Raw genomic sequence first — 128,533 nt, 5'->3', positions numbered from 1 at the left:
AATTTGAGAAATGTTATCGAGAGAGCTGGAAGCAAGGAAGAACTCTGGGGAGAACAGCAAGGTGGAAGAGTGTATTACGACCAGCCTCAGGGTGATGTTCCCCTAAAGTTGTTGATTTGGATGAGACTCCTCGATTTGTCACCATCCGACTGGGATAGCCCCAAAATTATTACAAATCCGGATGAGAAGGGATAACTGGCTCCATGTCTTTATTCAACTCACCCTCTGCTGGTAGCATAAAGGTTTAATCTTAACAGGTTCCTTTCCCTTGCGTAACTTTTCCAGACCCAATAGTCACCTCCAGCAATGAATAGAATGGAATATACTTAAAAGTCTTAAGATCAAATCTTCCTTAGCATTGTTTTAGTTAATGATCATTGATTTACCATTGGGAATTAATTTTGTTGAATAGTTTTCTTTCAGATGATAAAAAAGATGGAGAAGTTAAACTTGGACCCGGTGTCCAGATTAAGGAAGTGAAAATGGGCCAGGTTTTGTGCATTTTGTCATTATGTAGTGCTTCCTTTTGGAATATTTCAGTATACAGAAAGGAGAGAATGCTCCCTGAGTTTATGGTCCTCTAGATTTCTTTTTAAATGTGGTGTATTCCATAAAATTCATTTGTATAAAGTGCACTTAAAAGAGAGATAAGGCAACAAAAGTGTAAAGGAAATGGTATACAAGCTAAAAACACTTGTCAAACCAGACAATAAAAAGATCATATAATCCACCAACCCATAACAGAGGAATCCTTCAAGACAAAATTGTGCTACCTCTCAAGTTTAACTTCTCCATCTTTTTCATCATCTGAAAGAAAACTATTCAACAAAATCAATTACCGATGGTAAATCAATTATCATTAGCTAAAACAATGCTAAGGAAGATTTGATCTTAAGACTTTTAAGTATATTCCATTCTATTCATTGCTGGAGGTGACTCAGCTAAAATTAATAGTATAAAAGTTGATTAAAACTCCATTTTTATTTTCTAGTCCATCAGCTTCACTCCAAACAAGAGTAAAAGTATTCGTTTAGAAAATCTTCAGTTCGCGACAGAAACAAGAACTAACATGTTCTTTATCAAAAATAAAGAGCACATTTTGGAGGACAAACACGGTTGGGTAAATAGGATAGACACAGTAGTTATAAGCTGTCATCAGAGTGATTTGCTGTGCAGCTTCTGGCTGTTTTGGAAACATTTCAGTCAAGTGCAAGGAGTAAAATTCAGAACCACCAATTTTCATTTGTTGCTTTTGGCAAGTTTTCACCAATTAAAAATACGATCACGATCTTAAATAATTTATCAAGTCAAACGCATGTCATTTGCTTCAAGAACAATTAATGTAGCAGGAGTAGACCATACAGCCCATCAAGCCAGCTCTGCCATTCAACATAATCATGGTTAATCATCTACTTGTATTCTATTTTTCCATTTGCTCTCCATGGCCAGAATTCTCCGGCCATTCAGGCTGGTGGGATTCTCTGGGCCCGACGGCAGCGCACCCTCGCCCATGTGTTTCCCACTTGCATGGGGTGACCCCATTGAAAGCGGTGGGACCAGAGAATCCCGCTGCTAGCAAACAACACGCCACCTCCTGCCAACAGGAAACATGGCTGGGAGGCTGGAGAATCTCACCCCATATCTATCAATTCCGAGAGTCCAAAAATCACTGCCCTCAATATGCGCAACAATGGACCATCTATAGCCCTTTGAGGTAGAGACTTTCAAAGATTTACAACTTTCTGAGTGAAAAATTATTTTGTCATCTCAATACTAAATGATCACCCCCTTATCCTTAGACTGCCCCACTGTCCCAGATTCCCCAGCCAAGAAAATAAATCCTGAGTATCTACTTTGTCAAGCCATCATGCCATTTTCCTTCCTAATTGCTTGCCATACTTAAAAATTAACTTTATGTCCCTTGTACATGTATACCCACATCTCTCTGAACATCAACTTTTCGGAAGTTTAACACCTTTTTAAAATTTTGGATTGATTTGATTTTGGATGTTATTGTTTTTAATATTTGGGGGAATATGGTGATATTCTGCAAAGAAGATTGAGCAGGAAGATCAGCACTACAAAACTAAAATTCAAACTCAACACAAAGCAAACATTACAGAGAAACAATCAACAATGTAAACTGAAAGACAAATTACATTATCAAATGAGTTGACTAGATATAGTCTGAATCCAAGTTCTGAAACTACAGTGCTCTGGTCAGACTACACATCTTGAATATTGCATTGAGTCTTGGTCACTAACTCACAAGGTTAAGCTCCAAACCGTGGAGTTTAAGTTTAATAGAGACAGCTGCCGGAATTTTACCGGAACGCCTGCCCTGGAATCGGGGCAGGCAAGGCTTGCTGCATGGCATTCTCCATTGGCCTCAGGCGGGATCTTACAAGCCTCGGGCAGGCGACGCTGTAAAGTTCCAGCAAGCCTATCTGTAAGAGCTGAGAGATGCAAGGATAAGGTGCTAGGTGCAAGTATTTTTAATGAGAAGCCATGGTGAGGTTGGATTTATAAGTAAATAGGTTGGGTTTAAATTTTGCAATAGGAGATTGGTAGGGTCTTGGCTTTTCATCTGTTAAATTTCAAAGAGAGTATAGAGGTGACAAGGGAAGTAAATGGGGGAGGAAATAGGGAAGGTTATTACACTTTATTGACCTGAAAGTAGAGACAATAGGAAAACATATTTTGGAAAACTTCTGTTCAGAGAGGCGCCTCAGGATGATGGAAATGAGATGAAAGGGGAAAATGATACTTAAGGAGAGACATTGAGCTAAGTTGGGGTGGCTGTATGGGGGAGATGTCATGAGACCAGTTGATGATGACAAAGGTGAAGACCACTTCTGTTGTGTGAGAAGGAGTGAAAGTTGTGAATTTGAAACAAACATCCAGTTTGCAAGCCAAAAATGTCTTAGTTTTCAGAAAGCAGTTTGTTTCTGAACATTCTTGGATTTCAACAGCAACGTGGAAGGGTTTGAAAAGTTGTGTGGATAAAATGATGGCAGTTTTTGCCTTTGGTAATATTAGTGGATTTTTATATTTAAAAATCCACTAATATTATCAAAGGCAAAAACTGCCTTTTATATTTAAAAATCCATATAGAGAGTTGTAGCCAAGAAGCTTACTTGTGTGTTCTGACCAAGCGTTTTATTTTTAGGGATGTTTTGTAAGGCTATTTTAATTGTGCAACTTAAATTGTTTCTTAAGTTTTGTTTTCTTCTTGTTAATAATCTTTTGATTTTTAAAATCAAAAGTGTTATTGGAATTCTATGCTTTTGGGATCAGTAGTTTTTCCTCCTCATTTTCAAAATACAATAAAAGGCTATGATCGATAAGACAGGTTTCCCTTTGAGATCTGGCTTGCTCAACAAATAACATCTGCTGTGGGTGTAATAGTATTTTTACAACCAAAGTGAATAATCTCACACTTCCTCACATTATATTCCACCTGCCCACTTAACCAGTCTTTGCTGCCTCTTTGAGTCCTCCTCACTTTCCACCTAGTTCACATTCCACCTTGTGTTATCAACAAACTTCATTAATACAGATTGTAAATTTGTAAATGATCTTTGCAGCAGTCCATTAGTTACAGTTTGCCAACTTGAAAATGTCTCATTTCCGTTTACCTTTTTATTTCCTGTCTCTAACCAATCTTCCATCTATTACCCCCAAATCTGTGAGCCATTAACTTTGCTTATTCATTTATAGAGTGTGGGTGTCAGCATTATTTCCCATTTTGGAGGCCATAATAAGTCAACCACATTACTGCAGATCTGGAGTCACATGAGTGCCAGACCAGGTGAGGTCTGCGAACCACATGGATTGTTATGGTTTCCTAGTCAACACTTTTAATTCCATTTTTTTTATTGAATTCAAATTCCGCCAACTTCTTTGGTAGGATTCAAACCCAGGTCCCCAGGGTATTACCCTGAGTCTCTGGATTACCAATCCAGTGGCAATACCACTACATCCCCTTCTCCCCATCTTGCGTGTTAACATTTTGTGTGACACTTCATTGACTGATTTTTTTTATCTTCAGAAAACTTGAAGAAGTTTGTTTCTTTCATAAGACCATGTTGACTGCTCATACTAGGATTTTCAAACTGCTTTGTTAAGATAGGTACACTTTACTGTGCATTGTATCTTGGTGTTAATTATGAAAGTGAATAAAGTTCAGCAATTATAACAAATTTCTAGCTAAAATAGATAAAACAATGATTTTTTGATGGGAACAGCTCCAGTGAACATAAGGGCCCGGATTTTCACTTCCAGGTCTGGAGCTCTGCAAACACAACTCAAGAGAAAGTGTCCCAGAAGTTGTGATTTTCATTCTGGGTGGCATGCTTCTCTGGAAGTTGGGCTGGATGACTCTAGAATAACTGCACAGACTGCTGATTGTGGAAGCAGACTGTGCTCAAGGCCTGTCTGAGTGCTCTGGCATTATGCTCAAGCTTTTTTTAAAAGAAAACAGATAAAACAAGCTTCTCAAACTCACTGTGCCAACCTATTTACCAACCCATGGCCTCTCAAACCTGCCATGTCAACCTGTGCCCCTCTGCCTACCCTAAGGCTTCTCATAATCTCTATGACACCTCGTATCCCTCCATCCAGTCCCGATGGCCCTTCATAGCTTTTTTTATTAACTCAATGCTAACTCATGCCAACCCATGCCCCCACCAACCACCCTTTTGCCCTTACACCCACCATGCTAACTCGCCCAGTACCCACTAAGGGCATACCTCAGCGATTAAATAGTATAATGTTCAAAGTGTCTATTGCAGACTTCTTAAAAACATTCATTCATAAAAAACCCAGTTACTACATTTACATTCCTTCAATTACATAATCCCTTCTAAGAACAAACATTTCATTCAAGTACATAATCCCTTATAAAACATGCATTGGCATTCATAGTCCCACTTCAAAGAGTCTATAACCGTTTGGGTCAATCATATTGTGAAATAACAAAGAACAAAGAATAGTACAGCACAGGAAACAGGCCCTTCGGCCCTCCAAGCCTGTACCGCTCATTGGTCCAACTAGACCATTCGTTTGTATCCCTCCATTCCCAGGCTGCTCACCTGACTAAACGATGCCAGCGTGTCTGCCTCCACCACCCTACTTGGTAGCGCATTCCAGGCCCCCACCACTCTCTGTGTAAAAAAACACCCCTCTGATATCTGAGTTATACCTCACCCCTCTCACCTTGAGCCCGTGACCCCTCGTGATCGTCACCTCCGACCTGGGAAAAAGCTTCCCACTGTTCACCCTATCTATACCCTTCATAATTTTGTACACCTCTATTAGGTCTCCCCTCATTCTCCGTCTTTCCAGGGAGAACAAGCTCAGTTTACCCAATCTCTCCTCATATCTAAGACCCTCCATACCAGGCAACATCCTGGTAAACCTTCTCTGCATTCTCTTTAAAGCCTCCACGTCCTTCTGGTAGCGTGGCGACCAGAACTGGACGCAGTACTCCAAATGTGGCTTAACCAGCGTTCTATACAGCTGCAACATCAGACTCCAGCTTTTATACTCTATACCCCATTCTATAAAGGCAAGCATACCATTTGCCTTCTTCACCACCTTCTCCACCTGTGCTGCCACCTTCAAGGATTTGTGGACTTGCACACCACACTCTGTGTTTCTATAGTCTTGATGGCTCTGCCATTTATTGTATAACTCCCCCCTACATTAGTTCTTTCAAAATGCATCACTTCGCATTTATCTGGATTAAATTCCATCTGCCATTTCTCCGCCCAATTTTCCAGCCTATCTATATCCTGCTGTATTGTCCGACAATGTTCATTGCTATCCGCAAGTCCAGCCATCTTCGTGTCATCCGCAAACTTGCTGATAACACCAGTTACACCTTCTTCCAAATCATTTATATATATCACAAATAGCAGAGGTCCTAGTACAGTGCCCTGCGGAACACCACTGGTCACAGACCCCCAGCCAGAAAAAGACCCTTCAACTGTTATCCTCTGTCTCCTGTGGCCAAGCCAGTTTTCTACCCATCCAGCCATCTCTCCTTGTATCCCATGAACCTTAACCTTCTTAACCAACCTGCCATGAGGGACTTTGTCAAATGCCTTACTGAAATCCATATAGACGACATCCATGGCCCTTCCTTCGTCAACCATTTTTGTCACTTCCTCAAAAAACCCCACCAAATTTGTAAGGCACGACCTCCCTCTTACAAAACCATGCTGTCTGTCACTAATGAGATTGTTCCGTTCTAAATGTGCATACATCCTGTCTCTAAGAATCCTCTCCAACAACTTCCCTACCACGGACGTCAAGTTCACTGGCCTATAATTACCCGGGTTATCCCTGCTACCCTTCTTAAATAACGGTACCACATTCGCTATCCTCCAATCCTCAGGGACCTCACCTGTGAACAATGAAGAGACAAAGATTTCCGTCAGAGGCCCAGCAATTACATCTCTTGTCTCCCTGAGCAGTCTAGGATAGATGCCATCAGGCCCTGGGGATTTGTCAGTTTTAATGTTACCTAAAAAACCTAACACTTCCTACTCTGTAATGGAGATTCTCTCTAACGGGTCAACACCTCCCTCAGAGACTCCCAGTCAACAAGTCCCTCTCCTTTGTGAATACCGATGCAAAGTATTCATTTAGGATCTCCCCTATTCCCTTGGGTTCTAAGCATAATTCCCCTCCTTTGTCCCTGAGAGGTCCGACTTTTTCCCTGACAACTCTTTTGTTCCTAACATATGAATAAAATGCCTTAGGATTCTCCTTAATTCTGTCTACCAAGAACATTTCATGACCTCTTTTTGCCCTTCTAACTCCCCATTTCAGTTCTTTCCTACTCTCTCTGTATTCCTCCAGAGCTCCATCTGTTTTCAGTTGCCTGGACCTAACGTACGCCTCTCTTTTCTTTTTGATCAGATCCTCAATTTCCCTGGTTATTCACAGCTCTCGAATCCTACCTTTCCTGTCCTTCCTTTTTACAGGCATATGCCTGTCCTGCAGCCTTATCAACTGTTCCTTAAAAGACTCCCACATGCCAGACGTGGACTTACCCCCGAACAGCCTCTCCCAATCAACAGCCACCAATTCCTGTCTAATCTGGCTAAAGTTAGTCTTCTCCCAATTTAGCACCCTACCCTTAGGACAACACTCGTCCTTGTCCATTACTATCCTAAAGTTAACAGAGTTGTGGTCACTATTTGCCACATGTTCCCCTACCAAAACTTTGACGACCTGACCGGGCTCATTTCCCAGAACTATATCCAGTATAGCCCCCTCTCTAGTTGGGCTATCTACATACTGTTCCAAAGAACCTTCCAGTACGCATTTTGCAAATTCCTCCCTGTCCAGACCCCCAGCCCTAAGCACTTTCCAGTGTATACCAGGGAAATTGAATACCAGGGAAAATGATAGGCAATCTATTGTGATAATGAAGGATGATGAAATCAGTCATGCGGCACTAATCTAGTGATGCTATCCCTCAGGTGTATGTTAATAGACAGAATGAAATAGAAAGCCATGATTTTTCTTGAAACACACCAGACCTTTCTTCAAAGATTTAATGGACAGGAGATTTAAATGTCTGACACCTTGACAATTGCCTTTGACAGCTGCTGATTAAATGAGCAGCTGCCTCTGCAAAACACATATGTGTGAATCACAACCCACTCCCATTCCTGCCCTTGCAAAAATGGTGGGTGCTGTGTTTTGGGGCTGGGTCTTGTAATTCTCACGCTCTTCTGACATTTTTATGATGACAGAGAGGTTCTCCGTCATTGTGAAAACCCAGGCCAAAGTTAAGGAATGAATGCTAGTATTCCCTGACTGCCACTCTATTGAAAGTTTGGCATTGTAGCATTGGCAACACTTCAAATATTATAGATAGTATTTTTCATAATTGACATTAGCAATATTTATTTGAGTTTTTAAAATCTTTGTAGGAACATCTTTGTTGCTTGCCATGTTAACTCAGCACCTTGCTCTCATGCCTACATGTCCTTCCTTGGCCTGCTACAATGCTCCAGTGAAACCCGGTGCAAGCTGGAAGAGCAGCATATCATCGTTTGGTTAGGCAAGTTGCAGCCCTTGGGACTCAATGTTGAGATTAGCAACTTTAGATTTGATCTTTGTCCTCCATCTTGAACCACTTTTAAAAAAAAATCCCATACATTTATTGCCTCAATTCAAGCACCCCCCCCCCCCCCCCACACACACACACACACACACTCCAGGCAATCTGTCTTTTATTCTTAAAGTTGACACATTTTGTTGCAATCTCTCAGGGCTACACTTAGGCAGCACGTTGGCACAGTGGTTTGCCTCACAACGCCAGAGATCTGGGTTTGATTCCCAGCTTGGGTCACTCTCTGTGTGAAGTCTGCATGTTCTCCCTGTATCTGCGTGGGCTTCCTCCAGGTGCTCTGGTTTCCTCCCACAGTCCAAAGATGTGCAGGTTGGATGCATTAGCTTTGCTAAAATTCTCCCTCAGTGTATCTAAACAGGCACCGGAATGTGGCGACTAGGGGATTTTCACAGTAACTTCATTGTAGTGTTAATGTAAACCTACTTGTGACTAAATAAATAAACTTTAAACTTTAAAATCTACCACATTCTCCCTTCCGAAGAGCCTAAAGGACTGGAAACGTTAATTCTGCTTTCTCTGCCAGATCCACTGAGTTTTTTTTTGCATCTCCTGTCCTTGTTTTTTTTAAAAAAGCAAATGGACAAGCGATGGAAATTCATAAACTTGAACAACGTACACAGGACTTTGCAAGGGCTTCTGTCACAGTACAGTGTAAAACAGGCAGGGTTCGAGCAGCAACGTTAGGCAGTACCTGGAGATGTTTCACACCTGCAGGGAGCGCCCGTGTACCAGATTCCCTCTCCTTGCGAGCACGCTGCGCTTCCCGCAGCTTCAGGTCTCAGGAAGTGGAGCCCAGCTCCCGCACGTCCTGCCTTCCACTCCTATTTTGTTTCATTCGGGTCTCTCCACTTACACTATCGTTTCCAGCCAACCTCGATCAGAGTCCGCTCGCATGGCTAACCTTCAACCCCAGGAGGGCCAAGTGCCTGAAGGTACTGTAAACGTGCTCTGGCGCAATCTTGGCGTCCGCTTGTTGGTATCCTATTTCCCCAAAGAGGCAATGACAATGCACTGAAGGAGCCTATTCTTCGATGTTATAGTTTCACAGGCATGCAATCTAACATTTGTGTTTCCTTTTTGGGGAATTTTACTCTGTCAAGTATGCGTGTTGGATAAAAATTGTGATCCAACATCGGATATGATGAGTTTGAACGCTGGGAAACTGTACCTTTAAACGTTTTGAATATCTAAAGTCGAGCGTTATAAAGTGCAGTTTTAAAATGTGTACATTAAATCAACTTTGTTTCATGTTATTTGCTCTTCCTCTTCTTTAACTTCGTGCTCCTATTTTATCCGTTAGAATATTGAGCCAGTTATTTTGTGTCACGTTAATTTCTTTACTTCGACTGAAGGTGTTACAGAATAATACAATGTTTTACTCAGCGCTTCCATGCTATCGAGCAAGTATTGTGCCGTTGCCATCCGATAAGACGGAAGAATGCACTTTTAGCACAATCCACCATGTAAATATGAAAGGCAAATTAAATTTTCCTTACTCTTTCTAGCAGCGTTCACTGTTCGCCCACCCATCTCCCTGTTTTACTCACTTGATGTGCGAGTCACCTTGTGGCATTATAGGTGAGAATTTCCAGCTTTTACGCTACAATTGCACTTTGGGTGACATGCAGCATATGAAGGTACTCCGCTTCCCACAGTCACATATTTAAGGTGGAGTTTGGAGCTTTAAAGAGTCCCCAAGCTTTGTTCGCAGATTTCGGGCTTCATCACATTTTTTTCAAACCTGTATTTTATGGAAGTGGTCCCTGAGACTTGCACGTTACCTTGTCAACCGTCCCGGTCCCGGCCCCGCCCCGCAGTGTTAGTCTCCCCGTGCGCCTCCATCTTTGGACTTTAACCCCACATTTAAGTCTCAAGAGAACTGCTACACCAGTTTTTTGAGGATCAGAGGAGTCTTATGAAAGAAGGGTGTGATTCTTTAAAGCTGCTCTTGTGAAGATGTGCAACCTTCTACATGCCGGGGCGGCACGGGTTAGCAGTGGTTAGCACTGCTGCTTCACAGCTCCAGGGTCCCGGGTTCGATTCCCGGCTCGGGTCACTGTCTGTGTGGAGTTTGCACATTCTCCTCGTGTCTGCGTGGGTTTCCTCCGGGTGCTCCGGTTTCCTCCCACAGTCCAAAATGTGCGGGTTAGGTTGATTGGCCAAGTTAAAAATTGTCCCTTAGAGTCCTGAGATGTGTAGATTAGTGGGTAAATATGTGTGGGTAGGGCCTGGGTGGGATTGTGGTCGGTGCAGACTCGATGGGCTGAATGGCCTCCTTCTGCACTGTAGGGTTTCTATGATTTCTATGATTCTAAGATCAGCTTTGCTCAATTGCCAGAACTGTTCTGCCTTGAGCTATTTCACTATGTTAGAGGTGCAATATAAATGTAAGTTATCATTGTCCTGCAGTTTCTTGGTTTTGAATCCTTTTAAGCTGCCATAGGAAATCTATGTGACATCTGTCAGGGTGCAGTCATGGCAGTTATGTGACCGTTGGTAGTCTTATTCTTCAATGGAACAAATTGTTATCATGCCCAGAGCGCAAAGAGTGAGAGGAAGTGAATTCTAGCTACAATCTGGATTCTCCAGGATGCAGAATGCCATAAATAGCATACACATGGCTCTGAAGACACTAACAGAAAAGCTTTTGACATACAAGAAAAGAAAGGGTTCCATTTGCAGAATATATTGATTGTCTGTGATGCCAACCAGAAGATCCTGTTTGCCAAAATCAAGCATGCAGTTAATTGCGATGATCTGTTTAGCTTTCAATACAGCACCCCCCTGACCATCTCCATGAGCAGAACCATGTGAATGGATGGATCCTGCAAGACAAAGCCTTGCCTCATGACTCCACTGAGACCCCAGACAGATGCAACCAAGCCATCGCAGCAAGAAAGCTCATGGTGCGAAGGAGCATAGAGACATAAAGAGCACATTTCACCACTCGGTGAACTGAAAGCGAGTTGCAGTGCATGCATCCTGATTGCATGCATGATTGCAGAAAAGCAAGGCTGATAAATGGAGTTAAAATATAAATCAGCCATAATCTGATTGAATTACTAGGTTTAAGGGCTGAAAGACATATTCGTGCTGTGCTGTGCCCTACACAGTTTTGCATTTCTGGGAGACCTAAAGTGCAATAGGGATGACGGTGAGCCAGAGACACCAGAAAAAGGGAGACCCAAGCCACAGCACATCAGGTGGATGATCTCTTGGAGGAATCATTTCTCAGCCCCAAACGCCTTTGAAGTTGGATTCTACAGGAGGTGTTTATGCAGTAATCAGTTACTTCAGCATTTTGCACCCTTGTCTCCTCCTGCAAGATAGCAATCTTCCTTGAAATCACTGTCAACTGAATATCTCAAAAGGATTTCACCAATATTCACAAGCTGAGTATAGAAGTCCACACAAAATTATTGCTGTCTTTTTTAATGACTGTGTGCCTATGAATGATGGACACCATTAATAACTCATGTCTATGAGTTTTATCATGACTCTTCACTACAGTATTTGTTCCACCACATATCTCTCCTCTTGTTTATTTCTGCAGTGTACCTGTACTTTTATCTTGATGCCTTTTATTGGCTCAATTTGAAACTTGGCATGAAGAACTGGAGCAATCTTTGGCTCAGCCTTGGCTTGATTCAAACTTTAATCATCTGGCTCACTTTCCTCTGCTCCTTAGAGAATAATAGAAATCACAAAAAACACAAGAGAAAAATCAGTGGAAATGAGAGAGGAGTGATTTTTTTCACTTAATTAGTAACCATGGTCCTGATCTTATCAAAGAGTGAGGAATAGTGCGCATGAGTAATGAAGTGGGGGGCCCACCAGAGATTCCAGGAACACGGAGGCTCTGCTCATCTTAATGGGAGGTTCAATTTCCAGCTTGGGTCAGTGTCTGTGCAGAGTCTGCACGTTCTCCCATGTCTGCATGGGTTTCCTCAGTGTGCTCTGGTTTCTTCCTACAGTTCAAAAGACGTGCTGGTTAGGTGCATTGGCCTTACTAAATTTGCCCTCAATGTACCCAAAAAGCCACCGCAGTGTGATGACTAGGAGATTTTCACAGTAACTTCATTTCAGTGTCAATGTAAGCCTACTTGTGACACTAATAAATAAATAACATAAAGAATGCATCAAACTTTGGTTTGATTTACAAACCAGCCAGCCTGACTCTGATCAAGACATTGCCATGGGAAACCAGCCACTCCCTGATTCATTCCCCATGGCAATGACTTAACTAATCAGAGTCAACTTGGCTAGTTTGAAATCAAAGAAGTGCTTTAAAGTTAACTGCTCCCTGATGCATCCTCCATGGCAATGCCTCTACCAATCTGAAACTTCTTGCTACCAGTCAGCGTCGCTTCTAATGCAGTATAAATTGCTGTTCCCTTTTGATTTGGTATATTTGTGAATCGTACTTATGAGTACAAGATGAAAAACTTTGAAAAGATGTCTCTTTTTTTCAGTAATACTCAAACTATGTATTTCTTCACAATTGGAATTTGCTGAAAATGGAGAATTGAAATGTTGACTGACAAGTACTAAATTGGTCAATGACCTGCAGTGCAGTGTTTTGAGGACTACTTAACATACTGAAACAACATCAACTTATGTCCTCTTAATGGATGCTGCCTTACCTGCCTGCTGAGTGTTTCCAGCACTTTATGTTTCTGATTCAGCTGTGTCGCACTGATGTATATTAATGTGTTTGATTAATGTATAAATTAATAGTGCCATCTTAATTCACCAAACTAAAAATGAGCTAATATGAATTAAAGAATTTGAATAAAGTGAAGCAAGCAGGCTCACTGTTCTTTGCTGTTTCCTTTATTAAAAATGAATATATGCTGAAGTTACTTTCTGGAATTTCTGTTGAAAATTTTAAAACAAAATGTATAAAGGGGCAAAACCTGACCTCTTGGGAAATAAGGAAGGGCAGGTGACAGAAGTGTTAGTGAGGGATCACTTTGGACCAGTGACCTTAATTCCATTAGTTTTAAGATAGCAATGGAGAACAATAGGTCTGGCCCAAAAGTTAAAATTCTAAATTTGGGCAAGGCCAATTTTGATGGTATTAGACAGGAACTTTCAAAAGTTGATTGGGGGAGTCAGTTGGCAGGCAAAGGGATGGCTGGTAAGTGGGAGGCTTTCAAAAGAGTGTTGACCAGGGTTCAGGGTAAGCACATTCCTTTTAGAGTGAAGGGCAAGGCTGGTAGAAGTAGGGAACCCTGGATGACTTGGGATATTGAGGCCCTGGCCAAGAAGAAGAAGGAGGCACATGACATGCATAGGCAGCTGGGATCAAGTGGACCCCTTGAAGAGTATAGAGGGTATAGGAGTAGAGTTAAGAGAGAAATCAGGGGGGCAAAAAGGGGACACAAGATTGGATTCTCTTTTGCCTTATCTGCCAAAGCAAAGAGCTTCTACAAATACATAAAGGGCAAATGAGTAACTAGGGAGAGAGTAAGGTCTCTTAAGGATCAACAAGGTCATCTATGTGCGGATCAACAAGAGATGGGTGAGATCCTAAATTAATATTTCTCATTAGTATTTACTGTTGAGAAAGGTATGGATGTTAGGGAACTTGGGGAAATAAATACTGATGTCTTGAGGAATGTACATATAACAGAGAAGGAGGTGCTGGAAGTCTTAAAGCGCATCAAGGTAGATAAATCCCTGGGACCTGATGAACTGTATCCCGGGATGTTGTGGGAGGCTAGGGAGGAAATTGCGGGTCCCCTAGCAGAGATATTTGAATCATTGACAACCACAAGTGAGGTGCCTGAAGATTGGAGGGTGGAAAATGTTGTGCCTTTGTTTAAGAAGGGCTGCAGGGAAAAGCGTGGGAACTACAAGCTGGTGAGCCTAACGTCTGTAGTGGGTAAGTTGTTAGAAGGTATTCTGAGAGACAGGATCTGCAGGCATTTAGAGAGGCAAGGACTGATTAGGGACAGTCAGCATGGCTTTGTGAGTGGAAAATCATGTCTCACAAATTTGATTGAGTTTGTTGAAGTGGTAACCAAGAAGATAAATGAGGGCAGTGCAGATGATGTTGTCTACATGGACTTTAGCAAGGCCTTTGATAGGATACCACATGGTAGGTTGTTGCATAAGGTTAAATCTCACGGGATCCAAGGTGAGATAGCCAAATGGATACAAAATTGGCTTGATGACAGAAGACAGAGGGTAGTTGTAGAGGGTTGTTTTTCAAACTGGAGGCCTGTGACCATTAGTGTGCTTCAGGGATCGGTGCTGGATCCACTGTTATTTGTCATTTATATTAATGATTTGGATGAGAATTTAGTAGGCATGGTTAGTAAGTTTGCAGATGACACCAAGATTGCTGGCATAGTGGATAGTGAAGATGGTTATCTAGGATTGCAACGGGATCTTGATCAATTGGTCCAGTGGGCTAATAAATGGCAGATGGAGTTTAATTTAGATAAATGCGAGGTGATGCAATTTGGTAGATCGAACCAGGGCAGGACTTACTCAGTTAATGTTAGGGCGTTGGGGAGAGTTATACAACAAAGAGATCCAGGGGTATAGGTTCATTGCTCCTTGAAAGTGGAGCCACAGGTGGACAGGGTGATGAAGAAGGCATTCGGCATGCTTGGCTTCATTGGTCAAAACATTGAATACAGGAGTTGGGATGTCGTGTTGAAGTTGTACAAGACATTGGTACAGTGGAATGTCGTGTTGAAGTTGTACATCGTGTTGGGATGTCGTGTTGAAGTTGTACAAGACATTGGTACACTTGGAATACAGTGCACAGTTCTGGTCACCCCTAGTTATAGAAAGGATATTATTAAACTAGAAAGAGTACAGAAAAGATTTACTAGGATGCAACCGGGATTGATGGTTTGAGTTATAAGGAGAGGCTGGATAGACTGGGACCTCTTTCCCTGGAGTGTAGGAGGCTGAGGGGTGATCCTATAGAGGTCTATAACATAATCATAGAATCATAGAATCATAGAAACCCTACAGTGCAGAAGGAGGCCATTCGGCCCATCGAGTCTGCACCGACCACAATCCCACACAGGCCCTACCCCCACATATTTTACCTGCTAATCCCTCTAACCTACGCATCCCAGGACTCTAAGGGGCAATTTTTTTTTTAACCTAGCCAATCAACCTAACCCACACATCTTTGGACTGTGGGAGGAAACCGGAGCACCCGGAGGAAACCCAATGAAGGGCATAGATCAGCTAGATAGTCAACATCTTTTCTCAAAGGGAGGGCACTATAAAACTAGAGGGCAAAGGTTTAAGGTGAGAGGTGAGAGATACAAAAGGGTCCCGAGGGGCATTTTATAAATAGAGGGTGGTGAATGTCTGGAGCAAGCTGTCAGAGGTAGTAGTAGAGGCGGGTACAATTTTGTCTTTTAAAAAGCATTTAGAGAGTCACATGGGTAAGTTGGGTATCGAGGGATATGGGCCAAATGTGGGCAATTGGGACTAGCTTAGTAGTTTAAAAAAAAAAGGGCGGCATAGACAAGTTGGGCTGAAGGGCCTGTTTACATGCTGTAAATCTCTATGACTCTAAATCGTGGCTGCAAGTCATGTTTGCAAATGCATGTAATCTAGTGCACAAAAGTCTAGGCAACTCTATTCTATTTGACTTTATTGTCCAGTTTGAATTTTGTGGTCTCTTAAGTTTGGCAAGGATCATTCTTTGTGTTGTTGCCTTATTGGTGAAAAGTCCTAAATTGGAACAAGAAAATCTATTCATACCTGCAGCTTGATGTATATGCAATTTAATGGGAACATTTTCCTTTCTGACTGCAATGTTAGCAACTTTTGGTTGAGACTTAAGTTCAATCTCCAAGCGGATTAGCCTGGTCATTCACAGAACACTCACGGAAACCTTGGTATAAACAATATCTCTCCAGAATTTTCACTGATCTTCTGCTAAAGTTACATGAACAATTAGGAATACCTCAGTGGAAATTAATGCCAATTTTCTCTTCATCCAGATGTTTAATCATTTCTTCTTCAATTAAAAATTCAATTTTCCCCACCATAGATGTTAGACTAACTGGCATGTGATCACTTGGGTTAGGCTTGCTTCCCTTTTTGAAAATGGTTATTATTTGAGCCACTCTTCAGTCTTCTATCACACACTTACTCTTGATTAAAAGCCCTGAGATACTCCCATGGGTCTCTCTTTTGCTTCCCCCATTTCCCTGAGGATCCTTGGATGTATCCCTCCAGGCCCCTGCAATCTGACCTCCTTTAACAGAGCTAGTTCCTCTAACATATTCTTTTTTCTCTTCTATAAAATTGAAGCAAAGTGCTTATTAACAATTTCTGACATTTTTCAATTTATCCTCTACTAATTCACTATCTTCTCCACCTGAAGATGTGGGTATACCTCACATTCAACAATTGCCTATTTTTAGATTTACTCCTCTCACCTCCCCTGTCAACATTTTTTACTTGTATTATAATTTTTAATCATTACTTTAGGATCCATATGATCCTTCTCATTTGTTTGTTTCTAACTATTTTAGTTAACTTGAAATTTTAAATAGTCTCCTTTTGTAATGTTGTATGTTCATTTTTAAAAATTTACTGATTCAAAGAATGTGGACTTTGCTGGTTGGCTAGCATTTATTCCCCGTTCCTAATTGCCCTTGAGAAGGTGGTCGTGAGCTGCCTTCTTGAACCACTGCAGTCCATGTGGAGAAGGTGCACCCACAGTGCTGTTAGAGAGGAAGTTTTGGGATTTTGACCCAGAGTGAAGATGTAATTGTTCTTTAACTTTAAAAAAAATGGCTCACAGGACTGTGAATCAACAATGCAATTGTTCTTGCCATCGCACCTCTGCTAGTTCATTCCCTATCTCTCTGAGATCTGGCCTATTGCAATCCAATTCCCTTGTTTTTGGACTATTTCCATTTCTTTCTGAATCCTAAACAATATAGTAATATGGTTGCTACTCACAGGGTACTCACCCACATTAAATAATCTAATTCATTTATTTTGTTACTCATAACTATAATATTGGGGTATTCGGGATTGTAGGGGTTAATGAGGGACTGAGGAAACAGTATGCCCACATTATGATGTGGAGAATCATAGGGACTAATAGAGTGTAATGGTGAGTCTGGTAGATGTCAGCATGAAGATCACACCTAGTCAGGACTGAATCCTATACTCATGCATATAGTTATGTGTTATTAATAAATACTTACTGTTCAACTACACAACCAAACTGTTCAACTTCTAGATCTCTCCATGAAACAGCATACAAACATGCAACGTGGTGGCAGCAGGTAAAGGACCCCAAAATCCCTATGAATGAAAAAGTAAAGAAACTGCAGTTTGACCTGAGAAAAGTGCACCTAACCTGAAGACCTCAATGAAGATCATCTAAGAAGGTCCGTTACAGGCATGGAGGCTGAAGAGCAGAAGAAAGATCCACTGTGCAGAGCCATAATATATGGCAACCATGTGCAAAAAAAGAGAAGTCAGAGCAAAAAGTCAGCTTCAGTTGAACTCTCCAAGCTCAGGAAAGCAACCAGCTGGCCAAAACAATTTGTTCAAAAGATTTTCTGTAGAATCACTGAAGCTTAAAAACAGTTTGTAACTTTAACGGTGAGTGGACTGCCAAATCCCAACGAATGTGGGAAGAAAGTAAAATAATTAAAGCTGAACTTCCCTGTGCTGAAAACAGCCATGAATGATAAATCAATACTGCCAGACCGATTAGGGCAGATGCAAGGGCCAGATCACGCGTACAATTGGGCGTTATGGAGAAGAAGAATTTTTAAATACGTGACAGCATCAGGCTTGAGTAAGAAAACAAGCTGAACAAATGATTGCACTATTATATTCAGTAGGTCCAATAGCTGATGACATGATTGCTGCCAGACAAGGAATAAATGAATCTTCCGATACTTACTGGCATCCTTTGACACCTACTTTAACCTAATAAAATTTGGAGTAAGCAAAATTTAACAAGAGAGCCCAAAAGGCCATTGAACCCATAGCTTCTTTCATAATGGAAGTATACAGATTAGCTGAAGGTTGTGACTATGTTAACTTTAAGTCAAAGCTCATAAGAAACCGAATAGTAGTGGAAGTGGCTGATGATACTCTTTCGGATATATATAATCTGAAGATCTGACTTCCAAATCATTCTGCCAGCAAAACTAATATATTTTACATGGTGGTGTTAAATCATTATACAGAACAACTCCAACTGTCCAGCTCATAAATAAACAAAAGGGCAGAGCGACAGGAGGGCAAGGAAAGTAATACCCATGCAAAACACAAGATGGTGGCAGACCATGTCAGCGCTGTAGAGCCAAAAGACCTCACAGGCACAACTGTGTCCAGCAAGCTGCAGTGCTTTCACTACAACCACCTAGAACACTTTGGAAAGCTGTGTAAGTGCAAAACCTGAAGACAGCCAGAGGATTCCAAAGGAGCCCAAGAGATAGATAAGCCACACCAAAAAGAAGTCCAACAGTGCTTATTGGGAGAAATCAAGGATCTCAGATTCATATTTTAGAATACTGACATATCCGTATATGGTCACCTCACGAATTTCAAGTTAGACACAGGAGCCAATGTGACAGTCCTGTTGGATCAGGAACCATGGCTATAGGACCTATGGCTATAGGCAACAGACACCCCACAGAACGGTCCCAGAGGACTCCCAATAGATGAGAGGCATGATTCAAGAGCCACACCAGAAGGCAACAAGCAAATAATCCAAATACTGTGTGTCATAGGCAATTAACCCTTTTCTCTCTTGAGCAGAAATGCCTCTGTTGCCCTCCAACCTCCTCAAACTAGGAGAACACACTGAACTGGAGACTCTTGAGAGGTTTACTAATGCTGCTGATCTCGACTGGGACTTCAGTTCAAAATTGTCCTCACACTTGGCAGAAACAGTTATTCCAGCTCCTTTGCAGAATGCAGAAAATACTCTTCTTCAGTCAGACCAGCTAAACCTCCAGATGACCAACATACTTGAAACAGAAGATACAGAGAAGGATTAGGTGGATTGGCCACGCTAAATTGCCCCTTAGTGCCCAGGGATGTGCAGGTTAGGTGGGTAGTCATGCTAAATGCATGAGGTTACAGAGATAAGGCGGGGGAGTGGGCCTTCGTAGAATGCTCTTTTGGAGGGTCGGTGCAAACTCAATGTGCTAAATAGCCTCCTTCTGCACTGTAGGTATTCTATTCTGTAGATCCTGGAACAGAAGAGAAGCAAACTCAAACTCAGCAAGACAAAACTCAGGGAGGGACAAGTGCCTATGAAGAAACAGAGCATAGCATTAGCGGTCAAACTGCAGGTTGAGCTCAAGGGTAAGGAATGTACAGACATAAGGGAAGTAAACCATCAATTGGCAGAAAGAAATTGGCATACTCTACCAAAAAAGAAAACCCAAGTCCATTTTATGAATGAACATTCCCTCTGAAAAGAGAGGGATAAGCCCATGGTGTCCAACCAAGGAAGGTAGATTGTCAAGAAAGAAAAATAGAACACTAAAAAGTGTAAGAAGTGAACCAAATGTTGACAGCCAAATAATTGAAATACCAAGTACCACAACTTCAATTCCAAGTCACAGAGTCAGCCCAAAGCAGTTGAAACAACCATTCCTCCAAGTTGAATAGAATGAGACATGGAAGAATTGTAAACTGTCCAGATCACCTGAATCTGTAATGTCAGTGACTTGGGCAGGGCGGGCGGGGGGGGGGGGGGGGGGGAGGTGGGGGGCGGAATAAGAGGTAGCATGTGTAATTACATTTGGGTAAATGTACATTACATAGAAAATTACATTTCTACATTTTCTATGGTTTCTATGGTTTCTAAAGTATTGGGGAGAGGTTTTGTACTAGAGTGTTTGAGACTGTAAAGGTTAATGTGGGACTGAGGAAACAGTGCCACTCACATTATGTTGTAGAGAGTCACATGGGAGTAGTAGAGTGTAGTGGTACGTCTTGTGGAAGTCAGAATGAAGTTAGCACCAAGTGTATCGAGTTGTGTGTTATTAACAGGGAATGTGTCTTATGGATATGAAGGCTTGGAGAAGATGTGGTGAGAAATGGGAGAGAAACTAAAGTGTTAAAAGTTCAGGGCCAGAGTGGATGGGTGCTGTGGAGAAGTGGGCAAGGTGAACATGTAAAGAAACGTCTCAGCCTTAGTGATGAAAATCTCAGTGGGTTTCAGGACGTAAGAGTGAAGTGGGCAGCAGACAGAGAATAATAGAAATGGTTGATAGTGAAAAATTTAGCCAGGGCTCCCTTTACTTTACAGAATAATCTTATAATAGTGGCCAGTTTTGGCAGGGGAGCATTTTTCTGCAATGGTGGGAATGTTTCATTGTGATTTAGCAGTCAGTGTGATTAAGGCTTCACAAAAATAGTGGGATGTGAACAATAGGGAATAAGGGCAACTAAGAAAGATAAAGGAATAAGAATATGAAAAGTTAAGAGACAAATACATGAGCAGAATAAGCTAGGGTAAATACAGAATGATGGTGAAAATGAAAACTGACACAGTTGAACAAATTTAATACCTTGAGTGTTGTATCGCATCAGAAAAGGTAGTCAGTTTGTGAACAAATTGGGGGCAATCTTACCAAAAAAAAATTCTAAGTCCAGGATGGGCATGAAAACGGGAGAGTTTCAGATCCATTCTTTGGGCGAGTTCAAATTTGCGACCTTATGCACTCAAGTGCATGAAAAAACAGCAGACACAGTTTCTCGCCTATAGAGGGAGGGTGTGGGGTTTAAGTCATCCAAACGTTGGCTGAGAGCAGCAGAGGGCTCCATTGCACATGTGCAGGCCTCTAGCAGCAGAGACCTGTCACTCAGCCTCTGCGCTCAGCTTGCCTCCATGGCCTCCACAAAGTACCCCCTCCAAGCTACTGTGGAGGTCCGCAGCCTATCGGGACTCCCCCACCCAGCCAGACAAAACGACCCCTCAATCCTCCCCACGATTGGCGGCCCAACCACTCCCGCTCCCATGACCAGCCCCGATCGTCCCCCTCTCTCCCCATACCGATCCGTAATGTAGGGAGGCAGTGCGTCCCCCTCCCTCTCCCCGCCGATCCCTAATGCAAAGTGTGCAGCATGTCTTCCCCACTATTTACTGGCCGCTCCCTGTTTTGGCCCCGTCCCACTTGACACTGGCCGGTGCCCGGGGGGCAATGCCAGGATGCCAGGTTGGCACTGTCCAAGGGGCACCCCCCCTTGTCCGCAACTTCCTCGGGGGGGGGCCTCAGTGGCTTCCGCTTCTATCGCGAGGCCATCATGACTGGTCCCCATTGCTGGGAACGTCTCACTGGAGAGAACCTCTCTCGACAAGGTCACACAGGCAAGTGAGCCCGGATGACTTTGTCCCAGACTCATTAAATCAATGCAAAATACGTTTTGAATATATTTAAATAATTTATTCAGCTTCGCGCTGGATATGGGCGTGAGGCTCATCTCGCCGAATGTCTGGTGCCGGTAAGATCATGAGAAGCAAGAAATCGGACGTGAACCTGATTTCTTGGCTCTCTCCTGATCTTACCGGCGCACCCCATCCATTGGCCAGCAAGGTGCAATGGTAAGATCATCCCACCAACCCCCCTTGTTTATTAATCTCTCCTCACAGCTTACATCAAAATAACTGTGTTTCAAATAAAGTTTTATTTTGCGTTTGACATTTTCTATTTATGGACCTCAAATAATTTATTTATCAATGTAAAAAAGGGAACTTATGTTTCTCAAAGTTCCAGCAAGTTTTGTTTGTGTGAACCCCGTGTTTCATCCAGCATTGTAATGTGTTGTATAGCCAATTTGTCTTAGCACAAATGACTCAGAATTTTGTCATTTGAGGGTGATAAATTCATCTAATGCTCACTAAGGGCTTTTGATGGGATGGGAGATATATTTTCAATAAGTTGAAATTGTTTTGTTCTCTCTTATGACTTGGGGTTTTCTTCTCAATTGTTGTGCAATCAATATTTTGGTGCAATCACTTAAGATCAGCGCAGAAGATCATAGAATTTAAAAGGTAAGTTCAGTGCAACTCAGGTTGCTGAAATTCTTTATGTTAAGTTTTTAAAATATTGCGCTGGAAGCAGCCCTATCTACAAAACTGGCCATGCTTTCAAGATGAATGAATCACTATTAGAACTTCTGTTCATTTCAGGACTATGAAGAGGGTCCAAAAATGAGGTTGAACCTTTTGGGTGCAAGGACACTAATAGAAGGCTTTTATAAAGTTTTAAAATATAATTTAGTCACTATACACCAATATAACTAGGAAATAGTTTAATCCATAATGCAGTGAACAGTCTACACTGATCATAGTTATATGTTGAACTGTCCTTGAAATTCCATTTGTGGAGGAGATGTGAGAGGTGCATGGAGAGTGTGGATCCTTTTGGGTCTAGACCACTGTTTGAGGGCAATTGAACCATAGAGGTTGTGCAGCCAGATGACTCACCAGATCTTTCTTGACGATATTGGTGGCAGCCCTGAGATTGCGCTAATGTCCTTTAGAGAAGCAAATCTGTCGTCCTTACTTGGTCTGGCTTACATATGACACCAGATCCACAGCAATGTGGTTGACTCTTAAGTGCCCTCAGGGATGGGCAATAAATGTTGGCCCGGCCAGCGACCTCCACATATCATGAACAGATAAAAAAAGTTGTCCTTTTTGTCAAATGTGCATCGCTGAAAGCATTTGCACAGCTCCAGAAAGCTTTTTGTGAATTGGATTACATATTTGATAACTTCTCAAGGACTTCAGGAATTGGCAGATTTGGATTGGCTTCAATGTGGCCAAATTCTTTAGGCGTTTTGCCTTTGGGCGCACAATAGGAGATGTGATATTACATATTTTGTTTGACATAAGGGTCATCAACTACACTATCAAGTGGCACTTGCTTAGCAATAACCTGCTTACTAATGCTCAGTTTGGGTTCCCTCAGGGCCACTCAGTTCCTTTTGATTTGATTTATTATTGTCACATGTATTAGCACAAAGTAAAAAGTGTTGTTTCTTGCGTGCTATACAGACAAAACATACAGTTCGTAGAGAAGGAAACGAGAGAGTGCAGAATGTAGTGTTACAGTCATAGCTAGGGTGTAGAGAAAGATCAACTTAATGCGAGGTAGGTTCATTCAAAAGTCTGATGGCAGCAGGGAAGAAGCTGTTCTTGAGTCAGTTGGTATGTGACATCAGACTTTTGTATCTTTTTCCCGATGGAAGAAGGTGGAGGAGAGAATGTCCGGGGTGCGTGGAGTCCTTAATTATGCTGGCTGCTTTGCCAAGGCAACCATAAGTGTAGACGGGTCAATGGATGGGAGGCTGGTTTGCTTGATGGATTGGGCTTTTGTAGTTTCTTGTGATCTTGGGCAGAGCAGGAACCATACCAAGCTATGATACAACCAGAAAGAATGTTTTCTATGATGCATCTGTAAAAGTTGGTGAAAGTCGTAGCTGACATGCCAAATTTCCTTAGTTTTCTGAGAAGGTCTCCTGACCTTGGTTCAAACATGGACAAAAGAGCTGAATTCCTGAGGTGATGTGAGAGTGACCATCCTTGACATCAAAACAGCATTTAACCAAGTATGGCATCATAGAGTCCGAGCAAAACTGGAGTCCATTGGAATCAGGGTAATCCCTCTGCTGGTTGGGCTCATACCTGGCACAAAGGAAGATGATTGTGGTGGTTGGAGATCAGCCATCTCAATTCCAGAGCATCCCTGCAGGAGTTCCTCAGAGTAGTGTCCTGGGCCAAACCATCTTTAGCTGCTTCATCAATGACCTTCATCATAACGTATGAAGTGGGGATGTTCGCTGATGAATGTTCAACACAATTCGCAGCTCCTTAGAAATTAAGCAGTCCATATCCAAAGGAAGATCTGGACAACATCCAGGCTTAGGCTGACAAGTAGCAAGTAACATTTGCACCACACAAGTGCCAGGCAATGACCATCTCCACCAAGAGATAATCTAACCATCACCCCTTGACATTCAATGGCGTTACCATCACTGAATTCCCCACTATCAGCATCCTCTGGGGTTACCATTGACCAGAAACTGAACTGGACTAGCCTTATAAATACTGTGGCTACCAGAGCATGGCAGAGGCTAGGAATCCTGTTGTAAGTAACATACTTCCTGACTCTCCAGAGCCTGTCCACTCTCTGCAAGGCACAAGTCAGGAGTGTGATGGAATGTTCCCCACTTGTCTTTTTAAGTGCAGTTCCAACAACACGTAAGAAGCTCTGTACCATCCAGGCCGAAGCAGATCACTTGATTGGCACCCCATCCACAAGCATTCACTACATCCATCACTGACGCACAGTGGCAACAGTGTGTACCATCTACAAGATGCACTACAGGAAGTCACGAAAGCTCCTTAAATAGCACCCTCCAAACCCATGACCATTTAGACAGACAAGGTTAGCATATATACGGGTGGCACAGTGGTTATCACTGCTGATGCACAGTTGTTAGCACTGCTGACTCACAGTGCCAGGGCCCAGGATCAATTCCCAGCTTGGGTCACTGTCTGTGTGGAGTCTGCACGTTGTCCCCGTGTCTGAGTGGGTTTCCTCCAGGTGCTCCGTTTTCCTCCCACAGTCCGAAAGATTTCCTGGTTAGGTACATTGGCCATGCTAAATTCTCCCTTAGTGTACCCAAACAGGTGCCGGAGTGTGGTGACTAGGGGATTTTCACAGTAACTTCATTGCAGTGTTAATGTAAGCCTACTTGTGACACTAATAAAATAAACTTATTTATGGGAATACCACCACCTGGAAGTTCCCCTCCATTAACTCATCATTCTGTCTTGGAAATATTTTGCTGTTCCTTCATTGTTATTGGGTCATAATCCTGGAACTCCCTCTCTAACAGCACTGTGGATGTACCTACACCTCATGGACTGCAGCAGTTTAAGAAGACAGCTCACAACCACCTTTTCAAGGGCAACTAGGGATGGACTAGCCCATATCCCAAATGAATTTAAAAATGTAAATTAATCTTATTGCCCAGGATTATACTGCCGGCTGATGTTGTCCCCCACTCCCAGGCCTCAGGTTGATATTATAGAAGGTTTTGATGACCTCATCATGTCTAATCTGCACATTTTAATCAGGACCCTGCTTCGTTCTGATAAAAGCAAAATACTGCGGATGCTGGAATCTGAAACAAAAAAAGATGCTGCAAAATCTCAGCACGTCTGACAGCATGTGTGGGGAGAGAATAGAGCCAACATTTCAAGTCTAGATGACCCTTCGTCGAAGAAAGGTCATCTAGACTCGAAACATTAGCTCTATTCTCTCCCCACAGATGCTGTCAGATCTGCTGAAATTTTCCAGCATTTTCTGTTTTTATCCCTGCTTCATTCTTGTGGGTGCTCATCTGCTCAAATGAACGGCTTAATATGGGAACATGACAGGAAGGAGCAGGTCTAAGTAACTCTCCCCTTTTAAATTCACCTCTTATCCCCACCCTGCCTATGCCTACCACATAGTGGCATTAAAATCAGGGTCAAAGACAGTTATTGAAAAAGAGAGAGAAGAAAATCCAGATAATTCAAAGGGATCAAATATATATTTTCTAATATTATGAAATATTTGTTAATGAGTCAGGGTCTACCACATTGCTAGGCCACTAGGTGACATGAGAAATGAGGAGCATCGTGAAGGATTCCCATTGAAAATAATTAAGGCTAGATTTGCAGCAGCCAAGACTCCAACCTGGAGCAGCACAATCCCACAAACCACAATCGTGGATATTTATGCATCAAATGATTGAAATGTGCTCTATACCTGTGCTGTGAAGTAAAATAAAAAAGGGACCTCCGAGTGTATGTATCCAGCTTTGGCTCAGTAAGCAAAAGGCAATTTTGCTAATAAAGGCAGTTTTGGTTTTCAGTAAAGCTTGTTGAAACATTTGACTTGCTGTTACAGGCATTTGTCTGTGGGGCTTGCAATTAAGAAGAATCTGACAGCTAATTGTTCTCTGCTAACAAGTCATGGCTCCAGAAATATGGCATAAAGAAATAAGTGCAACTTACATTTAAGTTGTCAAAAATATGTTAAAAACCTGTAACGATGCAAGCTCACAGACTTTGTCAGGAACACAGAGGGTTCTTATTAACACCACCCAGCTGTCGCAATCCCCACACATCTTCTACATGCCTTCTAGATATTTTCTACCTAAGAGAGGACTCCAAACCCTGAGGTGATTACCCACTCTCAGTCCCAATTGGTCCCCCAAGCCAGGTGTCCCTCTTCAGCTCTATAGCCCTTAAAGAGGCAATAACCACATCCCTCCCCCTTTAACTCCTTTATACCATCTTTAATAACTATGTTACTCAGCCCTAAGCTTTAACTAATTGAACAATTATGAATCAAGTCTTTGAGGGTTTTTTCTGATTCTTGTAGAATTGTGTAATTCTGTAGCCTGAGATGCTTCCACAAGTTCGGCATTAACAGGAACTGCAAATAATCTTCTAGTACAGGCAGTTCATTACTATTTGCATACACATGGCTTTCAGTTATGTCTATAACAGGTCGATCAAGTACTTCGGTGCTTACAGGTTCAAAAATTATTTCTTGATTGCAACACTGGAGTGTCTCTCTACTCGTCAAGTGATCCATATATTTATGAATGATCTGTCCCTCCATGTCTTCTGGATACGACAGGAGTCCGGTCACACGGACAGTAATTCCAGAGACCTAACTTGATCCGCTACCAGAGTTTCATATTATGGGACCATGTTATATTATGTACTTAATGAGTTTTTTATTGTTGCAGTGGTGATGGCTCACTGTTGAGATCTTGAGGCTTGTGTGTCCAAACATAAACATTTTTATTGGTAGGCTTGCCTTGCATGGAAATCTTACAGGCTTGCTGTTTACTGAGTTCAGTTCTGGATTGATTTCTGACCATGTAACTATGTACTCTGTGGGTGGTGCCACTCTCTAGTTCTACGTTGACCCTTGCCCTGCTGAGCGCCTTACATTATGATGTAGACAGGCACATATCATCACAAAACAACACCTTTCTTGAGAGTTGCCCTCTATCTGGAGTCTTCTCCAATTTTCCTGCCCATTGCTGTGTGTTTCTTCTTGTGGTTGCTGCATTAAATGCATTACCACTTTAAATGCATTACAGCTTTAAGACTGTCAACTTTTTAAAAAACTGTCAGCAGCTGCCAGTTCTCTCTATATGCTTATCCCATGCTTTGAAGTTTTGGCAGGAACCTGCTGCTCTTCTCTTGAAAATTTAAAAAAACTTTTAAAACTTCACTTCGTTTTAATAATGGAAAGCTCTCAGCGATCTCTGCAGTTTTTTCTCCTTCTGGCCATTTGAAGAGTCCAGTTCCCTCTGCTTTTTGATGTGCACCTTTTCGTCGGTTTTACTGGAGACCATGTCCAAGGGACCATTTAAAAAATTTTCTTACAGATGGAGGTCATCTCCTCTTTTAAAAACTTCAAACTTTACTGCTTGCAGTCCCTTAATGCAGGGATCACTACCCAGACCTCCCCCCAGACTCTGCTGTGATCAGGAGCACAGCAATCTCAGCACCTTTAGTTTCCCGTGCTTCTGGGACATGTCCTGCAGCTCCTTGGGGCATTTTTCCTTTTTCACTCAAAACACTGCTCTGTGTTCTCTTTGCTTTCTCGCTAAAAAAAACTCTGCAGCAACTGTTTTTTCTTTCTTAAGTTCCATTTTTCCTCAAACACAAAATCACGCCTCTTGCTTCTGAGTTATTTTCTCATTTTGTTCTATATATTTTGTTCCGCACCCATCCCTCAGGGTCTGGCAATATCTCAACATCTCATTGGATCTATTCACCCAAAGACAGACATTTGGGTGAGTATCTTTTTCCTTCAGACTTTGATTAAAACAGGATACTCATGCAGGCCACAGGCAATGTTCTCAGAATCTACTTTATCCTCATTGCCACATATAATGATGCTAACAGACTTCATCAGAAACACAAAGAGTATTAATAAGGAAAAACTAAAGAGGCTCACAGCCTTACTGCTGTTTCCAAGCAGCCCGCTGGCTTTCCCAGTCCCTACATGTCTCTTGCGTGTCTTCTGGATGTGTTCTGCCTAAGAGAAGACTACACCGCTGGTGTGATTACGCACTCTCAGTCCCAATTGGCGCTCAAGCCAGGTGACTCTCTTTTGCTTTGCTGTCCTTAAAGGGAAAATCACCACATCTTCCATTTCCATTGTTAATATTTCTCCCCCTCAGTATAAGCTAAAAACGTACACAATACATCCTCCTCCTATGGCCTACACTTTTGAAAATAATGAAAATGACATTTAAAGGATGGCCATTAAATGACGATTTATTTATATACTGCTGTCCTGTATGAAGAATCCTGGGACACCAATTTAACTTGCATTAGATCTTTCCAAAATTAACACCCAATTTACTATTAATATGACTAAAAGTCTACTAGTAGATCTTTTTCAAATTTTGTCATCTAACTTATACTTTGATTTCTTAAATCTACTGAACCTAAAATTCTGTAGGTCGATGAGTCAGAAAAAATATGTTTTGTTGTAAATATAATCCAGCATTTAAAGAGTTAACCAGTTGTTTGTCATCTACAGATAATGGAAAAAGTCAAGCAGAAAGATTCCTTCACATTTAAAGTTCCTCACTTCAAAGATCTTGGCATGTGGAAACTTGTAATGAGAAAGCTTTCAACTGTAGCATGTTAATCCATAGAGTGCCATTAGAACATGAACAAAGCCATGGTATCTTTTACTTTTCCCTTTAAAAACCAAATATATTTGCAATAAATTTTAATTGATGGTGAGGAATATGTTTCATGATCAATCATGTATTGTGTAATGAGTTAATTCCTTCTTATCCATTTTCTCCAACCCCCCTCCCAACATCTCTGCAACTGCTGATGGTACAGATACTGTAGAATGAACAACTTTGTTACATTTTGGGGGAAAGTTTCTTTCCTGCTACTTTCCTGAAAATGTTGAATCTCATTGGTGTATAGTTTCTTGAACAGTGGACACTTTTGTTGAAAAGGCATTAATCTGGATGTTGATGTGGATTTTTAATAAAGACATGGTGCATTCACTGTGATATCCCCTGTGCTAAGTGACCTGTTGACAAGGCTAAGATATGACCAATGAACACTTGGGCAAGAATTGAAGGATGACTCATCATGGGACCAGGACTCCAACAAGGAGTTAACAGGAAAGGAAAAAGATAGGCTTGATAAGAAAATGCACTAGAAAACATGTTTATAAACTTTATAATGAAAGTGAGTGAACAGCACTAATGTCTTGTAATCTCATGCCATCTTCCTAGCAACAATATCCACATAAATTATCTAATCCCTCAGCATACAAAGCAGCCCATGGGGATTTACTGAGGAGGACAAGAATGGGCGCTGAACTATTTTGGAAGGATAACTGAAAAAGAAAAAAGTTCAAACACAAAACTACTGCTGTACAAAACAAAGATGTCAACGTTGCGTTGAAGACCAAGAAAGCGTAAATTTATAAATATCCATAATGTACAGCAGCAGCCATTCATAAGTAAACATTTTTGACCAAATGCCTTCAGCCACATTAAAGTTAAAGTCAACAATGTACCACAAATAACAATGAAATGAATGACTAGATAACTTGTTTTTAGCGACAGTTGAAGGAAGGATTTTGCTCAAGACACTGAGATCAACTCTCTGTTCTTTGAATAGTTCCTTGAGATCTTTAATATCCTCCTGACCTACAGGAACAATTTAACATCTCACCTAAAAGAACAGGCATTATAGAATTTCTGTGAGTCCTTTTCAAGGTGTTGCACTCTAAGGTGAGCTGATATCATTAAGTTTCTTGTACTTGTGTATTGGGTTATTGAAGTTACCTCAGGGTGAAAAGAGGAAGTATGCTGTGGAGTGATTGGGGCTTATGTGCATATCCTAGAATTTTGTCTTCATAGTGATAGTTTACATGATCATGGGAACATGAGAAAGACAAAAAACAAGAACAAAGAAAATTACAGCACAGGAACAGGCCCTTTGGCCCTCCAAGTCTGCACCGACCATGCTGCCCGACTTAACTAAAACCCTCTACCCTTTCGGGGACCATATCCCTCTATTCCCATCCTATTCATGTACTTGTCAAGACGCCCCTTAAAAGTCACTACCGTATCCGCTTCCACTACCTCCCCCGGCAAAGAGTTCCAGGCACCCACTACTCTCTGTGTAAAAAATCTGCCTCTCCTTTAAACCTTGCCCCTCGCACCTTAAACCTATGCCCCCTAGTAATTGACTCTTCCACGCTGGGAAAAAGCTTCTGACTATCCACTCTGTCCATGCCTCTCATAATCTTGTAGACTTCTATCAGGTCTCCCCTCAAGTAAAGGAGTAGGAGAAAAAGAAGCTTTAAGTACAAGTGTGTTGTATATCCAGCCAAAACTATATCAAGCTACCTAATATACAATCTGCATCTGGATTACAGATTTGTACATTTTCTCTTTCTCCTTACCCTTTCATCCATGGATTTATAGTAAGGGCTCAATTTAACCCTTCTTTACCATTCTTCATTAGCCACCTAAATATAAGTGTTGGAAGAATGATCTGCAAGTTTTTGAATAATGCAAACAGATGTGCGAGTGTTAGGACTTTGGAGGATGTGAACAGATTTTCGTGTGTTGGGAAAACACACCTGCATTTATAATGTTTAAGTAAAGTGTGGTGTTATGCACATAGGCATCTCTAATGATAAATATATGTATATCCTGTAGGGAACAGAGCTGAAGCTAATGGTGAAGTTGTTCAAGACCTTGGTTCAACCACATATGGAATATTTTGTCCAATTTTGGCCTCCTCATATAGTGGGTGATATTGCTGATTTGAAAAAATGCAGATGTGGGCAGCAAGATTGATTCCAAGTTTAAAACACATTAGTTTTCCAGTTAGGCATCAAGAGCTAAATATATATGTTTAGAGATATATACATCTGGGATGACGGTGGATGGATGGGTGCAATTTGATCAAAGCTTTTAAAATAATGGCTGTGTTTACCTGGACAAATTATTTCAACTGAATAGGTTAGAGAGTCCAGAGGTCACATGTACAAATTACATAAGGGCAGATGTGGGTTCACCTTTTCACAAAGAATAGCAGACTTGTGGAACAGATTGACTGCTTGTGCAGTGATCATAGATTCATTGTATACATTCAAAAAAGTTATGCCTGTTATTGGCTGTGGAGGAGATCATTTCGCACAAGCATTAGATACCCTGTAATCTGAGTAAGGGTCATTGTGGTCTTTTGTACTAGTATATATTAAGGATTGACCTTAATTTTCCAGATTTTACCCCCTCACCGCCCCACCCACAAATTAGCATTGTTTGTTGTCTTGCTTTTGCAGATTACATGTCACACTCTTATGCAAGTAAGGGTGAAAGGATAAGCCCACTCTAATGCAAGTTAGGGTGAAAGGATAAGCCCAGCAACTACATGCCAAACTGTTCAACCTCAGTGGTAGGAAATTATTTAGATAAAATAACCTGAGACAAAATTAACTAGTTGGACAAATATAGGTTAATAAAGGAAAGCCAGCACAGATTCGTATTTGTACTTAAGATTTATTTAATATTTATATAATATTCGTATAAGGCATATGGTGTTGATCTAACTTGAGTTATTTTAATGAAGTAACAGAGAATTTATGAGGGAAATTTAGTCAATATAGCATAAGAGTGTTGGCATATCGGGGGTTAATGCGGGACTGGAGAATAGAACCTCCCACAGTACAATGTAGAGAGATACATGACAGTAGAGAGGAAGTAGCGTGGTGTCAGAAGAGTCTGAGAGAAGTCAGCAACACCTTGGAGATATGTACATAGTTGTGTGTTTAACAATAAACAATTTATGTTCAACCAAACAAACTTCCAGACTTTTTGTGAGACACCAAACAGCTTTACTGTTATGATGGCCACGGGAGATCATCAATAGGTCTCCTCATGGGCCTTTAGAGCAAGACCAATTCCATACTCCCTGTTGGAAAAAGTAGTCAGAACTGGAACACTGGGAAAAGCTGGGCATAATAAGACCCAAACAATTCGCAGAGTGGACCACACCTGTTGTTCCTGTCCTTAAGCCGGATAAGTCGGTCCGACTTTGTGGAGACTATGGGTGGGATTTTACAGCCTCGCTTGTTCCAAAACCATGAAATCCTGTTTGAGGTCAACAGACCTTTCCATTGTCCAGCCCCCTTACCTGTGGCAGGCGAGGTGGTAGAATTCCAGCCTATAGGCTTACTCTCAATATGGTTCCTAAACTTGACAGGTACCCATACCCTGGATAGAACATATGTATGCCAGATTAATTGGACATAGTTGGACATGAGCCATGCATATCTCCAACTTGAATTAGACACGCCTTCCTGAAAGTATGTGACAATACGCACAAAGGCTTATTCGAGTATACTCGCCTGCCCTTTGGGGTCTCGTCTGCATGCACCATTTTTCAGTGGGTCATGAAGAACATACTCCAAGGGTTACTCCAAGATGTACCTGGATGATGTCTTGATCAGAAGAACCTCAGAACCCCTACCAGACCTGGAAGACGTTTTAAGATGATTTCAGAGGTTGGGGTACACCTAAAAAGGGAAAAATGTGTCTTCCAATCAGGTGCCATGATCTATTTGGGCTATTGGGTGGATGGCAAGGGCTTTCATCAGGTGGAGGACCATTAGGGTCATTAAGGAAGTGCCAACTCCAAGGAACTCCATGGAATTAAAATCCTTCCTGGGGTTAATGAATTATTACAGGAAGTTTATTCCGAATTTAGCTTCGTTACTGGCCCCATTGCATACCTTACTACGGGAACATCAAAGGTGGTCTTGGGGGTCACCACAGCTGGAGGCTTTCAGCAGTTTTAAACAGTTTGTCCTGTAATTTATTGGCCTATTTTGACTTCAAAAAGGACCTTACCTTGAGATGCGATGCCTCCCCTTGCAGGACTGGGGCGATACTGGCACATTGCTGAAGAGATGGAATAGAGAAACCTATTGTGTATACACCAAAGACTCTCTCGGACGTTCAGCGGAGGTATTCCCAGATCAAGAAAGAGGGGTTGGCAGTTGTCTGATGGCTTATGAATACCTCCTACAGCATCGCCCCAGGACCTGGATAGCCCATGCCGATGCACTGAATCATCTGCCGTTGCCCATAAGCCTGGCTTTGTTACCAGCTTGGAAGAGGTCATGGTGACTCTCAATTTTCTGAACACCATGCTGGTATCTGCAAGGCAAATCAAGGCCTGGGCGCAAAAGAACCCAGTCCTGTCTAAATTTAAAAATGTAATATTACATGGGGAATTCAGAGGACAGCCCTCAAATGAAATGAAACCCTATGTGACGAAGAAAGACGAACTCAGTGTTGAGGATGGCATCATTTTCTGCGGTTCCTGCATAGTTGATCTTCGCCCATGATGACGCCCAATACTTATGGAATTACACCATGGCCACCCTAGGATTTCAAAGATGAAAATGCCAGTCAGGAGCTATGTATGGTGGCCTGGTCTTGTTGCAGACATTGCCGACTTGGTTAGATAGTGCAAGTCATGCTAAGAGAATCAAACCGCCCCCCCCCCCCTATTGCCTCTGTACATCTATGTCACTGGGTCAAAATCCTAGAATTTTCTATCCTTCGCCATTATGAGAGCACCATCACAATAAGGATTGCATTGGCTCATGAGAAAACATATTCTCAGAACAGTAAGGATGGACAACAAATATGGCTTGCCAGCATTGCCCACATCTGTGGATTTAGTAAAAAGATTCATTACCCAATTGGATGATGCTTGACTGTCAGCCAAACCGAAACATCCTTGGACACTGAGGGACAATTTAGCATGGCCAATCCACCTAACCAGCATGTCTTTTGGACTGTGGAAGGAAACCAGAGCATCCTGGCAGACACAAGGAGATTGTGCAAACTCCACACAGACAGTCACCCAAGGCCAGAATCAAACCTAGGTCCCCGGTGCTGTGAGGCAGCAATGCTTCCACTGTGTCACCGTGCCACCCAATGTTCAAAGAAAATGACAAAAAAACTTTTTCAATGTTCTGATGATTTTTCTCCAGAGTTGTGCACAGCAGTCTCCAGGAGATTGATTTTCAATTGCTGGAGCCTCCAGACCAATCTTTGAGAGTTGGCAACCCTAATAATAGTATGTTTAAAATTGACTAAGGAAAATAAAGTCCTTAAAACTCTAACAACAGAATAGCCAGTTCAGCAGGATCATCAGCACATAAAATAGAAAAAAAGCAATTCAATCAGAACTGGACAATCCTACTAATGAATCTTGGAACTAAGCACATGGATCTTTGATTTTATTCACAGGGTACAAAAACAAGGAATTATGCCAAACTTTTATAAAACATTGGTTAGGCATCAACTGAACTATGGTGCTCGATTTGGGACAACACACTTTAGGAACGGTGTCAAGGCTTTGAAGGGGGTGCAGATTTACTCAAATGTTACAAGTTATGAGGGACTATGGTTATGTGGAGAAACTGAAGAAGCTGGGGTTGTTCACCTTTGACCATAGAGGGTTAAGAGGAGTTTTGATAGATGTATTCAAAATCATGAATGGCTTTGATAAGAGTAAATAAGGAGAAACTGTTTCCAATTGGGAGAAAGATTGGTAAATGGAGCACGCAGATTTAAGGTATTTGACAATAGAACCAGAGGCAACATGAGGAATTTATTGCACAGCGAATTGTGGCCTCGTCTGAATTGCCTAAAAGGACAGTGGAAGTAGCTTCACACGAACAGGAATTTTCGGAAAGAGCACGGGGGTGGGATTAATTGGATAACTCCACTAAGGAAGCAAGCAGAATGGTTTCTTTCAGTGCCTTATCATTCTATGAGTCTCAGGTAGAAATTAGTAGGAATAGTTGGGAAAATGAGCCAGGGACATGATCCGATCAACAACAATCTGGGAGGTGGCAATTTATTGTTCTCCAATATTAACCCAGTTCATGTTTAGAGGAATCTTTTGACACACCAGTGTTAACAAGTTATGTCCAAGTTAAAATGAAGATCACATTGAGAAGTTTAGAGGAATATAATTTACTGTGAATAAGACATTGTATTGTTACAAAATAACACCTGTAGTAACTCAGCCAAGGCCAGTTTCCCATCACAGAAACCCTTTATTGAAAAATAAAGAAAGAGCCACCCCTGTGGCTTACAGCAAGTAAGTCTGTACCCAGGGACCTACAGCAACAGTCCAGGTTAGAGCAACAGCTTTTAACCTCTCACTGCTCACTTCTCATTGGGCAAGCCTTCACTCCCTCAATAAGAGAGTTCACATTCCACTCTATTGAAGATCTCTCATGTCCTTCCTGGCTGTCATAACAACATATATCAGACATAATATTGGAGGCAATTCAGGTGGATGTGTGCAACAGCTGAGCACAAGTATGTATCTGTAAAAGTGACTGAATTATTGGACATTCACTATTACAGCTGGAGTTCTTGTTGGAAAGATGCAAAAAAAAAAGCAAGAGGCCGGAGGGCAGATCCCGGTGAAGTATGAAGATGGGTCTAATGAAACAGTTCTGATGAGTTTTACCTAAAATATTTTTCTTTTTAGACACTGAGCCTAATTATACTTTCAGCATTTCCTGTTCTTATTTCAAACATTCATATCTTTTATTTTTGTTTAAGCTGCTTATTTGTTCACTGACATCTACATTTCTCAATAAACTGAAACTTTCTGATAAGTCAGACACTTTTACAGGATGCATACTTGCACTCAGGTGCGGTACATAGGTGGCTGAATCCCATAAAACATTGTGGCTGTTAGGTACAATTTTTGTAATGTTGTAAGCACAGTATTCACCGAGTTCTCAAATGTCTTGCCCTGAAGGTTTAATTCATTACTCTAACTGACAGTACAGTACAACATCAATCATGCAGAAGATTTATAAAATAATTCTGTGGAACAGTTCCATACATTTTATCAAATCTCTATTTTCAGAGAAATGGAAATGTCAGACCATCAGAATTACCCCAGGGCGAGCACTAATCTTCCTTCTCTTTATACAAGATGAACTGAAAAACCTTGTGTAAAAATGAAGCAACCCTTCAGGTCATGCAGTGAAAAGATATTTGCATTTGTTTCATGGACATTGGTTCAGTTATCGTCTTAAACGAGCTCTAAGCAACTCTATTTTAAACTAGTGGAAAAAGGTTTAAGCCCTGATTTTGCAAAGGCCATACCTGATGTGAATGAGTGTAGTGGAAGCAGATCCCTCTACTGACACAAACAGATGGGCATTGCTCCCTTTACCATGTGAAAGTGAATACAAAAAAATAGGAGGAAAAGGCAGATAAATATGTGGCCGGAAAGATGGTGCAGGAAGGGGGGCTTTAGATTCCTAGGACATTGGGATTAGCTCTCCGGCTGATGGCACCTGTACAAGCTGGACAGGTTGCTCCTGAACAGAGCTGGGCCTGAGTTCCTTGCAGGGCATTTTGCTAATGCTGTTGGGAGGGCTATAAACTAACTCAGCAAGGAACCAAGAGGAAATATTGGAGAGGAATACCAAGATGCACAAAATACGAGAAAGGACTGAAAGCACTAGTATAGAGAACAGTATGTTAACAAGTGATGTTGGGCTAAGGGAGAAAGAAATGACATCTAAATCAGGGTTTCTGTGTATGTATGTGAATGTGTGAAGTATAGCAAATAAGATTGGGGAGTTACAGGCACAGATTGCATTGTGGAAATATGTTATGGTGGTAACAGAAGGGCAAGACTGGATGTTAAATATTCCTGGGTACAAGGCCTTCAAAAAAGATAGGAAACAAAGGGAAGGAAGAGGGCTGGTGGTATTGGTTAGGGAGAGCATTGCAGCACTGGTGAAAGAGGATGTCCCATAGGATTCAAGGACACTATCAATTTGGCTAGAGCTAAGGAATGAAAAGGTGCAATAACATTGCATGATGTCGTCTATATAGACTGCCAACTAGTGAGAAGGATATAAAAGAACAAATCTGCAATGAAATTACAGAGAGGTGCAAATATTATAGCGTAGTTTCAATGGGGAACTTCAATTACCCAAATGTAGACTAGGTCAGTGAAGTGGTTACGGAGATAGAGCAGGGGAGAGAGCTTGGCTGAGACAGTCAGTGCAGACTTGATGGAGTGAATGGGCTCCTTCTGCAATGTAGGGATTCTGTGATCCTATAGTGTAAAGGGCGGAGAGGGGCAAAAATTCCTAGATTGTGTTCAGGAATATTTTCGACAGCAGCATATGTCCAGTCCAACAAGAAAGGATGCACTGTTGGACCTTGGTTCTTGGAGTTGAGATGGGCCCAAATAGATTATGTGTCAGTCGAGGAACATTTAGGAGATAGTGATCATTGTATTGTGAGGTTGAGGATGATAACAGAAAAGGAAAATAGGCAATCTAGAGTAAAAATAATTCACTGGGAGCGAGTCAATTTCAGTGGGGCAAGAATGGAGCTGGACTGGTCAGACTGGAAGAAAAGGTTGAATGGAAAAACTGTAGCTGAACAATGGGCTGTCTTCAAAACAGAAATGGCCAGGGCACAATCGAGGTATATTCCCTTAAAAGGAAAAGGTAGGGCGAACAAACCCAGAGTGCCCTGGATGAAAAAGATAGAAATTAAGATAAGGCAAAAAAGTGTACTTATGACAGTTGTCAGGTAGAAAATATAGTTGAAAACCAAGAGGAATACAGTAAGTTCAGAGGGGAGGTGATAAAGCACATTAGAGAAAGAGGGATTTTGAGAAAATACTGGCAGCCAACATAAAAGGAAATCCCAAAGTAAATGGAAGCATAGGGCTGATTGGGGACCTAAAAGGGAATTTACATGTGGAGGCAGGGGGCATGGTTGAGATATTAAATGGATACTTTGCATCTGTCTTTACCAAAGATGTACCAGGACATGGTGACAGACAAGGAAACTCTGTCCCTAGAAGGGTTCAAAATTGGTAAAGAGGAAGTGTTGAATAGAGTTTAAAGTTTATTTATTAGTGCCACAAGTAGGCTTGCGTTAACATTGCAATTAGGTTACTGTGAAAATCCCCTAGTCGTTACACTCAGGCACCTGTTCAGGTACACTGAGGGAATCATAGAATCATACAGTGAAAAAGAGGCCCTTCGGCCCATCGAGTCTGCACCGACATGTGAGAAACACCTGAACTCCCACCCAATCCCATCTACTAGACCCGGCCCATAGCCTTGAATGTTATGATGTGCTAAGTGCATTTTCAAGGTACTTTTTAAAAGATGTGAGGCAACCCGCCTCTACCACCCTCTCAGGCAGCGCATTCCAGACCGTCACCACCTTCTGGGTAAAAAAGGTTTTCTTCACATTCCCCCTATACCTTCTGCCCCTCATCTTGAACCCATGTCCCTTTGTGACTGACCCTTCAACTAAGGGGAACAGCTGCTTCTTCTCCACCTTGTCCATGTTCCTCATAATCTTGTACACCTCGGTCAGATCGCCCCTCAGTCTTCTCTGCTGCGACGAAAACAACCCAAGCCTACCCAACCTCTCTTCATAATTTAAATGTTCCATCCCAGTCAGCATCCTGGTGAGTCTCCTCTGCGTCCCCTCCAGTGTAATCACATCCTTCCTATAATGTTGCGACCAGAACTGCACACAGCACTCCAGCTGTGGCCTCACCAAAGTTCTATACAACTCCAACATGACTTCCCCGCATTTTTAATCTATATCTTGATTGTAAAGGCAAGTATTTCATATGCCTTTTTCACCACCCTACTAACATGCCCTTCTGCCTTCAGAGATCAAAGACAGAGAATTTAGCACCTAGCCAGCATGTATTTCGGACTGTGGAAGGAAACTGGAACACCTGGAGGAAACCCACGCAGACATGGGGAGAACGTGTAGACTCCACACAGACACAAGCTTGAAATCAAACCCGGGTCCCTGGGGCTGTGAGGCAGCAGTGCTAGCCGCTGTGCCACCCTCTATCAAATAGAATAGACTATCAGTCTATAGAACCTATCTAGAATAGACTATCGGTACTGAAAGGTGACAAGGCATCGGGACTGGATGAAATGTATCCTAGGAATTTGAAGGAAGTGAGAATGGAAATTGCAGGGCACTGGCTATAATCTTCCAGTATTCTCTTGACTCAGGGGAGGTGCCAGAGGACTGGAGAATTGCAAATGTTATGCTCTTGTTCAAAAAAGATTGTAAGGACAACCCCAGCAATTACAGGCCAGTCAGTTTAACATCGGTAGTGGGAAAGCTTCCAGAAACAATTATTCAGGCTAGAATTAGTAGTCACATGGAAAAAAAAATGGGTTGATTATCCTTCCTGAAGTGAGGTGCCCAGAACTGAATGAAGTACTCCAGATGGCATCTAACCAAGTCTCGTTATATCTGTAACATAACTTCCACCCTTTGTGTTCCAGCTTTCTTGAGGTGAAGATCAACATTCCATTAATCTTTTAAATTATTCTTGTGCCTTTCCATTTACTTTTACTGATTTATGCAGTTGAACTTTTAAATCTCTCTACTTCTCCATAGAAAATACTCTGATCTTTTTTTTTTGAGTCCAAAGTGGGATGATCTCACATTTTACCCATGAAAATTCTGTTATAGTTATTTTTAGTTTATGTCTTTTTCCAGTTTTTCCTGCACCATTGTCCCACCCCAGATCAAGTAGTAGACCTGCATCATCCCTCCAGCAACTTTAGAACATAGAACATAGAAAAACTGCAGCACAAACAGGCCCTTCGGCCCACAAGCTGCGCCGGTCGTGTCCCTACCTACCTAGGCTTATAAATAGACTTACCTATAACCCTCAATCCTATTAAGTCCCATGTACTCATCCAGAAGTCTCTTAAAAGACCCTATCGAGTTTGCCTCCACCACCACTGACGGCAGCCGATTCCACTCACCCACCACCCTCTGAGTGAAAAACTTACCCCTGACATCTCCTCTGTACCTACTCCCCAGCACCTTAAACCTGTGTCCTCTTGTAGCAACCATTTCAGCCCTGGGAAAAAGCCTCTGAGAATCCACCCGATCTATACCTCTCAACATCTTGTAAACCTCTATCAGGTCACCTCTCATCCTTTGTCTCTCCAAGGAGAAAAGACCGAGCTTCCTCAACCTATCCTCATATGGCATGCTACCCAATCCAGGCAACATCCTTGTAAATCTCCTCTGCACCCTTTCTATGGCTTCCACATCCTTTCTGTAATGAGGCGACCAGAACTGGGCACAGTACTCCAGGTGGGGTCTGACAAGGGTCTTATAAAGCTGCATAATTATCCCCCGACTCTTAAACTCAATCCCTCGATTGATGAAGGCCAGCACACCATACGCCTTCTTAACCACCTCCTCTACCTGCGAGGCCGATTTAAGAGTCCTATGGACCCGGACCCCAAGGTCCTTCTGATCCTCTACACTGTTAAGAGTCTTACCCCTGATATTATACTCCTTCATCCCATTTGACCTGCCAAAATGGACCACTACACATTTATCCGGGTTGAAGTCCATCTGCCACTTCTCCGCCCAGTCTTGCATCCTATCTATGTCACTCTGCAGCTTCTGACATCCCTCCAAACTTTCCACAACACCACCAACCTTCATGTCGTCGGCAAACTTGCCAACCCATCCCTCCACTTCCTCATCCAGGTCATTTATGAAGATGACAAACAGCACGGGTCCCAGAACAGATCCCTGGGGCACTCCACTGGTGACCAACCTCCATTCAGAAAAAGACCCATCTACAACCACTCTCTGCCTTCTGCAGGCAAGCCAGTTCTGGATCCACAATGCAACAGCCCCTTGGATCCCATGCCCTCTCACTTTCTTGAGAAGTCTTGCATGGGGGACCTTATCAAACGCCTTGCTGAAGTCCATGTAAACCACATCTGCTGCTTTTCCTTCATCAATGTGTTTAGACACATTTTCAAAGAACTCCACCAGGCTCGTAAGGCACGATTTGCCTTTGACAAAGCCGTGCTGACTACTTTTGAGCATATTAAACCTCTCTAAATGTTCATAAATCCTGTCCCTCAGGATCTTCTCCATCAACTTACCAACCACTGAGGTTAGACTCACTGGTCGGTAATTTCCTGGGCTATCCCTATTCCCTTTCTTGAATATAGGAACCACATCCGCAATCCTCCGGAACCTCTCCCGTCTCCATTGACGACGCAAAGATCATCGCCAGTGGCTCTGCAATCTCTTCCCTCGTCTCCCACAGTAACCTGGGGTACATCCCATCCAGTCCCGGCGACTTATCTATCCTGATGCTATTCAAAATTTCCAACACATCCTCTTTCTTAATGTCCACAAACTCAATCTTTTCAGTCTGCCGCAATCCTGTAGTACAACCACCCAGGTCTTTTTCCACCGTGAATACCGAGGTAAAGTATTCGTTAAGCACCTCTGCTATTTCTTCCAGTTCTGTACAGACTTTCTCACCTTCACATTTTATAGGTCCTATACCTTCACATCCCATCCTTTTACTCTTTACATGTTTATAGAACGCCTTAGGGTTCTCCTTAATCTTACCTGCCAAGTCCTTCTCGTGACCCCTTCTGGCTCTCCGAGTTTCCTTCTTAAGTCCCTTCCTACAAACCGTATACTCATCTAGATCCCTATCATCGCCCAGCTCTCTGAACCTTTTGTACGCTTTCCTTTTTGACTAGGTTCAGCACAGCTTTCGTGCACCACGGTTCCCGTAACCTACCAAAACCTCCATCCCATCGTAACAATGTCATTCAGAACTCAAGACAAACATTCTTTGAAAATCTGCCACCTTACTTCGGTACTTTTCCTCGAGAATACCTCCTTCCAATCAACGCCTCTAATCTCCCGCCTGATGGCTTCATATTTCCCCTTACTCCAGATAAACACTTTCCTAGCTTGCCTGATCCTATCTCTTTCCAATGCTAGCGTAAAGGAGATAGAGTTATGATCACTATCCCCAAGATGCTCCCCCACTGAGAGATCCGACACCTGTCCAGGCTCATTAGTCAGTACCAGATCGAGTACAGCCTCTCCTCTTGTAGGCTTATTCACATGCTGTGTCAGGAAACCTTCCTGAACACACCTAACAAACTCCTCCCCATCCAACCCCCTTACTGCAATAGTGGCCTTAGGAATCAGGGACCCATTCTCTTGGATCTTTTTTTCCTGTCTGTGCATAAGGTTTTTGACTCCCTTTACCACCTCCTGAGACTGAGTGAGATTAATATATTACACTCAATTCCAACATATTGTATCATAAATTGTGTGCGTTTATTTTATGATGAGTTTTTCAATTATGACATCTCATTTTTCCTTATTTTTGATGAACTGTTGTTTATGCTTTTAACAGAAGAAGATGTCAGAATTCCAGTTGAGGATACAGATCCCAGTGTTCCCCCAGAAACGGTATGACTGACCTGCACTTTGTAAACTTTTCCAAGGGCTTGAATAACTATGGTGTATGAATGATGATGCTTTTGCTTATTTAATTTACTTGCCTTGACGTTAAATCCTCAATTTCCTTAATTTTTGGAGCAAACAGCCACTTTAACATGAATAAAATTTGCAACTGCAATATTGTGGCAGTGATAACATATTTCAGGTGTGTTTTTACAAGTGTGAAGCAGTAATATAAATAACATTCTTCAAACTTTTTCGTAACAGAACATTCTCATCAGTTCAAATCAATGGTGCAACATTCTATTTATTAAAATATATCTTGAATGCTTGATGTGGCAATACGCCATTGTTAGGAATCATATCCTTTTCTCCATTTACAAAGTTGGAATTCCTCCTACTTTATCATTTTTCCCTTCATGCAGATATCACTAGACCAAACGTTTGCAAAAGTTCAGATGATTTTAAGGAGTTGTGTGACAATAACCATGTGATTAAGCTGCCCATGACTTTTCCCCTCCATTCTCTATAGAGAAATGTACAGCAAGTTTCTGTTTTACAACAGCACAGATTCATTCAGGCATTAAAGCATGTGAATGTGGGGTTGAAATTGGATTAGTTACAATTTTGTAGGGGAGTTTGGCTACCAGATTTTCTATAAAACAATAGTGACCACTTCAAGAGCAATCTATTGGTCATGGAATGCTTGGGACAACTTGAAAAAATGAAAGATCCTATATATATGCAAATTCTTCATTACCACACAAAAAAATTAAGATCAGCATTCTTACTTCCCAGTTTCCAACTAGCTATATTCTTTGACCAGCTTCCTCCAAAGGATATGCTGAAGATTTATGCTTGGACTACGGTACCAAGCTCATGTTGCAGCAGAAGCTTCTCGTTTTAATAATATGGGCAATGCAAGAGGTGAATACTTTTGAAAGGCAGAATGCAATCCCCTTCAAATCATATTGCCTCTCAAAATAAAAGCCATTAGCAACAGATTAAATATTTAACTGCTGGGAAGGAGATGAGATTTGCAAAATTCACATTTTGTTTCCTATCCATTGCCACTACTGCCTCCAGCTTGCCTTGTGACCATAAGACGTAGGAGCAGACGTAGGCCATTCGGTCCATTGGGTCTGCTCCACCATTCAATGAGATCATGGCTGACCTGATATAATCCACAACTCCACTTTCCCACCTTATCCCCATAGCCCTTGAGTCCCTTACTGATTAAAAATCTATTTATCTCAGCCTTGAGCATATTTAACGACCCAGCCTCTATCTCTGCAATAAAGAATTCTACAGATTCACTATCCTCTAAGAGAAGAAATTTCTTCTCATCTCTGTCTTAAATGGGCACCACTTACTCTGAGATTATGCCCTCTGGTCCTAGACTCTCTACAAGAGGAAACATCCTTCAGCATCTACCCTGTCCAGCCTCCTGAGAATCCTATATGTCTCAATAAGGTCTCCTCTCATTCTTCTAAATTTCAATGAGTACAGACCCATCCTATTCAACCTCTCCTCATAAGAAAATCCCTCCATACCCAGGATCAACTTAGTGAACCTTCTCAAAACTACCTCCAATGCCAGTATATCTTTCCTTAGATAGAGGACCAAAACTGTTCACAGTAATCCAGTTGATGACAAACCAGTGCCTTGTATAGTTTTAGCAAGATGTTCCTATTTTTATACTCCATTCCTTTTGAAGCAAAGGCCAACATTCCATTTCCTTCCCAATTACCTGCTGAAGTTGCATGCTAGCTTTTTGTGATTTATGCATGAGGACCCACAAATCCTTCTGTATTGCAGCTTTTTTCAGTCTTTCTCCATATAAATAATATTTAGTTCCTTTATTCTTCATACCAAAGTGCATAACTTCACAGCTGGGATTCTCCCAAAAAAAACTAAGTGTCCAGGACGTACTTACCTGAATGAATCTTGGAGACTGTGTGCTCCACAGAGTTCCTTAGAGAGATTCACATTGGAAAGTCGGGGGGCCGGGTCTCATTCTGCCCGAGGGACTGCAGCATAGTGCTGAGCAGGCCACTGCTCATGTGCTGATCTGTCAATGGGGAGATTGATGCATGCGCACTGCTCCCACCCACCCTCCACCATAACCGGCCTCCCAATCGCTGGCCTCCCAATCGCCGGCCTTCTCAACCCCCCCAATTGCTGTACCGGACCCCTCCACACCACCACCCCCCCCCCACTTCCCAATGGCCAGCCAGACCCCCCCCCCCCCGATGACCAATCCTGATCGCCCTCCTCCCTCGCTCTCCCACCGATCCCTAAGGCAGAGTGGCAGCGGGTCCCCCCACCACCAATCACCCCAATTGGGCCTGCCCCCTGTATGCCCCTCCCCCTCTGGACCCACCTCCTTGGTATTGCCCGGTGCCTGGCTGGCACTGCCCAAAGGACACACTCCCTTGTCCCCGACCTCCCGGGGGGCTTCAATGGCCTTTGTCCCCACCAGTGAGGTGAGGACACCTGTTTCCCATTAGTGGGGAGCAGTTGTAAATCTCGTTGATGGGAACGTCCCTCAGTGGGACGGGGCGGGAGAGACACTTGCGGGCCCGGTGACTACCATCCCAGGCCTGCTAATCATATTGAAATTCAGATTTCAATATGCTAATCAGCTCCGTGCCAATTTCTGGCACAGATCTGATTACTATGAAAAAAGGGCCTGGGAGACTTGCCACTAAAGGTGTCCACTAAAGGCCCCCTGCTGTTGTCTCCCAGCCTGGTGCACTTCTCAAGCAGCACAGCGGGCTGGGAGAATCCCGTCCCCCATTTTTCTACATTACATTCCATCTGCCAAATTTTTTGCCCACTCACGTAAACTGTCTATATCCCTCTGTAAACTGTGTCATCCTCACCACTTACCTTCCCACCTATTTTTGTGTCATCTGCAAACTTGTCAAAAGTATGTTCACTTCCTCATCAAAGTCATTAATATATAATGTAAATAAATTGTGGCCCCAGCATGGATCCCTGTGGCATTCCACTAGTAACAGATTGCTATCCTGAAAATTCCCCTCTTTTCCCAACTCTGTATTCTATCAGTTAGCCAATCCTCTATCCATGCTAATATACTACCCCCAATGCCATAGGCTGTTATCTTATTAAGTAGTCTTTTGTATGGTACCTTATTGAATGCTTTTTGGAAATCCAAGTATATTGTATCTACTAGTTCTCCTTCATCTATCTTGCTCATTACTGCCTCCGAGAATTCTAATTTGTCAGGCATGATTTCCCCTTTATTAAGCTATGCTGCGTCTGCTTGATTATATTATGTATTTCTCAATGCTCTGCTATTACATCCTTTTATAATTGACTCTAACATTTTCCCAATGACAGAACTTAAGCTAACTGGTCTATAGTTACTTTGTTTCCCTCCTATTTTGAATAAAGGTGTTACATTGGCAACTTTCCAACCCTTTGGGACTTTTCCAGAATTTAAGGATCCTTGGAAGATTATCACCAATGCATCCACTATCTCTGTAACGACTTCCTTTAACATCCTGGGATGCAACACATCAGATCCAGAGGTCTAATCGGCCTTTAGCCCTTTAGTTTCCCAAGTGCTTTTTCCCCAGTAATTGTTATTGTATTTATTTCCTGCTAGTATTTTTTGAATGTTTTTAGTGTCTTCCACTGTTAAGACTGATGCAAAGTATTTGTTTAACTATTCTGCCACTTCCTGGTTCCCCATTATTATTTTCCCAGTCTCATTCTCCAAGGGGCCTATGTTCCCGTTGGCCTCTCTCTTCCTTTTTATATATATTTGAAGAAGCTCTTACTGTCCGCCTCTATATTGCTAGTTTATCTGCCTCATTACACATTACCAAATCCAAATTAGCCTGATCCCTGGTTGGATCCAGAACATATTGTTCTAGGAAACTGTCCCAAATACATTCTATAAATTTTTCCTCATGGCTACCTCTACCAAGTTGATTTTCCCAATCTACATGAAGATTAAAGTCAACCATGATTCAAGTGCCGCCTTTTTTACATGCCCTTATTATCTCCTGATTTATTTTCCATCCTACCATATTGCTACTGTCTGGGGGCCTAGAGACTACTCCCACCAGTGTATTTTTCCCCTTGTTATTTCTTCTGTGGCTCAAGTCTTACAACTTCAACACTGTTTAAATCCAGTGTGATGACAAGATTACAGCAAAAGAATTTTATGGTGGATTCCTGAACCACTGTTACATAGGGCAGAATTTTTTGGACGACAGATTTTCTGCCCCACCACCTGAAGAGTCGATGGGGAACGCATATCCACTTATCCCCTGATCTACAGCAAACATGATGTGGAGATGCCGGCGTTGGACTAGGGTGAACACAGTGAGAAATCTCACAACACCAGGTTAAAGTCCAACAGGTTTATTTGGTAGCAAATACCATAAGCTTTCGGAGCACTGCTCCTTCATCAGATGGAGTGGAAATGTGCTCTCAAACAGTGCAAACAGACACAAACTCAAGTTGCAGAATACTGATTAGAATGCGAATCCTACAGCCAGCCAGGTCTTAAAGATACAGACAATGTGGGAACATTAAACAATGAGGGAACATTAAACACAAGTTAAAGAGATGTGTATTGTCTCCAGACAGAACAGCTAGTGAGATTCTGCAAGCTTGCCTCCTGGGCTTGCAGAATCTCACTAGCTGTTCTGTCTGGAGACAATACAATCTCTTTAACCTGTGTTTAATGTTCCCTCATTGTTTAATGTTCCCACATTGTCTGTACCTTTAAGACCTGGCTGGCTGTAGGATTCGCATTCTAATCAGTATTCTGCAACTTGAGTTTGTGTCTCTGTGCACTGTTTGAGAGCACATTTCCACTCCATCTGACGAAGGAGCAGTGCTCCGAAAGCTTATGGTATTTGCTACCAAATAAACCTGTTGGACTTTAACCTGGTGTTGTGAGACTTCTTACTGTCTACAGCAAACACTCAGCCATTTAATCCTCCAATGAGCTTTAATTGGCTGGACTTGGGACTTCCACCCCTTGTTCTGGCGGAAGACCTGTATCAAGGAGCTGTCAATCAATCTGATTGACCAGCAGTTCTGTAGTCCAGCAGTGCCAGTGGTAGCAGTGGCCAGGACTGGGACTACAAGTAGTCCACAGATTCAAAATCCCTGATGCCAGGACCAGTTAAGTGTAATGGCGGGGATCTCACGGTGGGGGTGAAGGCCTGGATGGAGAGGCCAGGGAAGAAGAGAACACCCCCAGGGGGCAGATCTTGGGGGGCACCTGATATGGAGGGGCTCATCAGGGAGACGCTACTCCCTCCCATCCAAGGCCCCAAGCAGGCTAACCTGATGGCCTTCTCCCCTCCCTATACCCTTCCCACCAGTGTCAAAATGGAGACTGAGAGGAAATCAGCTCTTAAGTGGCCATTAACTGGCTCATAAATGGGAGGCAAACCCTAGATTTCACCTGCCTCACATAAAATTGCAGACTGGTTGAAGGTGGGCGGGAAAGCAACAGGAAAGCAACCTGGAGAATTTTACAAGCTCCTCCTCCCCCACCCCACCCACCATCTGTAAGCCCTCTGGCAGTGGATTGTAAAATTATATAGAACAGTACAGCACAGAACAGGCCCTTCGGCCCACGATGTTGTGCCGAGCTTTATCTGAAACCAAGATCAAGCTATCCCACTCCCTATCATCCTGGTGTGCTCCATGTGCCTATCCAATAACTGCTTAAATGTTCCTAAAGTGTCTGACTCCACTATCACTGCAGGCAGTCCATTCCACACCCCAACCACTCTCTGCGTAAAGAACCTACCTCTGATATCCTTCCTATATCTCCCACCACGAACCCTATAGTTATGCCCCCTTGTAATAGCTCCATCCACCCGAGGAAATAGTCTTTGAATGTTCACTCTATCTATCCCCTTCATCATTTTATAAACCTCTATTAAGTCTCCTCCGCTCCAGAGAGAACAGCCCTAGCTCCCTCAACCTTTCCTCATAAGGCCTACCCTCCAAACCAGGCAGCATCCTGGTAAATCTCCTCTGCACTCTTTCCAGCGCTTCCACATCCTTCTTATAGTGAGGTGACCAGAACTGCACACAATATTCCAAATGTGATCTCACCAAGGTCCTGTACAGTTGCAGCATAACCCCACGGCTCTTAAACTCCAACCCCCTGTTAATAAAAGCTAACACACTATAGGCCTTCTTCACAGCTCTATCCACTTGAGTGGCAACCTTTAGAGATCTGTGGATATGGACCCCAAGATCTCTCTGTTCCTCCACAGTCTTCAGAACCCTACCTTTGACCCTGTAATCCACATTTAAATTAGTCCTACCAAAATGAATCACCTCACATTTCTCAGGGTTAAACTCCATTTGCCATTTTTCAGCCCAGCTTTGCATCCTATCTATGTCTCTTTGCAGCCTACAACAGCCCTCCACCTCATCCACTACTCCACCAATCTTGGTGTCATCAGCAAATTTACTGATCCACCCTTCAGCCCCCTCCTCTAAGTCATTGATAAAAATCACAAAGAGCAGAGGACCAAGCACTGATCCCTGTGGCACTCTGCTAGCAACCCTCCAATCTGAAAATTTTCCATCCACCACCACCCTCTGTCTTCGATCAGACAGCCAGTTACATATCCAATCGGCCAACTTTCCCTCTATCCCACACCTCCTCACTTTCATCATAAGCCGACCATGGGGGACCTTATCAAACGCCTTACTAAAATCCATGTATATGACATCAACTGCCCTACCTTCGTCAACACACTTAGTTACCTCCTCAAAAAATTCAATCAAATTTGTGAGGCATGACTTGCCCTTCACGAATCCGTGCTGACTATCCCGGATTAATCCACATCTTTCTAAATGGTCGTAAATCCCATCCCTAAGGACCTTTTCCATCAATTTACCAACCACTGAAGTAAGACTAACCGGTCTATAATTACCAGGGTCATTTCTATTCCCTTTCTTAAACAGAGGAACAACATTCGCCATTCTCCAGTCCTCTGGCACCATCCCCGTGGACAGCGAGGACCCAAAGATCAAAGCCAAAAGCTCTGCAATCTCATCCCTTGCCTCCCGAAGAATCCTAGGATATATTTCATCAGGCCCAGGGGACTTATCGACCTTCAGTTTATTCAAAACTGCCAGGACATCCTCCCTCCGAACATCTATTTCCTCCAGCCTATTAGGCTGTAACACCTTCTCTTCCTCAAAAACATGGCCCCTCTCCTTGGTGAACACTGAAGAAAAGTATTCATTCATCACCATAATTCCATAATTCTATTTGCTTCTGTTGGAAGTAAGATCTGATCCTTTTTCCTCTCAGATTTTATGCGTAAAAGACTTTCATTATTAACAATTGATTGTAAATGTGTGACTTAATGCTTTTATCTTTCTGCTTCCACAGATTGAAAAATATCCTATCCAAGCTACAGATCACAGTATTTCCACTAAAGGTATCAATTTTTGACCCTAGAATAAAGTATACACTGTCAGACGTTTCACTGAGACTGTAATTGAGACAACCATATTGAATCATGAATTATGCTTTTACTTGAAATAAAAGCTGTCTTTTTCGTGTGATGGCCACTACCATTGCTTTGCATCAGCAACCATATTGTTGGACTTTATGCCTGTAGAAAATTGGGTTTTAAGGACAAAGCAATTTAAGCACTTTTACATTTCTGATCTTGAATATGTGTTTGTGAAATTAATAATATATGCTTTGGATGTTTGTATGAAATTCTGTTAGCTATTATTTCAATAAATCTATTTAAAATAAATCATCAACCTCAAATTTAATAAGTAAGTCAGTGCTTCTGTTAAGTTAGAGGAAAAACAATTTCAAAGAATGCAGTAATGAGCTTATTAACAACTGCATTTCAACTCCAGTGCTTCCAGGCTTTCTTGTGATATATTTAATGTAGTGAGTTTTTTGCTAATTGCATCCTTGGGCCAACTCCTGAGAGAATAGCCCAGGGTGGTGACCTCTAAAGTTTTCTCTTTTCCTTTCTCTGAGGAGATGTGCAGTCACTACCCCTTGCCCTCCCTGATATCATGGGCAGAGATGAAGAACTGCAGGCAGAATCCAAATATATGAGATGCTAAAGCAACAATAGAATTTAACATAGATTTTTGATTCCTTACAAAGGAGAACCAATCTGAAACCTTCCCCATACAGATGCAGAAGTAACATGCATTGTTGTGTTTTTTTGCTAAATAAATTAATATCTTGGATGTTGTAGGTAAAAATTTATTTTTGGGAAAGAAGCAATTCTAGATAACTAATTTGAAAGAAAGATTTGCAGTTATGTAGCTCCTTTCAAAACATCAGGACATCCCAAAGTGCTTGACAGCCAATAAAGTATTTTTGAAGTATAGTCATTGTTGTAATGTAGGAAATTCAGCAGCTAATTTTCACACAGCAAGCTCCCGTAACAGCAATGTGATGATGGGCCAGACAATCTGTTGTAGTGATCTTAATCAAGGCATAAATCTTGGCCAGGGCACCAGGGGATAATTTCCTTGCTCTTCATTTAAATCATCCAAAGGATTTTTTTATCTCCATCTGAGAGAGTAGCAGGAGCCACGATTTAACATCTAATCTGAAAGACAGTTCAGTACTCCCTCAGTACTTGTCTGGTGTGTCAGAATAGATTTTTGTACTCCAGTCTCTGGAGTATGACTTGAATTGATCAGTGTCACCGCTTGAGCCACAACTGACATATGTTCTGGGAGAACAAAGCCCAGAACAGGTTAATTTATTATCTTGGTCCTAATGGCAACAGTCCTTTTACATCTGAGACCTGTACCGAAAAATGACATGAGTGCTTATGCACTTTCTTCTGGACCGTAAGAGACAATGTGAAATTTATTTATAATAGTTTCAACACAGTTCTCAATAGGTGTTACTCTGCAACACAAAACAACTTGCAATTTTACAGTATTTTTTAAAAATTCATTCTCCAAATGTGGGAGTCACTGATAAAGCCAACATTTATTGCCCCTCGTTGCCTTGAGAAGGCAAGCGTGACCCATTTTTTTGAACTGTTATAATCCATAATTGCTGCAGTGTATGCGTGGACCCATATACGTTAGTGCTTGAGTGGATGTTTGGCTGTAGAGTGGAAATGTTCCATTTCTTAATAAGTTCTCGATTAGGTATTTTAATTTTCTACTCTATTGCTTTTCTTTGGGTCTCTTCATCTAACATGCAACCTGTCACACTATAGTCCAGTGCATAAAAGCTCCAAAAATGTGACACCATGTGCTGTCTGTATTAGAACAATGCAAACATGTGACTCTCAAACATTAAGGAACCGTACCAAAACTGGAGTCAATGGGAATCAGAGGGAAAACTCTCCGCTGGTTGGAGTCATACCTAGCACAGTGTAAGTTGGTTGTGGTTGTTGGAAGTCAGTCATCTCAGCTTCAGGACATCACTGCAGAAATTCCTCAGAGTAGTGTCTTAAGCCCAACCATCTTCAGCAGCTTCATCAATGACCTTCCTTCCATCGTAAGGTCAGAAGTGGGGATGTTCACTGATGATCGCACAATGTTCAGCACCATTCACGACTTCTCAGATGCTGAAATAATCCATGTCCAAACACAGCATGAGCTGGACAATATCTAGGCTTGGGTTGACAAATTTGCGCCATTCAAGTGCCAGGCAATGGCCATCTCCATAAAGAGAGGACCTAAGCATCACCCCTTGACATTCAATAGCATTACCATTGCTGAATCCCCCATTATGAACATCCTGGGGGTTACCATTGACCAGAAACTTAATTGAATAGCCATATAAATACTGTGGCTACAAGAGCAGATCAGAAGTTAGGAATGTAGTGAGTAACTCAACTCCTAACTCCTCAAAGCCTGTCTACCATCTACATGGCAGAAGTCAGGTGTGTGATGAAATACTCTCCCCTTGCCTGGATTAATGCAGCTCCAACATCACTCAAATAGCTGGTACCATCCAAATGAAGCAGCTTGCTTGATTGACATGCCATTCACAAACACTCATTCCCTCTACCACTGGGCATAGTAGAAGCCATCCGTACCACCTACAAGATGCACTGCATGAACTCACCAAGGTTCCTTAAGAAGCACCTTCCAAACCCACAACCACTACCATCTAGAAGGCCAAGGAGATCAGGTACATGGGAAAACCGCTATCTGGAAGTTCCTCTTCAAGCCACTCACCATCCTGACTTGGAAATATATTACTGTTCCTTCACTGTCGCTGGACCAAAATCCTGGAACTCCTGCCCTAACAGCACTCTGGATGCACCTACACCACAAAGACTGCAGTGGTGTTTCTGATCTGGTCCTTAACATCAGCTCACCGCCATCCTCTCAAGGGCCATTAGGCTTCACTAACTAGGGATGCCCTAGTTAGTGAAGCCCACATCGCTTCAATTATTATTTTTTAAAATATCACTTTTTGGTGCCATTTTAGTATCATGCATGTTATCTGGAGAATATTATCACAGGTTTTTCAGATCTCTTAGCTCAGGATATGGCAACTGTTAACCTGGAGCACTTAACTGCAAAGCTTCAAACGGCAGTTAGTGTGACACTACTGTGCCTTTAGGAAATGTATTTTATATGCAGAATACATTTACTAATCCTTTCCATTTAACCAGAGCTGTTTTGTCTGGATTCAGAAGCACTGTATTGTTACTGTAACAACATAATTGATCTTAATTGCTCCAACATTTGTTTAATCTGAACTAATGCAGGGTTCTGTTGTTTTGCTTTGATATTACAGAGTAGTACTTGATTGGATTGATTGATAGGTAGAGTCATGTGACTGGGTACAGCTATGCTTTCACCGAGAATTTAAGGCAATCTGCTTTTGGCATTGTTAGAGAGAGGTTGCTTTTTCTGTATCACTTACTCTGTCTCATATGGGGACTGGAATCTGCCAAGAAATAAACTTTTATCTCTGAGATTCTACTGTTTGGGTGTGGAGCTTTCTCTGGGAGTTTCTTTAGAAGACAGGTGTCTGTCTAGATCACCTTCCAGAAGTGCCAAAAGGCTGGAAATCTAGTACCTAAGTAAGGATCTTTGGTTTCTGTGTCGACTGGTTCTAAAGAAGGGATTCATGTCTGTGGGGGTACTGTTAAATTGGGACAATGGAGATAGCTAGCTGTTAAGAATTATGCTTTGTCATGTTTAAGTATTTTAATTGGTAAAAGTTATGTTAATTCTTTTTATTATATTCTAACTGTGTTCTTAAATAAAGTTTGTTTTGATAAAAGCTTCCTAGTGGGTCACTTGAATCATACCTGGAGTGAAACACCTTATGCTTACCCTTATACTAAAATCAAATGTAAAAATTAGGGTCTAAGCTAACTTCATAAAATATCTTGGAGTTTCTGATCTGGTCCTTAACATCACCTCACCGCCATCCTCTCAAGGGCCATTAGGGATGGATAATAAATGCTGCCCTAGTTAGTGAAGCCCACATCGCTTCAATTATTATTTTTAAAAATATCAATTTTTGGTGCCATTTTAGTACTCATGCATGTTATCTGGAAAGTATTATCACTTCTAAAGAAAGGTCCATTCCCTGTCTCGGCTAACTGAAGTGGAGAGTACTTTATGGTAATTTTAAAAAATTATTGAGCATTGTCATCTATCAATATCTACTAAAGCTCAATTAATATTGCTGACAGGTTTTTCAGATCTCTTAGCTCAAGATATGGCAACTGTTAACCTGGAACATTTAACTGCAAAGCTTCAAACGGCAAGACGGGTAGGAACAAGTTTATTTTTACTTTATTCACTTGCTTGGAGCTTTTACGCAGATTAAGTTTCAAAGTTTAGTAAGTAACATCTGTCCGCAATCACACCTAAGGTCTCATGTATATAGCACCTGCTTCAGCCTCTAAAGTAAGATATTAAAAATTTAGTGGTTTCAAAATGGTAAGATGGCAATGTCAGCTTTGTGAGGAGAATTTTAAAATCACTTATTTAGCACATTAGAGGTTCTTTAGCACTTCAGCATGCTGTAACATAGCAAGAGAGAAGGGAAAATTGATAGGTGGGCACCTTGAACGCTTTCCATGCATTCCTGGATTCAGTGGAGTTTGGGAATCCTATTTGCCTCTTGGATGAGAATAATTAAAAAAGGAAATTGAATATGAGAGGGTTTGAAAAAAGAAATCTCTTGCTTGAGGTAATTTGTAATTTGCGACAGGCTTCCTACTGTTCTTATAAAATTGACAATCACACTCATAAGACAGCTGCCCCAGTTGGGTTATCCTATTATTTTCTAAGATTTTCTTTTCTCTCTTTATCTGCCTGTTCAAAATTTGTCGTTAGCTGCAACAGTTTATTCAAAGATATCTTTTTGTGGCGTATTTCATATCTATTTTCAGTGGAGAACATCCATGACAAGCCTAGGTCAAGCTAACCTTCAGAATTGCACAAAATCCCAAGCATTTGGAGCATTACAAGTGCATCTGCTTTCTGCTGGCCAAGCATAACAGCACTGGATCAGAAAGGATATAAAAGCAATTTTTTAAAGTGCAATCTCTATTCGGCAAGATGCTAGTAAAGGCACATGGTTACAGTTATGAAGGGTGACATGACAAGTTTCACCAGAACCAAATGTTAAAACCGATGGAGTTCATCAAGATTATAAATTATTGTGGAAACATGAATAGAATTATTGAATATTAAGCAGATCGAAGAAACATGCTATCTGGCGAATCAAGTCTGGTTAATTCCCCTGATTAGTGAGAAAGTAATGAGAGGACAAATTAACTTTACAGAGAAGATGGTGAAGATGTGGAATTCTCTTCTACAAACTATTGTTTATGATTTTTTTTGTTTCAAACAGTTGCTTGAAAGAATTGAATAGTAAAAAGTATGATAAGTGAACTGGAAAACTTGATTAAACTAGGTGGTTCATGTCGAGAAAAGCATGGGAGACAAGTGATCTGTGTCTGCCTTGTATCATTCTGAGATTTTATTATTTCTAATTTTTCTTTAGTTTTCTACCCACACATGTCAGGACCATCTACAGCATGGCCAGGTAAAGAAAGAAAAATTATCAAATCATGATAGAAACAGATGTATAATTTATAACTTATTTATTTTATAAGCATCATTGGCAACAAGAAGACACATCAAAACTTTTGTCTTGCCACATATAATATAAAGTAATTATTAACACAGGGCAATGTAGTGGAAGGCATCAAAAGAAAAGGTCATGACTTCTCATGGCTGAGATGAAAGTGCATGAAATTTCTCCATTTCAATACAGACCTCTTGTCGAATAGATTGAAATCAGCATAAAGAGCCCGTCATTAAGTATTATCAAATGAAACTATGATTACTCGGTATGCCTTTTATTTACCTGAACTGTCTTGGAGAATTCCTCTAGTGGTCCAGTGACAGGATGGGAACGGGCCTCTTGCGTTTTTTCAGGTGTGATTTAACCACAGATGACAGTTGTAATTTGAGTTTGTTCGCAACGACTTGAATGCTATGCATATTTTATGACAGAAAAATGCAGTGATCTTATTGCAAACCTGTTGAAAATATGACCTTTGTTTAAAATAAACTCCTAGCTTTCTATTTTTGTTCAAAAATATTCTTCCCATGCTTCAAGCAAGTTTTGTTCTTACTCTACTAACCTCACTGAAATACACTGTAATTGCCATGCAGCCTGAAGAGAAAGACAGTCAACACACTGAAGGAGAATGTTTATCAGATGAAGGTAAAATGAGACATTTCTATGGTTAATTATCATGACTACAAAAGCTGGTGTGATTTGGGCTGAACTACGGGTCAGCCTTATCAAATGTTACTTGATAAACATTACGTTAAAAGTAGAAGCGCAGGTCTTTTTGAACCAGGAACCCTTCATTTTTATTTATGCTGCAGTTGCTTTTTTTCCAGTCTTTTGGTTTGCATATTCATTTCATAAATCTCTTGCATTAAACCAGGGTGCTTGATTTTCCTAATAATTCCCCAGATCAAGTTGTCAAGAGAAATGGGACCCAAAGCTATATGCAAAGTCTCTGCTCCGTTTAAACCGTGGACTTTGGAAATCTGAAATAAAAACAGAAAATGCTGGAAAAACCAACAGGTCTGGCAACATCTGTGGAGAGAGAAACAGAGTTGTCGGGGCCCCTTCCTTCATCCGATTAGCATATTTAAAGTAGTATTTAAATATGCATAGAATGTTCACATCCCAGTGCACAGAATTCACTGGCCTTCGGATGGGGCACAATAACGGCGAGAATCACTACTGGTCTCTACTAGCGGAGATCTGGCACGATGGTCATGTCGGTGGTGGGGGGGCGGGGGGGTGCTCAGGGGCCACTGAAGCCCCTGGGAGGTTTGGGGGCATGGCTGGGCAGTGCCTATTGGGCAGTGGCCACCAGGCAGCCCGGTGGTGCCAGTTGAGCGCCACCAGTGTGCCAGAGACAGTGCTGTAGGGGTGCGGCCTGAGTGCTGAGTGGAGGCCATGACGGGGGGTGGGGGGGGGCGGGTGGAAAGAGAGCTATGCGGGGATGGGTTGGAGTCTGATGGGGAGGGAGGTCGAGCAGGGGTGGATCGTGAAGGTAGTCTTAATGGGGAGCATGTTGAGGGCCTTGAGAGGAGGCATGTCAGGGGTGTTGGGGGGAGGGGGGGATGTTGGGGAACTTGATTGGGGGGCATGTCGCGGGGGTCAGGCAGGTGTACCCACTGAGAGAGCCCAAAGCCTCGATGCAGGTGGTGCATGTCGGTTGGGGGGGTGGGGGGGGGGGGGGGGACATGCCGCCGATGAGAGGGGTCCCGATGTCTGTGAGGAGGGGGGAAGGGATCTCCCAGTGCTCTCTGCAATTGGGACACCCTTGCGAAACAGCGCCTGAGTGCTCAGAAGCTGGGTTCATCATCTTGTTTAGGACTCGCCACCCAGTACCAGCGCAAAACACGCAACACTCAAAAAAGTGACAACTGCAGCACAGTGGCACAGTGGTTAGTACTGCTGCCTCACAGTGCCAGGGACCTGGGATCAATTCCTGGCTTGGGTCACTGTCTGGCACCACCGGGCTGCCTGGTGGCCACTGCCAGGTTGTCTTGTGGCCACTGCTGGGCACAGCCCATTTGCCAGTTAGACTCTGTTCTCACCATGTCTGTGTGGATGTCCTCCGGGTGCTCCGGTTTGCTCCCACAGTCCAAAGACGCACTGGTTAGATGCATTGGCCGTGCTAAATTCTCCCTCAGTGTATCCGAACAGGCGCTGGAGTGTGGCGACTTGGGGATTTTCACAATAACTTCATTACAGTGTGAATGTAAGCCTACTTGTGACTAATAAATAAACTTTTACTTTAAATTTTTAACTGCAGGAGTACTGCGGTGAGAAGTGCCTTGAGAGACCAACATGGATCACTATTATTCTCACCATTATGACACTTGGAAGTTTTTTGGGAGAATTCCACCCAACATTTCAAGTCCTTATGACTCTTCAGTGCTGAAGAGAAGTAGAAATGTGATGGATTTTATACTATACTATCGAAGAGTATATTGTTGTTAACAGGAAGTTGTTAAGGGAAGCACGGTGGCACAGTGATTTGCACTGCCGCCTCACAGCACTATGGACTCGGGTTCAATTCCGGTGTCAGGTCACTGTCTGTGTGGAGTTTGCACATTCTCCGCGTGTCTGCGTGGGTTTTCTCTGGGTGCTCTGGTTTCCTCCCATAGTCCAAAAGATGTGCGGGTTAGGTTGATTGGCCATACTAAATTGCCACTTGGTGTCAGGGGATTAGCAAGGTAAATATGTGGGGTTACGGGGATAGGGCCTGAGTGGGACTATTGTCAATGCAGGCTCGATGGGCAGAAAGGCCTCTTTCTGCACTGTAGGGATTCTATAATTCTAAAATCAACAGTATAAAATCCATCACATCTCTACCTCTCTTCAGCACTGAAAAATAGTCATGCAGACTCAAAAGGTTAACTTTGTTTCTCTCTCCTGGATGCTGCCAGACCTGCTGAGACTTTCCAGCATTTTTTGTTTTTCTTTCTGCTCCCTTTATGTTGCTTCATGATTTCTAGGTTGGATTGGCCCTTTGCAGGTCCAGCAATGGCATGAAGAACAGATAGAAAGGAAACATCACAAATTCGTGCTTTCAGATTTGCAGCTATGAGGTACCCAGATGCATGGGCAACCCGAATGTTGGCACTGGATTAGCGCTTGGATCTCTTAAGCCTTGATATGTATATAGATTTCCAAAATGTGTTTGATAAAGTGCCGCATAACAGGTTTGTCAGCAAAGTTAAAGCCTATGAAATGAAAGAGACTGTGGCAGCATGGATACACAGTTGGCTGAGTGACCGGAAGTAGAGAATTGTGGTGATGTTTTTTCGACTGCACGAAGGTACACACTAGGTTTTGCAAGGGCCAGAGCAAAAGCCACCACTGTTTTTCTTGATGTATATTAATAGTCTAGATTACTTGGGTGTACAGGGCATGATTTCAAAATATGCAGATGACACAAAACTTATGTATTTTTATAAAACGCTAGTTCTGCCTCAAATGGAGCATGTTGAGCAATTCTTGTCAGTGAATTTAGGAAGGCTGTGAAAGCTTTAGTGAGATTTATGAGAATGGTTCCAGGGATGAGGAACTTTGGTTATGTGGATAGATGTGAGAAGCTGGGTTTGTTCTCCTTGAAGGTTGAGAGCAAATTTGACAGAGGTGTTCAAAATCATGACAGCTGGATAGAGTGAACAAGGAAAACTGTTGCATTGGTGGGAGGGATAAGAACCAGAGGACACTGATTTCAGTGCAAGACAAAAGAACCAAAGGTGACGAAGAGAAAAGCTTTATAACACAGCATCTGGAATTGGAATGCATTAGCTGAGTGTGGTGGAGGCAGGGTCATTTGTGGCTTTGAAAAGGAAATTGGATAGTTATTTGAAGATAAAAATATGTGGAGAGACAGGGAAAGAGCAGAGGAGTGGAACTAGCTGAGTTGCTCTTGCAGAGAGGCAGCACAGACAGAAAGGGATCCAGCTTTGACAAAGGGTCGTCTGGACTCAAAACTTCAGCACTTTTCTCTCCTGACAGATGCTGCCAGACCTGCTGAGATTTTCCAGCATTTTCTCTTTTGGTTTCAGATTCCAGCATCTGCAATAATTTGCATTTTTACACAAAGGGCTACATGGCTTCCTGAGCTGTAACCATTCTGTGATTCTATGAAATCCGGATCGATGTGCCAAAGGACCGACTGTTTCCCCAACAAACTCCAAGGATAGCATTTAGGAACTCAGGGGACTGTAGCTGTGTGGTTGTCAGTGGGCCCTACTCGGGAGGCAGATTTCACCAAGGATGCCCCCAGCACATCAAGGATAATAAATATATACATTTCTGAATGGGATCGTGTTTAACAAAATTTGGGTCAGGAAAATCAATCCGACAAAGATTATTTTGATTGCTATCATTGCCACTGATGAGATTTTCTGAAACATTTTTACCATTCCACATTTCCTTTCCTTCATTCCCCTATATGCATTCACAGTCAAGAAACTATAAGTTGTTTGTCAATTTTATTGTTAAACCAATCATAAAATGTGAATGCTAATAAGGTTTCATTCATTAATTTTATTTATTTTAATATCAATGTAATTAATTTTCTCCTTCCATGTTTGATTTTCTCTTGAGCTGCTAGCAGCGTCCTCAGCAAAACTACCCTTAATTGAGCAGCATGGCGATTGCGAACTTATTGGGCAAACTCTTATCAAGAAATGGCAGAGTGTTGTTTCTGGCGAGAAACCGGTCAGTTTTCTCTTCAGATCTCATGACATTCAGTAGGGGGGATATTACCAAAAAGATTCTAAGTGCCAAACGAGCATGAAAACGGGAGAAACTCGCACTGTTTATTTGGGCGACTTAAAAGTCAAATCTTACCACACTCCCACAAAAAAATCTTGACAAATTTGAAATTCGCCAGTAGGGGGAGTGGATGGTGTCTAAATCACCCAAAGGCCAGCTGTTAGCAGCAGAAGGCACCATTGCGCTTGTGCAGATTTCATGCTGTGAGAGCAACAGAAATCTGTCAGTGCCTCTGCTGCTATTGCCAGCCTCCATGGCCTAATCCCAGCCTCCCCCAGCTACCAAAGAGCCTCACAGCTGATTGTGAACCCCCTCCCCCCCCCCACCCATGATCGTGACACTCACTCCCCCCATCGCCCCCCCACGATCACCATTGCAGAATGGGAGCAGATTCCCCCCCCCCCCGACCGATTGCTGTGCAGGATGCGCAGCGGTCCTCCCCTCCCCCACCGAGCACTGTGCAGAGTGTGTAGTGGTCCCCACCGATCACTGTGCAAAGTGTACAGCGGTCGCCCACCCCTCCAAATGTCCCACCTGCAGTCTGGCCAGAGTACCAGGCTGGCACTGTCAGGATGGGCAATGCCAGGGGGCCAGGCGTCTACCAGTGAAGCCATCACGTCATGTCCCCGTTGAGAATCCAAAGAGCTTCTAGAGAATCCAAAGAGCTTCTACAAATACATAAAGGGCAAAAGAGTAACAAGGGAGAAAGTAGGGCCTCTTAAGGATCAACAAGGTCATCTATGTGTGATCCACAAGAGATGGGCGAGATCCTAAATGAATATTTCTCATCAGTATTTACTGTTGAGAAAAGCATGGATGTTAGGGAACTTGGGAAATAAATAGTGATGTCTTGAGAAGTGTACATATTACAGAGAAGGAGGTGCTGGAAGTCTTAAAGCGCATCAAGGTAGATAAATCTGCGGGACCTGATGAGGTATATCCCAGGACGTTGTGGGAGGCTAGGGAGGAAATTGCGGGTCCCCTAGCTGAGATATTTGAATCGTCGATAGTCACGGGTGAGGTGCCTGAAGATTGGAGAGTGGCAAATGTTGTGCCTTTGTTTAAAAAGGGCTGCAGGAAAAAGCCTGGGAACTACAGGCCAGTGAGCCTCACATCTGTGGTGGGTAAATTGTTGGAAGGTATTTTGAGAGACAGGATCTACAGGCATTTAGAGATGCAAGGGCTGATTAAGGACAGTCAGCATGCCTTTGTGAGTGGAAAATCATGTCTCACAAATTTAATTGAGTTTTTGAAGGTAGATGAGGGCAGTGCAGTTGATGTTGTCCACATGGACTTTAGCAAGGCCTTTGACAAGGTACCGCATAGTAGGTTGTTGCATAAGGTTAAATCTCACAGGATCCAGGGTGAGGTATCTAAATGGATACAAAATTGGCTTCTTGACAGAAGCCAGAGGGTGGTTGTAGAGAGTTGTTTTTCAAACTGGAGGCCTGTGATCAGCAATGTGCCTCAAGGATCAGTGCTGGGCCCACTGTTATTTGTCATTTATATTAATGATTTGGATGAGAATATAGGGGGCATGGTTAGTAAGTTTGCAGATGACACCAAGATTGGTGGCATAGTGGACAGTGAAGAAAGTTATCTCCAATTGCAACGGGATCTTGATCAATTGGGCTAGTGGGCTGACGAATGGCAGATGGAGTTTAATTTAGACAAATGCGAGGTGATGCATTTTGGTAGATTGAACCAGGGCAGGACTTACTCAGTTAATGGTAGGGCGCTGGGGAGAGTTACAGAATAAAGAGATCTAGGGGTACATGTTCATAGCTCCTTGAAAGTGGAGTCACAGGTGGACAGAGTGGTGAAGAAGGCATTCGGCATGCTTGGTTTCATCGATCAGAACATTGAATACAGGAGTTGGGACGTCTTGTTGAAGTTGTACAAGACATTGGTGAGGCCACACTTGGAATACTGTGTGCAATTCTGGTCACCCTATTATAGAAAATATATTATTAAACTAGAAAGAGTGCAGAAAAGATTTACTAGGATGCTACCGGGACTTGATGGATTGAGTTATAAGGAGAGGCTGAATAGACTGGGACTTTTTTCTCTGGAGCGTAGGAGGCTGAGAGGTGACCTTATCGAGGTCTATAAAATAATGAGGGGCATAGACAAGGTAGATAGTCAATATCTTTTCCAAAGGTAAGGGAGTCTAAAACTAGAGGGCATAGGTTTAAGGTGAGAGGGGAGAGATACAAAAGTGTCCAGAGGGGCAATTTTTTCACACAGAGGGTGGTGAGTGTCTGGAACAAGCTGCCAGAGGTAGTAGTAGAGGCGGGTACAATTTTATCTTTTAAAAAGCATTTAGATAGTTACATGGGTACGATGGTATAGAGGGATATGGGCCAAATGCAGGCAATTGGGATTAGCTTAGGGGTTTTAGAAAAAAAGGGTGGCATGGACAAGTTGGGCTGAAGGGCCTGTTTCCATGCTGTAAACCTCTATGGCTCTATGACTCTATGTGGGATCATACGTGATCCTCGCCGGACAGAACCTTCCCCAGCAAAGCCAGAGAAGCAAGGGTCCCGGGCTCGCTAAGTACATTCAAATTACAATTTAAATAGATTGAAATAATATATTCAGCCTCGCACCCTTTTCGGGCGTGAGGCTGATCAGACCCTTGCCGGGACTTGAGAAGCTGAGTTACAGAGAGAGATTGAATAGGTTGGGACTTTATTCCCTGGAGCGTAGAAGATTGAGGGGAGATTTGATAGAGGTGTATAAGATTTTGATGGGTATAGATAGAGTGAATGCAAGCAGGCTTTTTCCGCTGAGGCTAGGGGAGAAAAAAACCAGAGGGCATGGGTTAAGGGTGAAAGGAGAAAAGTTTAAAGGGAATATTAGGGGGGGCTTCTTCACGCAGAGAGTGGTGGGAGTGTGGAATGAGCTGCCAGATAAAGTGGTAAATGCGGGGTCACTTTTAACATTTAAGAAAAACTTGGACGGGTTCATGGATGAGAGGGGTGTGGAGGGATATGGTCCAAGTGCAGGTCAGTGGGACTAGGCATAAAATGGTTCGGCACAGACAAGAAGGGCCAAAAGGCCTGTTTCTGAGCTGTAATTTTCTATGATTCTATGCCGGATTTCCAGTGCCAGTAAGATCGCGAGTAGCGCAAACCTGATTTCTTGGCTTTCTCGTGATCTTACCAGCTCATGCAGAGGGATGGGACCTCAACGTACCAGCAAAAGCTGGCTGCACTGGATTGGGGGCATCATGTTTACAGGGTGCCTCAATCAGAACAGCAATAAGGTTCCCCTCTAGCCCACCATAGAGGTCTCAGGGGCTCCTCGCCATCGGAGCTGCGTTCAACTCTGACTCCCCCCTCATGCATGATCAGAGCCAGCACTTAACTCCAACTTCACCCACCCCCCTCTCCCCCCGCACCATCAGAGTTGGCATTCACTCTGACCCCCCACCCCACGATCATCGGCACCTTCCTCCCACAGTTGGAGCCGGTGTTGTAATGCGGCAGGGACTTGATATCGGGCAAGGGGGGCATGTTAATAATCTGGAAATATATTTAAATTAATGTTAATCGGGCATGAACCTGATGATGTCGCCAATGAGGGGCGGGGAAGATCTGAAATCATAGTCTTGCAGGCGAGTTCTGCGACTTCTAGGATCTAGAGCATCTGCCAGCATTCTCACAGACAACAGGATTTAAAGGGTTGTGCTCCTCTGCAAATTTTACACCTGTTAGATACAGTGTCAATATTAAGGCAAGGGCCAGGCAAATCGCCCAGATTTACATGCAGATAGCATTCGCAACCCCCAGAGCCATTTAATGTGGACCACAACTTCTGGATTTCAAGCATACATTGGCTCCCTTGAAGCTATGGTTCCACTGTGGCCTTCAATAGTGGAAGACCATTGGAACTGTTAAGATCCGCCCCCTTGATTTTACCCTCATTTGATTACCACATGTACTAATTTTCCAATCAGATGATGACCAAGAGTTGAAAAGCATGGATTTTTGTTTCTACTGTAACACCTCTAGTGATAAATATAAACTTGATCTCTGAAAGATATTGGTGGAAAACATTTCTTGGGATGGGTTTGAGTGGCTTGGGACCATTTCGCTTCCAGGGCTGACTTTGTGTGGACTATGTTCCTTCCAATCCGTATAGCCATGCAGTGCTTACGATTCCCCATGGAGGGCGCAGACGGTAAATTACCGTCTTTATGTGTGGCCGCACAAAAAAATTTAAAAGAGGCCACACATTGATGGTGGTTGCTATTAACCTGAATGCAGTGTTATAAAGGGGGCGGGGCTGGGGGGGCAAGTAGAATCAAACTTCAGAGAAAGCTAAATAACAACTATTTCCTAAAGCTAATCTCCACTTCTTGGTTACAGATATGAAAGATAGGAACCGATGTACGGATTGTTCAGAAACTACATGTAAACATTCACCGTTGTGCATCTCTCCTCCTTGTATCGGTGACTTGATGAATGATGAAGATTTACTGTACACACTGAGGTTAAAGCTGGATCCATACCACCCAACCATCAAAAACTGGAGGAACTTTGCCAGCAAATGGGGCATGACCTACGATGAACTGTGCTTTTTGGAGCAGAAACAACAAAGTCCCACTCTAGAGTTCTTATTGAGGAACAGTGAACAAACAGTCGCACAGTTGATTGACCTATGCAAGTTTTACAAGAGGGTTGATGTGCTGAAAGTGCTGGAGACATGGGTGGAGAAAGAGTGGCCGAAGCTGTGGCATACAAAATAAAATAAACCTTGAAATAAAAAAATCATATTTTTTCTAGTTGTAATCATTTCACTTATAGTTACTTTTTTCTGTCAATTTGTGTCAAATAGGTGAAGACAGATCTCCCGGAAGTTCTGAATTTTGGACATCTAAGTTTTGGGAAAATATATACAAAGTGATGGAAAAAAATTGAGCAAGCACTAAAATAGTTGAAAGAGCTGTGTGTATTTGTGTATGCCTGCCTCTCAATTCTCTCTACAGTTTAATATTTTCTTGTTCTTCATCATACATTTAAACAACAAGCAATCCATACACACAAGAATATTTTGAAAAGGATGAACAAGGGTTTGGGAAAATGTTTAGATCTTTGTGAAGTAAAACGTAGAGCTCTGCTTTGCAGCTATTTTTTTTAAAAACCAATACCTAAAGTTTGAGTGTACATTTAAACTGCCAAAGACAACTTCTGGCCATACAGAGATGGCAATATAACTTTGAACTGGCTTCTGGGAAATTGGGAGATTTCCTGAATGCCCCCATAAATTATTCCATTGTGTTGTACTTTTTTTCCTTGAAAGTCCAGTGCCTTTTGGGGGATGCCAGTTTACTCCTGAAGACTATCTTGCATAGTAAGACCATGCAATATGAATTTGCCTCTTGGCTACTGAAATATATTCTTCCAATTTTTTTGTCTCAAACCATTTGTACTACAACTAAAAAAAAGTTAATAAGTTTTGCCTGTTATCTAAAACGTATTAATCGGAATATTGCTGATTGGAACTGATTTAGTCATTTGATTTTCAATGAACACTAAGATTGGTGTAATAATATTCCTGCACCAGAGTCTTATTGATTCTTTGAAACTAAAGTTTTCAACAGCAAGCCTCAGTTGCCAGGAAGCACAGTTAAGATCAGAATACCAGATACATTTAAGAAACAGCTAGATGTTGTTATGAAGATGATGGATTTATAATTCTGGAAGGATGTGATCAAGTGGGATTCATTCTAATCTGTGATTTTGTATGCTAATCTGGATGGTCCTATTAATCTTCTTCATTGTACCTTCACCTGACCATCTGTAATAGGAAGACCAGTAAATAATTTTTAGCTTCTCAACAAATTACTTTTTTTGTCTGGAAATAGACTTTATTGCTAACAGATCAGTCAAATACAATATTAAAAGGGTACTAAATTCACAAAGAGATCTGGCATACCCTTTTCTATTGAGTGATGCCTTGTGTCTTTTTATCACAATGACAACACATAAGTAACACTAATGTATCTCAATGAAATTGTCATTGTATTGCATAGTCAGACACCAACAATAAAATGGTTTGCCAATCACCCTTTTGTGAAGGAAGTTCCTTCTTAAATTACTATTACGTGGTTCTTAATTCTCAAACTGAATTCATTTTATCACAAAAGGTTACTTTAATGTGGATGACAGAATGAAACAGTAATTTTAAAGATTAATTTTCAAATACAGATAGTGTCAGTGGCAGACATTCTAAAAGCTAATTTAAATATAGTGTAATATAACATTAATTCAGCGCTCTTTATAACAGTGGTGGGTAACCTGCAGCCTGGGGGTCAGGTGCGGTCCATCAGGGTTCTCAGTGCAGCCCATAGGACATCTTGTTGACTGTTACCCACATAAGGGGTTGCAACATTTCACTGATTTCCGTCCACGTTGTTTTTCTACTGGCATGACTGAGGTGATACGCACATAAAGCAACAGCAAGTGAAGTGAGGTGCGTACTGATTGCACATTACAGTGACTGTGACTCATGCACTCCCTCTGCATCCAAAGTGTAAATATTTTTGTTTTAACCATTTGATGTTAATAGCTTTATTATATAAATGATTAAGCATTTTTCAGAACTCGTTATGAAATATTCAGCGTGTATTAAATGTATTTCATCTTATCAATGGGAACAAGGTTAGTGCACATGCCCGATTTCAATCTTTCAGTCCACTGTGATGAAGGAGGGCCACTCATGCAGCCCACTCACTGGTCTAGGTTGCCTACCACTGCTTTATAACTTGTTCATGCTGTTATACCAAACAAATTAAACCTTGGGCAGACCCAAATGGAGAGTGTTTGCAAATGTAGGCCAAAATATACAAATGTTCTATTTGTGCTTTGTAAGGAAAGTGTTTAGGATGAGATTTAGGTTAGCTGCCATGAAGCATTTACCTCGGAGACAAATTATAGATATAAAAGATGCTTGACCTTTATAAAAAACTGAATCTGGATCAGGCATCAGTGGTAATGTATGAATTTATCCTATTCTTCTCTCCTAAATATGCGGACTTATGCTGTGTATGCTCTACCCTCTTATCTCCAGCAAATGCCCATTCTTTACATGTAGGGCTAGACAGACATTAGGAAACTATCCAACTGTGGGAGCATTATGGTTTGTGTCTACTACAATCAATTCTTGATTTTCATACCTGTGATGATATAGCTAGTAGATACTTGAGTCTAGTCAATAATGTGAACCCAACTGATTTTTTGCCTCCAGCAAACTGCAGCACCTGTAATACTACTGAATCTGAGATCAGCAGAGTGGAGCTTGTACCTAGAACATTCCTGGTCTGCATGACTCAGTACATACAGTGGATAAGCACATTTGCCATAACTGGGTGCTACATTCTGATCATTTACTTTCATGTGTGTTTAATTGCCATGTAAAAGATGAATTTAGATGTGGCCATAGTCTAAATTTAAGATCTGACACTTGAATCCAGCATAAGCAGGATGGCTGCAAATATCCCTGCGTGCTAGTCGTGATGGGAGGTCTTGTGGCTCTGGGTAACATTGCTGCCTCATTTTCAGTTTATATATGTCACTATATGCTACTGACGATCTGCTTGATGCACGCCATAATTCTCATATTCTCAGAAGGATTTCTACAAAATCATAAAGTAATGACTGAGCTCTCATTTTTCTGAAGAAAAAAATACTTTATATTATCTACTTTGAGAATGTACAGCAAAGGAGCAGACAGCGCGTGTTAAAAGTTTGAGTCACAACAGCTGATAATCAAAGGGACCTATTTCTAACTAATTATCCCAACAGTGTTTACTATCGTATTTCTACAGATACATCAATTATATGGTTAAGTCAATAAAAATGGAATATTTCATATTGGAAGGAAACAATAACATTGAATACAGAAGAATAACCATTGAGGTTACCCACTTTAGGCCTCTTGTAAGACTGTACATTAACCATTCAAAATGTATCCGTAAAGCCTCCTCATAAAATTTTTAATTCTCAAAATATTAAAGAGTCAGAATATTTTACAAATTGATTTTGACTTAAAAATTATGAAAATCTATACAATCCTGAGTTTTATATTACCATTTAAGTAAATATACTTAGCATATCTGAATATGTTACCAATTGTGTTCTGTTATAGTAATTTCTGTTACGTGTAAGTTTTGATGAAGCAAAGCTTTTAACCAACCTGATTTAGCTGAATATGAGGCATGTATATCATTTTAAAGTATAAGAGGTATTAAGATCAATTACAAGATCTCAGGAGTTATCAGAGCTAAAATATGTTTTCAAGGACTACCTAGGTATAAAGGCATTACCCTTGCATTGTTTTGTGAGGACTCTCTGAATTATTTTAATGCTTAGTCTTTTTAATATCAACATATTTTTGTGGCATTCCTTGGAAGAAGTCCTGATCGCCAAATGTAATGCCCATTTATATGTATTAGTTGGTAATAGAATATCATTGCAAAGAGTACAAAGCTTTTCTTCATGCTGTATATTTAAGGTACATAAGCAAAATGCTTTCATTGAAGTCCTGAGCTGACGGCAGGTGTCTTAGATGATTGTCCACAACAAACTCAATATTCCAGACTGATCCCTTACTGTGTTATATTCTTCATTTTTAGCTTTGTTTTTCCTCAACTTGAATGAGAAAATATAAATTGCTTGTTACATTATTGTCACGTTTACATCAAAGATTCTGCGTATTTAGATTGAGTTGAAGGAGTTGTATATTTGTTATTGATATAGATATAGAACATGCATCATAACTTAATGCCAGTTGTGCAAGTCTTCAGTCTTTAGAGACAGCGAGCTCAAGTTCTGGGAACTTTGATGTAAATGTCCCAGAAGAAGATGCTTCCTTGGCCTTTGTAAAGTCTACTGATCCCTTTGATTTGTGACTGAAGTTAAAGAAATTTGGAAATTTGAACTTCCCTTTTTTACTCTCAGCAGCATCAGTGACATGAAGAGTACTGGAAGTTTTTCCTTTTAAATTAGAGTCACTTTTTGGTACTGTAGATATGTCATCAAGATCAGATAAAGATGGTGCTCTGATTTTAAAAGTTTCCCTTGAAAATGTATTTTGCGTGTTAATATTCTCATCATTACCTACATTTAATCTGGGAGCATTCACTTGAGCATAGAGGTTTGGAGTGCTCACATCCACACCAACTTCTCGAAAATCACCATGCAGATTCGGTGAATTAACATCAACCTTTGCATCTTTTATGTCTATGTTGGGGCCTTTCAATTTTCTTGCCTGAGCTCCTCCACCAGGCATGTGAATGCCTGCATCTCCTCTTACATTGTGTGTTGGTAGATTGATATCCACATCTGGAATGGAAACATTTCCTGGAGACATGTTAAGTGAAGGCTTATTTAAACTTGGGCCTTTGACTTTTGCATCAGGTATTTCAAGGTTCATGCCAGGCATATCAAAATCTCCACTAACTGCAGGTTTTTTCAAGTCTATTCCAGCAGATCCCATTGCTGTTTTAATTTCTGGAGCTGATATATCAGCCGTTGGAACTTGAACATTACCACCTAAACTCACACTTGATCCTTCAATTCCTGACATTCCTAAATTAGGTTTAGTGAATTTTGGGAACTTCAACTTTCGTTTATTAAGTTCTGCATCTGGGATGTTTGCATCTATATCCACTTTTGGAAGATTTAGGTCAACATTTGGAGTCTCATAATTCCCCTTAACCTTTGGAACAGACACATTAACATCAGGTACATCTACTGAACCATCGAGATCCACATCTGGTCCTTTTGGCCCTGAAATTCCAAAGGACGGCAATTCCAATTTTGGCATTTTCCATTTGCCTTTTGCTTCAGGAACATCAACATTTGGAGCATTGACATCAATATTCGGGCCTTTCATATCTAGGCTTGGGCCTCTGATATCCCCCTGAAGATCAGGAGCAGAAAGGCCCACCTGACCTTTGGGCATCTTCAGTCCTTTATCTTTACTTGACAATTTACTGCTTGGCAATTTAAATCCTGGTAATTTGAAATTTCCACCTTTAAGTTCTGCATCTGGGATGTTTGCATCTATATCTCCTTTTGGAAGATTTAGGTCAACATTTGGAACATCAAAATCTCCCTTAACATCAGGGACAGACAGATCAACACCTGGCGCTTTTACTGAACCATCAAGATCCACATCTGGTTTTTTTGGCCCTGAAAATCCAAAGGACGGCAATTCCAATTTTGGCATTTTCCATTTGCCTTTTGTTTCAGGAATATCAACACTTCCTTTTAGACCTCCAATATCAACATCTGGAGCCTTTATATCCGTCTTCAAATCTGGTGCAGATGCATTGAGTTTGGGCCCTTCTGGTTTGTTTCCAGAAATTGAAAACATAGGCTTTTTAAATTTTGGGAACTTAATCTTTCCTTCTGTACCAAAGCCATCAACGTTCGGAGCATTTGTATCAAGGTTTGGACTTTTCACATCAGCTTGTATTTTTGGAGCAGCAAGATCTATATTTGCTGTTGGTAGATTGGCGTCCACATCTGGGATGGAAACACCTTTTCCTGACATATTAAGTGAAGGGATCTTAATCCCTGGGCTTTTAAGTTTTACATCAGGAACGTCAAGGTTCATGTCAGGCATATCATAGCCTGCACCAATTGTCGGTTTACCGAGATCCATACCGGCACTCCCAAACCCGGTTTTAATTTCTGGAGCTGATATATCAGCCTTGGGAAGTTTTACTTTACCATCTAAATTCACATTAGATCCTTCAAGTCCTGAAACTTCCAAACTTGGCTTCTTGAGCTTTGGTACCTTCAACTGTGCATCAACATCACTTGTCACAGTTGGTGCATTCAAATTAAGCTTCGCGTCTGGCCCTGACAAATTTGGCAAGTTAAATCCTGGTAATTTGAAATTTCCTCCTTTAAGTTCTGCATCGGGGATGTTTGTATCTATATCTCCTTTTGGGAGATTTAGATCAACATTTGGTGCTGCAAAATTCCCTTTGATATTTGGCGCAGACACATCAACATTAGGTCCTCTTACTGAACCATCGAGATCCACATCTGGTCCTTTTGGCCCCGAAATTCCAAAGGACGGCATTTCCAATTTTGGCATTTTCCATTTGCCTTTTGCTTCAGGAACATCAACACTTGGAGCATTGACATCAATATTCGGGCCTTTCATATTTAAGCTTGGGCCTCTAATATCCCCCTGAAGATCTGGAGCAGGAAGGTCCACCTGACCTTTGGGCATCTTCAGTCCTTGATCATTACTTGACAATGATGATTTACCACCTGGCAATTTAAATCCTGGTAATTTGAAATTTCCTCCTCTAAGTTCTGCATCTGGGATGTTTGCATCTATATCTCCTTTTGGGAGATTTAGATCAACATTTGGCGCTGCAAAATTCCCTTTGATGTTTGGCGCAGACACATCAACATTAGGTCCTCTTACTGAACCATCAAGATCCACATCTGGTCCTTTTGGCCCCGAAATTCCAAAGGACGGCAATTCCAATTTTGGCATTTTCCATTTGCCTTTTGCTTCAGGAACATCAACACTTGGAGCCTTGACATCAATATTTGGGCCTTTCATATTTCGGCTTGGACCTCTGATATCCCCCTGAAGATCAGGAGCAGGAAGGTCCACCTGACCTTTGGGCATCTTCAGTCCCTTACCTTTACTTGACAATGATAATTTACCACTTGGCAATTTAAATCCTGGTAATTTGAAATTTCCTCCTCCAAGTTCTGCATCTGGGATGTTTGTATCTATATCTCCTTTTGGAAGATTTATGTCAACATTTGGCGCTGCAAAATTCCCTTTGGTGTTTGGCACAGATACATCAACATTAGGTCCTCTTACTGAACCATCAAGATCCACATCTGGTCCTTTTGGCCCTGAAATTCCAAAGGATGGCATTTCCAATTTTGGCATTTTCCATTTGCCTTTTGCTTCAGGAACATCAACACTTGGAGCATTGACATCAATATTCGGGCCTTTCATATTTAAGCTTGGGCCTCTAATATCCCCCTGAAGATCAGGAGCAGAAAGGCCCACCTGACCTTTGGGCATCTTCAGACCTTGATCATTACTTGACAATGATGATTTACCACTTGGCAATTTAAATCCTGGTAATTTGAAATTTCCTCCTCTAAGTTCTGCATCTGGGATGTTTGCATCTATATCTCCTTTTGGAAGATTTAGATCAACATTTGGAACATCGAAATCTCCCTTAACATCAGGGACAGACAGATCAACACCTGGCGCTTTTACTGAACCATCAAGATCTACATCTGGTTTTTTTGGCCCTGAAAATCCAAAGGACGGCATTTCCAATTTTCGCATTTTCCATTTGCCTTTTGCTTCAGGAACATCAACACTTCCTTTTAGGCCTCCAATATCAACATCTGGAGCTTTTATATCCGTCTTCAAATCTGGTGTAGATGCATCCAGTTTGGGCCCTTCCAGTTTGTTTCCAGAAATTGAAAATGTAGACTTTTTAAATTTTGGGAACTTAATCTTTCCTTCTGTACCAAAGCCATCAATGTTCGGAGCATTTGTATCAATGTTTGGACTTTTCACATCAGCATGTATTTTTGGAGCAGCGAGATCTATATTTGCTGTTGGTAGATTGGCGTCCACATCTGGGATGGAAACACCTTTTCCTGACATATTAAGTGAAGGCATCTTAATCCCTGGGCTTTTAAGTTTTACATCAGGAACGTCAAGGTTCATGTCAGGCATATCATAATCTGCACCAATTGTCGGTTTATCAAGGTCCATACCGGCACTCCCAAACCCGGTTTTAATTTCTGGAGCTGATATATCAGCCTTGGGAAGTTTTACTTTACCATCTAAATTCACATTAGGTCCTTCAAGTCCTGAAACTTCCAAACTTGGTTTCTTGAGCTTTGGTACCTTCAACTGTGCATCAACATCACTTGTCACAGTTGGTGCATTCAAATTAAGCTTCGCATCTGGCCCTGACAAATTCGGCAAGTGAAATTTAGGCATTTTCAATCTTCGTTTATTAAATTCCGCATCTGGGATGTTTGCATCTATATCTCCTTTTGGAAGATTTAGATCAACATTTGGAGCTGCAAAATTCCCTTTGATATTTGGTGCAGACACATCAACATTAGGTCCTCTTACTGAACCATCGAGATCCACATCTGGTCCTTTTGGCCCTGAAATTCCAAAGGACGGCATTTCTAATTTTGGCATTTTCCATTTGCCTTTTGCTTCAGGAACATTAACACTTGGAGCATTGACATCAATATTCGGGCCTTTCATATCTAGGCTTGGGCCTCTGATATCCCCCTGAAGATCAGGAGCAGAAAGGTCCACCTGACCTTTCGGCATCTTCAGTTCTTTATCATTACTTGACAATGATAATTTACCACTTGGCAAGTTGAATTTTGGCATTTTGAATTTTTGTTTATTAAGTTCTGCATCTGGGATGTTTGCATCTATATCTCCTTTTGGAAGATTTAGATCAACATTTGGCACAGCAAAATTCCCTTTGATCTTTGGTGCAGACATATCAACATTAGGTCCTCTTACTGAACCATCAAGATCCACATCTGGTCCTTTTGGTCCTGAAATTCCAAAGGATGGGATTTGCAATTTTGGCATTTTCCAATTTGCTTGTGTTCCAGGGACATTCGCTTCGCCAATATCAATATCAGGAGATTTTATACCTGCCTTTGACTCAGGTACAGACACATCCATTTTGGCTCCTGGAATTGAAAATGATGGTTTTTGAAAGCTTGGAGACTTTATATTCCCTTCAATGTTAGCACCATTCAACCTCGGAGTATCTATGTCAAGACTTGGACCTTTGATATCAGCTTCGATTTTCGGAGCAGTGAGATCTATATTTGTTGGTAGTTTAAGGTCAACATCTGAAATGGAAATGTTTGATAGAGCCATGTTAATAAAATACATTATAACTGGTTTCTTTTTAACTTTGCATGTGGAACTTCGAGGTCCATATTATTCATATCATAATTTGTATCAATCATGATTTTTAATTAATGTCTGCTTTTAAAAATCCTATCCCTCCTTTACTGTCTGGAGCTTGTATATCAGCTGCAGGAAATTTTGCAAACTGTCCAAATACACATTAATTCCTTCTGTTCCTGAAATTCCAAAATGTGACTTTCTAAAATTTGGAACCTCCAATCTCGCATCTGTCCCATGACTTGAGCATTAATGCCCTTGTATTACCCCTTGATAATAATTTTGAGATATTTAATATTAGGGACCTTAAATTTGTGGTGGTTTTTTGGTAAAGTGAGTCTCCTGTCCCGTTGCGGTATTTTTGCGGGAGAATCCTGTGGCGGCCAATTCACAGGGTTTGCTCAAGTGTTCATGCCTCGCTTACATCTCCCAGCGCCGGATTTATGGTGGCGTCTGCTCAATGCCAAAATGTCAGTCCAGTTCAATTCTTTATTGACTTTTCAGTTGATACAACTGCATGGGTTTGTTAGACCATTTCAGAGGCCATTTAAGGGTCAACCGTATTGCTGTGGATCTGGTGTCACATGTAAGCCAGACCAGGGAAGGATGGCAGATTTTCTTCCCCGAAGGACAGTAGTGAACCAGATGACAATCGACAATGGTTTTATAGTCATCTTTACTGAGTCTAATTTTTAATTCCAGATTTCTTAATTGAATTCAATATTATGAAAGGAATGTAATGTGAGCTCCAGCTACATGAGTTTGGCATTTAAACCATTTGTACCATTAATGTCAAAGCTAGACAAATCTATAGTTGGTATTTTGGATATCTAAGTATAGATATTACCTTTAGATGCCTCCAGGTTCATGTCAATATCAGAAAATAGCCTGGGCCCCTTTATGCCAAATGAAGACATTTTATTTTTTCCATTGATATCTATATCTGGGCCATCGATACTCAGGTCTGGCTTTGTTGGTTTAAGGTGTGGCTTAATCTTGTTATTGTACAGTTTTAAGTAGGCCTGATCATCAGATCCCTACAAAGAAAAAAAAAGTAATGTAAGTATATGCAACTGATTTCATCAATGTGCAAGCACATTATACATATGATTAAAAAAAAGGAGCAGGAGTAGGCCATTCAGCCCTTTGAGCCTGCTGATTCGATTAGATAGTGAGATCATGGTTGATTGGATTGTGGCCTTAACTCTATTTTCCTGCCTGCCTCTCAAAAACCTTGATTCCCGTGAACATCAAAGGTCTAACTCTGCCTTGAATATACAACAAAGCTGCATTCCTGAATGTGCAACTTTAAGTGAAACAATATTAATTGAATCAGACTTTCCCATAAGACCAATGAAAAAACTGTACTTAGATTCTGTCGGACTTTTCTCCTCAGTAAAAAAATATATCTTGCAAGTTGAAATGCAGTACATTGCTAAATTCATAAATGTACTCACTTTTAAACTAAAATAAATTTGAAAATATAAAAGTAATATGGTCTTTGTGCTTTCCTCCTACACACTGGGCCCGATTTTATCATTTTCATTCTAAGTGCCGAATCTGGGCATAGTACAGATCCGACTTGGAGATCTGCTTTCAGGCGCCCCCATACGCTCTCTGCCATGTCCAGTCCGATTCACGCTGTGGGCAGGGCTTAGCACGGCCGAAACGATCGGAGCTCTGAACTGCGCATGCGCAGTTAGAAACAAATTTGAAAAAGCGCGCCCGTGTCGGATTGCTCCTGTGCCACAGAAAGTGGAGAAAGCGGCTCGGGAGCGAAAAGCTGGACCGAGGGTGTATCTTGGGGGTGGGGGGGTGCAGATGGATCTCTGGTGGGGGGCAGGGGGGTCCGCTGCCACTCTGCGGGCGATCGGCGGAGGGGGGGGGGGGGGAGGGGGAAGGGGTGGCAATCGGTCTGGGTAGTGGTGAGGGGTGGATAAGGGGGACACACACATCACTGTCCGATCGCCACCCTGCCCCCTCTCCCCCCACCGATCGCCCGCAGAGTGGCAGCAGACCCCCCTGTCCCCCACCACAGATCCATTTGTCCCCCCCCGCCAGAGATCCATCTGCCCCCCCCCACCAGAGATCCATCTGCCCCCCCCCCCCCCCCCACCAGAGATACATCTTACCCGCCTCCCTCCTCCCCCCGCCCAAGACAACGATCTGGCCTCACTCCCCCCCCAGAGAATGGTCTGGCTCACTCCCCCCCCCCCATACAATGATCTGGCTCACTCCCCCCCCCCCCCCAGACGATGATCTGGCCTCACTCCCCCCCCCCCCGCCCCCCAACAACGAACTTGCCTCACTTCCCCCCCCCCCCCCAAGAGAATGGTCTGGCCTCACTCCCCCTCCCCTCCAGAGGAACATCTGACCCACCTCCCCGCCCCCACACCACCAGACAATGATCAGCCCTCCCCCCACCATCAGACAACCATCAGCCCTCCCCCCCCCGCCAGAGATACATCTGACCCGCCTCCTCCTCCCCCCCTCAACCAGACAACGATCTGACCTCACTCCCCTCCTCCCACCCCAACCAGAGAATGATCTGACACCATCAGACAACGATCAGCCCTCCCCCCCCCGCCAGAGATACATCTGACCCGCCTCCCTCCTCCCCCCCTCCACTGCTCTGAGCCAGAGAGCCGTTGGAAGCTCTGAACCCGCTCTTCAGAGGCTGGAGCACCCGACTCAGACTTTTATTTAGCAGGTCCGTTACGGCACGATTCCGGATCGGCAAACGCGGTGGTAAAGGGGGAAATGCTGATAAAGTTGGGCGGGTAGTTCATTAATTCAATTTAAATGCATGCAAATGCATTTAAATCGTCATTTCGCCCATTTTGGGCGCAAATCAATTCACCACCATTCCCGGGTTTCGGTAAAATGGCGATCTGCGCGGATGCGGGTACAGATCGCGATAAAGGCCTCACACCCGACTTTACCATGATTTCGCGCTGAAAACGGGCGCAAATTGTTGGTAAAATCGGGCCCACTGTCTCTCCACACCAATCCTCCTGCTCCCCTGCCCCTCCTGCTCCACTGCCCCTCCTTGGTTGGGGGTCAGTGATTGGGGGATTGTCAAAAGGGATGGTAGGCAAGAGGGAGGGTCACATGACCCTATGTCACACCCATAGAACCATAAAATCCTTACAGTGCAGAAAGAGGTCATTCAGCACATTGAGTCTGCACCGACTCTCTGAAAATGCATCCGACCCTGGCCCTCCCCTAGGTGCCCTATCTCTGTTTCCCTGTACATTTACCATGGCTAATCCACCTAACCAACAAATCTGCGGACACTAAGAGGCAATCCACCTAATCTGCACATCCACCATCATGGCCAATCCACCTACCCTGCACACCTTTAGACCGTGGGAGAAAACCGGAGCACCCGGAGAAAACCCACGAAGGCACGGTGGGGGGGGGGGGGGGGGGTGGCGGGCAGAATTTTCTCAAAACAATACTGTGTTGAACATGTAAAACATGTCATCAAAATCGTAATCAGCCTCGAGGCTGATTTCGCCAGCAAAACAGGACCGGCAAGATTGCGAGAGGCGAGAAACCGGTTACAAACTTGATTTTGCGCCTCTCACCCTATCTTACTGCTTGCCTCATTGATCAACCAGCGTGGCGAGCTGGTAAGATCACGCTCGGGGAGATTGTGCAAACCAGTTCCATTAGTAAGGAGATCTCTTAACAGTATGCTAGGTGCAGTCTCATCAATATCCCTGTACAATTGTTACCTTTCTAATTACATGCTAACTTGTAATTCACGTATAAGGACACTTTAAAATGCTCCAGTATGGAGAAATTTAAGGCCAGAAGTCTCCGGCTGTTCGTTAGTGGTGGATTCTCTGGTCTCATCGGCAGCACAACCCTGCCACAAGTTTCTTGGCATTGTGGGTGGCTATAATAGGAAATCCCATTGACAGCGGCAGGACCAGACAATCCTGCCACTGGCAAATGGCGTGCCACCTCTCGCTGCCGAGAAACCTGCTGATGCGGAGCCAGAGAATTCCTGCTATAGCTCGGGATTCTCTGGCGGCGCGCATCCCAAGACCGGAAATCCCGCCCGAGCTCAACGGACCTTGAATGGTCTGCCGAATTTTCTGTCTCACCCGCTGCGACTCCTGCTGTGGTGGGCGAGATGGGAAAAGTTCAGTCATAGTCTTCCTCTGTTTAAATAGTTTACTACTTTTCTATTCTTGTTACCAAATGAACGACCACACATTTTTCCACATTATCCTCCATGGGCCAAATATTTTGCCTACTCACAAAACCTATCTATTTGTAGACTTTGTACCCTCCTTGCCTTTGTCGTGTCAGCAAGTTAGGCTACAATGCAGTTCATCCAACTCATTAATATAAATAGTAAATAGTTGAGGTCCCACCATTGATCCCTGTGGCATTCTACTGGTTTGTTAACCTGAAAATTACAATTTTATCCCAACTCTCTGTTTCCTATTAGTTAACTAATCCTCCCACCCCATCTATGCCTGCCCCCCCCCCCCCTCCTAACCAGTCTACTCAGAACTCCTTGTGACAGACCATTCCCACAAGGTCAGCAGAAATGCTTTAGGAACATCCTCAGATCATCCTTCAAGAGGTCAAATAACTCTGCCTAATCATGGAAATCTCAGGCCCGTGACTGACCAAAATGAAGAAGGCTCATCCAGAAAGGCAAGAGACTTTTGGGTATGTGCAAAGTTGACGTTGAGACCTCAGAGGGAATTGCACAAGCCTCCAAACAACCCATCAAGTTGCACCCGTTTTCGGGCGCGAAAACTTGATAAAGTCGGGTGTGAGGCAAGTAGCGCGATCTGCGCCCGTCTACACACCGGTTCCCCCTTTACCAAGGCCCAAAAATGGCCGCGATCGGGACTGCGCCTGAAACGGGAGCAACGGCCTTTTAAATTGACCTTAATGGGCTGCACGCCCAACTTTACTGGCACTTCCTCCTTTCAGTTTCAGAACCCAGATGAACTGAATATACAGGAATAAAAAATACTTTTTTTTTTACCATGCCAGGAGAGCTGAATCTGAAATCTGGACTCATGAGTTCTTCATCTGCATTCAGTTTTAGACTTGTTTTGTATGGTTCTGAATATTTTAGTATTTTGCTGACCTCTTTACTGTCTAGATTGTCGAAATGTATTGTCACTGCATTCAGCTGATCACCTACAAGATAACAAAGATACATTTTTAATTTTACTTAATATAGCAACATATACCACAGGCTTTCAGATAATAAAATCTGTCACAATAAAATTTGTCCAACAGTTGAATATGGAAATAAACGCCAGCAAATATATCATAAACATCAAGACATGTTTTATTCAAAATTTTGCATAAGTGGCTAGGGTATCAAATTGTCATATAACCTGAGGGGCTAACTAACACTTTAATTTACTTTGATATTCAGAAGGCGTTTCCATCTGTGGATCTGAGAAAAGATTAAAGCTCGTGCAACAACTGGAAGTTTAATTAGTTTGATTGAAAATTTGCTTAATAATGGAAAGCAGAAGGTGAACATAAATCGAAAAACTCTGCCATGGAAGAGTACAGAAATTCCTCACTTGATTTTGCAGTTGCATTCCTAAAAATTGCAACTTTAAGCGAAGCAACTTTAAATGAATCAGATTTTCTCATTGCAACCAATATAAAAGATGTAATTAGATTCCAGAGGACTTCTCCTATCAGAAAAAAGAATTGAAATATTACGTGTTCTAAATTAAAATAATGTACATTCTGAAATTCCTATACCTATATTCAGAGGATGGAAGCGGGCTGGTGAATGGGAGAGAACCAGGAGCTGGGGAAACATAGAAACATAGAGAATAGAAGCAGGAGTAGGCCATTTGGCCCTTCGAGCTTGCTCCACCATTCTTGATGATCATGGCTGATCATCCAACTCAGTAACCTGTTCCTGCTCCCCCCCCCCAACCCGTATCCTTTGATCCCTTTAGCCCCAAGAGCTATGCCTAACACCTTCTTGAAGACCAAGGAATCGGCGAAAGCCAGGAGCTGGCAAGTGGGGGTGAGCCTGGGAGAAACAGCAAGTAAAAGAGAGAGTCAGGATGGGGAGAGAGCCGGCGACTGGGTGGGGGAATCAGCAGGCAGAAGAGAGAATCGGGGAGGGGGAGAGTGTCAGCAAGAGGGAGAGAGCCAGGAGAGAGTGGAAGAATCGGGGAGATAGAGAAGCCATACCAAAATGGCATTGATCAGATCATGCATGTTATGCAAGTCCTGGCGTGAAATGTGCTAATGTGGAAATCTCAACGTTAAGTGCACACAACAGTCCCAATATATCTGCAAGATTAAAGCAGAACCATAATAAAAGGGGCAACTTAAAACAGTGACTCATAGTAATTAAAAAATAAGGAGGAGACTTTGAATGAATTTGCTAGATTTTTGGATACCTATACTTCCTTTGAGCTGAAGCGAACAGAATACTATAACAAGATTTGGAGAGTGTTGAAAATTAATTTTAAGACTGTGCATTTTTCTTGCAGATGAGTCACTGTAGAAAGTAAGTCTGTGCACTGTTGGAGAACAGATATCCACTCCATCTGACGAAGGAGCTGTGCTCCGAAAGCTTATGGTATTTGCTACCAAATAAACCTGTTGGACTTTAACCTGGTGTTGTGAGACTTCTTACCTAGAAAATAAGGAACAGGGGCCTAAATGGAGACACAACCTAGATATTAAGAAGAAAAGGTTCTGGCAATCCTTCACACAAACCCTGCCCAAGAATTTTGGCGATAGAAGTGGGAACACAGTCAGTTTGAGGTGACATCCTGTATGTCTGCAGAATTCCTAAATATCAAGCGGTGAGAAACGGCAGTGGGAGATCAAATGCAACCTTTGTGACTCCTGTCTTTCCAGAAGCTGAAAGCAGCATTTAGGAGGAGGGTGAACAGCAAAATTTTACTCCTGGCAATGCTGGTGGCCGCTCATCTATTCCCTCATTCATTTCCTATCTCTTGCACTCACATTGCCAGAGACGCACACATGGGGCAATTAAATAAACAAATGAGAATTTGATATTGGGTAAGAGATGGAAGGCAGGGAAGCAGTTGTAGATTGAAACCTGATGTTGCTGGGAAGAGGTTTAGGAAACGTCAGCTCCTTTCTTCTTCTTTGCAGAGTTAGATCTCAGGCATCCTGCCACGAAAGTAAGGATGCTAGCAGAGCACATGTGGAGGCACGCAGCAAACTCTCAGAAGATCGACAGCATTTGGCTGGGATTGACTCGAATATTATATTGTACAGCACCATTCCGAGAATGATTCACATGAATGCAGCATAGCTTGGAGCACCTGGCGGCTACAGGGACATCTGCAAACATTCCACTGTTGGTGAAGGCCTCCAAGCCAATCATTGATTCCAGTTTGGTAAAGTTGACTGCATGCCTTAGGCATAAATCTCTCCAAACCAACCCTATCAGATTCTGTAGTATCCAGGGCAACACTTCAGGCTTGAATGGTATCGAGAGCTAGCTGTCATGGAATTAGAGGGCAAGTTTTGACTTGGTGCAATAATGTAAAATGAATCAGCAGCCCATTCTACATCTTTCCATTTTTATTGCCACTTGTCAAAATCTACCCTGAAGTGTCTTGGATGAGGTCATAAGGTCGGTTCTTCCATCGGATCTCTTACACCTATTTTCTTTGCTCCTACCAGTGGGATTACAGGAGTGTACACAGAATGAGATTGCCTTTTCTCAATACGACAGCAAAGGAAGACATTATGAACAGTTCCCCCAGATGTCTTCACAGGTGGAAGTTAATCTTCAGCACCAACATGTCAATGAACCATGTCCACGGGGGTGGTGCCAGAGGACTGGAGAGTGGCGAATGTGGTTCCTCTGTTTAAGAAAGGGAATAGAAATGACCCTGGTAATTATAGGCCGGTTAGTCTTATTTTAGTGGTCGGTAAGTTGATGGAAAAGGTCCTTAGGGATAGGATTTACGACCATTTAGAAAGATGCAGCTTAATCCGGGATAGTCAGCACGGATTTGTGAAGGGCAAGTCTTGCCTCACAAATTTGATTGAATTTTTTGAGGAGGTAACTAAGTGTGTAGATGAAGGTAGTGCAGTTGATGTCATATACATGGATTTTAGTAAGGCGTTTGATAAAGTCCCCCACGGTCGGCTTATGAAGAAAGTAAGGATGTGTGGGATAGAGGGAAGTTTGGCCGATTGGATAGGTAACTGGCTATCTAACAGAAGACAGAGGGTGGTGGTGGATGGAAAATTTTCAGACTGGAAACCGGTTACCAGCGGAGTGCCACAGGGATCAATGCTTGGTCCTCTGCTATTTGTAATTTTTATAAATGACTTGGAGGAGGGGGCTGAAGGGTGGATCAGTAAATTTGCTGATGACACCAAGATTGGTGGAGTAGTGGATGAGGTGGAGGGCTGTTGTAGGCTGCAAAGAGATATAGATAGGATGCAGAGCTGGGCTGAAAAATGGCAAATGGAGTTTAACCCTGACAAATGCGAGGTGATTCATTTTGGTAGGACAAATTTAAATGTGGATTACAGGGTCAAAGGTAGGGTTCTGAAGAATGTGGAGGAACAGAGAGATCTTGGGGTTCATATCCATAGATCTCTATCCACTCAAGTGGATAGAGCCGTGAAGAAGGCCTATAGTGTGTTGGCGTTCATTAACAGGGGGTTTGAGTTTAAGAGCCGTGGGGTTATGCTGCAACTGTACAGGACCTTGGTGAGACCACATTTGGAATATTGTGTGCAGTTCTGGTCACCTCACTACAAGAAGGATGTGGAGACACTGGAAAGAGTGCAAAGGAGATTTACCAGGATGCTGCCTGGTTTGGAGGGTAGGTCTTATGAGGAAAGGTTGAGGGAACTTGGGCTTTTCTCTTTGGAGCGGAGGAGGTTGAGAGGAGACTTGATAGAGGTTTATAAGATGATGAGGGGGATAGATAGAGTGAACGTTCAAAGACTATTTCCTCGGGTGAATGAAGCGGTAACTAGGGGGCATAACTATAGGGTTCATGGTGGGAGATATAGGAAGGATGTCCGAGGTAGGTTTTTTACTCAGAGAGTGGTTGGGGTGTGGAATGGACTGCCTGCAGGGATAGTGGAGTCAGAAACTTTAGGAACATTTAAGAAGCTATTGGATAGGCACATGGAGTACTTCGGGATGATAGGGAGGAAATAGCTTGATCTGGGTTTCAGACAAAGCTCGGCACAACATCGTGGGCCGAAGGGCCTGTTCTGTGCTGTACTGTTCTATGTTCTATGTTCTAACCAATGCCAGGACATGACCTATTGCCAGTCCACTTCGGGACTCAGCACTGAGAGAGGAAAGTCACTTTAACCTCATGAGCATCACCATAGCAAGTATCCCCGGCCATGAGGTGGCTTCTAAAATAATTATCAGAACAGGCTAGATATAGGTTTTCTTGGGTGCCAAGTATGATGAAGTGCAAAGTAATGTTCTCTGGATAATGTTTCAATAAATTAATTGAATGACTGATGGACTGGCCATTTAACACTTGATTAGTGTTAAGAAGAATCAGATATGATTATTATGGTGTATTTACCTGTTCCATTGCCCCAAATATGCTGGAACCTCATTTAAATGCTGTAAGTGGGCACCCAGTGTTATTGTTTGTTTGGGGATGGGGAAGGTGGATGTCAGGGTAGAAAATCAGGCATGTTTAATGACAGTACCTTTAAAAAGGGAAGATGCGTCTGGCAGTAGATAGCTGTGATATTTCCCAGATTGAAGAAGGTAGCAAGGAAGCTCAGATAAGGCATCCAGGTTCTCTGATGCTGTTTGCAGGCTTTAGTCTAGATAGTGGACAGGAGACTAATAGGGCTGAATTTTGCCACCTTAGGTTTTCTTCTGGACTGGGGGAACCATTCTTAAGTCACAAACCCGATTGCCACCGCAACAGGACTGACGGTACACTCTTCCAAGAGAGGTCCAATTAAGAGGGCACCTCTGGTATCACTGTCCAATTGGAGGGATTGGGCAGGCTGAGGAAAGGAGAGGGCAAGTCAGAGCATTTAATTGCGAGGGCCTTCACTGCACCTGCAGTGAGAATGCTGATGAGGTGAATGCGAGGAGAGAGTGTGCATGACTAAATGGAGGCACGGAGCAGCTGCAGGAAATGGCAGCACTGTCCGGGACATCAGTCTCCGGGGATAATCAGACATTTGCAACTCTCTGCCTGCGGATAACCTTAGGCTTTACCATTTATGTCTTTATAGTTCAGGTTGCATATTATTTTTATAGGGCTTTCACTTTCCACTGTGTACTCTGCTCCTGTAAGATGACAAGTTGCAGACACTGCTTAGATCCTGCATACCACAGGTAACATTTCACTGCTCTCAGAACATGCCTGTGAATTGCTTCATCATCAATCCCAGTTGGCTTCTTGCTGCTGCTGGGGGGGCGGGGGGGGGATGTTTGTCACTGACACACACATATTGGCTCTGGACTGATAAATCACAGGCCACATGTGGGCAGGAACTCAGGCAAGGAAAAAAGACACCACAGGTACCAGCCCACCAAAGGGCAAGATTGCATACTAGCTCTGATGCAGAAGACTCAAGTGCTGCCTTAGAGGGCCCAGACCACTGAATAAAGCCGGGGGGGGGGGGGGGGGGGGCAGGTGTCAAGAAATGCAAAGGGCACATGGCCATCTGGCAGCAAGCTTGTACTGCATGGCTCCAAGCTTAGAGTAGTAGAGTGCAACTTTTATCAAGATTTCCCACAAAGTATGGAACCCATTCTGCTCAACGCGAATTGTGTGGTCACCTCCATGAGCAGGCAAATAAGCTGGACGGTGAGGGAGGGGAAGCCCTTTTGATTCCTAAAGATGCCAGGATGGTGATGGAGAGCACACAAAGCAATGTTGATACATTGTGACAGGGAAAGGAATGCAGGCACCTATGCTGCCGGCTATATCGGATACTTAAGCGGCTGAAAAACAAGCATGACACCAACAAATTTCCAAGTCAATGAGTTTTTATCTATTTGTTTCGTATTGATTCTAAGTCTGAATCACCTCCAACATTCAATATTCATAATCACACATTCAAAAAAAAAGTAATAGTTACCTTTTTTCAAAGTACCAGCTCTTGCAACTGGAGAGTCTTTCTGGATGTTCTCAATAATAATACCTCCATCAGCTGCATCGCCCAGGGTAAGTCCATCAGAAAGAGTCCCCGCACTCCCTGGGAGAACGTCTGCCGCGCCCTGGTTAAAGCTGAAATTCTAGTTTCAGAAAGAAAGATCGCACATAAGGACTTGGGGTGTTATGCTCAAAGCCTGATAATTCATCCACAGATTCAGAGCTAGTGAACAGTTTCTGTGTGTTTCACAGTGTTGCACTGAAGGGAAATGACTTTTCCCCATTCAAGGTGTCAGTGGGTTCAAGGTTAGGATGTCGCAGAGGATGGGGGAGGGGGGTAGCTCAATACAAAATGTCTGCACCCATGCCCATCCCAACATGCCTACTCTCCTGCAGCAATTAAAAGAGCAACCTTGGGGACTTGTTCAGGTTACCTGGTGTTTATGCACATTTTGATTGCATCCTTATAGATTGGTACCCAGTAGCAATGAAGGAATGGGAACAGTGATTATGTTCAGAAGTTAGGATGGCAGGAGACGCCATGGGGAACCTGAAGGCACTGGTGTTCCCAAGCTCCCAAAGACCTTGTCCTTCTAGATGGTGGAGGTACAGTCAGATAAAGCTTTGAGAGTTACCCAGTGCAGCCTGTAAATATTACACACTGCAGCCCTGATACACCACAGATGGAAGGAGCCCATTATAATCAGTTGCTAGGAAATACTTCTCTAACATTAATAGGCGAGGGAACATATACACCAGACAGACTTTGCATCAGAATGATGGAGGAGAGAGAATGAAATATAGAAAGTATCAGAGTTGCTGATCTAATAGCGAGCTCACATTGTTAAACATAGGAAAGTGGTTGCTTTGTGAAAGACAAGTACATACCATTTTGTCTCCTCGGTCACGGCTCTGCCAATGTAAATCTCTGAAAGCAGAAAAAAAATCAAAGTGAAAACCTTGCATGTTCTACAATACCAACACCATGCTTAATTTTATTCTGCCTTCAAATTCCTCCCTCTTTCCCTGAAGGCACTGGTTCATTCCAAAAGCACCACTATGTTGTGGCACTTCAGCACCAATGAGGTTACTTAGTGACTATCGCCAGCCTCTCAGCCAGGAATTTCACACGTGAGCCCAAAGTTTATGAAAGATACTAATCGATACAACACAGTGCCGGTTGTTTTTCTGAAGTCTGTCTCTATTGGAGAAAATATTCTTCCAATCTCCGGCTGGGTTCTTCGGTTCTGCATCCACTAATAAAGTCAAGTCACCTACTTTCATTTGCATCATCTGTGCTTTTCAATTTGTTAGTGCTTGGTTCACGTGGCAACATAGAAACATAGAAAACCTATGGCACAGAGGGTGGCCATTCAGCCCATCATTCCCTTTCAGCCAAAAAAAGTTAGCCAATCACAATCCATTTCCCAGCTCCTGGTCTATACCCTGTAGTTACAGCATTTCTAAGTGCATAGAACACTGTGCATAGTGCATAGAATTAAGTGTATAGTTCAAAGTGCAGAGAGCACTGTGCCGCAGTGATTAGCACTGCTGCCTTACAGTGACAGGGACCTGGGTTTGATTCGAGCCTTGGGTAACGCTTTGTGTGGAGTTTGCACATTCTCCCCATGTCTGCGTGGGTTTCCTCTGGGTGCTCCAGTTTCCTCCCACAGTCCAAAAATGTGCAGGATGGGTGGATTGGCCATGCTAAATTGCCCCTTAGTGTCCAGAGATTTGTAGGTTAGGTGGATTAGTCATGGCAAATGCATGGGGTAACGGGGAAGGCCCGAGTAAGATGCCCTTTCGGAGAGTCAGTGCAGACTCAATGGGCCAAATGGTCTCCTTCTGCACTGAAGGGATTCTATGAATAAAAAAAAATCTGAGAGAGAGAGAACAAAGGGTACAGAAGTTAAGAGTGCACAGTTACAGCAGCCAGATAAGTTACAATCAACAGTAGTGAGATTGAAGCCAACTAACTTGGATCCAGTGTACAGAATGGGAAGGTGAATTTACCCTGGAACAGAGAATCCAGATGGAGGGGAAGCAGTGCAATATTTCATGGTCCACTAGGAGGCACCACTACATTGCTTATAGTCTCCGTGGCCTTGCTGCCAATTAACATAAAAGCTTGACAACTTCAGAGAGTCATGATGTGGAGATGCCGGCGTTGGACAGTAAGAAGTCTCACAACACCTCAACCGGGATCTTGGGTTCATGTCACATTATCTGTAACCCCCACAACTTGCCTGGACTTGCAAAATCTCACAGTGTCCTGTCTGAAGACAATACACATCTCTTTAACCTGTGCTTCACGCTCTCTCCACTCACATTGTCTGTACCTTTAAGACTTGATTACCTGTAAAGACTCACATTCCAATAATTATTTTGTAAATTGAGTTTGTGTCTTTATGTGCCCTGTTTGTGAACAGAACTCCCACTCACCTGACGAAGGAGCAGTGCTCTGAAAGCTAGTGGCTTGTGCCACCAAATAAACCTGTTGGACTTTAACCTGATGTTGTGAGTCTTCTTACAACATCAGAGAGGACATCAGAAACCAGTTTTTTTTAGTAATATTTCTCATTTGAAAGCCCAAAAGCTTGAAATGATTTCATTGCCCAGACAGACAGTAATGAAGTTCACAAGGGAAAGAGGAGGATGTTGAGGAGTCAGGGCAATTTAATTTCTTTTTTAAAAAAAAAGAGTGATTGAGAAGAGGAAGATTTTTGAAAAGACTTTTGCAAGAAGGCAGTGAGTTGACAAGGTGAAAGGTTAGGCGATGTTGACCAAGAAGGGCTCAGTGGCTCTTCCCCTCAGTGATAGATGACAGGTCAGCCCCTGTTGGGGTGTGTCATTACATTAATGATGCTTTATATAAGCTGTTGTTGTTGTGCTGTTGTAGTCACTGCCTTAAAGTAGGAAGCGCGACAGCCAATTTGAAGACAGCAAGCTCCCACAAACACCAGTGTGATAATGACCAGATAATCTGTTTCAGTGATTGTTGGTTGAGAAATAAATATTAACCAGGACACAATAAGCCTCTTCTGTAGCATCGAGTCCTTTCTTTAAAAAAAATCACAATACTGTGCAAGTAAGGCCAAAAGCAGTTGATCATACAATATCAACTTTTGACAAGACTTAATGCATGTTTATTAATATTAACAATCTGACTCTACGCAATGTTGCTCTAGCACAAAAGATACCAGTTTGGCAGATGTTCATGTTCGTGGTGAACTATGCTGCTCGCTTCGTATATTGATCTGTATTGAGGCAGATTAGAATTTGTTGACTAATCCAATATCACCTCATTTTACATATTGACCAAAAATTAAAATGACTGCAGCTATATAAAACCTTGGTTAGGCCGCATTTGGAGCATTACATGCAATTCTGGTTGCCACACTACCAGAAGGACGTGGAAGCTTTGTAGAGAATGCAAAGAAGGTTCACCAGGATGTTATCTGGTCTCGTGGGTGTTGGCTATGAAGGGATGTTGAATAAACTAGGATTATTCTCACTGGAAAGACAGAGGACTTATCTGATAGAAGTCTACAAAATTAGGAGAGGCATAGACTGGGTGGATAGTCAAAGGCTTTTTCCCAGGGTGGAAGTGTCAATTACAAGGGGGTACAGGTTCAAGGTGAGAGGGGGAAAGTTTAAGGGAGATGTGCGGGGAAAGTTTTTCACACAGAGAGTGGTGGGTGCCTGGAATGCGCTGCCAGAGGTGGTGTGGAAGCAGGCACATTAGCAACATTTAAGAGGCATCTGGATGGGTGCATGAATAGGGAGAAAATAGAGGGTTACAGTCCGAATAAGGGCAAAGTTTTTCTTTTAGTTTAGTTAGGGCATCAAGATTGGCATGGGCTTGGAGGGCCGAAGGGCCTGTTCCTGTCCTGTACTTTCCTTTGTTCTTCTTAGACTTTAAGTATTACTGGAATGGCGGCTATGTGTGAATTGCAAAAATGGTGTGGCATCAATGCAGAAACGACAGTATATTTGACCTCTCAAAGATGTCTATTACCGATCAAAAGAAATGAGAAGCAGAATTATAATCACACTGGCCTAGGTTTTGTGATTGGTGTTAATTTACAGCTGCTGCTAATCCATTTTGGTTAACACATGTTAAAATAATGCTATTAGATAATTTAGGTTACTGACTTGCATGCGCATATGTAACCAAGTGTGCATATACAATCCCCTCTAGTTTGGCTCAAATCCAACCTTGGGAAAATCTGGCTTTAACTTTATACCAGGCTCACAGAGTGATATTAGCAATCTCACATGTCAGTACACCACATTGCCTTTCGTTCTTCCGTATTCCTTGCTATTGGTAAACTGTTTAGTTCAGTTACATCAACATCATTAGCTTGTTGCCAGGAGAACATTACATCCTGAAGGTGTTGCCACCAAAATGAAAATCAAACTGAAATCTCTACCTGGCCAAGGGGTGGGGCCTTACGCTCTCAACAAACAGATTCAAACGATCTACGTCAAGAAAGTTGTGGCATTCCAAAAGCCATTCTGACTGGATACCAGATATATGTAACATATCGGCACAGCCCAAGTTACAGTTGTTAATTGTTGTTACAGTAATTGTGATTAATAGTTCCAAATATCCATTATTTTCCAAGGCAGGTTTCACACAGCTGTGTGACAGTCAAGCATTAGGGTCAAAACTGAACTGGGAACCTGGTATTTGTATTATCGGCCTCGAAACTTTACAGAGGCGACATCTGGGGCATAAATGCCAGAATTAATCTGCTGACTGTCTCTCCCCCAGCCTTCATTGGCCAAGGAAGATCCCTTCTTTTACATATTTGTGATGAGCTCTCTTGCCAATAGAGGCAAGTGTTGGGCGTTGCCCATCAAGCGGCCATAAGGGAAGCTTTGGCTGTTCACTGTTGGCGGGTGGGGGGCTGGAAATAGTGCAGTGAGAATGATCAAATCTCTCCTCCAGAAAACATTGCTATTTTTCCCCCAAAAGATTTTCCCCCACCAGGATTTCAAGTTTGGTAACAGGAGTGGAAATATTGCGTGAAGTGCAAAGTCGCATTTTATGTTGGCATAAACGCATGATGTGGTTGCCACCTTCCCCCGACAGTAATGGGTTACATTCCCCAACATTGAACATTGGGAACATCATTATAATAAATTAACACATCATTTTCAAGCCTCTAGGCTGGAATCACTTCCCCCCCCTCAACTCACTGTTAAAAAGTCCATCCATGGCAACGTCACGGTAGAACAGCACAAATCACAACTGGTCTCCGAAGGCATGCACCTGGCGATCTGACCTCCGTGGGGCGCTCAGGTGAGTGCAGCACTTTGGGGGGAGGGGGGGTTGGAGAGGGACACATCCAGTTACCACCCTGGCATCCCTGGTAATGCGCAAGCACTGCCCAGGCACCTCCTGGCATTGTCAGGGCAGTGCATGATAGGGGCATGCTTCCAGAGTTATCTGATTTGGCCGCAGTGCGCTGGGGTAGCTTTTAAAAATGGCACTCCGATCCTTGCATTTCTAATTGGTGGGAGGGCGGGTGAACCAGAGGTTGCCTTGCCAGTGGTGCGTCATGGGACCCAATTACAAAGAACAAAGAACAATACAGCACAGGAACAGGCCCTTCGGCCCCCCAAGCCCGCGCCGCTCCCCGGTCCAGGATTGAATCCTGAATCCAGGATCCCCGCCCAATTTTCCAGCCTATCTACATACCAATATCCTATCCACCGAGCTGTCCCTCACAGCTACGATGCTTTGTTCATTACAACCTATTAACTCACCCCCACCCCCCCATTCCAGACCATGTGATCTCCAGGGAGAGGCGAAAACCCAGAGTGAAAAACCCCAGGGCCAATATGGGGAAAAAAAATCTGGGAAATTCCTCTCCGACCCCCTGAGGCTATCGAAACGAGTCCAGGAGATCACAATGGCCCTGATCAGAAAATGCTTCCCAACCCTAGTCATTTCCACTTCCACGAACACCATATGAATTCCCTGCCCCCGAGACAGGTTCCCAACTATCCGCAGTCTCGCTCTGTACTGGCACCAGCAAGATGATCATAGAATGAAGCCTTGAAACGAGAAACAAGGAACAATTAGCCCGCGCCGCTCCCTGGTCCAAACTAGACCACTCTTTTGTATCCCTCCATTCCCACTCCGTTCATATAGCTGTCTAGATAAGTCTTAAACGTTCCCAGTGTGTCCGCCTCCACCACCTTGCCCGGCAACACATTCCAGGCCCCCACGACCCTCTGTGTGAAATATGTCCTTCTGATATCTGTGTTAAACCTCCCCCCCTTCACCTTGAACCTATGACCCCTCGTGAACGTCACCACCGACCCGGGGAAAAGCTTCCCACCGTTCACCCTATCTATGCCTTTCATAATTTTATACACCTCTATTAAGTCTCCCCTCATCCTCCGTCTTTCCAAGGAGAACAACCCCAGTTTCCCCAATCTCTCCTCATAACCAAGCCCCTCCATACCAGGCAACATCCTGGTAAACCTCCTCTGTACTCTCTCCAAAGCCTCCACGTCCTTCTGGTAGTGTGGCGACCAGAACTGGACGCAGTATTCCAAATGCGGCCGAACCAACGTTCTATACATCTGCAACATCAGACCCCAACTCTTATACTCTATGCCCCGTCCTAGAAAGGCAAGCATGCCATATGCCTTCTTCACCACCTTCTCCACCTGTGACGTCACCTTCAAATTGTTGAAGGTTTTTACTCAAAGCCCTGGACTTATGCTGGAGAAAGCTGCCTTTGCCAATTTTCAGGAAACTCTTGTCCCTTACTTCTTTCTTAAATGGGCAACCCTTTATTTTTAAACAGTCACCCCTAGTGTTAGATTCACCCACATGAGAAAACACGCTCCTCACATCTACCCAAGGCTCCTCAGGTCACTTCTGCCTCTTCTAAACGCATGCGGATACAAGTCTAGCCTGTTAAGCTTTTCCTTGCAAGGCAACCCACCCATTCCATGGTATGAGTCTAGTAAACTTTCCCTAAGCTGCTTCCAATGCATTTACATCCTCATTATAAAACAGTGTATCACTCTGGTTTGTATGCCTCAACCACGCAATTTAAAATGTCTGAATTGTTCACCAGTATGTCACCAATTAGCAACTGTTGAAATTCTGGCATTTAACCTCTTGCTTCTTTAGAAATTTTCCCGATAAATATTTCCGGCATGGAACCACTCCAAGCCAGTTCATATATCAGGAAGTTGTGGCTATGTTCTCTGTGACAAATCATTACGTATTCCTGGTAGTTGGGGTGGGGGTGATGGGGAGATGATGGCGCTGCAACAGAGTGCACATCGGAAAGATGGCCCTCAAGAAATTCCAATTGTTGAACTTCATATATAATTCATTTTAAATTCATCTTATGGGATGTGGCGCCGCTGGCTAGACCAGCATTTATTGCCATCCCTAGTTGCCCTTGAGAAGGTGTGGGGGAACTGCCTTCTTGACTGCTGCAGTCCCTAAGGTGTAGGTACACCCATAGTGCTGTTAAGTACATTCCTGTATCCATTACTTCAATATAGGGCATTAAACGTGTATTTTAAATAAATTTGCGTCTGTATACAAATAGTTGGTGCAAGGATGTGGTACGAGTGCTTTAAGCTTTGGTAATTAAATTTATTCAGAATTTAAAATCAAGTTAAGTGGACAGACTAGAGAAATTGGAATCACCTTAGACCTGAGAAGCTCAAGTGGAGATTTAATAGAGATGTTCAGAATTATGAGGGGTTCTGAGGAGAAACTGTTAGCACTGGCAGGACGGTTGGTCGCCGGCATCTCCACATCAGTACGGTTGGTAGCAGAGAATGGAGAGGACGGTTGCTAACCAGAGAACACGCATTTAAGGTAATTGGCAAAAGGACTAAAGGTGGGATGAGAAGATTTTCTTAAACACAGGTGACAACCTAGAATGCACTGCCTTATAGAGCGATAGTGCAAATTCAATAGTAACTTTCCAAGAGGAAATGGATAAATATTTGAAAATAAATATATTACAAGGCTATAGGAAAAGTGTGATGAAGTGAGACTAATTGGATATCTTTCAAATAGCCACCACTGACACGATAGGCTGAATCATCTCCTTCTGCCCTCCAAAATTCTAGAATTCTAAGTATTTAAACAATTTTAACAACATTATATTCATATTTGACAATACGAGCACACACACATTATGTACAAATGGCCCTAAACAGCCTCAATAACAAGTACTGCAAGGAAAGAACATTTTTGTCTGTAAGAGTTCAGACGTACGAGCACTAGAATGTTCAGGTGTGAATTGTTCTTTCATGTCACTTAATTTAAAGTTCATGTTTTAGTTATTCAATCATAAACTTCCTTCCCCTCAATGCCACCCACAGCTTATATCCTCCTTTAAAGGATATTAACCTCCATCCCTTAACTCTCCCACAAAGAAACAAACGAGAATATTAGTTTTCTTTCTCATTGGAGCAAAACAGTGAAGGATGAAAATTGCAGAAGAAAATTGTAAATCACCAAAGATCACTCCTTCTGGAATCTGTCAATTCAGTTCTCCTCTTAAGGTACCAATTGATGATAAATAAATGACCTTCCCTAGGAATCTGTCCCACAGATTCTCCTCTACCTGTCAGGAAATATGTTTTTATTCTAATTTCAATTCGCATTATTTTCTGCACAAGGCAGGTTGTTAGCTAACTGTAACACGCGGCTGACGACCGACAAACAAGCAGTTCTTTCAGCTTATAGAAAAAGCAATTCCACATCGACATGAAAGCAGAAAGTGCTGGAACAATTCAGTAGCTCTGGTGGCAGCTGTGGAGAGAGAAACAGAATTAACTGCCAAAATTCTCTGACCTCGCCTGCAGCTGGGACTCTCCAGTCCCGCTGCAGTGAATGAAGATTTGGCTGAGCGCCAAATTCTCCGTTCCCGCTGGCAGCAGTAGTGAGGCGTGCGAGACCGGCCAAGGTTTCCAGTCCAATGTGACTCTATTTCAGAACTGTTTACATTGATGCAGCTATCAGCAACTTCTATCAATTATTTAACCCTAACCTGGGATCAAAATCCCCACCTGCTCTTTAATCACAAATGAAACACATGATTTCAAATGCGTTAAGATCTGAAATTCTAAATCTTTAATCAATATTTGTTTCCTTCCTTTGCACAGTGACTCAATAAAGTACAGAATGGGCACACTGGTGAAATAACATGGAAACAAACACCAAGGTAAATCTGTATGAATCAGGAGTGAAATATAGGGGAAAACATTGGATGAAGTACTAAATTGATGTTGACTTGCTGTTCATCTTTCAGTACTTGCTCCAATCTAAGAGGAAACTGCTATTCTATTTCATAGAAATGTTAGCACTGGCAGGACAGTTGGTAACCAGAGAACACACATTTAAGGTAATTGGCAAAATGACTAAAGGTGGGATGAGAAGATTTTCTTAAACACGGTGACAACCTAGAATGCACTGCCTTACAGGGCGATGGTGCAAATTCAATAGTAACAATGCCAATCTATTTCATAGAAAACCTGTGTCAGACTCCTATTTATTGACTACAGCTCAGCCTTCAACACCATTATTCCCTCAAAACTCATCTCCAAATTCCATGGTCTAAGGCCTTGGCACCTCCCTCTGCGACTGGGTCCTGAACTTCCTAACTCACAGACCACAATCAATAAGGATAGGCAACAACACCTCCTCCACGATCATCCTCAACACTGGTGCCCCACAAGGCTGTGTTCTCAGCCCCCGACTATACTCCTTATACACCGATGATTGTGTGGCCAAATTCCCCTTCAATTCGATTTTCAAATTTGCTGACAACACCACCGTAGTGGGTCGGATCTCAAACAATGACGAGACAGAGTACAGGAATGAGATAGAGAATCTGATGAACTGGTGCGACAACAATAGTCTCTCCCTCAATGTCAACAAAATGAAGGAGACTGTCATCGACTTCAGGAAACGAAAAGGAGAACATGTTATGGGGACGAAGTAGAAAGGGTCGTGAGCTTCAAGTTTTTAGGTGTCCAGATCACCAACAACCTGTCCTGGTCCCCCCCCCATACCGACACTATAGTTAAGAAAGCCCACCAACACTTCTACTTTCTCAGAAGACTAAGAAAATTTGCCATGTCAGCTACAACGCACACCAACTTTTACAGATGCACGATAGAAAGCATTCTTTCTGATTGTATCACAGCTTGGTATGGCTCCTGTTCTGCCCAAGACCGCAAGGAATTACAAAAGGTCGTGAATGTAGCCCTATCCATCACGCAAACCAACCTCCCATCCATTGACTCTGACTACACTTCCCGCTGCCTTGGCAAAGCAACCAACATAATTAAGGACCCCACGCACTCCAGACATTCTCTCTTCCACCTTCTTCCTTCGGGAAAAAGATACAAAAGTCTGAGGTCACGTACCAACCGACTCAAGAACAGCTTCTTCCTGGCTTCTGTCAGACTTTTGAATGGACTTACCTTGCATTAAGTTGATCTTTCTCTACACCCTACTATGACTGTAACACTATATTCTGCACTCTCTCATTTCCTTCTCAATGAATGGTATGCTTTGTCTGTTTAGTGCGCAAGAAACAATACTTTTCACTGTATGTTAATACATGTGACAATAATAAATCAAATCAAAAATCAAATCATAATCTATCACTCTGTACACAGTATGACCAACACCATTTGTATTAACACACAGTCCAGAAAGGGAGCTAAGATTGTTTGTTAAGGGAGAAGAATGTTGCCTGTGTAACGGGATTTACAGCATTCCTTCCCACCCTACACTAACATGCAAAGAAAGTTCTGTTTTGTTTAGAACTCTCTGTTGGAATACACCATTTGCCAGCAGAGATTGAAATACCTGGCTGTCCACAATGCACCGAATAAAAATACACCCAACAGTTCTAATAAAGAAAGCAGCATTTCAAGGATAGGAGACAGTCATTCGGCCTGGGGAGCTCATCTGTGTGCCTGTTAATTCTTATTTCTTGGCCAAAGTCTTTGTTTTCAGTTCCAATGCTTTCACAACCAATACTGAATACCAATATAAAATACTGTACAGTGCACAGAGAAACACTGCAAGTTTCCTTCCAACCCACATGTCATCCTGACTTGGAACTATATCTTGGTTCCCTCACTGTCGCAGGGGTCAAGATTTTGGAACTCCCTCCCTCACAGCACTTGCCTGTATCTGCATCAGATGGACTGCAGTGGTCCAAGAAGGTGGCCCACCACCACTTTCTTAAGGGCAATTGGGTAACAAATGTTGGCCTATAACCAGCGATGCCCACATCCCATGAAAGAATTTAAAAAACTAAGTATATTCCCCCTACAATTTATAATTCACTTTAGTCCTACTTTATAATGGTTTACTTGGCAGTATTAATCTGGGTTAATCTTACCTGGAATATAAGGGTAGCACAGTGGTTAACACTGCCGCCTCACAGCGCCAGGGCCCCAGGTTTAATTACAGCCTTGTGTGGAGTTTCATGTTCTACCCATGTCTGTGTGGGTTTCCTCCGGGTGGTCCAGTTTCCTACCACTATCCAAAAATGTGCAAGTTAAGTAGATTGACAATGCTAAATAGTCCCTTAGTGTCCCAAGATGTGTAGGTTAGGGGGATTAGCAGGGTAAATACTTGGAGTTATGGGGATAGGGCCTGGGTGGGATGCTCTATTGGAGAGTTGGTGCAGACTCGATGGGTTGAATGGCCTCTTTTTGCACTGTAGGTATTCTATAATATGGCACAGAAACAGGCCATTCTGACTATCCAGTCCATCCTTATCCATCTATACAATTTAACAATATCTTATAGTCAATTAAAGCTACCCCAAGCATAATTCTCTTTAGACTGTACAGCTTATACTTCTCAGATCTTTCCTAATTGTTCATCTGTTTTATCCCTTGGATCGGTTTTTTTTAAAACTATGCTATGGATCCTTTATAATCCTGAAATTCCAAAAGGTTAGAGCAGTTTTAAAATTATAACTTCCCTGAATAATACTGCACGTTGTGAGCTCAAGTTTTTGACTTAACAAGTGGACAATGGGGAACTGTGGATGTGGTGTATCTGGATTTCCAGAAGGCATTTGACAAGGTGCCGCACCAAAGATTGCTACATAAGATAAAGGTGCAATGTTGCGGGTAATGTATTAGCATGGATAGAGGATTGGTTAATGAACAGAAAGCAAAGAGTGGGAGTAAATGGGTGTTTTTCTGGTTGGCGATCAGTGACTAGTGATGTGCCTCAGGGATCAGTGTTGGGACCGCAATTGTTTACAATTTACATAGATGATTTGGAGTTGGGGACCAAGTGTAGTGTGTCAACATTCGCAGATGATATTAAGATAGGTGGCAGAGCAAAGTGTGCAGAGGATGCTGAAAGTCTGCAAAGGGATATAGATAATCTAAGTGAGTGGGCGAGGGTCTGGCAGATGGAATACAATGTTGGTAAATGTGAGGTCATCCATTTTGGTAGGAATAACAGCAAAATGGACTATTATTTAAATGGCAAAAAATTGCAGCATGCTGCTGTGCACAGGGACCTGGGTGTCCTTGTGCAAGAATCACAAGGAGTTGGTTTGCAGGTGCAGCAGGTAATTAAGGTGGCAAATGGAATTTTGTCCTTCAATGCTAGAGGGATGGAGTTTAAAAACAACGAGGTTATATTGCAGCTGTATAAGGTGCTGGTGAGGCCACACCTGGAGTACTGTGTACAGTTTTGGTCTCCTTACTTGAGAAAGGATATACTGGCACTGGAGGGGGTGCAGAAGAGATTCACTAGGTTGATTCCGGAGTTGAGAGGGTTGGCTTATGAGGAGAGACTGAGTAGACTGGGGCTATACTCATTGGAATTCAGAAGAATGAGGGGAGATCTTATAGAAACATATAAGATTATGAAGGGAATAGATAAGATAGAAGCAGGGAAGTTGTTTCCACTGGCAGGTGAAACTAGAACTTGGGGGCATGGCCTCAAAATAAGGGGAAGCAGATTTAGGACTGAGTTGAGGAAGAACTTCTTCACACAAAGGATTGTGAATCTGTGGAATTCCCTGCCCAGTAAAGCAGTCGAGGCTACCTCATTGAATGTTTTTAAGGCAAGGATAGATACATTTTTGAACAGTAAAGGAATTAAGGGTTATGGTGAGCGGGTGGGTAAGTGGAGCTGAATCCACGAAAAGATCAGCCATGATCTTATTGAATGGTGGAGCAGGCTCGAGGGGCCAGATGGCCTCCTCCTGCTCCTAGTTCTTATATTCTTATGTTAAGAGGTTCTCAAGTTATTGCTTGGTAAGCAAAGCGTGCCACAATCTTTGTCTCAGTTTCAATGCTTTCAGCTTTCACAACCAATATTGAAGACCAATATAAAATACTGTAATGTAATGTAATGTCTAACCCTAATGCACAGCAAGCTGCCAGCTCCCAGGCAGATAATATCGCCATTCTCCAGCAGCTGGCTAGACACCCTTCAACTTCTCCAACCAAACTTGCTACTGCCGAGCAGGGGCAAGAATGGCATTGCCAATCTCTATCAAGGTCACTGCCACCCTCTGGTTTACACCTCAGGATCCTTATTAGCTGAAACTAATGTCAATATCAACATCTCACAGCTCACTGCGCATCAACGCTCCAGGGAAGTCATTGAAACCCTGTACATAAGTTCAGGAGACTCCATTGTCTTCTCTTCAAGCAATGAGAATTGAGGATGCACAAAAGGCCAGAATTCAATGAGCTGGTGATGGAGCGTATGTAGAGTCAGAACCCAGCTCAATATCATTAAGATGGCATGGTTTTGAATGGTCTGCTGATGGATATGAAGTGCACCAATGCATAAAGTTTTGACTGGATCGCCAATTCCCTGTTGATGAAGTGTGAGAATAAACCTGTTTTATAATTGAATCCGCCCACTCTGACCTTGCATTAATTATACTCATCCACCCAAAACACTCAGTGCCAATTAATACAAATTCCAATCATTCAAGAAGTTGCCTCCTAGCAAATGATTAAGATTGCCTAAAATCATTTCACTCTGGATTCTTAACACCCATCTGGAAAAGCAAACTTTCTGGGTCACAATCTTGTCACTATGCCCCCAACTCCTGACAAAAACAGAAAACTATTGATCATTTTTAAAATTTGAAAACTGCGTTCAGTAGACATAAAGTGAAGTAGGGTGGACATGAAATAAATGCCCTTAATTGATTCATTGCCTTGTGTAAACAGGCAAGTGTACATTCTCCTGTGCATGAGCATGGCTTTATTTTTTGTTGCTAATCTTGATCTTGGGACATTTCTTTACATTAAGGATGCTAATATAATTCTTGTAGGTGGGTGGCATGGTGGCACAATGATTAGCACTGCTGCCTCACAGCACCAGGGACCTGGGTTCGATTCCCGGGTTGGGTCTGTGCGGAGTCTGCACGTTCTCCCTGTGTCTGCGTGGGTTTCCTCCGGGTGCTCCGGTTTCCTCCCGCAGGCTGAAAAACGTGCTGGTTATGTGCATTGAGCCGAACGGAGTGTGGCGACTCGGGAATTTCCACAGTAACTTCATTGCAGTGTTAATGTAAGCCTTACTTATGACTAATATATAAACTTTATATGTTAATTGGAATGCAGATTAGGTATGTTGGACATTTCTTCCAATTATCACTAAATTCTGTTTTGCTCCCCACCTAAAATGCAATTAGAGAACTGTTCATGTTAATTGTAGGAAAAGGCTGCATTAAGAAATGCGTACTTTTGCCTCGATGGAACACAAATGCAAAGTGTATCCTGAACATTTGTTCTTGTGCCTTAAAAGTGCTTATTGTAAATTTTTTCTATCTTTTCCATTTAAACCCTTCTCTAAAAGATCACAATAATCAGGGCAGACTCGCACTCAATCTGGAATTTTGAACACTCTGAATTCTCCTCGTCATTAGGAATTCTTACTTTTGTTAAATTTGAAGGCCTCAAGTGTGAGAGTCACTTGCAGGATTGCCTCTTGCACAGATTCAGTTCAGTGAGTTGGGCCAGTGTCCAGTCAGTCACTGGATGTTGAATACTTGTCTGGGAAGACATTCCACATTGAGGTAGAAGTAGAGGGTGGGGAGAAAGAAACATCATTTCTCTGACTCACAGCTCCCAAATTGTCATCAACTCTGGCAATTATCTTTCCAAAATGTTTTCAAAATTGCACCATTAACTACCAATTGCACTGTAATTTGTACCACTAAACGATTTGAAAAAAAACTACAAAGTCCAATTTTTAAAAATAACAAATATTTCACCAGCACCTGAATGGTCTCTAAATGGCTTTAACCTGTGATACTTTCACCCCATCAATATCCTCCTGCAACTTCTGTGCTCCTCAGAATTATTTACAACAGTTCTGATTGTAGCATTGTCTAAGATTTTGGACATCATTAGACTACTAAGCATATTGGAAAAACTGTCATTTACTCTGAAAAATTTCTGATAAAAATATATGGGGGGAGGGGGGGGGGGAAGAAATGATTCTCCCACCCTGCCGCACTGCTTTTGTAGCACAGTGGGCCGGGAGACTCACAACACCAGGTTAAAGTCCAACAGGTTTATTTGGTAGCAAAAGCCACTAGCTTTCGGAACAGGCTGTTCCTTCGTCAGGTGGGTGGGAGACTCCAGCAGAGATTGTTTTGTGGGCTCCCCGCTGGGCACCACGGCCTCCGCATGTCTCTGGCAGCTGGATTTCTGGCAGTGTCAGCTTTGCTCTGGAAATCGGCACGGAGCTGCAACTGCTATTTAAATTCTACATTTTAATATCATTAACGAGCCAGGAGATTTCAGTCCCAGGCCTCCCTCCCCACCCCCACAGCCCCCAGGGTTTAGTATAGCTCCCCACTTGCAGGAAACTGGTGGCCCGACCCCACTGGAGTGAAGGAGGGGCTATGGGGGCGCCCCAGGGGGTCAGGGGTTAGGGGGTGCCCCCTGGGTTGCCACCTTGGCAGTGCCAGCCTAGACCCTCAGCACAGCCCAAGGGGGCAAAGTGCCAATGCCCAAGGGGCACCTTGGCTCTGCCCAACAGGCATAGGGCAGTGCCAAGGGTGCAGGACCAAATGAGGCCTCGGCAGGGGGGGGGGGGGGGGCGATCTGATTGTGTGAGGGTCCCGCTGCCACTACATTCAAGCTGAGTGACAGAGGGAGAGAGGCCAGCTATCGGGGCTGGCCATCGGGGTGGGGAGGTATATCATGAGATCAGGGCTGTGGGACGTGGGTGGGGGGGGGGGGGGGGAGGCGGTGGGAGGGGGAAGGGGGCTGAGGCTGGCCCAGGCATGTTTGGGGGGGGCCTGCGATCGAGCTGGCCAGTGAACGGGTGCCGGCAGACAGGGGCCACTGTGCATGCGTGGACCTCGGTGCTGACAGATCGGCACACGCGCAGTGGCCCACTCAGCGCCATGCCTCTCCAGCAGGAATAGCCCCACCCCCTGAATTTCAATGGGATTGACGCTAGTGCATTCTGCAGTGCAAGAGTTTGGGAGATTCATTTTGAAACCCCCGCTGAACAAAACCAACATGATTTACTCCAGTTTTTACACAAATCCGACACCTAGAATTTTTTTGGGAGAATCATGGCTCTGTTCCCCAAACAAGAGAGAAATCGATTTATTTAATCAGGCCCATTCCTTATGCAGGCCTCACATATCTGCCCTACAATAAACCCTGCCCCATTTACCTAATTATCTGGGAGAAAATTCTACAAATTCCCCTAAATAAAGTTATGCAATATATTAGCATGCCTACTCATTCATTCATTCCAGTTTTTAAACTTGGCCCTTTGATTGCTGTAGATAAGGTTTTTTGAGTCCCACTCAGTACTTCTCCTTCTAACATTCAAATCTGTTTAAAAAACTCTTCCTACTGAAGTCCGGGATTGGGGCTTGAACCCATTACCTCCTGTCTCAGAGATGAGGGCGCTACCAATCTCACCACTTTAATAAACTCCCATAAAGAATGTTCCAGGTTCAGGCTCCCGGCTGCATTTCTGGAGCAGATTGCACATTCAGCATTTGAGATGCAAATTTTGTCTCAAATATGAGTGTGTTAAAGAGGGGGAAAAGATCTGCCAGGGCTCCTGCTTTCAGTTTCTATCTAGTGAATACCACCTACACCACCGCCCCCACCCCAGTCCACCCACCGCCATCAAAAATGCATGTGGATGGCCCTTCTTTGAGGGAGGGAGCAGGTTCAGTTGTGATATCCCCCTTGGTCAAATTCACTGCCAATTCTTGCTCAGACATGAAAATAATGGGCACTTAGGGCAAGTACAAGAGGATGACCCTAACTCTGTGGGGGGGGGGGGGGGGGGGGGCAGAGGGAGGGCAGCAAACCTTCTCTGGTCATTATGCAACATAATAAAAATTTTGCTCTGAAGTGCTAGCAAGATGTAAACATGTTCTGTAGGGATCCTTATAGGACTTGGCAGGAATTAGAGGGCATGGGGAATCCTGGGGTTACATTTCCGGTGTCACCAACATTGTTATCACCCAGCAGAGGAAAGAGCAGCTTGACAGAAAATACGGACGAGAAGAGAGAGAGTAAAACCAAAATAATTTAAAACCATCACAATTTACTCACATAACAGCAACAGACCTATTTATAGCACTTGTTGTTTTAAACATTTCTGATTTACAACTTAGTGAGTTATTTCCATATCATGGATGCACTGGCTATGGTTTTTCAAAAAAGTCCTAAATTCTGGAACGGTTCCAGCAGATTGGAAATTAGCAAACGTAACAGTGCTATTCAAGAGAGAAGGGAGAAGGAAAACAGGAAAGTACAAGTCAGTTAGTCTAGCAATCCTTGGGAAAGCTCTGGAATTGGAATGGCAGAGCTGGCTTGATGGGCTGTATTCTTATAAAGCAGTACAGAAACAATTGTATATCTCTCTACAGCGTCATATTTTAATCCCTGAACTATAGTTACACAGCCTTAAAATATCTTCCCTCAATACATTCTACAGAAAAAATCTTTGCATCTGTCAGCTTTATAATATTTTTCCTTTATTGCCGTACAAATGTATACAGGTTAGAATCATAGAATCCCTATCATGCAGAAAGAAGCCATCCAGCCCATCAAGTCTGCACCGACTCTCCGAAAGAACCTCCCACCCCAAGCCCTCCCTCCCCGCCCTATCCCCGTAACCCTGCACATTTACCTTGACTAATCCACCTAACCCACACATCTCTGGACACTAAGGGACAATTTAGCATGGCCAATCCACCTAACCTGTGCATAAGAACTAGGTAAGAAGTTTAACAACACCAGGTTAAAGTCCGACAGGTTTATTTGGTAGCAAAAGCCACTCAAGCTTTCGGAGCCTTAAGCCTCTTCTTCAGATGAGTGGGAATTCAGAATTCCACTCACCTGAAGAAGGGGCTTAAGGCTCCGAAAGCTTGTGTGGCTTTGGCTACCAAATAAACCTGTTGGACTTTAACCTGGTGTTGTTAAACTTCTTACTGTGTTTACCCCAGTCCAACGCCGGCATCTCCACATCATAAGAACTAGGAGTAGGAGTCGGCCATCTGGCCCTTCGAGCCTGCTCCACCATTCAATAAGATCATGGCTGATCTTTTCGCGGACTCAGCTCCACTTACCCGCCTGCTCACCATAACCCTTAATTCCTTCACTGTTCAAAAATTTACCTATCCATTTATCCAATTTATTTATCCATCTTTGGAGTGTGGGAGGAAACTGCAGCACCCAGAGGACACCCACACAGACACGGGGAGAATGTACAAACTCCACACAGTCACCCAAGGACGGAATCGAACCCGGGTCCCTGGCCACCGTACAAGATGAAAACTCTTTCCCTATCTCATGAAATTTATTTCTATAAGCTTTGGTATTTAGCATTGTTATCTGGGGTCAAAATTCCAGCTATGATTTCCAGCATGTTATTTTTCCTTCTGTCCAAGTGACTGACGAATAACTGATTTCCTTTCAGGTCACTAGCGAGCTCTCACATACCCTTCAAATCTGCCACTGGCCTGCTCCCAGATATATGGTAAGAAGTCTCACAACACCAGGTTAAAGTATGAGCAGATGCCAAGATATTCAACAACCTACTGCACAAGCAGTCTGGCTCTGAAGCCATATGCGGGACTACACCCGCGCAGATGAGATTAAAACTAGTCTATTTTTTAAAAATCGCATAACAATTTTCCCTTAAGAGTTATCAACTGATCTGGCATCAACATTAGCCCAAAGCATTATATTCCAGCACGCAGAAATGAGTCTCCTACCTGCAGTGACTGTCAGGAGCTGTCTACAGAGGCACCTCTTTCTGTGCCACAGGTGCACTGGAGGAATGAAGCGTCCTCCCTGCCTCGGAAAGTCATCGGACAGGTTTATCAGAAAACAAACTGGGATGGGTGTGTTTTAGAAACCCCCTCAGGGAGGGGCCTGGACACACACTAACACACACACACACTCAGTCAGGTATGCAGCTTTTGAAAACATACCAGTGGATCTCGGCTATCCCCACCCTCCCGGCTGCACTCCGCCTGCTTTCAAACTTCCTCTTCGCTTGTGGAACAACTTCACAGGGACTCTGGAGAGTTTGCTACCTGAGAACGTACTTCACAAATCATCTTATCGTCTCTGGCACAGACCTTTTTCTATATATTTTTAAAATGTTTACGTTCCCTCTCTTGACGGTTTACAAATCATCTCAGAGCAACCCAAAATCTCGAAATCAACAGGGACGTAAAATAAACAGCACTCGGCGGTCACTGTTGCATTGAAAGAAATGGCCACTTGGGGTAGGAGGAGTGGAGGGTTCCTGGACCCACACCCAGCAAGGGATTTCATGTCTTCAGCAAATAGGAGAACATTGGAGAGAGGAAAGGTTTTTTTAAGCACTTCTTGCCCTACCCCACCTCGGAAAGTTCTGTGGATGAATGTTCAGAGTGACACAATATTCATCTTTCAGATTAGGAAGGGTCTTTAATCTCTGACCAGTTGCTCTCATGCACTGTAGGAAGTGAAGGCGGGGTCTAGTGAATACTGCAAGCTGGACAGTGCCCATGTTTGCACTGGACAGCAATGACTTTGGCTTGGCCCAATCTTTTTTTTAGTTTATCTGCTGTCAGGATGTGGACAAGAACATTGTGGAAGCATTAATGCTCACTCAAACATGCCAGGTTGTTGGTTGAACATATCATAGAATCCCAACAGTGCAGAAGGAGGCCATTCTACTCATTGCGTCTGCACCGACCACAATCCCACCCAGGCCCTATTCCTGTTAACTCCTAGCTAATCCCCCTGACACTAGGGTTAATTTAGCATGGCCAATCAACCTAACCCACACATCTTTGGACTGTGGGAGGAAACCGGAGCACCCGGAGGAAAGCCACGCAGACACGGGGAGAATGTGTAAACTCCACACAGACAGTGACCCAAGGCCCGAATTGGACCCGGGTCCCTGGCGCTGTGAGGCAGCAGTGCTAACCACTGTGCCATCGTGCCGGGAATACAATGGGTGGAATTTTCCTGTCCTACTTGCCACGGGAATTGTAGCGGGTGAGACACGGACCATGCAAAAGTCTGTTGACCTCGGGCAGGATTTTCCAGCTTGTCATGAGTGCGGCCAGAAAATCCTGTCCAATATGTCTGCGGTATAACACAGTAAGAGTTTTAACAACACCAGCGGTTATTGGATAGGCACATGGAGCACACCAAGATGATAGGGAGTGGGATAGCTTGATCTTGGTTTCAGATAAAGCTCGGCACAACATCGTGGGCCGAAGGGCCTGTTCTGTGCTGTACTGTTCTATGTTCTATGTACCAGGTTAAAGTCCAACAGGTTTATTTGGTAGCAAATGCCATTAGCTTTCGGAGCGCTGCTCCTTCGTCAGATGGAGTGGAACACAGACATAGAACCATTATGGCACAAAAGGAGGCAGTTGGACCTGATAAATCCATGTTAGCACCTTTGTAAAGCAATCCAGTTAGTCCCATTCCTCCGCTCTATCCCCCTGTGTGACTCAGATTATGTGCTGAAATCCGAGGCTGCAATGTAAACCCACAATCTGTGACTCAGAGGCAAGAATGCTACCAACTGATTGAAGCTAACAATCAGAGGAACAGAAAACATTGCCAACTATTCAAAATGGGTATTCAATGATCAGTAGGAGGAAGTATCAGGCAGCAGAAAGATTTCCATGCAAGTTGCCCAGTACAAGGGGCAGAGTAGGTGAGCAGCAGAAACATGGCTGCAATGTAAGAAAAATTTAAATAACCTCAAAAGGCTAGCAAAGGTAAGCATCCTAACTCCTATCTCTCATTACTTATCTCCTTGGCACTACATCGCCTCTGGCCCCAGCATTCATATCTTTAACCTTCCCCATTCAGCCCCCAGTCCCAAGCACTCTACCACAGCTGCAGACACTTTACTCCCCCTCCCTCTGCTCCTCCTGTGGCACTCTGCACCCGCTGCGCTCCTCAATCACTATTACTTCCCTCATATCCTCACACCTCTGCCATATTTCACACACCAGCAATGCTATTCTACCCTGATATGTACATCCTCAAAGTATATCTCTAACAGGAAGAAGGAGCAGAGGACTTAACAGCAGGAGTTGACAATTCAGCCCTTTGAATCTGCTCTGCCAATCAATAAGATCATGGAAGGTTCAGTTTGGGGGGTCACAACTCCACCTTTCCGTCTGTCCCCCAAATCCCTTGTCCCCTTTACCTACCAAAAACCTATCTAACCGAGCCTTGAATAAATTCAATAACCCAGTCTTCACTGCTCTCTGGAAAAGAGAATTCCACTGACTGATGAGTCTCTGAGAGAAAGAAAATCTCTTCTCTGACTTAAAAGAGAGATAACATTGACACATTCTCTTCCTTCTCGCAGGACATGCTTTCACACAACAGGAGGGAACAGACAGCCAGAGGGACACCATTCATAGATGTGCTGTTCCCGCTGAAAGGAGAGATGATGGACACTGTGGACAGGAGGTACATTTAGTGAGGAGAGACTATTTAGTTTAAAGCCCTCTCTTTCAGACTGTTTAGGCCCAGAAACTTCATGTCATAGTGAGGGAGCAGAGGAAGAAGTGTTGCTCGACTATACATTTATAGGCTGGGATTTTCTAGCAAGACCCGAAATTACTGCTGAAAGTTAATAGACTTTTGGCTGCCTCTCCAAATTTTCTATCCCATGTGCAACATTTCTCACCATTGGCAGGACTGGAAAATCCCAGCTGTAGACTCTAGTTCAGCGACTGACACCACATGTCATTCGGAGGAATGGCTAGGGTGCTACATTAAATGCTCCCAATATCAGTACACAGAATCAACGGCAGGGGGATAAGAAGGAATCAGCTTGCTGGTGAGAGGATGCAACCAAATCTTGCTGTAGAGGGCGCAGATGAAGACATCAACTGTGAGATCAACATTAAGAATGGTCTAGTTTGGACCAGGTAGCGGCGCGGGCTTGGAGGGCCGAAGGGCCTGTTCCTGTGCTGTATTGTTCTTTGTTCTTTGTTCATTGTTCTGAGTACACTGGCCTGGTCATCACTGGATTTGCGCACTATTTCTAAGAACAAGGGGACCATTAAGATAAAGACCTTTTCAAATGGCCTTTGTGAAGGCTGCTTCCTGGCTACTCCATGATTTGCTGAGTAAGGTTTGGAAGTGCGCAGATACCAATTGCCCACATGGATCTGAATTGGCCTTGATTAATATATTTTAAGAATGCTTTTGTTTTTACTCAGGTCACCTAGTTAGTGTTCAATTCATCAGGTGCCCTTCAGGTGCTATCATGATCCTGGATGGTGCACTGCAGCATTCAATAGGGGAGGCAGTGGCGTAGTGATATTGTCACTCGACTAGTAATCTAGGGACCCAGGCTAATGCTCTGGGGACTCTGGTTCGCATCCCATCACGGCAGATGTTGAAATTTGAATTCAATACAAATCTGGAATTAAAAGCCTAACAATGACCATGAAACCATCGTTGGTTATCATAAAAACCCATCTCATTCACTAATGTCATCCTTCCCTGGCCTGGCCTACATGTGACTCCAGATCCACAGCAATGTGGTTGACTCTTAACTGCCCTCTGAAATGGCCTGGCAAGCCACTTAATTCAAGGACAATCAGGGATGGGCAGTAAATGCTGGCTCAGCCAGCAACACCCACATCCCATGAGCAATTTAAAAAATCTTTGTGGTGCCCACTTTGGACTCAGAAATTGGGCAAGAACTAAACCAACTTCTACCTCACTTTGTCCTATGCCTGCAAAAGTCTTCTAAATTGTGGGAATTAAGGATTTATGTGAGCTGTGAAGTAAACTGGAACTGTTGTGGTTGGATTCTAGGCAAGATGTTTTTATCTCCTCGTTAGCATTTCATGGGATCTTCGGCAGAAATGTTTTAAGCGCATAATAATGGAGTGCAATTTCAGGTATTGCCACAGACTAAAAACATAGGCTGCTATATGTGAAAGACGGGGGTGGAACAGTGTGATTACCACACTGCAACATCCTATTATCTTCTAACATTAACATTTTGTTTCCTTACTAGTTGGCCATATTCAACGTGCATGCAGGAGGAGAAGGTAAAATAGATATTTTGATAATATTTCACATCAAAAAGTCTAAAGTTTCAAAAGGAAACATTAAACCATTGTTGGCTGTTTCTAGGTCTTTTGTACAGGTTTATGGCACTGCGTTAGAAATGAAGCTTTTATTTTTTATTCATTCTCGGGATGTGGGCATGGTTGGAAGGATCATCATTTATTGCCCATCTCAATGGTTGCCCTTTTAAAAGGAATGATTTGCCAGGCCATTTCAGACAGCAGTTAAGCATCAATATCTTTGGTGTGGGTTAGGAGTCATGTATCATAGAATCACAGAATCCCTACAATGCAGAAGGAGGCCATTCAGCCCATCGAGCCTGCACTGACAACAATCCCACCCAGCTACCCCACTAATCCCTCTGACACTAAGGGGCAATGGCCAATAAACCTAACCAGCACATCTAAAGACTGTGAGAGGAAATCGGAGCACCCGGAGGAAACCCATGCAGACATGGGGAAGAACGTGCAAACTCCACACACTCGAAGCTGGAATTGAACCCAGGTCCCTGGTGTTGTGAGGCAACAGCGCTAACCACAGTACAGACCAGACAATATAAGGACAATAAGGAACTAGGTTTTTAATGACAATCTTCTAAATTTCTGCAATTGAATTCACATTTTCAAACTGCCATTGTGGGATTTGAACTCACATTCTATGGATTATTAACCCAAATCTCTAGATGACTAGAGCAAATGCATAACCATGACATTACCATAAACTCTGTTATTATGCTTTAGCCCTTGGCTACATAAACTAACACCTACGCGCCCAGATAACGTAAGATGGTGTTGCTTGCTCTTGGGGAAAAGGAGCCAATGTTTAATAAGATCATATTCCAGCATTCAAGAACCAAGGTTATTGCACATTCCATGGCCCAGGTATGTCTGCCACTGGATATTGAAAATTGGTAATCAAGAAAGAACTTTGGGAGAGAGAACCACGGATAAGGTTATAAATTCTAAGAATTCCTGCTTTCTGCCAAATAGAGAAATTATACATTCGGTGCTCCTATAATAACGAATGAACAGGAAAGAGAAAATTGGGGAGAAAGGAAAATAAGGAAAGACATAATGGAAGACTTGCTTTTACATAGCTTCAGATATATAAATATATAGAAACAGATATCCCAAGTTTGTGTCAACGAGTAAATTAATTTTGAAGTGTAGGAAATAACAGGGAAGTTATGATTACAATAGGAGAGTTTCAATTATGGTCTAGGACCAGGCATAATAAAAACAGAAAATGCTGGGAAGACTCAACTGGCCTGGCAGCATCTGTGGAGAGAGAAACAGACTTGATATTTTGACTCAGCTCTGAAGAAGAGTCTCGCAGACCTGCAGTGTTAACTGTTTCTCTCTCCATAGATGCTGCCACGCCTGCTGAGTCTTCCCAAAATCTTCTGCTGTTTTTTCAGATTTCCAGCATTTGCAGTATTTTGCTTTTATTTTATGACCCAAGCACGGTGAATCAAGTAACCTCCTTTAGTGCTGGAGCTGATCTGATTATAAATCTCATTTTGTAGAGCAGGGCAGTTTCACAAATAATAGGGGACCAAACCGTCATCAGAAAGATGGATTTCTGTAACGTTATTGACCAAGGCGAACAGGATACAAATTCATTCAACCCAATTCTGTTACAATGAATAAAATGCTAACTAGTACCACACCTAGCAACTGCAACTCATCTGAGAATCCTAAACACATCACATCATCCTGTAGATAGCTTTAACTTGTCACTTTATGTTATTGTGCAGGGGTTTGGCATGACAGAAATGTAACCTGGTGAAGATCTTTAGAGGCAATACCTCTGAGACAGTAACTGTGATTCTCAACAGACAAACTGTGTTGGCAACAGGTGTTTGAAGACTTGACTGACGCTTTATTTAAAAATGTAGACATTAATTCTATTGTCTGAAACAATCATCTAAAGTAAGCCAGGGTTCTCCTGACCAATGGAATTGCAGTGCAGCTACGTAAGGGAAAGGCCTCTGCTGACACAAAGAAGTTGTCACTGACCCCAGGAGTATTTCCAGGCTCCAGTCCACTAAATATTTTCTTCAGGAGGGCTCCCAGCAGCACTTCCTCTTGTACTTTGGAGCTGGTCTCTGAGAAGAGCGGGAAGTGGCTGCTAAAGCAGATTAAACAATTAGATCACATCCTGAATAATAGTGGGGGGGCACGGTGGCACAGTGGTTAGCACTGCTGCCACCCAGCACCAGGGACCTGGGTTCAATTCCAGCCTCAGGTGACTGTCTGTGTGGAATTTGCACATTCTCCTCGTGTCTGCGTGGTTTTCCTCCGGGTGCTCCGGTTTCCTCCCACAGTCCAAAGATGTGCAGGTTAGGCTGATTGGACATGCTAAATTGCCCCTTAGTGTCAGGGGGGTTAGCAGGGTAAAGCATGGGGGTTACGGGGATAGGGCATGGGTGGGATTGTTGTTGGTGCAGGCTTGATGGGCTGAATAGCCTCCTTCTGCACTGTAGGGATTCTATCAATATTAAAGACCCTAGAATCAAACTATTCAGCAAATGCCCATCAATCATTTGATTTGATTTGATTTATTATTGTCACATGTATTAGCATACAGTGAAAAGTATTGTTTCTTGCGTGCTATACAGACAAAGCATACCATTCATAGAGAAGGATAGGAGAGGGTGCAGAATGTAGTGTTACAGTCATAGCTAGGGTGCAGAGAAAGATCAACTTAATGCAAGATAAGTCCATTCAACAGCCTGACAGCAGCAGGGAAGAAGCTGTTCTTGAGTCGGTTGGTACATGACCTCAGACTCTTGTATCTTTTTCCCGATGGAAGAAGGTGGAAGAGAGAATGTCCAGGGTGCGTGGGGTCCTTAATTATGCTGGCTGCTTTGCCGAGGCAGCGGGAAGTGTAGACAGAGTCAATGGATGGGAGGCTGGTTTGCATGATGGATTGGGCTACATTTGTAGTTTCTTGCGATCTTGGGCAGAGCAGGAGCCATACCAAGCTATGATACAACCAGAAAGAATGCTTCCTATGGCGCTTCTGTAAAAGTTGGTGAGAGATGTAGCTGACATGCCAAATTTCCTTCCATCATCCATCCTGTTTATTTAAATATTTGCTATCAGCAATAATGTTTACCTTCAGCATTTCCTGTTGCTTAGCAATGTTAAGCACCTATTGTAAGGTGTAACTTAGGTCCAGTATTGGTCAAGAGGTAATGTTATATTATAAAATACATGGAAGGGGTTTTAACTGGCAGTGAGTTTCAGGTGGGTTGGGAGCCTTTGGGGATCCAAAGGAGCAGTCCAATTGACATTACTGCTGGGCATGAACCTTAGCAGGCACTGGCAGCGGGACACAACGCAGTGGCTGGGGAGGCCCAGGACTCCTTGCAGGAAAGAGGGGAACACTCCTGCTCCTCCTGGCTCTCAAGCATTTCACACCAAAGCTATATTTTTTTTAAACTTACTTTGGCCATTTTAGAAATCCTGTCCTGGGATGTTGGAACCATCCTGAATTGCCTTTGAGCTGAGTGATTTCCTGGGCCATTTCAGAGGACAGTTAAGTGCTACCAAATTGTTATGGGTCTGGAGCCACATGTAAGCCAGACCAGGTAAGGACAACAGTTTTCCCTTGCTAAAGAACATGAGTGAACCAGATGGGTTTTTACGTCAATCAATGACAGTTTCATGGTCACCATCACTGAGACCAGGGGACGAATTTTCCTGTTCCACCTGCCACAGGAATTGTAGCGGGCGAGGGGTGGACATGGAAAGGTCCATTGACCTCGGGATTTTCCAGTTTCAGGGCGAGCACAGCCGGAAAATCTCACCCTTGGGGGGCGATTCTCCCAAAAGCGCTGAATTGGTGGGATTGGTTCTAGATCACGACTGTTTTCTCAGTTCAACTTCACACCCGAATCTCCCCACTCTGTGCACTGCAGAGGTCCCAATCGTGAATATCATTAAAACTCCAGGGGGTCAGGCCTATTCGCACCGGAGTCTGACTGTTCTGGAACTCTGCGCATGCGCAGTGGCCCCAATCTGTCAGTCTCCCCGTTTGCTGGCCAGCTCAATCGCGGCTCCCCACAACAATTCCTGGGCCAGCCCTGAGCCCCCCCCCCCCCCCGAGCACTCCGATGTCCAGCCCACTCCCCGTGGGAGTGGCGATCCACCCACCCTCCCACCCTGGCAGAACTCTCCCCCCCCCCCCCCTTCCCGGGGTCAGACCCCCCCAGAGGCAGGCTCCCCCCCGGCAGACCCCTCCTCCCAGCCCGCCCCAATCGCTGCCTTCCCTCCATCCCAGACCGATCCTGTCTGCAGAGTGGCAGCGGGAACCCCACTCCCACCGATCGCCCCTAGGTCCCGCCCACAATAGGCCCTTGGCACTGCCTGATTCCCGATGGGCAGTGCCAAGGTGCCCCTTGGGCACTTTGCCCCTTGAGCAGTGCCAGGGGGCACAGGCTGGCACTGCCAGGGTGCCCATGCCCACGGGGCACAACCCCCTGCTGCACGACCCCTTGGGGGGTCCTGATTGCCCCCACTTCATTCTGGTGTGGTCTCCCGCTAGTTCCCCAATTGTCGGAAGCTACTCTAAACCCTGCCGGAATGAAGTATTCCTGGCGGAGAATCAATCGGGATCGGTAAGTTCCCGATAATGAAATGGTAAACACATTTAAACTACATTAAAAAAAATTCAAATGACTTACCTGTCTTCTCGCCGGTTTCCAGCGTGGTCTGGACTCCGACTGTTCTCCGGCTCTGGGAGATGTGCATGTGTTCCCGGCGCATGCGCAAATTCCAGAAAAAGGCCGACGATGCGCATCTCCCAGCCCGACCCTCCAGAAAAGTTGCGGTTTGCGATGGGAGAATCACCCTCTAGGTTTCAATTGCAGATTTTTCTTTATTAATTGAATTTAAAGTTGACTAGCTGCCTGGTTGGGTTTTGAACACATGTCCCCAGCGCTTTAGCTTGGGCCTCTGGATTACTAATCCAGTAACATGACCAATATGCCATCATAACCACCACTCCGCCCCCTCCCCAAACCCACCCCCTCTCTGTGGCCAGTTAGTGCCTCTCGCTGCTGTCAGGTTTGAGGTTTGACACTGGGTAGGCCTCCCCTGATTAAAATTACTTTGTGGCATCAATGACATCAATGGGCCACAACATCTGAAGTCAAATTAGGTCCCAGCTTCGACAGCCTTGAATGTTGGTGAAGACAAAATGGTGGTGGGTGTGTATGGACCCCGAGCAAGTAAATAGACTTGCCTAATTTTAACTGCATTTTCACCACCGTCCTCATTGGGTAAGGGGGAGTTTAGCAGGGACCTTTAATCTTTTCCCATGCTGCTTGCTCATGCATTTGCTTCAGTGCAGTTCTCCTTTAGTCCTCCAACAATGCTCCCACCACAGCTAGTTTACCCTCGCAGCAACCATGGCATTCCATTGAACAAGATGGCCATCTTGTTTTTGGATTTGCAGATAAGAGAGGAATTTCTGTGGGGGAGGGGGGAGGAAAAACTGATACCTAGCAACAGGCAACCAGGCAATTATGCAATATAACCCAGGCACAATTATCTGAGCACTTTGGAGGATACCTGCCTTTGCTATGGATGCTTCAGCTCAATACTGTGACCTATCAGAGTGAAAGCTACAGGTGGCATCTTGCACAATGCAAACTCTACCATGTTGTGGTTAAAGGCACACCCACATTAAACTTTAATAGAATGCACTGTCTGAATATTTGGGGGTGGCAGATTCATCCTCAGGTGGATGGTAGTGGTAATATCACTGGGCGAGTAATCCAAAGGCCCAGGCTAATGCTCTGGGGACATGGGTTCCGATCCCACCATGGTAACCCATGGAATGTCAGTTCTGTTAATAAATCTGGAAAGTAAAACTATTCTCAGTAATGTTGATCGTGAAACTATCATTGATTGTTGTTTAAAAAAACCCATCTGATTCACTAATGCCCTTCAGGGAACGAAATCTGCTACCTGGTCTGGCCTACATGTGACTCTAGATTCATAGGACAGGGTTTTCCAGCCATGCTCACCCCAAGACTGGAAAATCCCACCCGAATGGTCCGTGTCCCGCCTGCTATGATTCCCGTGGTGGGTGGGACAAGAAGATTCTTCTCACGGTGGTTGGTTAACTCCCCTCTGAAATGGCTTGACAAGTCTCTCACTTAAGGATGGGCAACAAATGCTGGCTTTGCCAGTGATGGCCACATACTAAGAATGAATAAAGAAAAATAGCTCAATGATTAGTGCTGGAAACAAACTTTTAAAAAGAAAGTGGATAAATACTTGAAAATACAAAATTCTTAAAGGATCCAAGAAGACAGGGAAATAGACTCAAGGTGGTTATTGAGAGTTTGGGCAGATTATATTGTCAGCCAAAGATGAAGTAACAGTTGGATCTACCTGCCTGGGAGTCTCCATTCAGTATAGAGAATTTAATAGAGATCTATTTGATATGTTTAAGATAATTTAAAAATGGAAAAGGTCGATAGAGAGAAACTATTTCCCTAATCAAGAGTCCAGCATATGGAGGCATACCTTAAAATTAAAGAGTTTGCAAGAATAAAGAAGCGATAGTCAAAATCTGCTTATCTCTCCCTAAAAAGCTGTTGAAGGTGGGGTTCAACTCAAAATGTCAAAATTGAGATTGATTGATTTTTGCTAGGGGGTCTTAAGAGATATGGAAACAAGGCTGATAAATGGAGTGGAGATACAAATCAGCCATGATTTAATTGAACAGTGTTCAGTTTAGGTGATAGGACTCTTGCCTTTGAGTCAGAAGGTTAGAGGTTCCATTCTTGAGCACAAAACGTCAAAGCTGACATTCCAACTCAGCATTGAGGGAGTGCTACATTTTCACCAATGCTGCCTTTCAGATAAGACATTATAAATCAAGGCAGTGTCTCCTTTCAATGTGGAGTTGCCCGCGTTGGACTGGGGTAGGCACAGTAAGTAGTCTCACAACACCATTCATCAGGTAAATGCCTGATGCACTCACCTGATAAAGGAGCAGTGCTCCAAAAGCTCGTGCTGCCAAATGAACCTGTTGGACTTTAAGCTGGTGTTGTGAGACTACTTACTATCTCCTCTCAATGTCACTATTTCAAAGACAAGCAGGGCTTTTCCCCCTGATGCCCTGGCCAATATTTATCCCTGAATCAACATCACTGCAGCAGATTATCTGGTTTTTATTGTATTGCTGCTTGTGGAAGACTGCGCTATACAGGTTCACTGTCACATTTCCTACATTACAACAGTGGCTACACTTCAAAAGTGCTTCATTGGCTGCAGAGTACTTTGGGATGTCCTGTGATTGTGAAAGGCACTAAGTGCAAATCTTTCTTTCAACTGGCTTGAAGGGCTGGCTGGACCACTCCTTTTTTAAGCTTTATTCCTAATAAGATATAACCTTTGGTAATAACTCTGGAAAAATAACATAGAAAAATCAAGATTTAAGAAGAGCAAGCATCTTTTTAATTTCATTATAATTTAAATTGATAGTACAAGAATAAAGCAAATACGCTGGCACATCCCTGTGAAACATATGGTGTAGTTTTCCCATCCTGCCCACCACTGGAATCATAGTGGGTGGGATCGGACCATGCAAACGTCCATTGATCTCGGGCAGCAATTTCCAGCCTTGGGGAAAGTGCGGCCGGAAAATCCCGCCAGTTGGCAGTTTCTAGTACAGAATACAACTGTTGCTGAAAAGCGAGACATTTTGTCAAAGCTTTTCATCTTGCAGTTATCAGGACAACCACAAGAATGACTAGGGTTGGGAAGCATTTTCCGATCGGGGCCATTGTGATCTCCTGGACTCGTTTCGATCGCCTCAGGGGGTCGGAGAAGAATTTCCCAGATTTTTTTTCCCCATATTGGCCCTGGGGTTTTTCACTCTGGGTTTTCGCCTCTCCCTGGAGATCACATGGTCTGGAATGGGGGGGTGGGGGTGAGTTAACAGGTTGTAATGAACAAAGCATCGTAGCTGTGAGGGACAGCTCGGTGGATAGGATACTGGTATGTAGATAGGCTGGAAAATTGGGCGGGGATCCTGGATTCAGGATTCAATCCTGGACCGGGGAGCGGCGTGGGCTTGGAGGGCCAAAGGGCCTGTTCCTGTGCTGTATTGTTCTTTGTTCTTTGTAATGCCAAATTTCAAACAGTCACAACAATTTATATTGTAGGAATATGGTTGGCAATCAACAAGGTGTTGCCATGGAGAGAGCAACGGTGAACTAAAGGCTTTCCAAGGTTCACAGATTGACCTTATCAGCAATCTTGTAAATAGGGCCCTAGCTATTCGCTCACCTTGCAAGCTTAAGAACAACAGAGAACAAAGAACAATACAGCACAGGAACAGGCCCTTCGGCCCTCCAAGCCCGCGCCGCTCCCCGGTCCAGGATTGAATCCTGAATCCAGGATCCCCGCCCAATTTTCCAGCCTATCTACATCCTAATATCCTATCCACCGAGCTGTTCCTCACAGCTACGATGCTTTGTTCATCACAACCTATTAACTCACCCCCACCCCCCCATTCCAGACCATGTGATCTCCAGGGAGAGGCGAAAACCCAGAGTGAAAACCCCAGGGCCAATATGGGGAAAAAAAAATCTGGGAAATTCCTCTCCGACCCCCTGAGGCGATCGAAACGAGTCCAGGAGATCACACTGGCCCTGATCAGAAAATGCTTCCCAACCCTATTCATTTCCACTTCTGCTTTACGAACACCATCTGAATTCCCTGCCCCCGAGACAGGTTCCCAACTATCCGCAGTCTCGCTCTGTACTGGCACCAGCAAGATGATCATAGAATGAAGCCTTGAAACGAGAAACAAAGAACAATTAGCCCGCGCCGCTCCCTGGTCCAAACTTGACCACTCTTTTGTATCCCTCCATTCCCACTCCGTTCATATAGCTGTCTAGATAAGTCTTAAACGTTCCCAGTGTGTCCGCCTCCACCACCTTGCCCGGCAACACATTCCAGGCCCCCACGACCCTCTGTGTAAAATATGTCCTTCTGATATCTGTGTTAAACCTCCCCCCCTTCACCTTGAACCTATGACCCCTCGTGAACGTCACCACCGACCCGGGGAAAAGCTTCCCACCGTTCACCCTATCTATGCCTTTCATAATTTTATACACCTCTATTAAGTCTCCCCTCATCCTCCGTCTTTCCAAGGAGAACAACCCCAGTTTCCCCAATCTCTCCTCATAACCAAGCCCCTCCATACCAGGCAACATCCTGGTAAACCTCCTCTGTACTCTCTCCAAAGCCTCCACATCCTTCTGGTAGTGTGGCGACCAGAACTGGACGCAGTATTCCAAATGCGGCCGAACCAACGTTCTATACATCTGCAACATCAGATCCCAACTTTTATACTCTATGCCCCGTCCTATAAAGGCAAGCATGCCATATGCCTTCCTCACCACCTTCTCCACCTGTGACGTCACCTTCAAAGATCTGTGGACTTGCACACCCAGGTCCCTCTGCGTCTCTACACCCTTTATGGTTCTTCCATTTATCGTGTAGCTCCTCCCTACATTATTCCCACCAAAATGCATCACTTCGCATTTATCAGGATTGAACTCCATCTGCCATTTCTTTGCCCAAATTTCCAGCCTTTCTATATCCTTCTGTAGCCTCTGACAATGTTCCTCACTATCTGCAAGTCCTGCCAGTTTTGTGTCGTCCGCAAACTTACTGATCACCCCAGTTACTCCTTCTTCCAGATCATTTATATAAATCACAAACAGCAGAGGTCCCAATACAGAGCCCTGCGGAACACCACTAGTCACAGGCCTCCAGCCGGAAAAAGACCCTTCCACTACCACCCTCTGTCTTCTATGACCAAGCCAGTTCTCCACCCATCTAGCCACCTCCCCCTTTATCCCTTTAACATGGAAATAGAGCACATCGAAGCTACCCTGTCGGACAGTGCCTATCCTGGTCAGATCATTGTTCGCTATGTATTACGCAAACTCACAAATGGGCCAAGGTCGCCACTTTTGGACCTGAGAAGTCTATATTAAATGACCCTGGAAAGGCAAAGTTTTTCAAAATCTTGAACAATAGATTAAACAAGCCTTTTGCAGCAGCTATGTGAGTGATATTTTCCACCAACAGGAGGATGTAGCCATCCAGAAAGATGTTCTTTCTACCACACAATTGATCAATGTTGTGTATGAATTTCAGTGCCAATGCAATGCCAGATAAGTAGGCCATACGCCCCAATAATTGTCTGATCGAATCAAACTGTACATTCTTTTGGCTATTCGTAATAGGCTACATTATTATAATAGGCTACATAATTACTACATAATAGGGTACAAACTATTCAACCAGATCATGCTTGCAAAACACAAAATAAAACATCAACTATTAAATGTGATTCCATGATTGGGCAGCACTTGCTGAGCTATTAGGGATAGTCAACACGGTTTTGTGAAGGGTATGTCGTGCCTCACAAACCTTATTGAGTTCTTTGAGAAGGTGACCAAAGAGGTAGATGAGGGTAAAGCAGTTGATGTGGTGTATATGGATTTCAGTAAAGCGTTTGATAAGATTCCCCACGGTTAGCTATTGCAGAAGATACGGAGGCATGGGATTGAGGGTGATTTAGTGGTTTGGATCAGGAATTGGCTAGCTGTAAGAAGACAGAGGGTGGTGGTTGATGGGAAATGTTCATCCTGGAGTTCAGTTACTAGTGGCGTACCGCAAGGATCTGTTTTGGGGCCACTGCTGTTTGTCATTTTTATAAATGACCTGGATGAGGGCGTAGAAGGATCGGTAAGTAAATTTGCGGATGACACTAAAGTCAGTGGAGTTGTGGACATTGCGGAAGGTTGTTGCGGGTTACAGAGGGACATAGATAAGCTGCAGAGCTGGGCTAAGAGGTGGCAAATGGAGTTCAATGCGGAAAAGTGTGAGGTGATTCACTTTGGAAGGAGTAACAGGAATACAGAGTACTGGGCTAATGGTAAGATACTTGGTAGTGTGGATGAACAGAGATATCTCGGTGTGCATGTGCATTGATCCCTGAAAGTTGGCAACCAGGTTGATAGGGTTGTTAAGAAGGCGTACGGAGTGTTAGCTTTTATTGGTAGAGGGATTGAGTTTCGGAGCCAGGAGGTCATGTTGCAGCTGTACAAAACTCAGGTGTGGCCGCACTTGGAGTATTGCGTACAGTTCTGGTCGCCGCATTATAGGAAGGATGTGGAAGCATTGGAAAGGGTGCAGAGGAGATTTACCAGGATGTTGCCTGGTATGGTAGGAAGGTCTTATGAGGAAAGGCTGAGGGACTTGAGGTTGTTTTCATTAGAGAGAAGAAGGTTAAGAGGTGACTTAATAGAGGCATACAAGATGATCAGAGGATTAGACAGGGTGGATAGTGAGAGCCTTTTTCCTTGGATGGTGATAGCAAGCATGAGGGGACATAGCTTTAAATTGAGGGGTGATAGATATAGGACAGATGTCAGAAGTAGGTTCTTCACTCAGAGAGTAGTAAGGACGTGGAATGCCCTGCCAGCAGCAGTAGTGGACTCGCCAACATTAAGGGTATTTAAAGGGTCATTGGATAAACATATGGATGATACTGGAATAGTGTAGGTTAGATGGGCTTTAGATTGGTTTCACTGGTCGGCGCAACATCGAGGGCCGAAGGGCCTGTACTGCGCTGTTATGTTCTATCTTGAGTGCGCTAATAGATACACTAACAACCAATTTAAACTAATCAGTCCAACTCGTAAAGTGGCTCATTTACAATTGCTAGAAATGACACACATTCACGCACACTGAGTTTGATGCCACCAAAAGGAATGCTTTCAAGCCTTGTATCTTTTTTGAATTACATCGGAGCTTCCGGAGCCTATAGTTCCACGTTGCTTTCTCCAGGGATATTTCTCAGCCAGTCAAAGTCGACTTGCCAAACAATTAACATATTTTTGCCCCATCGTATCAATTGTTCTGATTGTTTGAAATTTGGCAATTTTCCTGATGAGTGCAATACTAAAAGCTTCTGTAGCATGTCTCCCTTTCTGGCAGCATTCAAACATAAGAACATGGAACTCATTTCTTTCCGGGTGGAAATGGTAATCCTAATTTGGATTGGAGGCAGGGAGAATATTAAATGGGGAGAGGGGCACATGCAGATGAGGAGTCTTTCAGCACTACATGCTGGGTCTGCTTTTATAATCATATGTAAACTTTGGGACTGAGTCTGACTTCGTATACTTGCTGGAGATCAAATAAGTCGCTAATGATGTTAATCCATTCAATGACACATGAGGCAGACAAAATATGTCCTTATGTTTGTTTCCACAGCTAGTTTTCCCTGGAATTGGTCATGAGTTAAAGGCTAGCTTGAGGGATGCCACTCCACATCAAGCAAGGCTAACCAGGCAACTCTCCCGCACTTAGCATCTACCATTAGGCACACCGGAAGGATTTGCAGGTCGATAATCAACCCGTTTGGCCACATTATACATGCACCTACTGTGTCAGGCCCTATAGTGGGACTCAAACCCAGAGCTTCTGTCCCAGAGGGATACTACTCACTGCACCGCAAGATCTTCCCCAATGAGATATATGGACTTGTATTGACTATGTAATCTATATTTATGTTTAAAAATTATGGAAACTCATGATTTGTATACCAAATCTCTTGATTTTTAAGAATTAGTCTTCTGAGTTATCAAACAGTGGAGTTGGCAGTACTATGAAGATGTAACCCAGTCATGCAGTCAGAATTGCTCACACACGACAAGTGTGAGCAAAGTGTGAACAAAATAACTGATTTGTTTGGACTTATTTTTAATATTCACAGGCATGAACATATGAAAATGATGGACAGAAAGAGACCAATTAGCCCATCAAACCTGCCCCACAGCTGTCTGGAGCATAGACATTTTCCATCTTTTCCCAACACAACACACATACATACTTGCAGCCTTACAGTGATCATTGTATTGGAAGGTTTAGGATGATGATAGAAAATAAAAATAGGCAATCCAGGGTAAAAATATTTAACTCAGGGAGATCCAACTTCAGTGGGGCAAGAATGGAGCTGGACCAGTTAGACTGGAATGAAAGCTTGTTGGGAAAAACTGTAGCTGAACAATGGGCCACCTTCAAAACAGCAATGGTCTGGACACAGTTAAGGTATATTTCCTTAAAAGGGAAAGGTTAGGCAAACAAATCCAGAGCTCACTTTATGAAAAAGGAGATAGAAATTAAGATAAGGAAGATTCAGTGTTCTTATGACAGTTGTCAGGTAGAAAATACAATTGAGAACCAAGAGGAATACCGAAAGTTCAGAGGGGAGGTGATAAAGCACATTCGAGAAACAAAGAGGGATTATGAGTAAAGACTGGCAGCCAACATAAAGGGCAATCCCAAAGTATTCTCTTGGCATATAAATCGTAAAAGGGTGGTAAGCAGAGGTGTAGAGCCAATTGGGGACATTAAAGGGGATTTATGTGTGGAAGTAAGTGGCATGGCTGAGGTATTAAATAAATACTTTGCATCTGTCTTTACCAAGGAGGTACCAGAATATGGTGACAAATGAGGAAACTCTGTCCCTAGAAGGATGATAAAGAGTAAGTGTTGAAGAGACTATTGGTACTGAAAGTTGGCAAGTGCACTAGATGAGATGCATCCAAGGATATTCAAGGAAGTGAGAATCAAAATTCCAGTCTTCTTTAAATTCAGGGAAGGTGCCAGAGGACTGGAGAATTGCAAATGTTCTTATTCAAAAAAGGTTGTAAGAAAAGCCACAGCAATTACAGGCCAGTCAGTGGACAAGCTTCTAGAAACAATTATTCAGAATGGAATTAGTAGTCACTGGAAAAATGTGGGTTGATTAGGAAGAGTCAGCATGGATTTCGAAAGGGAAATTGTGTTTAACTAACTTGCTGGAGTTTTTTGAGGAGCCAACAGAAAGGGTGGATGAGGGTAGTGCTGTTGATGTGGTGACATGGGCTTTCAGAAGGCATTTGATACAGTGCACACAACAGACTTGAGAAAAGTTATAGCTCATGGAATAAAAGGGACAGTAGTAACATGGATACAAATCTGGATGAATAACAGAAAGCAGAGAGTAATGGTCAATGGATATTATTTGGGCTGGAGGAAGATAGTGTTGTTCCCCAGTGGTCGATATTGGGACCTTGTTTTTCCTAATATATATTAATGATCTGGTGAGCAGGGGACAATTTCAAAGTTTGCAGTTGAGACAAAACTTGGAATATTGTAAAATGTGGAGAGGGCAGCGTAGAACTTCAATAGTACATAGACAAGTTGGTGGAGTGGGCAGATAGGTGGCAGATGAAATTCAATGTGGAGAAGTGTGAGGCGATGAATTATGGTAGGAAGAACATGGAAAGACAATACAAAATAATGGGTAAAATTCTTAAAGGAGTGCAGGAAGAGAGGGACCTGGATGTATATGCACATAGATCATTGAGGTTGGCAAGGCAGGTGGAGAAGACAGTTAATAAAGCACATAGTATCCTAGGCTTCATTAAGAGAGGCATGGAGTACAAGAGCAAGGAGGTTACACTGAACTTATACAAGACAGTAGTCAGCTAAAATATTATGTACAGTTATGGGCAACACACTATAGTAAGAATGTGAACACATCAGAAAGAGTGAAAATGAGGTTTACAAGAATGATTCCAGGGATGAGACGTTTCAGTTATGAGAATAAATTGGAGAGGTTGGCACTGTTCCTCTTGGAGAGAAGAAGGCTAATAAGAACATTTGATAGAGATGTTCAGAATCATGAGAGGGGTGGATAGAGTAGATAGGGAGAGACTGTTCCCACTCATAAGAGGATCAAAAATGAGAGGGCACAAGACGGTACAGATTTAAAGTGATTTGCTAGAGAAGCAAATGTGATGTGCGCACAATGAGTGGTTAGGGTCTGGAATGCACGGCCTGGAAGGATGATGGGAGGTAGGTTCAATCGAGGCATTAAAGAGGGAGATAGACGATTACTTGAATAGAAACAATGTGCAGGGATATGGGGAAAGGGCAAGTCAAAGGCACAAATTCATGATGCTCGTTTGGAGAACCAATGCAGACATGATGAGCCAAATGGTCTACTCCTGCACCATAACAATTCTGCGATTCTGTGATTTTGTTCAAAGCAGAAAAAAAACTGAGATTCAAGGCAACTTCTTTTGGAATTAAACCACAAGATTCCATGGATTTTGAACAACCAGAATAAATGTTACTATACAAGTTCAGAAAGAGAAAACAATTTACAATATGTACCTTACACTCTAACATTCAGGCTACGTATGAGATACATGTGAATTAACAGATGAACTGTGATTAAACACACCGCACAACAGATTAAATGACAGATGCAACCAAGACAGAGTCCATGGATTTCTCAAGAAACCACCCCCAGATGTCAGTCCCACTATGGGTCAGCCAATCTTACTGAAACTTTGTCTTTCTCACAAGTGTTTCCAATCCCCCACCTTTGAAAATCGTGTCTTGGAATTCTCTCCAAACGTCTCTTCCATTCGGGGTGGCTTTAACAAGAGTCTACCTTATAGCGTTTCAATCTGGCCTTCTTAAATTCCTTCCCCCTGGATTCCCAAGTACACTCAAACACTAGCTTAAAAGCACACTTTCAGATCTATGGTCATGCCAAGTAGAAGACTGCTGCTCCAGAGGGATACCTCCAGAGGGCCCAGTGGCCCTCCTTATAGCTCTTCCTTTAAGTTGGAGCCTGTTCTTGTGCCAATTGGCTGGCCAATCTGCATCAAACTGACTGCATCAAGAAGAGATGTTCACTGACCCTTGACTGATCTGGCGACCTATCAAAACACTCCCAGAGAGTCCCACCCCTGTTACTCGACAGGAATCAATGTAACAAGCGTTGAAACATTCCTACACCTTGAATGTTAAATCTCCACAGCCTGTGAATTTAACATCCAAGGACATGCAGATCAATGGATTTCATGACTCTGGACATTGTTGTCCACCATTCTGGGCCTTAATAGATTTCCCATAGAGAACTGGAGAAGAAAATAAAATAAATATTGCATAGCATGGAAGACAACAATGGTGGAAAACAACCAATCAAGTAATAAAGAATAGTCCAAACTTTGCTTCAACTCATATGAATAGGAAATAAATTGTTCCATTTCTTAACTCTGATCTTACTCAATAGATGACAAAGACATGTATGGACTACTGTAGTATACATCTGGGTGTTTCCTAATTCTCCTGTAATCTCTCCTATAATGAACTGATTCATGCATTACAACTCAACCCACAGTGACCTGACTAAATACAATTAGCTATCATCCTTTTTTTTTACAGAGTATTACATGAATTTACAGCACAGAAACAGGTCATTTGGACCAACTGGTCAATGCTGCCATTTATGCTTCACATGATCTTATTACTATCCTACTTCTTCTCATCATATCTAAATAATCTTGTATTTCTTTCTTCCGCCGATGTTTATCTCAGCTTCTCCTCCTTGTTTTCCAATCTCTTTATGGCCTTGCCTCTCCGTATCTCCTCCCAGAACCCTCTGAGATCCCTGCGCTCCTCTAATTCTGGCTTTGAACGTCCCCAATTTGATGCTCCACTATTGGTGGCCGTGTCTTCAGTTGTCTATTCTAAGCTCTGGAATAACCTTTTCTACACCTCTCTGCCTCACACTCCTCCTTAAGACACTGCTTCAAACAATGGGCGTGATCTTACCGGCCGTTCACGTCACACTCCCGCTGCAGCGAGGTTGGAGAATTTGACAAAAATCCCGCCGACGTGAACGGTGATAAGATTCCAGTCTATAAATATGACCAAGCTTTTGATCATCTGACCTAATATCCCTCTATATGCCTCAGTGTCATATTTTGATTTATAATACTGATGTGAAGCACCTTGGGATGTTTTAAGTTTAGTTAATAATGTCACAAATAGGCTTACATTAACACTGCAATGAAGTTACTGTGAAAATCCCCTAGTCACCACACTATGCAGATACACTGAGGGAGAATTTAGCATGGCCAATGCACCTAACCAGATGTCTTTTGGACTGTGGGAGGAGACCGGAGCACCCGGAGGAAACCCACGCAGACACAGGGAGAATGTGCAGGCTCCGCACATACAACACAGTGACCCAATCCAGGAATTGAACCCAGGTCCCTGGCACTATGAGGCAGCAGTGCTAACTACCGTGCCGCCCTTTAAATTATTATTCTTGTTGTTCCCCTTTAAACACATCAGCGCTGTCTGCCTCAACTACCCCATGTGGTAGCAAAGTCCAGTCTCTCGATAAAGAAGAACTTCCAATACGAATTATTAGTGACTGGCTTATATTTATGTTTTGGACATTTTCCTGTAAATGCTCTGATATAATGCATTGAGGTTAGTTATTTGAATGGCAAGATAGGTCATTTAATATTTGGCAAACCTAAAGCAGATATTTGATACAACATTAGCAGAGTTTCTCATTCCATAAACAGTTTCTGGGTGTGGCACATGCAGGATGCCAGAAATGTTTGTTCCCTTAAATTGCTACAGGAGATGCTTTAAGCATTCCGTCACCTGAGATTGAAGCAAAGCAATGTTATAACCAGGTCAATTCCTGATAAGGTAAGGGAGGCATTTTGGCACAAGTGATATTTTTATGTGGATATGATCAGTAATATAACCACAGAGGAACGCATCAGAAAATATAAAAAGGTAGGTCTTTCTGAAATGCAATTTGAGGTCAGCTTTAGATATGTTTATTGAACAAACATCCATCACTGAGAATACAATAAGCTCTTGGTGTGGGAAACCAGAACAGTAATCCACTGTAAATGTGTCGCAACATGCAGTTTGTCCATACGGACAATTAATTTAATGGGTTAAATCTCGTCGCTGAAGTGAGTTAGTTTATTAATGTAATGGATTAATCTTTATGATTGGGATCGATGCATCTGAACTAGATAAAGGAAAATCCAGTCGCGTTTTCTGATCACTATCTGGTGACCTTTGCTTTAAAACGTGTGTGTGTTGTGTGTCTATACGAGTGCTTGTGGCAAAGGTTTGGTGTGATGCCTCATAAAGTTGAATACCCTGTCAATGTTCATATCCCAGCTCAGTCACAAAGACTGCACAGTCCAGATGAGATATTGCAGGCTTGGGTTACTGTACTGTGCTCCAATCATAAGGAGGAGAGGAGAGGAAGATCCATGTATCCATGTAAATTGTTTGCTAATTCTTTCCAATATTTGAAAATTCATGGCTCAGTAACATAGGGCAGAATTTTACAGTCCTCCATCAGCGGCTCATGGAGCGGCTCATAACATTCCCTGGAGGATTTCCCACAGCCCTCCTGCCTGTCCCAACCTTTGTGCAATTTTATGTGGAGCAGGCAATGTCTGGAACCCCCTGTCACCCCAACCAGGCCCTAAAATGGCCAATATGTTCGGATGAGACGTGAGCACTCGGGTAGTGCACTAGAAAGCTTTAGATTGGCTAAGAGGGAGTTGAAGAGCGAGCTTAGAAGGGCTAAAAGGGGACATGAGAAGACTTTGGCGGATAGGGTTAAAGAGAATCCTAAGGCGTTCTATAGGTATGTCAAGAACAGAAGGTTGGTTAGGGCAAGTTTAGGGCCAGTTATAGATGGCAGAGGGAAGTTATGTGTGGAACCGGAGGAGATTGGTGAAGCATTGAACCAATATTTCTCTTCGGTGTTCACGCAAGGGGACATGAATATAGCTGAGGAGGACACTGGGTTGCAAGGGAGTAGAATAGACAGTATTACAGTTGATAAGGAGGATGTGCAGGATATTCTGGAGGGTCTGAAAATAGATAAATCCCCTGGTCCGGATGGGATTTATCCAAGGATTCTCTGGGAGGCAAGAGAAGTGATTGCAGAGCCTCTGGCTCTGATCTTCAGGTCGTCGTTGGCCTCTGGTATAGTACCAGAAGATTGGAGGTTAGCGAATGTTGTCCCATTGTTTAAGAAGGGGAACAGAGACTTCCCCGGGAATTATAGACCGGTGAGTCTCACTTCTGTTGTCGGCAAGATGTTGGAAAAAATTATAAGGGATAGGATTTATAGTTATTTGGAGAGTAATGAATTGATAGGTGATAGTCAGCATGGTTTTGTGGCAGGTAGGTCGTGCCTTACTAACCTTATTGAGTTTTTTGAGAAAGTGACCAAGGAGGTGGATAGGGGCAAGGCAGTGGACGTGGTATATATGGATTTTAGTAAGGCGTTTGATAAGGTTCACCATGGTAGGCTTCTGCAGAAAATGCAGATGTATGGGATTGGGGGTGATCTAGGAAATTGGATCAGGAATTGGCTAGCGGATAGGAAACAGAGGGTGGTGGTTGATAGTAAATATTCATCATGGAGTGCGGTTACAAGTGGTGTACCTCAAGGATCTGTTTTGGGGCC

General features: G+C 43.1%; 2 protein-coding genes across 2 annotated transcripts; one reads left to right on the top strand and one right to left on the bottom strand.

Moving 5' to 3' along the window:
- The first annotated feature begins 8,971 nt into the window (after positions 1-8,971).
- edaradd (EDAR-associated death domain) lies at positions 8,972-66,494 on the top strand. Its single transcript, XM_078229573.1, has 7 exons — positions 8,972-9,084; positions 42,534-42,589; positions 49,995-50,043; positions 54,268-54,347; positions 55,590-55,631; positions 56,267-56,318; positions 64,796-66,494. Exons 1-7 carry the CDS (start codon positions 9,045-9,047, stop codon positions 65,173-65,175), a joined length of 699 nt encoding a protein of 232 aa, XP_078085699.1. The 5' UTR covers positions 8,972-9,044; the 3' UTR covers positions 65,176-66,494.
- LOC144504363 (uncharacterized) lies at positions 66,289-104,855 on the bottom strand. Its single transcript, XM_078229572.1, has 6 exons — positions 104,773-104,855; positions 86,387-86,426; positions 85,485-85,641; positions 79,408-79,565; positions 75,238-75,427; positions 66,289-74,332 (listed from the first exon to the last, which is right to left on the bottom strand). Exons 2-6 carry the CDS (start codon positions 86,387-86,389, stop codon positions 69,231-69,233), a joined length of 5,610 nt encoding a protein of 1,869 aa, XP_078085698.1. The 5' UTR covers positions 86,390-86,426; positions 104,773-104,855; the 3' UTR covers positions 66,289-69,230.
- Between the last annotated feature and the right edge of the window lie 23,678 nt (positions 104,856-128,533).

Source organism: Mustelus asterias, chromosome 15, assembly GCF_964213995.1.
Source record: "Mustelus asterias chromosome 15, sMusAst1.hap1.1, whole genome shotgun sequence".
NCBI lineage: Eukaryota > Metazoa > Chordata > Chondrichthyes > Carcharhiniformes > Triakidae > Mustelus > Mustelus asterias.
This window is presented reverse-complemented; position numbering and strand designations above follow the sequence as displayed.

Coding starts and splice junctions, on each gene's coding strand:
- edaradd (XM_078229573.1), top strand. CDS start 9,045: ATGGCTAACCTTCAACCCCAGGAGGGCCAAGTGCCTGAAG. Junction 55,632..56,266: donor ACCATCTACAGCATGGCCAG/GTAAAGAAAGAA, acceptor ATTGCCATGCAG/CCTGAAGAGAAAGACAGTCA. Junction 56,319..64,795: donor AGAATGTTTATCAGATGAAG/GTAAAATGAGAC, acceptor TCTTGGTTACAG/ATATGAAAGATAGGAACCGA.
- LOC144504363 (XM_078229572.1), bottom strand. Junction 79,566..85,484: donor AGCTGGTACTTTGAAAAAAG/GTAACTATTACT, acceptor GTTATCTTGTAG/GTGATCAGCTGAATGCAGTG. Junction 74,333..75,237: donor GAACCTGGAGGCATCTAAAG/GTAATATCTATA, acceptor TTTCCATTTCAG/ATGTTGACCTTAAACTACCA.